The 144,179-nt window shown below is 39.6% G+C and overlaps 2 protein-coding genes and 1 non-coding gene across 4 annotated transcripts in view; 2 read left to right on the forward strand and 1 right to left on the reverse strand.

Moving 5' to 3' along the window:
• Positions 1–9,414: 9,414 nt before the first annotated feature.
• TRNAS-UGA lies at positions 9,415–9,496 on the forward strand. The gene has a single exon. It is a non-coding gene; the product is annotated as a tRNA-Ser (tRNA).
• Positions 9,497–43,300: 33,804 nt separating this feature from the next.
• Positions 43,301–79,525, reverse strand: LOC111145179 (DnaJ heat shock protein family (Hsp40) member C12). The gene is made up of 5 exons (XM_022499891.1): positions 79,271–79,525; positions 68,599–68,677; positions 56,574–56,713; positions 51,963–52,167; positions 43,301–43,836 (listed from the first exon to the last, which is right to left on the reverse strand). The coding sequence occupies exons 1-5, from the start codon at positions 79,346–79,348 to the stop codon at positions 43,742–43,744; spliced, it is 597 nt and encodes a 198-aa protein (XP_022355599.1). The 5' UTR covers positions 79,349–79,525; the 3' UTR covers positions 43,301–43,741.
• A 40,887-nt stretch (positions 79,526–120,412) lies between these two features.
• The window catches only part of LOC111145159 (sirtuin 1), a 28,864-nt gene continuing 5,097 nt past the window's right edge, over positions 120,413–144,179 (forward strand). Inside the window, exons 1-8 of one of the 2 annotated variants that reach the window (XM_022499854.1) lie at positions 120,413–120,903; positions 122,478–122,594; positions 125,892–126,133; positions 127,585–127,737; positions 136,661–136,808; positions 137,748–137,827; positions 138,871–139,057; positions 141,261–141,824. In XM_022499854.1, coding sequence (XP_022355562.1) covers positions 120,468–120,903; positions 122,478–122,594; positions 125,892–126,133; positions 127,585–127,737; positions 136,661–136,808; positions 137,748–137,827; positions 138,871–139,057; positions 141,261–141,824 — 1,927 coding nt within the window. In that variant the 5' untranslated portion in view covers positions 120,413–120,467. Of the gene's footprint in view, positions 120,904–122,477; positions 122,595–125,891; positions 126,134–127,584; positions 127,738–136,019; positions 136,142–136,660; positions 136,809–137,747; positions 137,828–138,870; positions 139,058–141,260; positions 141,825–144,179 lie in introns of those variants that run through there. The other variant, XM_022499855.1, reaches the window with a different exon arrangement.

Consider the following 144,179-nt stretch of genomic DNA (forward strand, 5'->3'; position numbering starts at 1 on the left):
ATCGGGCTCCTCGCTCAGCAGGGAGTTTGCTTCTCTGCCTCTATCTGCCACTCTGCCTGCTTGTATGCATGCACTCTCTCTCTCTCTCTGACAAATAAATCAATAAATAAAATATTTTTTAAAAAATAATTTAAAAAAAAATAAAGCGGCCTACATAAAATTTCATTGAAAAATTGCCACTATAATTCCAATTCAAAATACTCGATTTTTCCCAAAAGGGTATAAGGTCAAATCACAATAAATCTACTTAAATGTATCAAATCTACTTGAATGTGGCATTTCAAATATAATTCAAATACATCTATACATATGTAGATAAATATAATACATCTATAAAAATATATCTATCAAATAATTTCGAATATAATACATCTATATTAGAATTCTGGGTTCCTCAATACTCATTCCCCATTTCTAGATCTCCTATCCTTCCATATCCCACCTCACTGCCTTTATTCAACATCAAAGAAGATGTTCTCCACTCAAAGAGGGGCCACAAGAAGGACTTCTGGTGGTATGCATTCCCTTCGGTTGCTCAAAACAATTCGATTCTGGGGGCACCTGGGTGACTCAATGGGTTAAGGCCTCTGCTTTTGGCTCGGGTCGTGGTCCTGGGGTCCTGGGATTGAGCCCTGCATTGTGCTCTCTGCTCAGTGGGGAGCCTGCTTCCGCCTCTCTCTCTATCTGCCTGCCTCTCTGCCTACTTGTGATCTCTGTCAAATAAATAAATAAAGTCTTTTTTAAAAAAATTCAATTTTGGCCCTAAATGTGTACTTGTCACTCAGCAAAATAAGAAGTGGACTCACCTTCCTTGGGAAATACATAATTAGACACACCTTCTTTAGAAAAGAGTTTAACATCTTTCATTATTGGAGCAGGTTCCCCACAAATACCCCACAATTAGCCTCTCTACCACTCCAAGGATTTTATTTCTTCCTACCATATTTATTCTTTTCTTCCTGAGAGGCATTCTGGAAAACAGGACTTTCTCCATCCTACTACACTGCCACTGATGTTTTAGTAACACTTATAAGGAAACATTCTGGGTAGCTCCACGGTGGCCAGAACCTAAATTTGGTTCTGGTCTTAAGAGTTTAAAAATATAAAAGAAGCCACAGCCCAATCCTTCAGGACTTATAGTTTCTCTTTCCATGAAAAGGCTGCACCTGGACCATTCAGAGGGAGACAGATTTTCAGAAAACACTTAACCTCCACCAGAAAATTTATTTTAATGTCTCATAACAACCATATTGAGATTCTTTTTATTATTCCTAACTTAAACTCCTCCAGGTGCAGAAACTCTTTCAGTTCCTTCTATCCTCGATGTAATACCCACTTACAGACTTAAGACTTTATTAAATAAACCTTTCCCTTTCTCTTTTTCTGGCCAACCATTTAAATCAGTTAAAAATTCACTTAACCTTTGTTCAGATGTTAAATCTACATTTTAATTAATTCAAATTAACTTTTCTTGTTTTTTTTCACATGAAACTAAGAACCACATGAAGATGAAACACCTGACTGCGGTCAGAATCAGGGTATAAATGGGACTGAAAGATTAACAATCATATTAAACGTTCTGAATCTGGAAGTGAGAGTTGAATAATCTGTTGTTGTTGGGAATTCAAGTCAAATATATAAAAATTAACAGAGTACTTATCCAGGACAAGGTTCCAGTAAGGACAAATACAAAGAAAAAAAAAAAAGACTCAAAAACCTATCTCCTGAAAAAGTGAACAATCTAGCAGAAGAAAATAATATTAGGGATTTTACCTGTTACGTTAAAAGATAATCTGAGAGTTAAATAAATCATCAAAACACTAAAAAGATACTATTTCTTGCTTATTATCAAAAATTTAAAAGAATGATAAGAGTCTGGGCATAAGAAAGTCAAGAGTATAAAGATATAAATACTAAGACACTTTTGGTATAAATACAAATGGGGAAAACATCTCTCAAGGGCAACTTGGCAAAAACTACCAAATCTTGAACAGACCAATTACCAGCAAAGAAACTAAATCAGTAATCAAAACGCTCCCAACAAGCAAAAGTCCAGGACCAGATGGCTTCACAGGTGAATTCTATCAAACATTTAAAGAAGAGTTAATACCTATTCTTCTCAAAGTACTCTAAAACATAGAAAATGAAGGAAAACTTCCAAATGCATTCTATGAAGCCAGCATTATCCTCATACCAAAACCAGAAAAGACATCACAAAAAAAAGAGAACTACAGGTCAATATCTCTGATAAACATAGATGTAAAAATCCTCAACGAAATATTAGCAAACCAAATTCAACAACACACTGAAAACATTCACTAGGATGAAATGGAACTTATTCCCAAGTCAAAGGTGATTTGATACTTGCAAATCAATCAATGTGACATATCACATTAATAAGGGAAAAAATAAGAACCATATGATCATTTCAATAGATGCAGAAAAAGTATTTAACAAAGTACAACATGCATTCATGATAAAAACCCTCAGCAAGGTCTGTTTAGAGGGAACATACCTCAACATAATAAAGGCCATCTGTGAAAAACCCACAGCTAACATCATCCTCAATGGGGAAAAACTGAGAGCCTTTCCCCTGAAATCAGGAAGAAAACAAGGGTGTCCACTCTCAGCACTTTTATTCAACCTAACACTGGAAGTCCTAGCCACAGCAGTCAGACAAGAAAAATAAATAAAGGCATCCAAATCGGTAAAGAAGAAGCAAAACTTTCACTATTAGCAGATAAAGTGATGCTATATATAGAAAACCTGAAAGACTCCACCAAAAAACTGCTAGAACTGATAAACAAATTCAGTAAAGTTGCAATATACAAAAGAAACATACAGAAGTCTGTTGCATTTCTATACACCAATAATGAAGCAGCTGAAAGAGAAATCAAGAAAATAAAACCATTTACAATTGCACCAAAATAATAAGATAACTAGGAACAAACTAAACCAAAGACCTGTACTCTGAAAACTCCAAAACATTGATGAGAGAAACTGAGGACAACACAAAGAAATGGAAAGACATTCCCTGTTCATAGATTGGAAGAACAAGTATTGTTAAAATATCTATGCTACCCAAAGCAATCTACACATTCAATGCAATCCCTACCAAATACCAACAGCATTTTTCACAGAACCAGAACAAACAATCCTAAAATATGTATGGAATCAAAAAGACCTTGAATAGACAAAGAAATCTTGAAAAAGAAAAGCAAAGCTGGAGACATCACAATTCCAGACCTCAAGTTATATTACAAAGCTGTAATGATCAAAACAGTATGGTAATGGCACAGAAAAAGACACATAAATCAACAGAATGGAATAGAAAATCCAGAAATAAACCCACAATTATATGGTCAATTAATCTTCAACAATGCAGGAAAGAATATCCAATGGGGAAAAGACAGTCTCTTCAACAAATGGTATTGAGAGAACCAGACAGCTACATGCAAACGAATGAAATTGGACCACTTTCTTATAACAAACATAAAATAAATTCAAAATGGATTAAAGACCTAAATTTGAGACCTGAAACCATAATAATCATAGAAGAGAGCAACGGCAGTAATTCTCTGACATTGGCCATAGCAACCTTTTTCTAGATAGGTTCCCTGAGGCAAGGGAAACAAAAGCAAAAATAAACTAGTGCGACTACATGAAAATAAAAGCCTTCTCCAGAACAAAGGAAACAATCAACAAAACTGAAAGGCAACCTATGGAATGGGAGAAGATATTTACAAATGACATATCTGATAGAGTTAGTATCCAAAATATATAAAGAACTTATAAAACTCAATACCCAAAAAACAAATAATCCAATTAGAAATGGGCAGGAGACACAAACAGACATTTCTCGAAAGAAGAAATCCAGATGGCCAACAGACACGTGAAAAGTGGTGCTCATCACTGCTTATCATCATGGAAAGGCAAATCAAAACTATAATGAGATATGACCTCATACCTGTCAGAAGAGCTAAAAATCAAAGGCACAAGAAACAACAGGTGTTGGCAAGGATGTGGAGAAAAAGAAACCCTCTCATACTGTTGGTGGGAATGCAAACTGGTACAGCTACTCTGGAAAACAGTGGAGGTTCCTCAAAAAGTTTAAAATAGACCTACCCTATGATCCAACAATCACACTACTGGTATTTATGGAAAGAATATAAAAACACTCATTCAAAGGGATAACATGCTCTATCTTAACAGCAGCATTATTTACAATAGCCAAATTATGAAGCAGCCCAAATGTCCATCAATTGATGAATGAATAAAAAAGATGTGATATATATTTTTAAAAACATTTATTTGAGGGGCGCCTGGGTGGCTCAGTGGGTTAAAGCCTCTGCCTTCAGCTCAGGTCATATCCCAGGGTCCTGGGATGGAGCCCCACATCGGGCTCTCTGCTCATCGGGGAGCCTGCTTCCCTCTCTCTCTGCCTGCCTCTCTGCCTACTTGTGATCTCTTTCTGTCAAATAAATAAATAAAATCTTTTAAAAAAAAGATAAAAATAAAAAATAATAAAAACATGTATTTGAGAGAGAAAGAAAGAGAGCTTGCACAAATGTGTGACAGTGCACAGGGGGAGGGGCAGAGGAAGAGAGAGAACCCTAAGCAGACTCCACAGTGAGCATGGAGCCCAACACACAGCTTGATCTCACAACCTGAGCCAAAATCAACAGTCATTTACTCAACTGAGCCACCCAGGTGTCCCAAGAAGATGTGATATATAAATACAATGGAATGTTATTCAGCCATTAAAAAAAAAAAAAAAAAAAGCTTGCCATTTTTAATGACTTGGATGGAGCTAGAGAGTATTATGCTAAAGGAAATAAGTCAGTCATAGAAAAACAAACACCATATGAATTCACTCATGTAATTTAAGAAACAAAACAAATAAGCAAAGGAGGTAAAGAAAGAGAAAGAGAGAGAGAGAGAAATCAAGAAACAGACTCTTAACTAGAGAGAACAAACTGTTGGCTACCAGAGGGAAATTGGGTGGGGGACCAGAGGTGATGGGTATTAAGAAGTGCCCTTGTCATGATGAGCACTGGATGATTAAAATAAAAACTTTTAAAAACTGATTAATGTATCAAATTATTGCATACTTTAAAGTATAAAATAATTTTTTAAAATCTTGATGCTACCAATAAAGTTCTATTCTAATAAAAAAAAAGAAAAAGAAGATTCCATTTGTCTTGATTCTACTTCTTAATTCTTAATTGGCATGGCATTAGGGGACCAATTAGGTAGGAAAATCCTTTAAGTTGCTCTAGTGCTGAGCAGGGTATATCTCTAGTCTCCCTCAAACATATATGTGTTAGTAACATAATGACTATAAAGCAACCCACAATTAATTGCTTAGGCTTCAAACATACAATCATTCCCAATGCAGCAATTACATATTTATTTCCATCACTTTTCATGATGCCTGTAAACCTATTAGCTAAACCTTCATTAGGGTTTTCTTGCCAACAACTTTGTAAATTTTTTTGGCCAACTTGAACTAATGCTCTTATATGTTGTCTAAAATGGATAGCTAGAGTAATTCTGCAATCAGTACAGAATTAAATTCAAGAAACTTGAATGGTGGCTGAGCCTCTAAAATTCTGCAGTTGTTGTCAACTCTATTTCTTTCATATGAGGTACAAAGTACATAAGGCAGCTTAGATAAAATTTCCAGTCTCTGATCACCTCTCATTGATTACTATTATGTGTTTTGTGTGGGATGTCCATAAAAATACAATTGTGTAACAGAAAGAACGGGGGTTTAGAGAGGATCTGATTGGTCCAACTTCAGTTACATGGTAGACAGGATTCTAAGATGGCTCCCAAGATCCCTGCCCCAGCTGTATGTATACACCCTATATAATCCCCCTCACTTGAGCTGGATTTGTGAACATGATACAACAGTCACTTCTGCAGTTACATTATATTACATGAAATTCCACTGTAGTAAACTAGAGAGTAATTCTTCTGATGGCCTTAAAGAACCAACCAACCTACAACCAATCATCATGTTGTTGATAAGGTACAGCCTCTAGCAGCTAAAAGTGATCCTCCACTGACAGGCAACAAGTCCTACAACCAGAGAAGCTGATTTCTGCTGATAGCTAGTGATCTTGGAAGAGAACCCCAAGCCTTAGTAGACAAGATCAAAGTCCCAGTCACCACCTTGAGATTTGGTTAGACCCTGAGCAGAGGACCCAGTCAACACACGACCACATCCATAACCACATTCCTAACACAGAGAAACTATGAGATAATAAATTAATGTTTTAAGTCACCAAACATCTTGTAATTTGTTATGCAGCAATAAAAAATTAAAAAAATACAAGTCACATGCCTACCTCTTGGCCAGGAGAAGATGGGATACCTTGATTAACAGCTGAAGTAAGGCTGCATCCAATGGGGGAGGAGTGGTCTTCTTTAAGCACAACTGAAGTGTCATCATTAGTAGAGAGGATGGATACTGGAATTTAAAAACAAAACAAAAAAAAAACCTCACCAGCCATGATATATCCAGTATCTGACATCTCACAGGCCTTCAAATTTCAACTCATAACTCTCTCCTATTCAGTAGACTCTGTCTATATGTGCTGTTCGATAACCACACTTCTTGATATACACACTTCTTGATCTGCACGCCACTGGGCCAGAGACTAACAAAGAATACACGAAAAATCTAGCAAGAACACTGGCTTAATATAACAAATTACAGTCTTGAATCCACCACTAATTAGCTACATGACCTTGGGCAAGCCATTCATGGGCCACAATTTCCTCACTGTAAAAAAAAAAAAAAGGCGGGGGGGGATTAGACTAGCTTTAATGTCTATGATTTTTTATTCAAAAATAAAACCACCGAAAATAATTCAAAATAAATTTTGATTGCTAAAAAAGAGCCCATCTGCTCCTAAACATATGCCCCATCCCCCCTAGTATTCTGCCTTTGAAAGTAGCATCCAGAGAGGTTTTTAGAGAAAGTCACAGATATTTGCCTTCCACACCAAATTAGGTTGATAAAAACTACCACATAAAATAATCTGGGGTCTGTAGACTCTGAGAAACAAACTGCGGGTTTTAGAGGGGGGAGGGTGGTTGGAGGGATAGGTGAGCCTGATGGTGGGTATTAAGGAGGGCACATAATGCATGAAGCACTGGGTGTGGTACATAAACAATGAATCTTGGAACACTGAAAAAATTAAATTTAAAAAAAAAAAAAAGAATGTGGGGTAGAATGTAGTGTAGAAGAGGAGGTAATCAGAATCACCAGGGGAACTTTACAAAGTAAAACGTTCATGATTGAAAATTAATGTTTTATGATGCTACTGTCATGAATCATAAAACACTTATGTTATAATTGTGTCGCAAACATGTGTTTTGCTTCTTCTTCCCTTAGTTGCCACACGTTGCATTAAATGGCAATGCTAAAAACCTAAGGTGGAATCTGAAAGAATTCATTTATAAATTCATGCTATTTGAAAACCTGTAATTATTTTGATCTCTTGGCTCATTTTTGTAATATGATAAATCAGGAAAAAGGCAATTTCATTTTTGAAATGCCTACATTAATTCAAATAAGCTGAAAATTAAACGTTAATGTAGTTATTTCACTTCTGAAATTTTGCAAAGAAATTTTAATCACAGTTGTTCTCACCAATACACATTAATTTGTAATAGATTCTTTTCTTTGCAGTCTTCCCTTCCCCTCAAAATCAAACCAAAAAATGAGCATGAAACATTCTGGGTAGATTTTTTGCTTAAACTATTTTAACCATAATCAATTCCCATTACTGTCACGCTTTTAAGCAAGTGAGGAGTACTCCTAAGAGAAGGGAAAGTTAAGGAAGAGAAAGAGCTTTCAATAAATATTACCATTTCACTGCATGGGAAAATTTTAAAAAGACTTCCTAATCAAGGTAAATTAATGTAGTAGTAAGATTAAATGAAGGTTATCGCACAGCACATGTATGATCTAAGAACAAGAATGAAGGACAGAAATTTATTCCTTCTTAGATAGTCTCTATTGGAAAAGGCCAAATAAAGTTCACATACATGATAAAACTTATGCCTGGGATTGTCGGGAATAGCTTTGTTCCCATACAGGATTCACAGAGAAACTGGGACCATTCACGTAGTTTTTGCCAAACTAAAAACAATGATAAAAATTCTAAAAACCATTTCAAACCCAATAGAAAGCACTCTTATAATTCTTAAGTATTATACTCTCCTTCTGCAATTAAATAGGTTTAGACACCTAACACCATAATTTGGTTAAAAGAAATGGCACTGAAAAGTCTCAAGAAAATTCACACATAAAGTGAGGTCACCCAACATCCGGGTTTCCAAAAGGCAAGGATTTGCCTTCCTGTAACACTATTCGAGAGATGGTGACGTTTCTTTCCAGGAACACTTTTAGAATTTTAAAAATTTAAATTTAAGAAGAAATTTAGAAATTTAGTAAAAGGTTGCCTTTCTTGTTGCTGTTGTTACTGCTGTTGTTACCAAATCTTGCATCAACAGATAGAACCGGCTGGGGGCAGGAGGGCGGCGTCCTCCACGTGCGCGAATGAGGAGCCGCGCGTGTGCCCTGGAGTCGGCAGCCCAGACCCACGGGCGGGTCCCAGGCTTCTGTTCTCTGAAGTAGGCGACATAGTACCGACCTACCCGCTTCTGAGACCTTTAACCAAGTAACGCAAAAGAGGGGGGGGGGGGGAGGGCTAGTGCTGAAGGGAGAAAATAATGGTATTTAAAGGTAGAAAGCAGACCTAATTCGCAGAACTTGGTTGTCAAACTACGTCCAATGCTCAACACCTGAAAGACCTGAGACCACACTTGGGGCCGGATTTCCTCCAGCAGGGACCGTTGGAGGAAGAATGAGAGAGGTTGCTTGGGCAGAAGCTCGGGACAGGTGGGGCCACAGATAGCGACCCCGAGTCCTCCCGCCTCCCGCCTTTCCGCACAAAGAGGAGGGCTCAAAGCGACGCGGTCAACTTAGGAACGCGCCGAAGACGCACGCCCCCGCAGAAACGCAGAAATTTCCCAGAGCGCAGGCTCGCAGCACTGAATGGAATAGGTCTTTGTTTCACAGCTACCTCGATTACCTAATAAGGAAGTGGGAGGGCAAAAATATGGTCGGCGACCAGAAGCCAGGCAACTTTGCGATTTTCGGAGCTCAGCGAAGGGTAGGGTTTCCCAGACCTTCTACTTAAAGTTTACTTAAACTACTTAAGGGATTTTCTGTTATTTCTCTGTTTCCACGGTATAGTTCACACAATTTGAGCGGTCAACCTCTGACGCCTCTCTGAACTGGACTGGGGAGTTTGTAGGCTCCGCCTCTTAGTGGGCTTGACGCGCGTGCGCGCAGTTATTGCACTAAAGTGTCTCTGCGGTTGTTTTGCCTCTGTGGCAGCGATGGCCGAGTGGTTAAGGCGTTGGACTTGAAATCCAATGGGGTCTCCCCGCGCAGGTTCGAACCCTGCTCGCTGCGGAAGCCGGTAGCTTCTCTTTTCCTCTTTAATTGTATGCTATTAAATGATAATCGTTACTAACTGCTGCATTTCCTTTCCTGCTAGCTAAATGGCTCACCTACAGAGAAGTCTAATGTGTTAAAGGAAAGCCAATAAATGTCAGCTCTGCAAACGTACTGTTTATACTAAAGGGAAAAATCTTGCCTTGTCCTAACCAGCAAGATAACAGTTTTAGGATCTTTTTCCACAATGTGAAGAAAAGTTGACAAAATACAAATAAAATAAGGTAAATATTGGCGCAATTTTTTGGGCTGTCACAGCCCAAAGAAGCTATCAAGTTAAAACTGATGGGGGCGGGGGGGGGGGGCGCACCTGGGTGGCTCAGTGGGTTAAGCCGCTGCCTTCGGCTTGGGTCATGGTCTCAGGGTCCTGGGATCGAGTCCCGCACCGAGTCCCGCATCAGGCGCTCTGCTCAGCAGGGAGCCTGCTTCTCTCTCTCTCTCTGCCTGCCTCTCTGCCTACTTGTGATCTCTGTCTGTCAAATAAATAAAAATTTAAAAAAATTAAAAAAAACTGATTGGGGGGGTGCGGTTAAATAGATGATGAGCACAGGGTCATGTATGGAACTGTTGAATCACTATATTGTACACCTGAAACTGATAAAACATTGTATGTTGACTATACTAGAATTAAAATTAAAACTTAAAAAAAAAACTGATGGTTGGGACGCCTGGGTGGCTCAGTTGGTTAAGCGGCTGCCTTCGGCTCAGGTCCTGATCCCAGCGTCCTAGGATCGAGTCCCACATCGGGCTCCTTGCTCATCAGGGAGTCTGCCTCTGCCTGCCATTCTGTCTGCCTGTGCTTGCTCTCTCTCCCTCTCTCTCTCTCTCTGACAAATAAATAAATAAAATCTTAAAAAAAAAAAAACTGATGGCAAAGCTAATGCTACTACTTCAATCCCAGAATTACCTTTAACAATTCCCCCACTGCATGAAATGGGAAATAAGAATGTTTAAAAGTTTGACATCTATACCATGATAGATACATCCACAGAATGGAGCACTGCATGTAGCCTCTACAGTGATAGTGACATAAAAAGCCCTTCTCAGTTTTGTCAAATGCAAAATGTTGGACAGATTGAAAAACAATACATACTATGATCACATTTTCGTTAAACTATTTATAGAATCATTTTTGTGTTAAGAATGGGGTAAAAAGGACTACATGGGGGCTGCAAAGAAATAAAATGTTAGCAGTAGGGGCGCCTGGGTGGCTCAGTGGGTTAAGGCCTCTGCCTTCAGCTCAGGTCATGATCCCAGGGTTCTGGGATCGAGCCCCGCATCGGGCTCTCTGCTCAGCAGGAAGCCTGCTTCCTCCTCTCTCTGACTGCCTCTCTGCCTACTTGTAATCTGTCAAATAAATAAATAAAATCTTAAAAAAGAAGTGTTAGCAGTAATTATTACCTCTGGGTAGTGGAATTTGGGAGGGTTTTAATATTTTTAACAGACACTTTTTTGCCAAACTGAGTTTTCTAAAATTTGTATATTGACCCAATATATTTTGTTTGTTGTATTTTGTATGTTGTAATTTTTTAATAATAAAAAATTATTGTGAGGTTAGTCTTTGAGACCTTACACATCCCCATTCCGCTCCCTTTCACCCGCTTTCACAATCTCCCTCCCACTCCATACTTTCCAGGTGTTCCCATGGAGTTCCCTAACACTTCAATGCTGGGGATAGTTTTCTGTGGTACCTGAAGTAAATTCCACCCCCATAGCCCCCATCCCGTTTGAGACATGGCTGAACATATATATTCACCACATTCACATCTTCAGTCCATCCTCTCTGCCCAATCCTACCTCTTCTGTCCCCACTGAAGTCACTTATAAATGATTTTATTAGTGTCCTATCTAGTCTCCTTCCCTCTTAAAGTCAGGATCCCATTCAGCTGCAAATAACAGAAAATCCAACTCTAGTGACTTAAAAACACGTGGGGCTTGTCTCAAGAAATCTGGGAGTAGGCAAGTCTCAAATGAAACAGGGAACTGGGCTCTTTCTATCTTCTTGTTCTGCCATTTTAATACATAGGCCTCATTCCATGCTTTTTGTCTTACCATCCTAAGTTGATTGCTATACCTCCAGAGCTCACAGCTGTATTTAGTTAGGAAAGGGAGAAACAAGAATCCTCGGTTTATGTCTCATTGACTTGAACGGTGAATATGGCAATCACTGATAGCTACAAGGAAGTATCGCTGGGTGTATAGCTACCCAAATCAAAACTGGAATTTCATGGGTAAGGAAGAAACATCAATGGATAGTGAGTGGACAACTAACCGAACCTGCCACCACCCTCTAACAGGAAAGCCAAACTTGTAGGCATAAAGCCTTCAAACCAAGTCCCCTGTCTGCTTTCCCACCTATTTTTGAGTTACTAGCAGGCCCGGCAGCACAGCATGCTAGTTCATGCCTTTGAACCTTTCTACATACTCACATACAATTACCCGGAATACCTTTGTCTTGCCTTCATCCCTCTCACCTTATTAGGAAAACAGGGCTGCCCATGATTTGAACTCCCTTTCTATTTAGAGGACTTTCTCTTTTTTTTTTTTTTTAAGATTTTATTTATTTATTTGACAGACAGAGATCACAGAGATCACAAGTAGGCAGAGAGGCAGGCAGAGAGAGAGGAAGGGAAGCAGGCTCCCTGCTGAGCAGAGAGCCCGATGCGGGACTCAATCCCAGGACCCTGTGATCATGACCTGAGCTGAAGGCAGCAGCTTAACCCACTGAGCCACCCAGGCACCCGGACTTTCTCTTTTTTTAATCCAGGTATGAGACTGCCCCATCCCAGAAGCTGAGAAAGCCACGAATTTGCTTTTCAGGATTCCCTTGGAGCCAGGAAGGCAGACAATCAAATGTGCCCACCTGCATCTTCCAATCTGAGTCATTAAGGCAAAGAAACAGAGAGGGTAAGCGTTCATCCTGGTGGTGGTGAGCCGAGGCCACAATAACAACCACCGCAGGCATTGCTAACCAGACTGGTTTTGTGGTGTCATTCTGAAAGGATCTTGGATTATGCCTAACAAACTTACTCCTCTCCCATTCTCCAAAAGTGACTTTGCAGCCTTCCTGATAATTCTATGAACTATTCAAAATCCTTACAGTAGGTCGGTAAGTTTTCTGCTTTCAGCCTGTCTTTTTTTTTTCTCTCTCTCTTCCAAATACCAGGTATAGTTTCCCTCCTCACCCCACCAACATGATGGAAACTCATAATTTCTCTTCAGTGTATTACCTTGGGGGTAAAACATTCCTGCAATCCCCAAGGCTGACTCATAAAACCCTTATATATTCTCCTATTCCCTCTAATAGCAAGGGTCACATTGAAATATTTCTGTCGTTTGTCTGTCTTCCCACTAAGTGCTAATTTCCCTGCAAATATATAAAGGGATTGTGTTTCTCATCATTATACCCTTGCCTAGCACAGAAAAGGTACTCAATGAATTTGTGATGAAAGACTGAATAAATATAGGAGTAAGCACACAAATCCACAGTCCACCCCAAGAATACCCCAGAGAAGGGGATGGAGGAGGTCAACAGCCATTTTCCTTTTGAGAGTCACTGACCTTTGCTTTAGTATGAGATAACTTAATATATATTGTCCTTCTCTCAGTGTTCTTAATTGAAGAGGAGAGAGAACAGAACCCCAACAACGTATCCCTCCTTCCCTTCCCATTGTCTTCCTTTTTCTTATGTCTTTCTCGTCTTCTTACTTTTTCTTCCATTCCGTTGTCTTCTAGCACTGAAAGGGCAGACTGAGTCAGGAAGCAAGCACCTGCAGCACCTTTTCCTCTGTGGGTCAACTCCCATTCCCATCTCCCTGAGAGCGGTTCACTGTCACCCTGGCCTCCATGTAACCTGATGTCAGGTCTCTCCATGGCTGAGAATCATGGAAAGGAAAATCCATGGAAGACTTCAGAGGGGAGATGTGGAAGAGGTTCTGCAGTGCACCCCTCAGAGGAAAGACACTACTTGATTCCTCTTTCCATTTCCGTTCCTCCAGAGTCCTCCCGCCCTCCCACCCTCCTATGCATCCCCTGGAGCCTGCTTTTTCCAATCCAACTTCACAAGATTCATGATCTTGAAGATTGCCCCTACAGTCCCCAACTTTTTCACTGTTTTATGATACAGAGCAATTCTCTGTGCATTGACCTCAGTGTGCCTAGCAATTAAAGAGCCTCCCCTTAGAAGGCAGAGGAGGTTAGAAATATGACACCGAGGGACACCTGGGTGGCTCAGTGGGTTAAAGCCTCTGCCTTCGGCTCAGGTCATGATCTCGGGGTCTTGGGATCAAGCCCCACATCCAGCTCTCTCTCTGCTCAGCGGGGAGCCTGCTTCCTCCTCTCTCTCTGCCTGCCTCTCTGCCTACTTGTGATCTCTGTCTGTCAAATGAATAAATAAAATTTAAAAAAAAAAGAAAGAAAGAAAAGAAATATGACACCGAAGTCTCCTTTTTACCTAAATCTTTCTCAACTCACTACTATTAATAAAAGATAAATCCTGCAACTTCCCAGAAGCCAAAGGTTTTAAATGTAAATAGACTGCAGTGAATTGTTTGCAAATGCAGAGCTCGTAATCATCCCATCCCTTCCAGATCCAGGTCCTTCTCCAAGTTCTTCACCCAGTTTGTGGCATCTCCAGCCTTGGAGCAGGACACACCCACTTGGAATCAGCCTGATACTTCCCATCCTTCACCAAATCTACCTCTACCACCCAGTCTAAATCAACACCACCTCTCACCTCCACCACTTCTCAGCCTGCTATCTTCCACACTTCCTCCCTTCCAATCTGTTGTCCATAAAAGAAAATTTTCTTTAAAATGCACGTTTGATCTCATAACCCTCCGCCTGAAAACCCTTCTGGAGATGCCCGTGTACTCTGAACAATACAGCCTTAAAACCCTTAGCATGAATCCATGTCTTCCAATGATCCAAGCAGCATACCTCTCGGGCTTCTCCCATTCATTGTCTAGCCAGATGCACTGTCCTTTCTTTTAGTTCCTTGAAGAGACCTGACTCTTTCTCAGCTTAGGAATTTTACGCGTTCCAATGTCATCCTCCTCTTAAATTGGTTAGATCCCCTGCTTACATGATTTCAAACCATTTTATTATCTTTTTTTTTCCACAACACTTATGAAACTGTGTAATATGTTAGAATGAATATTTGCTTGATCTCTCCTTGTATATGAACATGTGTGCAGGGTGTCTGTGTGTGTGTGCCTTTAGCCACTAGATGTCCTTATCTTGTACTTAGGGGGCCCTCAATCAATAATTCTGTTGAACAAAATTTGTGGTTGGGAAAGTCAGAGAGCAAGAGGTCTCAGAATACCTGAAGTAGTGGGAGATAGAGTCTCTAATGAGGGTGGGTACACTCTGTTTTCCTTCAGCTCTGGCAGATGAATCAAAACTGTACCTGGAGAGATTTGTGCCCTGGCTGCATAGATCAGCAGGAATATCGCACCAGAGCCACCTGATATATTGCAGTACTGTTTGGTGTGATTTATGAAGCTGTTATTTTGTTTTAACACATCATGTTCATTGTAAAGGAGGTTCATCTCCAGAGGTTTCATTAATGGAGGCAGTGCTGTTTACTGAGGCAGCAAAAAAGGGATTGAAAGATAGGGCTGGCAGAGGACATGTGTAAACTTGTATTCCAAGTCCTTTCCAGTTTTGACAAGCCCCCCAGGCCCACTTTTGGAGATCTTGCTCTCCAGTGTGCCATGTCCCCCAGAACACTGGATCTTAGGCCCTCGCTGCAGACTAGAATGCAGACAACTAATAGAGACAGCTAAGTCTTAGCCCCTACAGAGTTAGAGAGAGAAGTTCTGATATTGGTATTTTCAGATGACATGTTCTGTTTGAAACACTGTTGGAAAAACTTAAAGCCTTCAGCTCTTCTTATAATGACCAGTTTCCTTCCCAGCCTCCATGAAGTTGATCCTTCAAGTTCACCCAAGCTAATAAACTAGATATCATGGGAAACGAGTTATTTCCACTTCCTTCCCACTCTCCCCGATATCTACTCGTTTGTCTTAGGTCTGGGGACATGCTTTCAGAGATTGGACTCTGAGACCTAAAGACAGGATGTGATAGACTTAGATGTCCCTTCACTGCTTTTGTCTGGCATTGAGCTGCTTGGGAGGCTTGAGAGAGCAAGGCCAGGTCTCCTTTGACATCTCTAGGCCATTCAGAAGACTCCAGGAACAGAGAACATGGCCCATGGTGTGGGCTTTATGCTCTTTCTACTGTCTGCTGCCTGAGGTCAGGGGTAGAGAAGAGTCAGAGGTTGGTAAGCTCACTCAGGCACTGAGATTGGCCACACCCCCAACCTGGTTAGCTCCTGTCCCATGGGCCCAGGGAGGGATCTTAGAGTCCTTTGTTCCTTTACACCACATTTGTCCCCAAAGACTTTTAGGGAATATGTTTCCCCCCAGACATATTCATATTCATATTCATCTAAGATTCTCAGAGTGTTTGTCCAGTGAGGGAACTTTAGACACAGTTTACCTGACAACACAAGTCATTCCCAGATTTGGTGTCTGGTGAAAGGGACTTAGCTTCCAGATGTGAAGACACATACATCAGTGGAAAAAGACTTAGTGTTTTGAAATAATGTGTGTTAGGATGGTGGAGGAGAGAAATGCCATGCTTACTTTTTCTTTCTTTCTTTCTTTCTTTTTTTTTCATGCTTACTTTTTGTACATGACTCTCAGGCAGAGATCAGCAAACTTTCTATAAAAGGTCAGCTAGTAAATATTTTTAACTTTGCAGGCCATGTAGTTTCTGTTGTGTAACTATTCAACTCTGCCTTTGCAGCATGGAAAAAAGCCATATACAAATGAGTGTGACCATGTTCCAAATAAACTTTATTTCCAAGGGCAGGTAGCAGGCTGAATTTGGCCCAGCGGCCAGAGGACTCGCCCCAGTATAATAAAAAGGTCTTTCCAAGTATAATATTAAGATATGATTAACTGCGACACTGTTAAGAGACTATTTAACATAGCTATAAAATCTTGAGATTTCCATTAACATGAAGATACCAAGAAAAGACATCAATAAAAATGCATAAGGCAAAACTGGGAGTGAATGTTTTCTAAGATCATTTTATCTCAATACATCAGAAGAGCCCAAAACCTTCCAGAATCTTCTCCTGTGCATTATGCTCTTATGTTCCTTCCACTCACTAAAGAGACTGATAGGGTGCAGATCCTCTTTCTGTAGTTTGCAACATAGGCTACTGCTCTGGAAAAAATAAATGCTCTATCTGTATCTGCTGTTACAAACAAAACCGTGAACCTTAGGATGTGATTCGAATAAGTATTGGCAGGTTTATTTGTGAAGTACCTTGAGGGAGTGGGAAGAACAAGGGCTTTGAAGTCAGAGCCACAAGGCTTCATGAATTTGTGTGTCATCCTTGTGCAGGGTCCATGCTAATCTCCTCTGTTTCATTCCAATTTCAGTAGATGTGCTGCTGAAATGAACCCCAGAGCCACCAGACTTCAAATCCAGGCTCCCTCCCTTTCTTGCTGTGTTACTTCAGACAGGTGACTTAACCTCTCTGAGGCTAATTTCCTTATCTACTAAGTGATAATAATTATTACTCCTACTTCATAGTGCAGGAATAACTGCCATTTTCTGAGCTCCAACCATAGGCCAGGCGCTATGGTAAGTGCTTTACATACATTATCTCATTTAACCCTCAAAACAGGTCACAGCTGGTTTACTGCTGGGGAGCGGAGGAAGAGATCTCATGCTGTCACTTCCCTTCCTCTTTACCCAGAGCAGGTCCTTCATAAAGGTGTCTGGGATCATCCTGAGGAAGCCCCTGGACAGGAACAAAAGAGGCTATTAATTCATATTACTGGAGTGGAATTTTTTATGCTTTATTGTCTCTCTGAACTAGATTATCTGAACTGAGCAAGTTCCCTGGGAGTTGATGCACAAAGCCGCCCAGAACTCCTCTGGCCGAGGACGTGTTTAGAACTTTATGAGGCCCTTCTCTCCGAGGCATGTCGTTACTTTGACATTCTCTCCTAGCTGGGCTGATTTTTTGTGGAGTTTTTTTTTATGTCTTTTGTAGTTCATTATTGGTTTTACAAATAATTTCCTAGCCTATGTTACATTCCTTCTTTCATTCAACTCCAATTCATCCCATTTTTTTTTAAGATTTTATTTACTTATTTGACAGAGAGAGATCACAAGTAAACAGAGAGGCAGGTAGAGAGAGGAGGAAGCAGGCTCCCTGCTGAGCAGAGAGTCCGATGTGGGACTCAATTCCAGGACCCTGAGACCATGACCTGAGCCGAAGGCAGCGGCTTAACCCACTGAGCCACCCAGGCACCCCCATCCCAATTTTTAATTAAATCACATTAATGTGCTTATTGAATAGGTAAAATAGTCTCATGGTTCAAAATCATAAGGGCTCCCCCCATCCTCCTGCCACCAACGTCTCCTTCCTAGACCACCAATGGCTAGTTTCTCATCTTTTTTTTCTTTATGCACATGCAAGAATATACATAGCTTTTATTCAAGTGTTAGCACACTACACAAAATGTCTTGAACCTTATTTTGTTATTTTAAAATATATCCTGCACATCTTTCTGTAGAAAAAGCTTTCTGATTAAAAATGGCCTCGGCTAACTGAGATGCCCTCAGCAGCTAGAGCTCACTGCCTCAGAATAAAAATACCATGATTTATTTCACCAAATCCCTATTTATGACAATCAAAATTATTTCAAATCGTTTGATTTTACAAAAAGAAATGCTTCAAAGAAAATCTCATATCCATGACATTTTCGAAAACAGGGATCTCAGTCCCAGTCATCTACTGTCATGCAGAATGGAAAGAGAAGAGTCAGCCCTTTGTGCAGATATCAGGAACTGGACACAAGAAATCAGTGGTTGAGCAGTTCTAAAAATATGGTCCAACCTCAATAAAACTGAAAAGGATAACAAATAAAATAGAAGTATAAACAAATGCCCTAGAAAGAAAAAAGAAAAAGAAATTCTCCCCTCTGCTAATCTATTCCATTTCTAGGGAAAAACAAGGGCTAAGAATGCCCTAAATGAGGGGCACCTGGGTGGCTCAGCTGTTAAGCATCTGCCTTCAGCTCAGGGTCCTAGGATCGACCCCTGCATCGGGCTCCCTGCTCTGTGGGAGGCATGCTTCTCCCTCTCCCACTACCTCTGCTTGTGTTCCTGGTCTGTCTATCTCTCTCTCTGTCAAATAAATAAATAAAATCTTAAAAAAAAAGATTTTATTTATTTATTTGACAGACAGAGATCACAAGTAGGCAGAGAGGCAGGCAGAGAGAGAGGGGGAAGCAGGCTCCCCGCTAAGCAGAGAGCCCGATGTGGGGCTCCATCCCAGGACCCTGAGATCATGACCTGAGCCCAAGGCAGAGGCTTTAACCCACTGAGCCACCCAGGCGCCCTAAATAAATAAAATCTTTAAAATATATATATATATATCATCCCAAATGAGTTAGTTCTTGGAAACAGTCTCTCTTCTTCCTCCTTCTGTTCCTCTTTCTGTCCTTCTCTCTATATTCTACCAGAAACTATTGGACTTCATGAATTTTTATTAACAATTCAAGACGCTTCAATAATAATTCCTGTGACTACAGCCCCTACTGACTCAAATGCTCTTTGGGTGTAGTACTCACTGCCTCTGGTCATAAAAAGCACAGGAAAGACTGGATTACAAAGAATGCAGGTCTGGAAACTTCCCTGCAGAATGACAAAGGTTATTTATAAGGCAAGAGAGTGATGGGAGGTCCATGGGACCCACTCTTGGTTACTACTTCTACTTAAAGAACATTTCAGGGGTGAGATGTAAGACTTGAATTTTTTCAGTACCTACATTAATATAGCACAGTCCCCACCGCTCTGCTGTGCATTCTCTGACGGTGCATTCTCATTAGAAACGAATTTATTTCTAAAATGCAAGCAAAGAGCCTCATACACCCTCTTATCTATTGCTTTTCTTATTCTTCTTTTTGCAATGGAAATTAGCCAATATATCGTTCAGATCTACCTGTGACAACTTGATTTTTGCTTACATTCATCCAGGCTTGGAAAATGACCACTGCTCAGGCAGATTGATGCTTCCTGAGCCACTCTTTTCTAACATGTATTAATATATCAATACCACCTTCAAGTAGTATTTCTAAATTATTCTGTTTCCCCCTCCCCGGTGCTTTTTTTTTTTTTTAAGATTTTATTTATTTATTTGACAGAGAGAGATCACAAGTAGACGGAGAGGCAGGCAGAGAGAGAGAGAGAGAGGGAAGCAGGCTCCCTGCTGAGCAGAGAGCCCGACGCGGGACTCGATCCCAGGACCCTGAGATCATGACCTGAGCTGAAGGCAGCGGCTTAACCCACTGAGCCACCCAGGCGCCCCTCCCTGGTGCTTTTTAAGCTTCATTTAAAAACAAAAACAAAAACCCTTTCACCATTTTTCTCAAGACTCTCTCTACAAAACATCCAGCCTGTTGCTGACTAGGCCATATCTTCATATTTCAATTTTTTAGTGGCTCTGTTTTATTATCTATTATTATTACTACAGCATTTGAGAATTTCTCATTGGGGCGAATATTTGGGCACCGGAAAATTAGAATAGAAGTTTTCATCTTTCCAGCTAAACTCCACCACAGAGCTGTAACATTTCCCAGTTACTACTCTTCTATAATGTCACAGATCTGGGGAGAGCTAGTCACTTTCTAAAAATGATAAAAGTATCAAAACACTTGTATCTGTTTTAAAATGTATGTTTTATGCTTCTATCTTCATGCAAGAAGATGTTAGTTGAAAATGCTTTCCGTACAATGTTCTTTCTTAAAGTTAAGTATATGACAGTTCCCTTATGCTTTCCACATATTTGAAAATGCTTTCAAAGGGGCACCTGCACCCCAGTGTTTATGGCAGCAATGTCCACAATAGCCAAACTGTAGAAAGAGCCCAGATGTCCATCAACAGATGAATGGATAAAGAAGATGTGGCCCATATAAAGAATGGAATATTAGCCATCAAAAAGGATGAAATCTTACCATTTATATCGACATGGGTGGAACTGGAAGGTATTATGCTGAGCAAAATAAGTCAATCAAAGAAAGACAATTATCATGTGGTTTCACTTATATGTGCAATATAAGAAAAGTGTAGAGGATCAAAGGAGAAGGGAGGGGGAAACTGAATAGGAAGAAATCAGAAAGGGAGACAAACCGTGAGAGACTGTTAGCTTTGGAAAACAAACAGTGTTGCTGGAGGGGAGGTGGGTGGGCAGATGGGGTAATTGAGTGATGGGCATTCAGGAGGGCATGTGATGTGGTGAGCGCTGGGTGTTATATGCAACTGATGAATTACTGACATCACATCTGAAACTAATGATATACTATATGTTGACTAGTTGAATTTAAATTTAAAAAAAATAAGTAGGTTTAGGGGTACCTGGCTGGCTCAGTCAGTGAAGCATGCGACCCTTGATTTCAGGGCTATGAGTTTGAGCCACACGTTGGGGGTAGAGACTACTTAAAAATAAATACATAAATAAATAAATAAATCTTTTAAAAATAAATAAATAAGTACAAGGTAGGTTTTATTATTATTCAGGTGTGGGGAGGTCAACAGATGAGAAGACTGCCACTGAAAGAAAGCATGTTACTCACAGTTCCCAAGAGGAGGGGGCATGCCACACCAAAGAGGCAATTTTTTTTTTTAAGATTTATTTATCTGTTTGTCAGAGAGAGAGAGAGAGAGAACAAGCACAAGCAGGAAGAACTGGAGGCAGAAGGAGAAGCAGGCTCCCCACTGAGCAGAGAGCCTGATGTGGGGCTTGATCCCAGGGCCTAAGATCATGACCAGAGCCGTAGGCAGACACTTAACTGACTGAGCCACCCGGGCATCCCTGGGGTAGAGTCTTTATTTTGGTTTCTGCATAAAGGAGCAGGTGAGTCAAAGCAAGTAGGTTTAAGGCTGGCTGATTTGAAGCCCAGGGGCTATCCCTTTTTGTCTGGTACCTGTCCCCAGCACAGATTACCGCAGGGGCATAGTGGCCTTGAGTGTAAGAGTTTGATGAAGGAAGGGGTGGGGTGTGGGCTCAGGGTTGGTTTGTTCACATACAAGAGAAACAAGAGCAGGTGAATTGTTTCCTGTCTCTAGGAATTGGCTAGCCATAGGAGGAGCAGTCTCTCAGGGTTTAGTAAGGTCTCATTGGTCAAAGCATCAGAAATGCAGAAAATAAAAAGACGTGGTTAATATAGTATCAGTCATTATCTCAGCAAGAAGCAGAAGGCACACTCAGTTTAGGACAATTCTATGTGGGTTTTTACTATATGGGTTTAATAAACAATTTACAAAGGTAAGGAGAAGGTACAGGAAAACCACAAGGGACAGAAAAGCTTTTACCATTCCTAAGAGGGGAGGGAGCAACCACCGGGACCCAGAAGAAACATTCTGAAAAAAAGAGCAGTGACCTCCCTTTAGGGGACACAAGTGGTGCAAGGTGATCCTGCAAGGGGATAACTGTACCTCGTCATTCTTCTGCCCCCTCTGCTCCCTGGCTGGGCCTCCCCCTTGACCAAATGCAACTGGTCAGCCTCTGCAGCAGAGGACAGCAGAGGGTGGGTCTGAGGGACAAACAGAGATAGCCAGAACTCTGCCTTATGTAAAACTTGGAAAGCACACTGTGGGATGGAGAGGCCAAGAAACAACCTGGTCTTGAGTATTTTTGCACCATCACAGCAACCAGCAAATGCTTTTTGGGTGGGTCTTTCTACTACTATTAGCCCAAAGCTGCCATCTTGTGGCCATCTGAGGAATGGTGACACTACCTTAAAGATTTGAAGGAAAACTTCTTAAGGGCCATGCAAATACATTGCTGGGAGGAAAAAAATCTTTACATTTCATTGTCATAACTTCCATCAACTTTTAGTCTGGATAGAACATACTCTGAATTATTTTGAAAGTGGAATAGAAAAGATTCTACTCTAAGAAGCATAGAAATTTAGAGTAAAATCAATCCTGAAAACCACCTTATAGAGAAACAGCCAGGCAGTTTGTAAATCCAGTCCAACAGCATGCCTGTCCTAATGTACCACTCTGCTAAAATCACTGTATAACAGATTATACATTCTTCAGATGGTAACTTTGCATCACGAAATTCTCCTTATTCCCGAAATGGAAACACTCCTAAGGAAAAAATCTCATTCCATACGCACTGCAGAAACCAACTTGCATGTGCTTGAAGTGCTTTTTCTGGCTCATTTTTCTTCAGGGCTTCAACTGTACATGCATATCTGCAGTTCTGATGTCTTCCCTTGAGCAAAGAAAAATCCTTCTGCCAAGGCCTTGTTAAACACCGATAGTACTCTGCCTCTTTCTTGTTTCCTCTCTGAAACCAATTGTAAGGCTTAACTCTCATCACTAAAAAGCACAAAACTTTTGACACAGTCCAAAAAAAAAAAAAAAAAGATCTACCCCAGGCGAGCACGTTAGTTATCCTCAGCACAGTTTTGAGCACTGTACCAAATGTATTTCTAATGTCAAGCACAGTGAGGTGGAGCCTCTGGAAGGGGAGAAAGGATGAGGGAGACTTTCAAACTCTGATCCCAAAGAGGATATGGAAGAGAGGGACCTGGCAGAGTCCAAAGAGTTAAAATAGTTACATGCAGACAAATGGCTTCTTCTGTATCTCTCCGAAAGGGAAATTCTGCCACACTTTTTTTTTTTTAAGATTTTATTTGTTTACTTAGAGAGAGAGAGAGCACTCACGGGAGCAGGGGTAGTGCGAGAGTGGATGGGAGAAGCAGACTGCCCTGCTGAGCAGGAAGCCCCACCCAGGGCTTGATCCCAAGACCCTGAGCGGAAAGGAAGACGCTTAACCGACTGAGCCACCCAGGCACCCCTCTACCACCCATTTGTACAGATTTACCATAAATACAGTGTTGTTGTGACAGGCTACTTCTGTCGTGCATCTACTAAGTGAGAAGCCAGGGACTTGGCACGGGGATCCAGTGGTGAACAAAACAGTCTCTGCCTCAAGGAGCTCACAATCCTGTGGCAGTGATAGATGGTAACAGGGACAAATGGGATGATGCCTGGTACAGTAGGAGCAGGTTGGTTCAGGTGGAAAAGGAGCACCTGAGCCAGTGTGAGGTAGACTAGGAAGGTTTCCTGGTGTAACCCAAGCCCCTCACTTTTCTGAGGAGAAAATAAGTCTTTTGAATTTAACAGTTTGCCCACATCTCCAAGTTAAAAAATGGTATAGCCAAGACCAAAAAACAGGTCTTATAGCCTGCAGAAGGGCATGGCTTATTTGGGGTATGCACAGGGCCTGATGAACAAGCCTAGATTTCTGAGGTAGTTTATGCCTTTGCTTAATTTTCTGAAAACACCTCCTTCCTTACTTCCACCTCAACCTCACGCTCAGACTTTTAGTTCTGAGTCATTCTCCTTATTCAAAGGAACAGAGCATTGTGCAAAGGTGGAAAAAGAGGGAAAGTGTTTAGATTAAGATGTGATAGAAGAGGAAGCGGGTGGGGGGAAGGGTTTAAAAGAGGGAAATCGGTGATATTTATTATTTTAATTTTTTTAATTAGTTTCCATGGACTGTCATAACAAAGAGTCACCAGTTGGGTGGCTTGTCCCAACAAAAATTTATTCCCCCCACAGTTCTGGAGGCTAGAAATCAGGGTGTAGGCTGGATCATGTTCCATCCAAAGGCTAGAAAGGGGAATTCTTCCTTGCTTCTTCCTAGCTTCTGGTGTTGGCCATCATTCTTTGACATTCCTTGGTTTGCCCCTGTATCAGTCCAGGCTCCGCTTCTGCCAGTCACAAGGCAGCCCCCTGTGTGTCTCTGTCCAAACCCCCAAAAGAAACCATCAAAAGAAGCCATCAAAAGAAACGAAATCTTGCCATTTGCAACAACGTGGATGGAACTAGAGGGTATTATGCTGAGCAAAATAAGTCAAACAGAGAAAGACAATTATCATATGATCTCTCTTATATGAGGAATTTGAGAGGCAGGGCAGGGGGGTTGGGGGTAGGGAAGGAAAAAAATGAAACAAGATGGGATCTGGAGGGAGACAAACCATAAGAAACTCTTTTTTTTTTTTTTTTAAGATTTTATTTATTTATATGACAGACAGAGATCACAAGTAGGCAGAGAGGCAGGCGGGGGTTGGGGGGGAAGCAGACTCCCCGCCTGAGCAGGGAGCCTGATGCGGGGCTCGCCTGAGCAGGGAGCCTGATGCGGGGCTCGATCCCATGACCCTGGGATCATGACCTGAGCCAAAGGCAGAGGCCTTAACCCACTGAGCCACCCAGGTGCCCCATAAGAGACTCTTAATCTCACAAAACAAACTGAGGGTTGCTAGGGGAAGAGGTAGGGAGAGGGTGGTTGGGTTATGGACATTGGGGAGGGTATTATGTTATGGTGAGTGCTGTGAAATGTGTAAGCCTGATGATTCACAGACCTCTACCCCTGGGGCAAGTAATACATTATATGTTAATAAAAATAATTAAATAAAAAATAAATAAACATAGGAGTGCAGATATCTCTTTGAGATGTTGTTTCCATTTCCTTTGGATATATATTCAGAAGGAGGGGGGTTGCTGGATCATATGGTAGTTTTATGTTATTTTATTGTATTTATTTATTTGTTTATTTATTTATTTATTTTCTGAGCAAGAAAGAGAGTGTGCATGTGAGCAGGGTGCGGTGTAGGGAGTGCACATGGAGAATCTCAAGCAGGCTCTGTGCCCAAGGCAGACCCTGACTTGGGGCTCAATCTCATGATCCTGAGATCATGACCTGAGCCAAAATCAAGAGCAGACACTTAACTGACTGAGCCACCCAAATGCCCTAATAGTTTTATTCTTAATTTCTTGAGGAAGCCCTGTACTGTTTTCCACAGTGGCTGTACCAGTTTAGCTTCCCACCAACAATACATGAGTTCCCTTTTATCCACACCCTCACCAACACTTGTTACTGTATTGTCTTTTTGATGATAACCCTTTCATCATGGGTATGAGGTGGTATTTCATTGTGGTTTTTGATTTGCATTTGCTAATGGTTAGTGATATTGCACAATTTTTCATGCTACCTGTTGGCCATTTATATGTCTTATTTGAAAAACTGTCTGTTCAGTTCCCCTGCCCATTTTTCATAGGATTACTTCTGTTAGGACACCTGGGTGGCTTAGTCAGTTAAGCGTATGCCCTTGGCTCAGGTCATGACCCTGGAGTCCTGGGATCGAGTCACTAATCGGGCTCCTTGCTCAGCAAGGAGCCTACTTCTTCCTCTATCTGAGCTCACCCTCTCTCTCTCGTGTTCTCTCTCTCTCTCTTTCGCTCTGACAAATAAATAAATAAATAAAATCTCTATTTTAAAAAAGGATTATTTGAGTTTTTGCTATTGAGTTGTATGGGTTCTTTATATATTTCGAATATTAACTCACTATTAGGAATTGACTTGCAAGTATTTTCTCCCATTCTGTAGGTCATGTTTTTGTTTTGTTGATTCTTATGCTGAGCAGAACCTTTTTAGTTTGATATAGTTCCAGTTATTATTTTTGGCTCCAATGCCTATGTTTGGTGTCCTATCCAAAAAAAAATCATTGCCAAGACCAATGTTAAGGAGTTTTCTTCCTATATTCTCTTTTAGGAGTTTCACAGTTGAAAATCTTATGTTTAAATCTTTAATTTATTTCGAGTTCATTTTTGTGAATGTGTAAGACAGAGATATCATTTCATTCTTCTGCATGCAGTCATCCAGTTTTCCCAACACCGATTATTAAGAATTACTCCTTTCCCCATTGAGTACTCATGGCTTCCTTTTCAAATATTGACCATGTAAGTTTTCCTCTTCTTATAAAAATACACCAATCATGTTGGATTAGGACCAACCCTATCATTTTAGCTTGATATCATGTGGAAAGTCCCTATTTTCCAAATAAGGTCACATTCAGATGTTCTAAGAGTTAAGACTTTAACACGTCTTTTTGTGGGTTTTGGGGGTTTTGTTTTTACAGATTTTATTTATTTATTTGACAGAGAGAGACACACAGCGAGAGAGGGAACACAGGCGCCTCTAACACATCTTTTTGAAGGACTCAATTCAACCAATAACATGCAGTATTTCAAACATAATACATATGCAAACATATGCAAAAATAGAGTCTAGTATAATGAACCCTATGTAGCTATTTCCTGGGTTCTACAATTATAAATACACAACCAGTCTTGTCTCATCTGAACCTCATCCACTCTCTCTCCTATATTATTTTCAAGCAAACCTCAGACTTCTTATCATTTCATCCATAAGTATCTGATGCATCTCTAAAAATAAGGACATATTTTAACACAACCATAATATCATTATCATACCTAAAAATACCAATTATTAATATCCAGTTAGTGTTCAAATTTCCAATCATCATTCAAATTTTCTCAGTGTTTTTCAACACCAAGTTTGAATCAGGATTCAAATAAGTTTCTCAGAGTCATTGACATTTAAACTACCTTCCTAAGAGTTGGGTTAACAATCTCAGCATCTTTATTCTCCCTCTGATTAGTTGAGCACTGGATGATTTTGAATATATAAAGGAAACTCTGAATTTCAAATGGATCGAGGGAGATCTAGGCAGAGGAGTAGAGGGAATGAAAAGACAGTAGGGGGTGGGAGGAGATTCAAAAGGAAGATTTAGGTCCAGGGGACACAAGACTGTGGTAAGAAGAGCCTGAAGGTAGGGGCAAGCAGCCCAAATGGTGGTGGGAAGTGGCTACCCGACAGACTATGAGAACAGAGAAGTCTGGTAAATAACTTTTTATACCTTATACATCAGCTATCCAGAAGTTTTCTCTTTCCAAACAAACCATGCATTGTCAAGTCTCCAAGGTGCTCCTCCCACTAAAAAATACTCTCTCCCACTCCTATCTCAGCTCCTCACCATGTAGAACTTCTGCACATCCTTCAAAACCCAACTCAAATGTCCACACACATGTGAAGACCTCTCTGACCTCTCCCATGTCAAAGTTGATTTACTCCTTTATTTACCACTCTGCAGGGCTCTGGACACACCCCTACTAGGGCATCCCACAAATTACACTATCTTTTCCTCAACTCATGTCTGAGTATCCCACTAAGCACTGGGCTGTCTGAGGCAGAGAGACAATGTTGTTCATCTTTGTATCCTCAGTTCCCAGCACAGAGCATTCAACAAATGCTTACTGAAGGAAAGGACAATTAGAGGATGAGAGAGAAAAGAACAAAAGGAAAGAGAAAGCAAAGATGGAATCGAAAGAAGAGAAGAAATAATAGAGACAATAAAGGAAGATATACATAAGGCAAACAATTGATCTTGGCAAGGCAGAACCACACAGCTTGATTTTCAGGCCACAACACCACCGTCAAATCAGGTGTTTGATAATACTGAATCAGGTGTTTGTTTAGTAATCAAAATTTAAGACCCACATAAAAATCCAGATTTCTACCTCCTTAAACAAAAATAAAACTGTCTAGGGTAGCCGGAGCCTAACCTCTTCCATGGTAACCATTGGCTGGAACCTGCTTTCCCAGTTGACAGAGTCCCCAGTACTCCCAACGGTATCCCAGCACAGAGGTTGAGTATCACTGGCCACTGACCACTGTGCTGATGATCATTGTTCTCTTATAATTGACACACTTCACTCATTTACTTCACCTGCCTGGCTTTTTTAAACATTAGTTTGTCATCCTTATCCCAGGCAATTAGCTCCATCTAGATGCTCTGTGCCTACAAAAAAAAAACAAAAGAACAAAAACAAAAACAAAAAAAAACCTGTAATAATTATTTTAGAGCTGCACCGTCCAATAGAACTTTCTAAGATGATAGAAGAGTTCTGTGATCTATACTGTCCAATAGTAACCACTAGACACCTGTGGCAGTTGAGCTTGTGAAACATGGCTAGTGTGACTAATGAACTGCATCTCTAATATTATTTCATTTTAACTAATTTAATTTTCATTGTAAGAGCCACCTAAGGCTAGTGGCTACTGTATTAGAGATACAGTTCTAGGGCAGTGCTTCTCAAGATTTAACATGCATAGAAATACCTGGGGATCTTGTTAAAATGCAGATTGCAATTTAGCGTATCAGACTGGGGCTCTGGATTCATGTCTAATAAGTTCCCAGGTGATGCTGATGATTCTGGGCTTTAGACCACACTCTAGGGAGCAAAATTCCAAAATAGTATTGCTCAAAGTTCAGCATCCATAAGGATCCCATGGAGATTCCTGAGAGATTCCAAACAGAGTCCTGGGCCTTATCCCTCATGGATTTAATTCAGTAGATCTAAGTAGGGCTCCCACAGTTTGCCTTTGTATGAAGTTCCTGAGTGATGCTGGAGCGCCATTCTAAAGTTTGGGAAGGTGCTGGAAAAAAAAGTTTTAGTCACTCTCTGATTTTCTTTCCCAATGGCTACTATTAATAGTTAATATTTTTAATAGTTAATATTGTGTCCTACATCAAGGTATTTACTATCCCATTTTACTGATGAGGAAACTGAGGCACAAGGACTTTAATGAACTTGCCCAAGGTGATACTGATGGTTAAGTCCTCTCTGCAGAGATACCTCTTAACCACATATTTTCACCAAGGATGAAATCACTGTGGATGTCTGCCAGTGTCGTGTCCTTGCCTTGATACATAGATCCCTGATTCCTTGACTTTAGACTAGAAGAGAAAATTAAAACCAGAACACTCTGGTTTGGGTTCACAATTTTCCTGGGTTCATTTCACTTCCTGGTACAATGAGTTTTATGTCTTCTCATTTTATAAGAGAGGAAATGGGCTCAAAGAAATAAAAGTAAAGAACTTGCCTCAGGCCATATAGCCAATCACTTCTCTTTAAGTATTATCTGATGAACAACCTTCACATCTGCATTTTTTTCTCCCATATCAGGTTTTATTTCTAAAATTTTCTCTCTTTTTTTGAGATTGTACTTATTAATTTGTCAGAGAGAGAGAAAGAGAGCACAAACGGGGGCGGGGGGGAGAAGCAGACTCCCCGCTGAGCGAGGAGCCCAATTTGGGACTCTGGGATCATGACCTGAGTGAAGGCAGATGCCCAACCGACTGAGCCACCTAGATGTTACTATTTCTAAATTTTTGAGTGTCACATTTTTATTGTTTAAGCAGCGATGGAATTTCTAAACCAGCATTTTTAGCTGGTTGCTGCTGGTAGAGACACATCATTCTTCCCCCTACACATTCCCCGCCCTGATGGACTTTCTTGTCCTCATCTGCCCAGGTGATCCCTGATCAGCAGGAGTCTATTTCTCTCTCTCTCAATCTCTCCCCCTCCCTATCCCTCCCCTCCCCACTGCTCATGCTCTCTCAAAAATAAAAAATAAAATCTTTTAAAAAAAAAAAAGGAAGAACAAGTTATCAGAAGGATGGAGAAGACACATCCTCTATCTCTGCTTTCCCTGTCCTCACTAGTCCTCGACTTCTAAACCGCACAATCCCTCTCGGGCCCACACCTATGGGGCCATTGGAGGCCCGAAGCAGGCCAGCTCTGGACCTGGTCGTGGGCAGAGACCTTGTGTTCTACAAAGGGGAGATTCCAGCCACAGGTAGAAGAAACTGGATCTGAGAGCTCAAGTGATTTTTCCCTATATCCCACACGTTAGAACAAGAGAAAGACCTAGTTCTCCATAAACCTAACCTAGCTTCCACTATGAAAACATTCATGCGGGGCAGCTAATTAATACAAGAAACTGTCCAAGCGAAAACAAAGAAATGAAAGACCCTGGATGGGAGGAAAAAGGATGAGAATGAGCTGCCTGCTACAGAATTTTCTCTCTCAATGAGGGTGAGATGGCATAGGCAAGTGAGAAGTAATAATGCTGCAGACACAGCCACACTGATGCATATCACAAAACCTGAAATTGAAGGGAACTGAAGCCTTTCATTGTGACACATTTCATCATTTTCTCAGTAATTGCATCAGTTTCATAATTTCTTCCATCACTGACTCCCCAGTGGTCCTGGCATCTCCTCGTCCTCACTGTGGAGGTGGCCGGTAATGGTGTTTGCCTCCAGGAAATTAAAGACCCCTCTCGGTAACTGCATTAGTCATTGGCACTTGCTGCTGTGATTGATCTCATAACCACCATCAGATCTGGGCCCAGAAAGGATATGAAAATTCATAAGCAGGAAAACAATGTTATCTTCTTCTTATCCAGCTTGCTTTTTACAAGAAATAGCTTCAAGTCTTTTTGCATTTCTAATTTGCTCATTCAGGGACGTATTTTTGACAGGCAGGGCTCTATTCACTCGGGACTAGAAACTGTTCGGGATCCCAGGAAATTGTGGATTCTGTCTGGGTTTTTCAGAGTTGCTCTGTTGAGTTGCCTGTTGCTTAAAGGAGCAACAATATTTCAGAATTACATTTCAGCATCTCAGGACACCCAGAAAGCAGGAAGCTTTAACACTGATAAAACACTCTATTCCCCTCCTGGCTCCATGAGAAGTTACTGGAAGAAAAGTGTACTCTGGTTTTATTATTGTTTTATATCTTGGTCACCTCCTGATATTGGGGGTCTGGGAAGGTTTTGGGTAAGTTGTTCCATAAACACAGTGCTTCAAGCTGAGTTACTCAACAAATACGGCCTAGACTTAAAAAGCAAAAAACAAACAAACAAACAAAAAACCCTGCAGGCAACAATCCCAATGAACAAACACTATTTTCTGGGTTTTCCAATCCAATGACCCTAAGATCTTTAGAACTTGCCAAATTGCATCAGCTGTTTGTTTAAGAATATGGTAATCAAATCCTAAATTGACATAAGTACTCTTTGATCCATTCCGGTGCTAGCTTTTTACCCTACCAGTGTACTTCACATGCAAGAAATATTATGTGCAAAGCTATTCATTGTAGTGTTATTAAAAAAAATGTAAATAACCTTGAAAGGTATCAAATAGAATAGAGAACAAGTTAAATAAACTGTGTGGTTCATCCACACCGTGGAATGTTATAAAGCACCTACAAAGAACAAGTTAGCACTAATGCACTAAAAAGGAAAAAACTCCAAGATATAGCAACTGAAAAAATGGAAGGCGCGGCACTGTAAATAGTATGCTACCATCTATGTAAAGAAGAGAAATACAGGCGCGCTGGGTGCCTCAGTCAGTTAAGCGTCTGCCTCGGCTCAAGTCATGACCCCGGGGTCCCGGGATCGAGCTCTGAGTCAGGCTACCCCCTTCAAAAGGGAGTCTGCCTCTCTCTCTCCCTCTGCCCCTCCCCACTGCTCATGCGCTCTCTCGCTCTCTTTCTCAACTAAATAAAAATTTAAAAAATTTTTTTCAGTGTTTCAAAATTCATTGTTTATGCACCATACCCAGTGCTCCGTGCAATATGTGCCCTCCTTAATACCCACCACCAGGTTCACCCCACCCCTCACACCCCCTCCGAAACCCTCAGTTTGTTTCTGAGTCAAATAAATAAAATCTAAAAAAAAAAAAAAAGAAAGAAAAGAAATACATGTATGTGTGTAAATGCACGAGATATCCAAGAAAAGACATGCAAGAAATGATGCTTCTGAGATAGAGGAGTGGTCCAGGAAACAGAGGCCACACTTCTGTTATTATTTGTTACAGTAACAGGGTGGCTAGCTGGCTCACTCCTTAGAGCATACCTACTTAATAATATAGTAGGAATAGTAACTAACACACAGGGATTACTATGTGCCAGGAATATTCTAAACACATTACATTCTTTAAACTAATTTGATATGCTTCTGTTAACTATAAGACATTCATGTGCCTGTCTTTCTTCACTAGATTATTAGCTACTTGAAAACATAAACATGACTTAAGCATTTTTATATCTTATACAAATGCTAGCACAATATCACATAATAATGTTTTAAAGAAATGTGTCTTATTCATTATCATTCATTCATTCATCCAATATCATTCGATATCAAATATGAGAGAATCAAATTATCTTCATCATTTAGATCTGACTTAAGAACTCAATAATAGGGCACCTGGGTGGCTCAGTTGGTTGAGCAACTGCCTTTGGCTCAGGTCATGATCCCGGAGTCCCGGAATTGAGTCCCGAATTGGGCTCCCACCTCCATGGGGAGTCTGCTTCTCCCTCTGACCTTCTCCCCACTCATGCTCTCTCTGTCAAATAAATACATAAAATCTTTTTTTAAAAAAAGAACTCAATAATAAAATTATCTTTTCATCATCAGTTTGCTATGTCATGAAGTTAAGCCATAACCCAAAAATAAATGGCTTTGAAAATGTGCTGTTGTATATACATGTGACCATAGTTGCTAGACACACTGGAGAATTCAAACAAATTATTGAAGAAAACTTGTCCAGGTTTCGCCTTACTTTTCATTCAAAGAGAAAAACTGTATTATCAAAGCACAGTTTCCTCCCTTTATAAACTTTGGTTTCAGGAAAGTATGTAAGTGTTTAAGAATAAAAGGTGTCCTGCTAAGTTACAAGGAAGCAAGTACAGGAAGTGCTATATCGAGCGTGACCCATCATAAACCCACAATGTAGTGGAGCTATTTCTCATTTCTTACTTGGAGGTTTCAGGCCATCATGGTCTCAGAAAAGAGTAAACAAGAGCTGGTCTCAAACTTGTCAACAACTGGGAAGTGCATCCGTAATAAAAACGAAGTGGTCTGCAGGAGTGGGAGCGGTTTGCCCCTCGACAAGCGCTCAAAGTCATCTGTGCTGTAAATCAGTCTGGTGGAAAACAGGGGGGAAAATTAAAACCCTGATTCTTAGATTCAAAAACTCCCTTATTCAGTCTAGTATTTGTTTGAGGGCTCACCTGGGTCACACAAGCCTTATGACGGGCAACTATAGCCCAAAAGTTCATTTTATTAACTTAACGTGCTCTATTTCTTCATCCCAAGGATGTATCTGGTAAGCTGCTGAGGCTGCAGAGGCTGACCTCTACCGCTGGCCCCAGTTCCGCACTGCGGCCTGGTGCTCTATGACTGCTTCCTGACCTTCTACCAGACCCAGCGGTACCCCAACCAGGCCTCCCCTGAAACCCCCCAATCTCAGGAGAAGAGCCCCATGTCCAACCCAGTTGAGCTTGAGATTTATTTCTCCTCACACCAACTCCCACACAGGTCCTTTGTCTTTTTTTTTTTTTTTTAACGAGTGGGGAAGGGCAGAGGAAGAGGGAAAATTGTAAGCAGTCTCCAACCCCCAGCAAAGAGTCCAGTGCAGGGCTCAATCCCACAACCCTGAGATCATGACCTGAGCCAAAATCAAGAGTCAGTTGCTTAAACAACTGAGCCAACCCAGGAGTCCCCGGTCCTTAGTCTTTTAATGTTCTTTGAATAAACGCTTTATTTTCCAATAAAATTAAAAACATGCCTTAAAAAATTACTCTGTTTCTATTTTGAAGCAAAAATTTGCAGACATGGTAACAATGCCAAATCACATTTTACTGAAGTGGTAAAATTTTAATAGAAATAATTCTCTAAACAGCTGGCTTTGATTTTTTATTTGACAAAAAGGTAAAAATTCAAATAAAATTAAGGGAACAAACACAAAATTGTATTTGTTTTTAAAAAAAAGATTCATCTGGGGTGCCTGGGTGGCTCAGCAGGTTAAAGCCTCTGCCTTCGGCTCAGGTCATGATCTCAGGGTCCTGGGATCGAGTCCCGCATAGGGCTCTCTGCTCCGGCGGGGAGTCTGCTTCCTCCTCTCTCTGCCTGCCTCTCTGCCTACTTGTGATTTCTATCTGTCAAATAAATAAATAAAAATTAAAAAAAAAAGTTTCATCTAAGAAAAAGGAAAAACAAAAGTTTTCATCCATGTTATGGACTAAATTGTATAACCCCAAAACTCATATGTTGAAGTCCTAATCCTCCTCACCTTAGAATGTAAACTTATTTGGAAATAAGATCTTTAAAGAGGTGAATGTGTTGAAAGGAAGCTGTAGAGTGGGGTGCTAATCCAATATGACTGCCATCCTCATAAGAGGAGGCAGAAATACCAGGGGTGTTTGTACACACAGAAAGGTCACATGAGGACACACTGAGAAGGCAGCAAGCCAAGAAGAGAGGGCTCAGAAAAAAGAACAAGGCTGCAGGGACCTTGGGTGGCTCAGTTGGTTAAACATCTGCCTTCAGCTCAGGTCATGATCCCAGGGTCCTGGGATGGAGTCCAGTATCAAGCTCTCTGTTGAGCAGGTAGTCTGCTTCTCCCTCTCCCTCTGCATGCCACTCCCCTAATTGTGCTCTCTCACAATAAAATCTCAAAAAACAAGCAAACAAACAAATTTTTTAAAAACCTGCAGATACCTTGATCTTGGATTTTTAGCCTCCAGAACTGTGAGAAACATTATTTAAACCACCCAGTCTGTAGTATTTTGTTATAGCAGCCCTTGCAAACTAACACAATCTACTATGATACTATTTCATAAAAGGAAGCACATTTTAAACCACAAAAGACATAATTTCTAAATAATGTAGCTTTTTAAAAAAAAGGTTGTCTGCCTTTGGTTCAGGTTGTGATCCCAGAGTCTTGGGATAAGCCCTGCCTTGTGGAGCTTGCTTCTTCCTCTTCCCCTGACCCTCCCCCTGCTTGTGTGTGCATTCTCTCTCTCTCTCTCTCTCTCTCTCTCTCTCGCTCTCTCAAATAAATAAATAAATAAAATCTTTAAAAATAAATAAAGTAGAATGTTTTTCTTCTTAATTTTTCATTCACTTGTTTGCAAACTAAAAAATAATCAGACTACACATGATCATCAATAATTCCAACCTACTAGGCCTATTCTTATTGTGAGAACATAGTTTATAAATATATCACTTACTATATATAACAAAATAAATCCTGTAAAAACTTGTCTTCTTTTTTTCTTTTCATTCTTTTTTTTTTTATTTTATTTTTTTTCAGTGTTCCAAAATTAATTGTTTATGCACCTCACCCAGTGCTCCATTGCAATACACGCCCTCCATAATACCCACCACCAGGCTCACCCCACCGTCCCCCTCCAAAACCCTCAGTTTGTTTCTCAGAGTCCACAGTCTCTCACGGTTTGTCTCCCCCTCTGATTTCCCCAAACTCACTTCTCCTCTCCATCTCCCAATGTCCTCCATGTTATTCCTTATGCTCCACAAGTAAGTGAAACTATATGATAATTGACTCTCTCTGCTTGACTTATTTCACTCAGCATAATCTCTTCCAGTCCTGTCCATGTTGATAAAAAAGTTGGGTATTCATCCTTTCTGATGAAGGTATGGACCATATTTTCTTTATCCATTCATCTGTTGAAGGGCATCTTGGTTCTTTCCACAGTTTGGCGACTGTGGCCATTGTTGCTATGAACATTGGGGTACAGATGGCACTTCTTTTCACTATATCTGTATCTTTGGGGTAAATACCCAGTAGTGCGATTGCCGGGTCATAGAGTAGCTCTATTTTTAATTTCTTAAGGAATCTCCACATTGTTTTCCAAAGTGGCTGCACCAACTTGGATTCCCACCAATAGTGTAAGAGGGTTCCCCTTTCTCCACATCCTCTCCAACACTTGTTGTTTACTGTCTTGTTAATTTTGGCCATTCTAACTGGTGTAAGGTGGTATCTCAATGTGGTTTGGGTTTGAATCTCCCTGATGGCTAATGATGATGAACATTTTTTCAGATGTCTGTTAGCCATTTGTATGTCTTCTTTGGAGAAGTGTCTGTTCATGTCTTCTGCCTATTTTTTGACATGATTATCTGTTTTGTGTGTGTTGAGTTTGAGGATATCTTTATAGATCTTGGGTATCAGCCCTTTGTCTGTAGTGTCATTTGCAAATATCTTCTCCCATTCTGTGGGTTGCCTCTTTGTTTTTTTGACTGTTTCCTTTGCTGTGCAGAAGCTTTTGATCTTGATGAAATCCCAAAAGTTCATTTTCGCTTTTGTTTCCTTTGCCTTTATAGACATATCTTGAAAGAAGTTGCTGTGGCCAATGTTGAAGTGGTTACTGCCTATGTTCTCCTTTAAGATTTTGATAGATTCCTGCCTCACATTGAGATCTTTAATTCATTTTGAGTTTATCTTTGTGTATGGTGTAGGAGAATAGTCGAGTTTCATTCTTCTACACATAGCTGTTCAATCTTCCCAACACCATTTATTGAAGGAAATTTCTTTTCCCACTGTATATTTTTTCCTGCTTTGACAAAGATTATTTGACCATAGAGTTGAGGGTCCATATCTGGGCTCTCTACTCTGTTACACTAGTCTATATGTCTGTTTTCGTGCCAGTACAATGCTGTCTTGGTGATCACTGTTTGTAGTAAAGTTTGAAATCAAGCAACGTGATGCTCCCAGTTTTGTTTTTCTTTTTCAGCATTTCCTTAGCAATTCAGGGTCTCTTTTGGTTCCATATAAATTTTAGGATTGTTTGTTCCAGCTCTTTGAAAAATGCCAGTGGAATTTTGATCGGGATGGCCTTGAAAGTATTGATGGCCCTAGGCAGTATAGACATTTTAACAATGTTTATTCTTCCCATCCATGAGCATAGAATGCTCTTCCATCTTTTTGTGTCTTCTTCAATTTCTTTCACAAGTGTTCTGTACTTCTTCGAGTACATATCCTTTACATCTTTGGTTAGGTTTATTCCCAGGTATCTTATGGTTCTTGGTGCTATAGTAAATGGAATCAATTCTCTCATTTCCCTTTCTATATTTTCATTGTTAGTGTATAAGAAAGCAACTGATTTCCGTATATTGATTTTGTATCCTGCCACATTACTGAATTGCTGTATGAGTTCTAGTAGTTTGGGGGTGGATTCTTTTGGGTTTTCCATATAAAGTATCGTGTCATCTGCAAAGAGAAAGAGTTTGACTTCTTCGTTGCAAATTTGAATACATTTTATTTCTTTTTGTTGTCTGATTGCTGTTGTTAGGACTTCTAGTACTATGTTGAATAACAGGGGCAAGAGTGGACATTCTTGTCATATTCCTGATCTCAAAGGAAAGGCTGTCAGCTTTTCCCCATTGAGGATGATATTCGCTGTGGGTTTTTCATAGATAGATTTTATGAAGTTGAGGAATATTCCCTCTATCCCTATACTTTGAAGGGTTTTAATCAGGAACAGATGCTGTATCTTGTCAAATGCTTTTTCTGCAACAATTGAGAGGATGATGTGGTTCTTCTCTCTTCTCTTATTGATTTGTTCTATCACACTGATTGATTCGTGAATGTTGAACCACCCTTGCATCCCATGGATAAATCCCACCTGGTCATGGTGGATAATCTTTTTAATGTACTGGTGGATCCTATTAGCTAGGATCTTGTTGAGAATCTTGGCATCCATATTCCTCAGGGATATTGGTCTGAAATTCTCCTTTTTGGTGGGGTCTTTGCCTGATTTGGGGATCAGGGTAATGCTGGCTTCGCAAAAAGAGTCTGGAAGTTTTCCTTCTGTTTCTATTTTTTGAAACAGCTTCAGGAGAATAGGTATTATTTCTTCTTTGAATGTTTGGTAGAATTCTCCAGGGAATCCATCAGGTTCTGGGCTCTTGTTTTTTGGGAGGTTTTTGATCACTGGTTCAATCTCATTACTAGATATTGGTGCATTCAGGTTGTCAATTTCTTCCTGATTCAGTTTTGGAAGTTTATAGGTTTCCAAGAATGCATCCATTTTATCTAGGTTGCTTAACTTATTGGCATATAACTGTTGATAATAATTTCTGATGATTGTTTCTATTTCCTTGGTGATAGTCGTTATCTCTCCCTTTTCATTCATAATTTTATTAATTTGGGTCCTCTCTCTTTTCTTTTGGATTAGTTTGGCCAATAGTTTATCAATCTTATTGATTCTTTCAAAAAACCAGCTTCTAGTTTTGTTGATGTGTTCTACTGTATCCCTAGTTTCTATCTCATTGATCTCTGCTCTAATCTTGATTATTTCCCTCCTTGTGTCTGGGGTTGGCTTAGTTTGTTGTTAATTCTCCAGTCCTTTAAGGCGTAAAGAGAGATAGTGTATTCTGGATTTTTCAGTTTTTTTGAGTGAGGCTTGGATAGCTATGTATGTCCCCTTTAGGACCACCTTTGCTGTATCCCATAGGTTTTGGACCAAAGTGTCTTCATTCTCATTGGTTTCCATGAATTGTTTTAAGTTCTTCTTTGATTTCCTGGTTAATCCAAACATTCTTAAGCAAGGTGGTCTTTAGCTTCCAAGTGTTTGAATTCCTTCCAAACTTTTTCTTGTGGTTGAGTTCCAGTTTCAAAGCATTTGTGGTCTGAGAATATGCAGGGAATAATCTCAATCTTTTCATATCAGTTGTGCCCTGATTTGTGACCCAACAGTTGTCTATTCTGGAGAAAGTTCCATGTGTGCTCAAGAAGAATGAGTATTCTGTTGTTTTAGGATGGAATGTTCTATATATATCTATGAGGTCCATCTGGTCCAATGTGTCACTCAATACTCTTGTTTCTTTATTGATTTTCTTCTTGTATCATCTGTCTGTTACTGTGAGTGCCATGTTAAGATTCCCTACTATTAATGTATTCATATCAGTATGACTCTTTATCTTGATTAACAGTTGTCTTATGTAGTTGGCTGCTCCCGTATTGAGGGCATAAATATTTACAATTGTTAGATCTTCTTGATGGATAGACCCTTTAAGAGTGATGTAGTGTCCTTCTTTATTTCTGACTACAGTCTTCAGTTTAAAATCTAATTTATCTGATATGCAAATTGCTACCCCAGCTTTCTTTTGAGGCCCATTGGCATGAAAGATGCTTCCCCATCCCTTCACTTTCAGTCTGGATGTATCCTTAGGTTCCAAATGGGTATTTTGTAGACAATAATGGTCAGGTCCTGTTGCTTTATCCAATCTGCGACCCTGTGCCATTTTATGGGAGTGCTTAGGCCATTCACGTTGAGAGTGATTATTGAAAGATACGTTTTTATTGACATCATGTTGCCTGTGAAGTCCTTGTCTCTATAGATTGTCTCTGTAAATTTCTGTTCTATGACACTCTTGGGTTCTTTCTTCTTTTATAGAACACTCTTAATATTTTTATTAGTGCCAACTTGGTGGTCACATTCTCTTTTAAACCTTGCCAATCTTGGAAGCTCTTTATCTCTCCATCCATTTTGAATGTCAACCTTGCTGGATAAAGTATTCTTGGCTGCATGTTCTTCTCATTTAGTGCCCCGAATATGTCTTGCCAGCCCTTTCTGGCCAGGTTTCTGTGGACAGGTCTGACATTATTCTGATGGACCTTCCACTGTACGTAAGGAATCTCTCCCCACAGCTGCTCTCAAAAGCTCTTGCCTAAAATTATGATTCGTCAGTCTTGCAATCAAGTGCCTTGATGTCTTTCTAGATTCGTTCATCTTAGAGGGTGTTCTTTCTACCTCTAGGACATGAACGCTGGTTCCATTCCCCAGATTGGGAAAATTTTCATAGAGAATTTGTTCAACTATATTTTCTAGTCTTCTTTCTTTCTCCTCCTCAGAGATCCCAATAATTCTGGTGTTGGAACATTTCATGGAGTCATTTATTTTCCTAATTCTGTTTTTAATGGCTTCTAACCTGTTTGTTCCAGGCCCCCTCCTGATCCATTTTCTCCATCAGTTTGTCCTCTAGATCACTAATTCTATCTTCTGCCTCCGTTACCCTAGATGTTAGAGTATTTAGATTAGAATCAATCTCATTGATAGCATTTTTAACTTCTTCCCAGGCAGCTTTCACTTCTACCCTAATCAATTCCATGTTGTCACTAATGGTTTTCTCCAACCTAGTCATTGCCTGGATAATTGTTACCCTGAATTCCCTTTCTTTCTTTCTTTTTTTTTTTTTTTAGTAAGATTTTATTTATTTATTTGACAGATCACAAGTAGGCAGAGAGAGAGGAGGAAGCAGGCTCCCTGATGAGCAGACAGCCCGATGTAGGGCTCAATCCCAGGACACTGAGACCATGACCCGAGCCAAAGACAGAGGCTTAACCCACTGAGCGACCCAGGCACCCCTGAATTCCCTTTCTGACATACTGTTTATGTCCATACCCAATAGCTCTGATGGAGACCGCACAGTCTCTGAATTTTTCCTCTGTTGGGTGTTCCTCCTTCTAGTCATTTTGGTGAGAAGTCATTGAGGGGATGTGTAGCTGAATATATCAACTGCGATCCAGGCAAGGTGCACCCTGAAACACTTCTGAGCAATTGGAAGTCACCACCATAAAGAAAGAAAAAAGAAAAAGAGAGAGAGAGAAAAAGAGAGACAGAAAAAATAAAGAGAAGACCCAGCCAGAATGACCCCCAAGGTAAGATTTATAAGGTATACAAACACAAACGGGCAAACAAAAAGACTGACAAAAGTAAATGACAAGGAAAAAAAGAACCCAGCCAAATGGACCTCAAGGATGAGATTTATATAATACCAGAATAAAAACAAATACACAGAAACACAGACAGAAGAAAAAGATGGGAGGGTGGTTATAAATCCTCGATGTGGGTGAGGACATTTGATTCTTCCTAGGTGTATCTTGATATCTTTGTTAAAGGACTCAAATTTCCAGAGATAAAGGGAGATTAAAACTGGTTTATATATAGGGGTAGTATTGTTTAGGGAAGGAAGATTGCCTTGAAACTTGTATCTATATGTATATTTTAAAAAAGAAAAGAAAAATACAGGTAGATGTATGAAAAAAACTAAAGTTAAAAAGTTATTATGGAATATGTTGTATTAAACCTCTAGTTGTAATGGTAAATAGGTTAAAAAAATTTTTAAAGAACAAGAAGAGCGAGAACAAATGAAAAATAAAAGTTGTATCTATGAAATATACAGGTTTTAGGGCAATACCGGGAGCTTAATATATTGTTTTCCTCTGATATTGGGATTTTACAGTTTTATGGGGACCCTGTGGTGGTGTCTTCTCATTCTTTTGGCTAGCTTCTGGGGGAGGGGGCCTGCCGCGTTGTTTTTCAGTCAGTCTTGCTTGGGTTGAGCCCTTCTGCTCCCTATCAAGGGGCTGGGCTCTGTGGAAACCAGTTTTTTAGGCTTTTGTTCTCTGGAAGTTTTTGTTCTTTGGTGACTTTTTTTTTTTTTTTAAGTTTTTTTTTTTTTTTTTACAGACAGAGATCACAAGTAGGCAGAGAGGCAGGCAGAGAGAGAGAGAAGGGGAAGCAGGCTCCCTGCTGCCCAGAGAGCCCGATGTGGGGCTCGATCCCAGGACCCTGGGATCATGACCTGAGTTGAAGGCAGAGGCTTTAACCCACTGAGCCACCCAGGCGCCCCTCTTTGGTGACTTTTTGAGGCTTATTGGAGATTTAGTGGAAAGCAAACTGCACCTAGACCTCTGCCTCAGAGAGTAGCTTCAGTCTGCTCCCCTCTGGGTGGTCCAGAACATACTAACTCCTCCTCTGCAAACTCTGCTGAGCCGTGCAATCTCCCACAGGCAGGGCCTGTTCCCAGCCACCGTCTCAGGGGTTGCCCAAAGCACCCACTTGTCTCCGCACCCTCATGCCACTAAAATCACTAGCGATATTGGTCCAGGGAGCCCCGCTTCGGGTGGCTGACTTTGCCAGGACTGCTGTCTGGGGTAGTTCCTTCAAGTCTGGGCTAGGAGTGTTCAGACTCTCCGCAGATCCTAGAGACCGCTGGCTAGCACCCAGAGCACTCTCGGGTGCAGGTGGGGAGCACAGTTCAGACCCCGGTCTCGCAGCGAGCACAGAGTGCAAAAAGGTTGTGGTTCTAGAGAGCACCCACCAGACTCCCTCACGGGGGCAGGAGTGCACCCCAGCTGAGTGGTGGTGCAAGCCGCACAACACTGAGGGGTCTGAGACGAGGAACTGGAGGCTCCACCGCTGCACTCTCTCTGGCATGGGTGGTCGCCTGTGGTGGCTGACCTAGGTCTGTGGGCTTAGGCCCGTGCCTGTGACTGCCTCATTCCCCCAGTTGCCCGTGAAGATCTTTTGCTCTTTTTGAGTGCTTTTAACCAGACTCCATTTTTTTTAAAAGATTTTATTTATTTATTTGTTAGAGAGAGAGAGAGACAGAGTGGTAGGCAGAGGCAGAGGGAGAAGTAGGCTCCCTGCTGAGTAGGGAGCCCGATGTGGGACTAGATCCCAGGAGACTGGGATCATGACCTGAGCTGAAGGCAGCCGCTTAACCAACTGAGCCACCCAAGCATCCCCAGACTCCATTTTAATGCTGGTTCCCAACCACAGGGCACTTTCGTGTTGGGGTATTACTTTCCAATGGGTTGCTTCTGGTGGCTCCCTCCCCCTTCCATTTATCCTCTTATATCAGTCCAATTGTTCCCAATCTGCTTTACCTCCCCACTGGCGTCTTCTGCCCCCATCGAGATCCAGAAGTGTATAATCCTACATCTCAGGCTGGTTTCATGGGTGTTCAGAGTGTTCTGGTAGCTAATTAGCTCACTTTAGAGGACCAGCTGAAACAGGGTCTCCTACTTCTCTGCCATCTTGCCTCTTCTCCCAAAACATATCTTCTCAAATAAATAACCTTTTAATTTTACAAACACTAAAATTAAAATAGAAATAGCTAATCAGGGGCGCCTGAGTGGCTCAGTGGGTTAAGCCTCTGCCTTTGGTGCAGGTCATGGTCTCAGGGTCCTGGGATTGAGCCCCACATCGGGCTCTCAGCTCGACAGGGAGCCTCTCTGTCTATTTATGATTTCTCTCTCTTTCAAATAAATAAACAAAATCCTCAAAAAAAAAAAAAAGAAATAGATAATCAAATTATTTTCAAAATACAGTTACATTACAAATTCATTGTGAATTTTGGAAAGTGATTTATTTCACTCTATGGGGTTTAGACAAGTAATTTCACATTTCATTTTAAGTCAAGAGTCAGAAAACATTTCTTGTACAACCAGCACTAAGAGAGATTATGGTATATCAATGAATTATTTAAATACAGAGATAGCTTTTTAAAACGGAGTTCTACAAGTAACATTAACAGGAAAATACACACCATATAAGCTAACTTTGGATCTAAGAGCTTTAATGTATTCAAATATTGAAAGAAACTAGTCTGAAACTTTTCTCATTTAAAAAACACATTGTGATTGAATGGGTTTAAGGATGGAGGAACCAATCAGTACTGAGCGATTCACAAACATGACAGAGAAACATAACATTTATAAGATTTAAACAAAGCCTTGTTGGCAGCACAGGAGATGGTCTTGCTTTCTCTCTCTCCAATTGAGCAGGAACTTTTCATATTTCGTAGTTTCTGAATTTCCTCAGGAGTTCTGACGGAGCATCCCCAGACCAGCGGAAACGAAGGTGCCAAGAGTTCCCATCTGAAAAACCTTTAAAGCACAGAAGAGTTTTTAAAATCAGAGAGGTAGCAAAAGAAAACTCACAGTGTCATGGCAAAATGGCTTGCTGATAAGATTTCACTGCAGTAAATGAAATGTACGTAAGTCTTTAATATGGATTACCAATATCTTATAGAAACTGATTATCTTAAGTAGACGTTCCAGTTCTTTTTTCCACACACACACACTTTGATTTGGCCTGGTGCACCCATTCATTTATTCATTTGTAAAGAAACATTTTTTGAGCAACTATTACATATTGCCAGCCTCTGTGCTGAGTACCGTAAGACAGCAGTGCCTGTCTCCTGATGGGGGTCACAGAAGAATCCAGAAAACTATTAATGTGGAAAAAATAAAATATATATATATATATATATATATATATATATATATATATATATATATGGAGGGAAACACATAGGAGAATGGGAGACCAGAGAAAGTCATTCAGTGTGGACTTGGCAGAATAAAGGTAAAGTGAGAAAAGACTTCTGGAAGGAAGTCACATTCAAAGTGACCATGAGTAGGAATTAGCTAGACCAGGGTGTCTCCAACTTCCATATGCATAGTCATTATCTAGAGATCTTGTTATACTGGAGATTCTGATTCTGGATGTCTGGAGTGGAGCCCGAGATTCTGGATTTTTTTTTTTTTTTTTTTTTTAGATTTTATTTATTTATTTGACAGAGAGAGACACAGTGAGAAAGGGAACACAAGCAGGGGTAGTGGGAGAGGGAAAAGCAGGCTTCCCACTGAGCAGGGAGCCTGATGCAGGACTGGATCCCAGGACCCTGGGATCATGACCTGAGCTGAAGGCAGACAGTTAATGACTGAGCAACCTAGGCACCCCGATTCTGGACTTCTAAGCAGCTTCCTTACCTGACCACTGGATGCAAATAGTACCCAGCCCCAACCTCCGTGCCTCCCTGTCCCCTTACCCTGCTAATTTTTCTATAAAGCCCTTGTGAATATTTGATATTAAATATTCATTTATTTATATATTATATATGGGGAGACCTCACTCCAAAAGAAAAGGGGGGACTTCTGTGTGGTCACAAAACATAACAGTAAAATGAGACATAGATCTCAAATTTCTTCTTCTCTTTGATTTATCTATTTTGATTTTTGTCTATTTAAAATTTTTATTTATTTTTCAAGTAGGCAGTATATTCACATGGCTAAAATTCAAAAGGCACAAAGATTTACTCCAAAAGTCTTCTCCTTCCTCTCCTCTGATGTTCCCAGTAGACAAATTTGTTACCAGCTGCCTGCCTATCCTTCCAGAGATAGTCCGGGTATATACAAGCAAATACATGCATACATTCTCCAACACCACCTTCCCACCCCTTCTTTATCCTAAATGATAACAGATGGTCCACTAGTCTCCTTTTGACTTTCTGTTTCTAATATACCTTGATGGTTGCTCTTCTTTTTTTTTTTTTTTTTTTTTTTAATTTATCAGAGAGAAAGAGAGCACAAGCAAGGGGAGTGGCAGGCAGAGGCAGAGAAAGAAGCAGGCTCCCCGGTGAGCAAGGAACCCTTCCTTCCTCAATTCCAGGACCCTGGGATCATGACCTGAGCCGAAGGCAGCGGCTTAACCCACTGAGCCATCCAGGTGTCCCTGATGGTTGCTCTTTATATATGAAGAGCTTTCCCATTCTCTCTTACAGTGGATGAGTATTCTATTGTATGGTAAACAAAAACACAATGCATTTATTTGCTATTCTGCAGTCAATAACATGGCACACATGTCATTTTGCACATGGGTGATCTGTAGGATAAAAGTTGTGGAAGTGGGATGTCTGGGTCAAAGTCATTGTGCATTTGCAGTTTGTTATTAACAGACACTGCCAGACCTCCATAAAGCTTGACCCAGCAGCAGCTGATTTTCCTACACCATCACTAACACCACGTTAACAAACTTAGTAACCTTTGCCAGGCAGATGAGTACCAAACGGGCAGTTTTAATTTGCCTTTCTCTTGGTATGAGTGAGTGAAAGCATCTCTTCATATGTTCCAAGGCTATTTGTGTATTTTCGGTTCTATGAATTATCTGCTCATTTTTTTTTAACCGGATGGTTGATCCTATGTCTCACTGATTCACAGAAGCATACATTAAGAGAAGTTATCATTTCACTAATTACAATGAGATGAAATATTTTTATATGTTTAAAAGCTGCTGTATTTTCTGTCTCAAACTGCCTATTTATCAAGTTTCCCACCCTTTTACTTTTGGAATATTGATCTTTCTCTTCTTAATTTGTAGAGCCAACTTTTGACCTCTTATCAACAAGAATTAGTTTACATGGATGAAAGAACATTCTGTGCTTAAATGATTAACAATAAAAGGATATTTATAGATATCTCCAGTGGTGGGAATTTGGGAGTTCATTTGCAAAGAAATTGGAAACAACTTGCAAACAGCTGCCAAAGTAAAAGGTCAATGGTAAAGGATCTCTGGAAAAACAAATAATTTATTCCACAATAGTAAGATTTCTTTAATTCTAAACAACTTTGTTAAAAATTAAAGAAAAGGTCATTTTCCTTCTCTACTAGAAGGAAGGTAAATTGGCAAAAAATCTGCTACAGGCAATTTGGCAAAACTTATCAAACTCGTTAAAATGTGTAAATTTTAACCCAATAATTCTACTTCTAGAAATTTATCCTAAGGAAATAATCACAGGTGTTCTCAAGGATTTAACCATAAGGATATTTATCATGATTTATAAATGTTTTTAAAAATCAAGAAACAATCTAAATCTTTAGCAATGTAAAGTTGGTTAAAAGTGTTTGATATATTGGGGCGCCTGGGTGACTCAGTGGGTTAAAGCCTCTGCCTTTGGTTCGGGTCATGATCCCAGGGTCCTGGGATCGAGCCCTGCATCGGGCTCTCTGCTCAGTGGGGAGCCTGCTTCCCTCTCTCTCTCTGCCTGCCTCTCCGCCTACTTGTGATCTCTGTCTGTCAAATAAATAAATAAAATCTTTTAAAAAGTGTTTGATATAGTCATTAACAATTTTTTAATATTTATGGTCATAGAAAAATTCTCATAACATATCACTGACAGATAGTTAGAAAACAGTTTATAGGGGTGCCTGGGTGGCTCAGTAGGTTAAGCCTCTGCCTTCGGCTCAGGTCATGGTCTCAGGGTCCTGGGATCCAGCCCCGCATCGGGCTCTTTGCTCACAGGGAGCCTGCTTCCCTCTCTGCCTGCCTCTTTGCCTACTTGTGATCTCTCTCTGTCAAATAAATTAAAAACAATTAAAAAAAAAAAACAGTTTATAGGGATGCCTGGGTGGCTCAATCAATAAGTGTCTGCCTTTAGCTCAGTCCCTGGGATGGAGTCCCACATAGGGGTCCTTGTTCAGTGGAGAGTCTGCTTCTCCCTCTGCCTGCTGCTCCCTCTCTCTGACAAATAAAATCTTAAAAAAAAAAAAAAAATAGCTTACAGAATAATATACAAAATATGCTTCCATTGATATCTTAAAATATTATCTAAATATCTAATCAGAAAAATACACACAAAACAGTTGACAGTGGTCGTTTAAGAAAACCATCTGTTTGTACCCTCTTTAGAATATCAGAGAAAACAAATTTAAGAATTTTCTTTTCAGGAAAAAGCAAAAGGAAATTTCTGACAACCTGTGATTGAAATACACACACACACACACACAAACACAAACACACAACATGTACAGTATGGTCCTCTTAATTTTAGGTATACTAACATATATAAAAATACACCAAAAGATCAATAATAGATATGTTTCTAGGTGCTAAGATTACAAGTTGTGTTTTCTACCTTTTGCCTGACCACATTTCTCACACTTCTACTATAAATATACTTGTTATTTTACAGTTTGAAAAAGGTGTTTTCTAGCTTGGGTTCCAATAGAAATAGACCCCCAAACAAGAATTCCAATGTAAGTAGTTAATTTGTTGTTTGTTTTTGAGTAGGCTCCACACCCTACGTGGGGTCTGAACTCATGACCCCAAGATTAAGAGTTGCATGCTGGGGCACCTGGGTGGCTCAGTTGGTTAAGCGTCTGCCTTTGGCTCAGGTCATGATCCCAGGGTCCTGAGATCGAGTTAGGCTCCCTGCTCAGTGGGGAGTCTGCTTCTCTCTCTCTATCTGCCCTTCCCCCCCTGCTCACATTCACATGCTCTAGCTCTCGCTCTCGCTTTCTCAAATAAATAAATAAAATCTTAAAAAAAAAAAAAAAAGCTGCATGCTCTCCTGATTGAGCCAGGGTCAATAAGTGGTTAATCTGAAAGCTGATTCAGGGAGGTCCTGGTAAGAAAATAGGGAAAGGAACCAAGTTTATAAAAGGTACGTTATCAGGCAGATTGCTACCCTGGGCAACCAGGGCTTGATTGCACTAGAGAACCCTGGAAGACAGTATAAAAACTCCCACAGAGTTCTCTCAGTTTGAGAAGTAAAGGAGCCTCCCACTCACATTCATCAGTATCCATGGCTAATCCAAAGATGTTTATTCCCTGGCACTTATTGCCATGCTGGCTCAACTACCAGAGAACACCCTCTGGTAGAAACCATAGAGTGAGCAATGGGAAGGCAGATGTCCAGAGATGTCCAGAGCAGCACACATCGGCTACATATGATCTTTTTTCTTTAATTCCAGAACAATACATAAACTATTTTATTCTAGAATGGCATAGATCAGAAGCCATATTTATTGCCTATTTAAGTGGAAGAAAGGAAAAGTGAGATTGTCTCACACACCAGTTTTCGGGGGCTGTGCTCCATATTTTCCTGGTTGCAGTGAAGAGTCAGAACAGGATGGGGACTATTTGACAGATGGCCATCACAGAAGAGGCATCAAAAGGCAAACTCCAAAGTAAATATGAACCACTGCTTGAAGAAATTAATGAATATGCTGAAAAAGTAGGTGAGAAGCGACTCTGGACTCGGTAAAGCAGACATGAATAATATTTCTTAAGTGTGGATGTTACAGAAATTTATGCTGTAATAAAATAAAGGTACAAATAATCATACAACTGCACTTTGGTATATCAAACTCCAACTTTACGGTGCTACTCTTTACACTCAATAATCTCTCTCTTTTTTTTTTTTTAATTTTATTTATTTCTCTGACAGGGAGATCACAAGTAGGCAGAGAGGCAGGCAGAAAGAGAGGCAGAAGCAGGCTCCCTGCTGAGCAGAGAGCCCGATGCAGGGCTCAATCCCAGGACCCTGAGATCATGACCTGAGCCTCATGACCTGAGCCTCATGACCTGAGCCGAAGGCAGAGGCTTAACCCACTGAGCCACCCAGGCACCCCTACAGCCAATAATCTCTTAAACAGCATTAAGAAATGGTAAATGTGGCCTTTAGTAAAATTTCCTAATTCTTATTCTCTAACGACAGCTTCTCAGAACAGTGACCCTCCTCTCACTGCTCCCCCCACCTTTTATCCCTCCATCACAGTAAGAGAATATACTTCACCACGGGAGGGCATCAAAACTGACATCAGACTGTATTACACACCCGGGACTAACATAACACTGTATGTTAATTGCACTGGAATTTGAAAATTAATAATAATAAAATAGGATTACAAAAAAACCCTGACATCACAATTTATTCTGAGTAAATTACAATATATCTATCATGTGGAATCCTTATCTGCTGTTTAAAAGGACATAATTAAAAAAAAATAAAAGTAAAAGGATGAGTTAATTCTAAATATAAGAGTCTAAGAAGAAGCCCCATAATAATAAAAACTAACACCAAAAAAAGCACCTACCAGGTACCTCTAAATATTTTACATAATTTATTTATTATTCAAGAAAACCGTATGACATAGACACTAATGTTCTGGCCATATAATAAGAAAACACAGATACAGAGGGGTTAACTTGCTTGAACAAGGTCATACAACTCATCTGTGGAAAAGCAGGGATCTGATTCCAGACTTTGTGCTCTAGGCACTGTTTAGCAGTATAACACCATTATTTTTAAAGCCCTCGCAAGTGAACATGTATTTCTACAGGCTTGTATTAGCATAGAGGACAATGTGGAAGGAGACGCACTTGGGCATCTGCATTGACTTCAGGAAACAGAAGCAGAGAATGATGGGAACCTGGGGTAAGACACTAAGTCACTATCTATATGTGCTTCTTTGAATTTTCTAATAAAAAAAACTCCTATTAATTTGGGGTATTTAAAAAATATGTAAATAAGTGATTTTTTTCAAAGATTTTATTTATTTATTTGACAGAGAGAGAGAGAGATCACAAGAAGGCAGAGCAGCAGGCAGAGAGAGAGGGGGAACCAGGCTCCCTAGATCATGACCTGAGCCGGAGGCAGAGGCTTAACCCCTGAGCCACCCAGGTGCCCCACAAAGAAGTAGTTTTTTAAAGGAAGAGAAAATTTCCTAGAATCTGATGCAAGGGATTCCAGCCTCATGCCTGAGGCTCTGAAGTGATCAGATGTCCCTCCCCACCCCCATTCCCCGCCCACCTCGCCGACCCCAGTGAATTCAGACTAGGTCTGAATCTGAGACAGAGAGACACAGGGAGGCCCCAGGGGGTCAGGAAGCACAGATCTGAACATTCTGGGCTGAGTAAAGAAACATTTGTATGTTTGCCTGTGTGTGCCTGTGCGTGGGTCTCCATTGTTACGTGTGTATTTGCCTAAAACACTGTTTTTTTCTGAAATTCGGTCTTCTGCTTTGATCAGCTTGTTACATTATAACCATGCCCAGATATGAGGCTGATGCAATCGATGTGTGGACTCCACAAAAGGATATCTTGAGTAACCAGCACAGACACCTGAATTGCACCCTAAAAATCTTTATTCTTTCAGGTAATGAGCATGTAGAAGTTCTCCCCAAAGGGAGATTTCAAGTGACTATTTCTAGAAAGACTATAATTCACCACAAACTAATTATCTTCTTTTCTTCAGTAAATATTCAAGGATTCAAGGACTTTCAGGAGCCTTTGGTTTAAAAGCTAAATTCTAAAGAGATGCTGAATCACAACCCTGAGAGCCTAGCAAGACTCTGAAGGACAATGACAGTGTGTGTACAAAACACACCTACACGAGATCAACACAGTGGGATGGCTGGAAACACAAAGAAATGATCACAATAGCTGACATTAACCCAAGACCGGCTGCGTAGGCGAATCACTGTGATAAGCATTTTTCATGGATCTCATTTAATCCTCATGATATTCTATGAGAAGGTACCATAACGATCTTGATTTTATAGAGGAGGAAACTGAAATACAGAGAAGTTAAGTAACTTTTACCAAGTAATACAGATCACAAGTGGTAGAGCTAGGTAGGTAGTGTAGCTTGGGAACTTAATCTCTATAATGCCTTGCTTCAGTGGAGCTGTCTATCATCCAGAATGTCTCCAGAGCTACTTCCAGATGTACCTTCTCAAGTAGTGCAATGCCTTGCCTTACACGCAGACTGAAACCAAGTTGCCTTAGTTCAGCCCCTTCCCCTGCTGCACGCAAGATGGAGAGCTTTGGGAAAATCACTCAACCTCCCTGGACTTCAGGTTTCTCATCTGTAAAATGAGCAATATGGTGCCAACCTCACAAGCTTGTAGTGAGGGGTAAATAAATTGTCTATGAACTAAACATAAGACAAGATAATACATGTAAAGTAATGCACATAAAGAACATTTCTATACACAGTAAACACCCAATAAATGGCAGTGTATTTCAGTCCAGCAGAAGACACTCCCAGAAATGCCCCAAATTTCCCTTGCAAAGAATGTATTGGGGAATGTGTCTTCCAGTGTCTGTGTCAGTCCTAAGTAAGTATCTTTTAAGGTGGTAAAGTAAACCTTAAATTTGGCACTACTGTTTAGTTGGAAGAGGTTGAGAATAAACGCAGTATAAACCAAGCCCTTTAAAGATTTTATTTACTTATTTGACAGACAGAGATCACAAGTAGGCAGACAGGCATGCAGAGAGAAAGGGAGAAGCAGGGAGCCCTGATGAGCAGGGAGCCCAAAGCGGAGCCCGAGATCAGGACCTGAGCCAAAGGCAGAGGCTTTAACCCACTAAGCCAGCCAGGTGTCCCAAACCAAGCTCTTTAATTTCAGATCTTCTTTGTTCTGCAAAGCTACATGACTTGACTTACTTGGAGAATCGGGATTTTGTGGCGGGAATGACTTCTCCAAGGACTTGGATTCTTTTTGCTCCATTTTCTCTGTGGTTGAACCCAGTTCCTCTTTCTTTATTTCTCTTTGCTTGTTCCATTCCTCATTTTCAATCTTGTCGGTATGAGGCTGGTCAGATTCTTCCAGCATCAGATCTTTTTTACCTCTGACAGCCCAGTGCATTGACTACATTAATTAAAAGTAGACACAAAACATAAAATCAGTATTATATAGTATTCTGTATTTAAAGTTCAATGTGTGGTAAAACCTGACCTACATTTAAGAATTTTTCTGTAGGTTTTATTTCAAAATAAAAATGTAAATTTTGGGGTGCCTGACTGGTTCAGTCAGTGGAACAGGTGACTATCCCAGGGTGGTGGATTTGAGCCCCAGGTTGGCCTAGAGCTTACTTAAAGAGAAAGAGAGAGAGAGAGGGAGAAAGAGAGGAAGGTGGAAGGAAGGAGGGAAAGAAGGAAGGAAATAAGGGAGGAACGGAAAAAGATGGGACACTTGGTTGGCTCAGACAGTAGAGCATGCAACTCTTGACCTAGGGGTTGTAAGTTTGAGCCCCTCTCTGGTGAAGAGATTACCTAAAAATAAAATCTTTAAGGGGCACCTGGGTGGCTCAGTAGGTGGGGTGTCTGACTCCTGGTTTCACCTCAAGTCCTGATCTCAGATCTCAGGGTCGTGAGATTGCATCCTGCATAGGGCTCTGCACTTGGTGGAAACCTGCTTAGGATTCTCTCTCTCTCTGACCCTACCCCATCTCTCTCTCTAAAATAAATAGGGACGCCTGGGTGGCTCAGTGGGTTAAGCCTCTGCCTTCCACTCAGGTCATGATCTCAGGGTCCTAGGATAGAGCCCTGCATGGGGCTCTCTACTCAGCAGGGAGCCTGCTTCCTGCTCTCCCTCTGCCTACCTCTCTGCCTACTTGTGATCTCTCTTTCTCTGTCAAATAAATAAACAAAATCGTTTAAAAATAAATAAATAAATAAAGTAAAATAAATAAATAAATTTCAAAAAAAAAAGAAATATTTTCTTAAAATGTTAATTTTAGGGGCACCTGGGTGGCTCAGTCCATTAAGCATCTGGCTTCAGCTCAGATCATGATCTCGGGGTCCTGGGATCGAGCCTTGAGTCGCTTGAGTCGGCTCTGCTCAGTGGGGAGCCTGCTTATCCCTCTTCTTCTGTCCCTCTCCCCCCAGCTCATGCTCTTTCTCTCAAATAAACAAATAAAATATTTTTTTTCAATGTTAATTTTTAAAAGGGACAGCGGCCTTAGCTGGTGCAAAAAATCTGCTTTTGGTTTGGTTGGTTTGGATCTGTTGTTGTTTAGTTAGGTTTCTTCCTTTTTCTGCAGGTGCACAGAGTGGAAGAGGCTGTCCAGTGGTTTTATCTGTCAGGGAAGGGATATCGGGAAGGTCAGTGAAAAATAGAAAATAAGAAATTCAAGAATTCAGGGCCCAGAGAGCTGAAAATGTGGTCCTTCAACATCATAAGTCTGTTAAGTGTCCTGTACAGTGAATTTACTCCAGGCCTCAGTACTTCTTTCTCAGAATAAAAGTGACTCCTATTTCCCTTAGATGGTGTTGAGGATTAATGACTTACCTACAGTAAATGCTTTGATAAATGCCAAAGATATCCTGAGATAATAGTTTTATTCATCCATCCACTTTATAAGAATAAAATATTTTAACATCAGGCCCCTGTATCTGCTGATCCCAATTAAAGAAATACACAGGGGAAAAATCCAAACGGTATCTAACCTCAAATTCAGGCGCCTCTCATACTTTGCACTTCAATCAAAGGACTAATGTAAGAGCGATGCTAGGCAGCCTGGTTTGCTGGGACACAATTAGGCCTCATTTTTGTGCTCACAGAGCGTATTTCTCAGCTCCCCTAAGATATTAACTGGGCAGAACAACATTTAACATCGAGGAAACTAGTGTGGAATGACTCAGTTCAATAGAAGGATCATCAGCATAAATATCAAATGATAGCAGTTGAGAGAGACTAAGAGGGACATTAGGAAAAGGACAGTCTGTGCAGCAAAATAATGAACTGCACCAGACCAAAAAACTCACTGTGTGCAGTGGGTGAACCAATGCTATACAGACACCAAGCCTGTGTGCAAAGGCCACTGTCCTACAGTCTATGAAATTGGTATGTTGTTTATTCTACCTTCTCCATTAACTTGTTTATCAGCTTTCTTTAATGTGTTTTTTTCCCCTAGGAAGTCATTTTTAAAATTCTGGACCTTTGGGCGCCAGGGTGGCTTAGTCAGTTAAACATCTGCCTTCAGCTCCGGTTTTGATTCCAGGGTCCTGTTATCCAGTCCCAAATCCGGCTCTCTGCTCCAAGGGAAGCCTGCTTCTTCCTCTTCCTCTGCCCCTCCCCCTGGCTCGTGCACTCTCTCTCTCTCTCTCTCAAATAAATAAAATCTTTAAAATAAATAAAGTCAGTAATTTCATTTAATTCTAGACCTTGTTTAATAATAAAAAATTGTGCCTACATGCCAGTAAATATTAAATAGACAAACAGAGGGACGCCTGGGTGGCTCAGATGGCTAAGCGGCTGCCTTCGGCTCAGGTCATGATCCCAGCGTCCTAGGATCAAGTCCCACATCCTGCTCCTTGCTCGGCAGGGAGCCTGCTTCTCCCTCTGCCTCTGCCTGCCACTCTGTCTGCCTGTGTGCGCTCGCTCTCTCTTGCTCTCTCTCTCTGACAAAGAAAAATAAATAAAATCTTAAAAAAAAAAAAGAAATAGACAAATAGAAAAAAATCAATTGATTTACGTGAGCCATGGATAAGCGAAATAACTATTCAAAATTGACTAGCTGTTTTTATTCTGGATCAACATAAGTGAATTTTTTACTTGCTTGGGTGATCTTTGACAAGCTCTTGGATAACATTCATTTAGGACAGACTGTTTTCTGAACAGGCCCAGAAGGTACTGAATTACACACTGTTCCTGGGGAAAGGGTAACCAAACAGGCATAGTAGGAAGCTTCCCTGTTGTTGTAGCCAACTGGACTCACCCCAAGGACACCACACCGAGCCCAGGAACCCAGGAACAATCAGTGGACAAACAGATCCACGTGAGGGTAACTCAAAGAGCCCAAAGAGCCCTCCCAGAAGGGATCAATTTGTCAAACAATCAATTCACCAAAAATGTGTGCCTATTAACTCTTTTTTCTAAAGGTTTTATTTGTTTATTTGAGAGAGAGAGAGCATGAGCAGGAGGATAAGCAGAAAGAAAGGGAGAAGCAGACTCCCCACTGAGTGCTGAGTCTGATGTGGGGGCTCCACCCAGGGTTCCACTCGGGGCTCAGGGTTCATGGCCAGGCTCAACATCAGGACTCTGAGATCATGCAGTAAGCCCAAGTCATAGTTTCTCTGTTGGGGCGCCTGGGTGGCTCAGTCAGTGTGTGACTTGATTTCAGCTCAGGTCATGATCTCATGGTTGTGAGATCAAGCCCCACTTCGGCTCCACACTGGGCATGTAGCCTGCTTAAGATTCTCTCTCTCTCCCTCAGCCCCTCCCCTCCTAAATATATATATAAATATAATTTTTATATATTGAAATATATATATATAAAGGCAAATGTAAGAACAAAGTAAGTGTCTAACACAGTAATTATGGTGATTACTTTTATATTTAGTTTTTTTAATAGCATGAAAAAAGAGAACGCAATGACTTAAAGTCTCTCTGCATCAATACAATGACTCTTTCACCAGAATTTGTAACAAGAATAAATTTAAAATAATTTACAGCTTTCTTTAATTAATCAGGCTCTGTTTTTTATAGAATTTATAAGCCTTATGAAAAGAACTAAAAGGATGGAAGAGAAGAATTTGCACTGGTTCAAAATTCAGCAGTATTATATGAGCCACTTGAGAAGCACAGTTGTCAGAATGTATAAAACAGGGCACCTGGGTAGCTCAGTGGGTTAAGCCTCTGCCTTCGGCCCAGGTCATGATTTCCGGGTCCTGGGATCGAGCCCTACATCGGGCTCTCTGCTTGTTGGGGAGTCTGCTTCCCCCTCTCTCTCTGCCTGCCTCTCTGCCTACTTGTGGTCTCTCTCTCTCTCTCTCTCTGTCAAATAAATAAAATCTTAAAAAAAAAAAAAGAATATATAAAACAATAAATGCCAGTGAGGAGTATAGATATGGAATCAAACAGCCAAGCAGAGTGACAATCACAGTCATCAGCTCTTCTGGCACTGATCCATTGAATTCCCCTCCATAGGGTTTGTGGACACTGAGTCATATCCGTATTCTATCAGCTTCTTGGTATTCTCCCTCCTACTGCCTATCGACCTTTTTTTTTTTTTTTAAAGATTTATTTATTTGACAGACAGAGATCACAAGCAGGCAGAGAGTCAGGCAGAGAGAGAGGGGGAAGCAGGCTCCCCGCCGAGCAGAGAGCCCGATGCGGGGCTCGATTCCAGGACCCTGGGATCATGACCCGAGCCGAAAGCAGAGGCTTTAACCCACTGAGCCACCCAGGCGCCCCTGCCTATCGACTTTTTAAGCTACTACGTGAGTCTAATCCATGGGCAGCCTGAGCTTCAGGCTCAAAGAGAAACCTACCGTTTTCACCGAGTCACTCAAAGCTTCCCACTGCTGGAATGGCATCGACATCTGGCTCCTGCGCCAGTGGTCATAACGGGCACGACTCTCCGTATTCGTCAGAACATCCTTTGCCTTCTGCAGTTTCTGAAAAGTCTCCACTGGAAAACAGATCAAAAGATGAGCACTTCTCTCTTGAAGGAGTTATTTTAAACTCCCAAGCAAAGGGATCTCACTGGAAGAGGTCTGTTATTTACCAGCTATGTGACCTTGGGCCAGTTCACCTCTTCAAGCTTTAATTTCCTCATGTGTAGAGTGAATCACAAGGACAAGTGAGGTCATGTATGTACAGCGCCTGGCTCACAGTTTATCCACTCTCTTTACTGAGCTCCAGTGCTGTTCCGGGTGTTGATGACACGGGTGTGAACCATAGACACGAACTATTTAGTGGGATTGACATTTAGAAACATCAAAAAAAATTACAGTTTTGTCTACTCGGAAGACGACTACCTTTGCTACTGGTAGTTGTGAGGAAGGGTAGTGATTGGGCTAGGGGAACAGTGGAAAGGAAGACCCTAAGGCAGGAAGGAGCACAGTGATTTAGAGAAAATAGAAAAGGCCCATGTGGGGGCGCCTGGGTGGCTCAGTGGGTTAAAGCCTCTGCCTTTGGCTCAGGTCATGATCCCAGGATCCTGGGATTGAGTCCCGCATCGGGCTCTCTGCTCAGCAGGGAGCCTGCTTCCCTTCCTCTCTCTCTGCCTGCTTCCCTGCCTACTTGTGATCTCTGTCTGTCAAGTAAATAAATCTTAAAAAAAAAAAAAAAAAAAAAGAATATTTCTTTAAAAAAAAAAAGGCCCATGTGGCTGGAGGACACAGGGCTGGGAAAGGATGACGAGGAAATGAGGAATGGGGACCCAGTCATCCAGGAACTTAGAGGCCTAAGGATTCTGGTCTGTTTTTTGTTGTAAGAACAGTAAGAAGCTATTGGGAGGGTTTAAGCACAGGAAGTAACATGATGGGCGGTTAATAAATGGTAACTTTGTCACTGATCTATTTGACCAGATGGCATACAATAGAAACCATCCGTGTCCCTTTTGTAAACACTTCCAATGTCCTTCTGCTCCTCAATGAAGTTCAAACTTTCTATAGAACAATACACAAAAATCAATTGTGTTTTCATACGGTAGCAATGAGCAATCTGAAAATGAAATCCGGGAAGGAATCCCATTTACAATAGCATCAAAAAGAATAAAATACTTAGAAAAAAATGTTGAACAAAAGAAATGCAAGATTTATATACTGAAAACTATAAAACACTGTTGGAAGAAATTAAATATCTAAATAAATAAATATCCATGTTCATGGATCAGAAGACCCAACATTGTTAAGATGGCTGTGGAGGCCGAGAAAATTAAGGCCATCCCACCTCAAGTTTAGCTGATGTGGGAAACAGAGGGAGAAGAAAATCATTAAAATTCCTCACCTATTGACAAGCCCTTGAAAGACAGAGTGGCTCTCCCCTGGGGACTTAACTGCCCTCACCTTGAGATTTTGCTAAGGAAAATCCTAGCGTGACCAACTCCCTACCCCGACAGGTCCGACCAGAATCCTGTAAGTCTACTTTAACAATTCCTTTAGGAAACTTTATCTCTAAACCTCCAAGATAGTGTTGAGAATCATTCCCAAGTATATGACCCACTGACATACATCTAAAAGGTCTCACAAGAAGATTTTTATTATTGGTAATGAATAACCTTTTCCTCAGACAACAGCTAGCCCCTCAAGGTCCTGGAGACCTCGCTTCCAAAATTCCTTAGAGACTTACATCATCCATAACCCCCTTTGTCCTCACCCACTGCCGAGTCCACTCCTACTCTGCCTTTAAAAACTCTGACTGTAACCTGGCTCATGGTCCAAGTCCCTACTCCGCTGTGTCGGGTATACTTGGGCCCAAGCTTAAGCTCGTCAAATAAACCCTCGTGTGATTGCATCGGTGCTTGGCTCCTTGGTGGTCTCTGGGACGCGAAAACTCGGGCATAACAATGGCAAATATTCTCCAAACCGCTCTTTAGATTTAATGCGATCTCTATCAAAATCCCAGGTGCCTTTTTTCAGCAGAAATTGACAAGTTGATCCTAAAAATCCGTATGTACATATAAGGGACTCAGAATAGCCAAAACAATCTTGAAAAACAAAAACAAAGTTGGAAGAACCCACACTTTCCAATTTAAAACTTTCTACAAAGCTACAGTAATGAAACAGTGTGGTAATAGCATTAGAGTAAACATAAATAAATGGGATATTATGAGTCCAAAAATAAACCCTCAAAATTTGCAGTCAATTGGTTTTCTTTCTTTTAGGGGCGCCTCGGTGCCTCAGACATTAAGTGTCTGCCTTCGGCTCAGGTCATGATTCCAGGGTCCTGGGATCGAGCCCCACACTGGGCTCCCTGCTCAGCGGAAAGCTGGCTTCTCCTTCTCCCACTCCCCTGGCTTGTGTTCCCTCTCTCACTGTGTCTCTCTCTGTCAAATAAATAAATAAAATCTTTTTAAAAAGTGGATGAGGGGTGCCTGGGTGGCTCAGTCGATTAGCCATCTGCCTTCGGCTCAGGTCATGATCTCAGGGTCCTGGGATCGAGCCCACATCAGGCTTCCTCATAAGTGGGAGTCTGTTTCTCCCTCTCCCTCTACCCCTCAACGCCCAGCTCATGCTCTCTTTCTCTCTCTCAAATAAATAAATAAAATCTGGGCACCTGGGTGGCTCAGTTGGTTAAGCGACTGCCTTCAGCTCAGGTCATGATCCCGGGGTCCTGGCATCAAGTCCCTCATCAGGCTCCCTCTTCAGTGGGTAGTCCTCTTCTCCCTCTCCTCCCTGCTCCTGTCCGCTCTCACTATCTCCACCTCTCTCTCTCTCCAATGATTAAATTTTTTTTTAAATCTTTTTAAAATAAATAAATAAATAAAATCCTTTTTAAAAAATAGAGAAATCTGTAGCGAGAATAAGTAGATTCATGGTTACCAGGGGCTGGGCAGGGGGAAATGGGAAATGATTGCCAATGAGTACAGGGTTTCTTTCTTCTTCACAACAACCTTATGATGTGGATATTACTATCATTATCATTATTATTATTCCCATTTTACAGAACCTAAGCCTAAAGGAGTCAATGTAACTTATCCAAAGTCCCAAAACTTCAAGCGATGGAGCCACAAATCAAACCCAAGCCTGCCAGGCCTCCCAGCTGCCGCTCTCCACTGACTGCCTTTCTGCTTCTTCCATTTTCTTGCAATGGATGTTACCCTCCAATCCACAGCTTCTCCTCCACCTCCAGAGATAATAAAATGTCATCATTCACCAATAAGATCCTAATTGTGCCCTTGAGAAGCTCAGAGTCTAGTAAGGAAGCAGACATATAAGCAAATCATTTCAAATTTAATGTGATAGAAATATAGAAGCAAGACTTCTCCACTTGGGGAGTCAGAAAATATTTCATTAGTTTTCTCTATACTTGGATCATCCTTGACTTTTTCTCGTACGTCTCACTTCTAACCCCTTAGCAAACCCTACTGGCTCTACTTTTAAAATATATCTAAGATCTGATTCCTTGTTGCCACTTCCACTACCCCCACTCTGGTTCAAGCCACTGTCTTCTCTTGGTTGGAGTATTATACTAGCTTCTCAGCTGGTCTCCCTGCCTTTATCTCAGTCTGTTTTCTACAAAACAGTTAGAGAGATCTTTTAAAAAATAAGTGACATAGTATCACTCCTCTGCTCAAAATGACTTTTAATGACTTCCCAGTTGTCTTACAGTAAAATTGCAATTTCTTACCACCAGTGGCATGGCTAGTAGGTCTGATATGTTCTGCCTGCCTTTTACCATCTCTTCCTTCTCTGATCTCATTTTCTTCTTTTCTCCCCATCTCCCCTTGCTACAGCCATAGGAGATTCCCTGATGCATCTTGAGTACACCAAGCACACACCAGCCCCAGGACCTTGGCACTTACTATCCTTTCTACAAAGAATACTTTTACACCAGGCACTCATATGTCATCTCAGATCCTGTCTTGTAGAGGGGGTCTTCCCTGACTATGCTGTATAAAATGACTGCCCACCAGCACCACGCCTTTATCTCCCTTGCCCTACTTTATGTTTCTTTATAGTACTTGCCCCCAGCCATTATATAGTTTTTTGTTTATGATCTGTCTCCTCTACCACAATACAAACTCCATGGAAACAGAGACTTTATCTCTTTTTTCGGTCTCTGCTATATCCTTTGCACTGAAACAGCATAGCAGGTGCTCAAGAGGTGTCTGTTCAATGAACCAATGAGTGAATGCTTCCTATTTTGAGTGTGAGAAAGATAATATATAGTGCTATTCCCTGAGCTCCAACCACCAAAGAAATGACACATATCATTAAAACATTTTGTGAATTAGGAATATTTTAAAGTGTCAGTGGGGAAACTAATTTAAATTGCCCTCATAGTGTTTAAAAATACCTCATGGTCAGGGGTTGCCTAGGTGACTCAGTCGGTTAAACTTTTGACTCTTGATTTCCACTCAGGTCATGATCACATGGTCGTGGGGTCTAGCCCTGCACCGGGCTGCATGCTCAGTGCAAATCTGCTTGAGATTCTCTCTCTCCCTCTCCCTTCGTCCCTCCCCCCGCTCACATGTGCACTCTCTCTCTCTAAAAATAAATACATAAATAAAATATTTAAAAAAAAATAAAACATGGGAAGTAATCAAGAGTCTCTCAAACAGGCTTTGAGGCAAATGTATAATCAATACTGACAGTATTGGGGTGCCTGGGTGGCTCAGTGGGTTAAGCCTCTGCCTTTGGCTCAGGTCATGGTCTCATGGTCCTGGGATCGAGTCCCGCATCAGGCTCTCTGCTTGGCGGGTAGCCTGCTTCCTCCTCTCTCTCTGCCTGCCTCTCTGCCTACTCGTGATCTCTGTCTGTCAAATAAATAAATACAATCTTAAAAAAATAATACTGACAGTATTGAAAATACTGAAATGATTCTGTACCCCGGTGGTAAAGAATTGCTATTCCTGAGCCCCCCTCCTCCAAACACCACCACTTTAAGTGTTCCCCCAACAATCAGAGATGCTCCCTGCCACAGCAGGGTCCCTCCAAGACCTGTCCCAAAGCTGGACAGCACAATACCTAATAAGCCATTAACTAATATCGCCACTGGAGGTATAGCAATTAGTGGGTTAAAGGGAAGACCCTAAAGTTGGGGCTATTGGAAATTACAGGAGAATAAACAAGCTAATAAAAAGCATCTTGCCATAGCAGCTCTCTGTAGTGAGTAATCCTTCCTACTGCTGACGACAACGTAAATATCCCACTGTACAAATAAGATGTCATTTTTTCCAAAGGGAATAAAAAGCTCATTAAATTATCACCACAGATGCACATTCCAGTTACTACTACAGCAGTGTTTATAAAGATTTACATATTTATCTATGAGTCACCTGTTCTTTGCACATTACTGTTAGCCTGTTTCCAGAGTCTGCAAAATGAAAGAAGCCTGCCTGGGACTATTCTGCTCTCAATCCCTCGACAAATGATAAGCAGAAAGCTAAAAATACTTTATCTTTCCTGATAGCTGGCCTTTCCTTGTTCCATCCTCTCCACCACATTTATTAAAAATGAGTTTGTGTTTATATTTGTCCTTTAATATACCAGCTAATCAAATGAGTCACAACAAGATAAACATTTACCCGTTCTGGGAAGAGAGATCTCATTTTTACAAGCTTATAAGAGCAAATGATGCGAGGACCTTTGAGAGACATTCCATTTTAACTCCTAGATCTACTCTGAAAATACAGAGGTTCTTTTAAATTCATATTTCACAATTGAATTTGTATTATTATAGTCACCTTTTTAATGTAGGCCATTTACACTTACTTGAAAAATAATAATAAAAATATGATGTCCGACCATACTTCAAAAAAAATCTGGAGGAAAATATACCACTTGTTAATAGTGGTTCCCTGGCAGGAAGCGATAAGAGCAGACTTTCACTTTCAACATTATTTATTACTGTATGTTATTTTTATTCAAAGGGGAAAAAGCAATAAAGGGTTTTTAAAGTGAGAAAGCATGGAGACTTGGAAAGATATGTTAGCAAGGACAAGGAGCTCTCCTTCAAATATACAAATGTTTTTGCAGCCTCCAAATCAATAACAAAAATGCCATTTCACAGATCTTTAATTTAGTCTGAAATCTCTTTCTTCAGGGTCAGAGAGAAATATACAAAGCATTGGTCTGAAATAGTTACTGTCATGCAGATACACAGGACTGGCATGAGAACCAGCCAGGAGCTCTTGTGCCCTGTGACACAATTTCTGCAGCACACTAGGTGTGGAACCTGCTTAAGATTCTCTCTCTGCCTCACCTCCTAACCCACTCTCATGCACAAATGCACGCACACTTTCTTTCTAAAATTAAAAAAAATTATCTTGGAATGCTGCATAAAAACAAGAAAAGAAAGTCCACTGAATCATAATTGCCAACATTCATTGAGCTATTCCTGCATACAAGCTACCTCATTTAGTCTTCACATGAGATGCATGAAGCAGTATACTACTAGTCTACCCACGTTTCCTATGAGAATGCTGACGCTCAAGAGATTGCCCAAGGTCAACTACCTCATCAGTGGGATCGAGGAGCAATCCAGACAGACAAGATTGTTCTCCATATCTACTATTCCATCATGCTAACAGATTAGTAATTTCAGTGGAAATGGTTGAGACTACACTTAATGAACCAAAAAGGTATATATACAAGTTTAATTTCTCCTACGGCAGTTGCTCTATAAGCGTTCACCCTGATGAAATAGATTTCAAAATCTACCTAATGTATTCTGGATTTCTGCCATACTAAAATTCGGCATCTGGGTGAATTCTTTAAAAAATATATAAATATTTTTAGTATTTTATTTATTTATTTATTTATTTATTTATTTATTAAAAGAGTTTATTTATTTATTTGACAGAGAGACACAGCGAGAGAGGGAACACAAGCAGGGGGAGTGGGGGAGGGAGAAGCAGGCTTCCTACTGAACAGGGAGCCCGATCTGGGGCTCGATCCCAGGACCCTGGGATCATGACCTGAGCCGAAGGCAGATGCTCAAAGACTGAGCCACCCAGGTGCCCCAATATTTTATTTATTTTTTTTAAGATTTATTTATTTATTAAAGAGACAGTATATGCATGCATGGGAGTAGGGGTGGGGCAGAGGGAAAGGGAGAGGGAGGCAATTTCAAGTAGTCTCCCCACTGAGCAGATCCCAATGTAGGGCTTAATCTCTTAATCCTAAAATCACGACCTGAGCTAAAACCAAGAGTTGGACACTTAACCAACCAAGTGCCCCATTTAATACTTTTTTTAAAGATTTTATTTATTTATTTGACAGAGAGAGATCACAAGTAGACGGAGAGGCAGGCAGAGAGAGAGAGAGAGAGGGAAGCAGGCTCCCTGCTGAGGAGAGAGCCCGATGCGGGACTCGACCCCAAGACCCTGAGATCATGACCTGAGCTGAAGGTAGCGGCTTAACCCACTGAGCCACCCAGGCGCCCCCCATTTAATATTTTAAAATACTTTTATCAGTACCCTTAATCCTTCTCCAAGTGTATAAAGACCCACTTAAATTTTCAGAAAGTCGTATCAACCCAAATTGAGTAAATGGATGCTTAAACAGATTTGAAAACAATTTCTACCACAGGTTGACTCATCTATCAAGTGCAAGCCTGACAGGGGAAGATATTGATGTCTGTGTGCCTTTCATTTTAAACAATATTTACAGTTCAGTGTTTCTCTGAACAAGAAGCCTTGAGGTAGCCCATACGTGAAAACACCCATCACTATGGCAACCAAAAATGGCAATGATTGCACAGTGATTCATCATGTATCCCAAATAGAAATTGCTTGCCAGGGACAAAGAAAGAACTCAAAGCCACGCTTTATTGGAAAAGAACCCAGTTAAAGAATAACGTGGGGTGGTGGTTGTTTTTAAGTGTTTATTAAATTTTTATACTTTTATGTTAGGAGATCTAACTTTTTTTAAAGATTTATTTATTTAACTGGGAGATCGAGTGCGAGCTGGGGGTGGGGGAGACTGAGGGCGAGGGAGAGAGAGAATCCTTAAGCAGATTCCCCACCTGAGCTCAGAACCCCATGCAGACTCAATCCCAGGACTCTGAGATCATGACCTGAGCCAAAATCAAGAGTTGAGCCACCCAGGAGTCCCAGGACATCTATTTTAATAGTAACTCCAGTTCAAAGAGGTAATTAATATGTCTCCTAAAGAAATGCTCATGAATTTATTCATTCAGTTATTCAATAAATGATTTGCACAAAGTAAGTGTCTTCCATGGTAGGTACAATGTGAGGTATGGGACACAGTACTGTGAACAAGATGGCAGGAAACCTGCCTCACTGAGCTTTCAGTATGACTGACAAGCAAATAGGCAACAAGGAGACAGTGTGAAACACAGTTTTCTGCATGATATATAGGGTGCTCTGAGTAGGTAGGGCACACATGACTTAACAGAGGGAGTGATGGCTAAACTGAACCCTGACACAGGAGTGACCTAACCAATCAAAGCAAAGCAGAGAAGTGTACAGACATCAGAGGGAGCCAGACAGAGGAAGCAGCAGGCATAAAGGTCTGAAGTGGAGGGGCAACTGGGTGGTTCAGTTGGTTGGTTAAGCATCCAACTCTTGATTTCAGCTTAGGTCATGGTCTAGGTCATGGGATGAAGCCCTGCTCTTCCTCTCTGTCCCTCCCCCACCCCTGCCTGCTCCTCTCTCTCTTAAAAAAAAAAAAAAATGTCTGAGGTCTGAAGAGCTGAAAACAGGGCACATTAAAGAGCCAAGGTAGTCGGGTGTGGCAGAAACATGGAATAGTGGGCATGGTGGTGGAGAGAAGATGAAAATGGAGAGACAGGGAGCACATGAAGGGGCTTGTACATAAAGGCCCAGCAATCACAAAAAATGAACTATTGCTACCTGTACAAAATGGGCAAATATCAAACTTAATGCAAATCAAAGAAACCACACACAAAAGAGGACTGTCTGATTCCATTTATGTGAAATTCAAGCCACAAAGAACTAATCAATGATAATAGAGAGCTAAAAATGGGAGAGGATGCTGACTTTAAACAGCAGGGAGCATGCTTTCCCCTCCCACTCTGCCTGCCTCTCTGCCTACCTGTGATCTCTCTCTCTGTATCAAATAAATAATAAAATCTTTTAAATAAATAAATAAATAAACAGGACGTGAAAAGGAACTTCTGGGGTACCAGAAATGTTCTACATCTTCCTCTGAGCAGTGGTTAAACTGGTTATGCATAGACGAATTTATCAAGTTTATACTTAGGATTCATTCACACTACCTTAAGCAAATTATGCCTTAATAAAAAGGGTAAAAATCAAATGACTGAAAGTAAATCTAACAAAGAAGTGACTTCATATATTGGAAAATGACCAGGTTATACAGGTCAACAACTTCTAGAGAAAATTAATAAAGAGCTATAATATAAGGGGAAATGTTTTTAATGGAGAGGGGTTTGAGTTTTATCATTGTATAATGTGGATTAAGACATGTATGTGGATTAATCATAATATTTTCCTTATAGAAAAGTCATATACATATGCATACTATACACAAACCTGTAGTATGCACATATAGTAAATATAATCACCTAATTTAAGATAGTATTACCTACCCTGAGGATAAAATCAGGGTAGAAAAACACAAAAGACTTCAACTGCATTAGTAAAGTTTTTGTTTCTTTGTTTTTTTAGAGAGAGAATGAAAGTGAGGGCACACAAGTGGGAGGTGCAGAGGGAGAAGTAGAATCCCAAGCAGGCTCCACACTCAGCACAGAGCCCAATACAAGGTTCAGCCCCATGACACTGAGATCATGACCCTGGGATCATGACCTGAAGCCAAGAGTCAGACATTTAAGGAACTGAGCCACCCAGGCACCCCTGCTTTTTGGTAAAGTTTTAAGCTAGGTATACATATATGGGGATTTGCTATAGTATTCTTTGACCCTTTTGTACATATTTTATATATTTTTCATAATTAAAAAGAAATCCACTGCCTGTGGTGTGAAGCAATTAAAGGAGTGCTATGGGGATCCAGGCACGAAATGATGGTGACTTATTACTCTAAGGTCTGTGAAGGTGGAGGGAAGAGGACCTCCAGGACAGAAATGTGGAAGGTAAATCACTAGCATTGAGTAATTAACCACTGGTAGACATAGGGAAGAGGAGGGTGATAGGTTTCTGCTTGACCAACTAAATGGATGGTGGTGCCATTTATTAAGATGGGGAAACACAGAAAAATGAGCAAGATTTTAGAGAGGGTGAGAGGAAAACGAGTTCAGTTTCTGACAGGGTGACTGAAATGTCTCCAAATGGATTCTAAGAAGCAGTCAAAACTGGAGTCCAAATATAGAAATGAGAATCGAGTTAAGGATTGACTTGGGAGCCATCAACAAAGAGCTAATGATTGAAATCACAGATTTGGACTGTAAGGGCCTATTTAGCCAAAGCAATTCCATCCGGTTAAACAGTGATTTTGTTATTTTTGCAGTAAAACTTAAACTAACCCTGCCCCCCCACACCCCAAGAGGACTTATTTAAAAGCAAGTCCGGGAAACCAGTCCCAGGTAACAAAGCCCAAATACAAGGGCGGGTGGGGCCAGGTGGAGACATCCAATCAGTGGGGCATGCATACTGTCTCCCTAGCTATCAAGGAGTGTGGGCCCAACCTTTTGGGGGCCAATTTTGACCAAGGTGATAGGCTAGTTCAAATATCTACTGTACAGTAAATTGTGATCCAATTGGTCACTTGTGTGTGACCTAGCATGACTGTGCAGCTTTCTCTGTGTGTTGCAATCTCATTGGCCACCTATGTGTGGCCAGGCTCAACCACATGGCCCTTGCCCTTTAAAAGTTAGTCGGCAGGGCAGGGAGGGGTCGCCCTCTCTGTCAGAGGCAGCCCCAACTGGTCGGTTTGATTCTCGATGCTTGGAGTGAAATAAAGCTTTGCTTGACTTTCACTTTGTATCAGTCTCGCTCCTTTGATTACAGACCCAACAGGACAAGACTCCAGAGAGAAAGTGGGGAGTAAGCCCAAAATAGAGTTTAGAGGGAACCTTGGGGCAGAAGGAAGGAGTCACAACAGAGACAGAAAGATCAGCCCAAGAGGTTGGAGGAAAAGCAGGAGTATGTATTTTGGCATCTAAGAGAAAAGAATGTTTGGAGGAGGCATGGTCAACAGTGTCAATTTCTGATGCAAACACAGGGAAGATAAGAGCTAAAAAGTAACTGTTTAATTGGCAGCTGGGAAGCCTTGGCGGCTATTCCAAGAGTCATTCCCAAGAAAGGTGGGGGGAAAGTCAGACGGGGATAAATTGAAAATTGGTGAAGGAAAGTACAAGTATCAACTGTGAACTTTTTCAGGAAGTTTGGCTCTAAAAGGAAGGAGAGAAACAGAAGAGGAACAGGAGAGAGATGGGTCAAGGAAAGATAATTGGTTTGTATTTTTTCAAGCTGAAATACACATAAGCATTTATGTCAAAATTTATGATGATAGAATTTAAATTATGATAAAGAAAAAACAAAAGTATGAATGTATTATCATATGTTGTATAGAGACATATTCAGTTCCCCCAAATAAAGGAAATACAGCCAGGTTCTCATCAAGGCAATCACCTGGTTACAAACATATTTAAGACATGTTAACACTCAAGAGCTAGTAAATAAAGCATAAAATAGGCAAATTTTAAACCAGGAAGCAGCACATTACAGCTAAAGAAAGATGGAAGTTCCATATTCTTGGGGGAAAAAAAAGCCTACACGGTTGCTCCCCTCCTACCATCCAATGGTGCAAAAACATTCTTGGGCATTGAGTGAAAGAGTAAGTGTGAGCATAACATACAAGAAGAAATTAAATTATTATTCATAGCTTTTTAGTTCTAGATGCTATTCATTTTCATGGGAAATAGGCATTAGTAAATACTTACCAGCTTTGGAGTTTTCAGGATGTTTGTCAGGGTGACATTCCAAGGCTCTGACTTTAAATTCTGCCATGATTTGTTCAACCTAAAATAAAAATCGATGTTTAAAATAAGGAATCCAACTTAAATGGCATAAAGGAAGAAGCTGGGCATCATTCCTTCTCAAAACAGCCATATTCAACCCAAATTTTTCTTTTGATCTTTATATTTGTATTCTGACTTTTTACTCTAAGAAGTAATTTCCTCTATAATGAAACTCAGAAAGCATCCAATGAATACTTCTATCCAAATAGTAGTCCGTGATAACAATTGAACTTTCTACTGCATTTAGATGATGGCCCAAGACACCTGTGACCCTAATATATACTTAAATGTCAAAAATGGTCAAATAGGTCTATCCTAAGAATACATAAATTTAGATGTGTTCACTCATCTGAGTTCTTTTTTTTTATCATCTGAGCTCTTTAGAATATGCTTAGCCATCATTCATTACTCAAGGATGACTGTCTAGTTTATAAATTATCCATTACAAAGTTCCCTCTTTCTGCCTTTGCCCCTCTTTTTTCTTTATTAAGAATTTTGCAAAAAAAAAAAAAAAAAGAGAGTGAGAGAGAGGATTTTGCAATTTTTAAAAAAGGACAGAATTCAAACCTGTTAATTTTGTTGCCAATTAACAGTGTGGCTAGAAGCCTTGGGAAAAGAGAAACTTCATCCCAAACTAACATGAGGCTGGAGAGGCATTTTTATTTGATTTGCTTTCACTCAGCCCTCTAATCCTTGTTACCATGAATCAGCAAGACTTGTCTTTGTTCATTGTAATTCCACTGACAGCGGCAGGAGACAACAGTGGTTATATGGCTCAGCAATCTGATTGCTTCATTTTATTCTTTTTTTAAGATTTTATTTATTTATTTGAGAGAGAAAGAGTGAGAGAAAGAACACAAGTGGTGGAGAGGGGCAGAGGGAGAGGGAGAAGCAGACCCCCCACTGAGCAGGGAGCCCAATACAGGACCAGGTGAGGGGCTCGCTGAAGGGCTCCATGAGGGGCTTTCATGTGGGGCTTGATGCAGGCTCCATCCCAGGACCCTGTGATCATGGCCCCAGTGGAAGACAGAAGCTTAACTGACTGAGCCACCCAGGCGCCCCTGATCGCTTTCTTTTAAATCTCATTTCTGCCCAGACTTGAGGCAAGTTTGTAACTTCCGTGTGCCTCAGTTTCCTCATCTTTACATTGCATGGTGGATAGAATTAGGGCCTTTAACACAAAGCCTGATCATAGTAAGAGCTCAATGATACCTAAAACCAAAGGTCGGTGGCTAGGTAACTAGCCTGAAATCATTTAGCTAGTTACTAAAAAAGCTGAATTTTTTGTTAACTAAGCAGCTGGAATTAGTTGGACTTACTGGATTCAAATCCAATAATCTTAACTACTGTTTTATATAGTCGAATTCTTCAGACTTAAGGACCTATTATAAGTTCCATATTTACTATCCACTAATCAATGAAAGCAAATTATCTCTTAATTAATTGTGTTTCCTCTCCTTGGGTACTCCCTTTAACCATAAAGCAGTTACCATAAACTGCTCGTATAACAAAGAAAAGTGAGAATAAAGCTTGTTTTTAATTTTTAAAATATTAAAAATTCTAAAGATTCTAATATAGTAAGCATTTTTAATTAGGTTACTTATGAATATTCACAATCTCTCTTTGAAAAAGTTTATATCAATACAGAACAAAAAGTGAAAGTCCTTTTACTCTTTATCCCCCCAGGATAACATCCCCCCTTCAAGACATTTTTTTACACACTTATATATTGGAGGATTTTAATAAGCTAAATAGATAAAATTATACCTATGTATCAAAGGTAGAAAATTGGGGGGGGGTGTTGTTGTTATCGTTTTATTTTTTCCTTCCTATCCCATTAGAAAACATTCTAGTAACAGCCCATGGAAGCAAATGAATAAAAATGGTTAATTCTCAAAAGTGCTAATGTACGTGATTATTAGTTTCTTCTTTATATTTTCTTTACTTTGTCAATTTTATATTTTAAAAAATTAAGAATACTCTATATCTGTCTTTCATTACTCTTTATAGTTTTAGTGTCACAAAATTTATCAAAGCCACCTATGTAGGGCTGGTTCTGAGTAAACTAACGAGTACAGCGGGTCAGTTTGTCTTGACAATGTTCTGTTTATCTCCTAGCATCCCCACCCCATGTGCCAACCACAGCCCCTGGACCAGTGAGGCTCTCATTTCAGGGTCCACTGAGTCCTGCCTTCCTGACCCAATGCTCAATGGTCTGGAAAACTGCCGATTATGCTGGCCAATAAACATACAAACAATGTTCAACTTTACTCAAAATCAAATGAATCAAAACATCCAGGGCATGATAATGACCTGTGTCACTCAGGCTGCAAAGAAATGAACACTATCCTGCTCTCCCAGTAAGGATGCAAATTTCCTAGAAATAAATAAATATATATATATTTAATACATGTATAATAAAAATATATACATATATATGTATATCTATATATGAAAAGCCTATAATTTTTTCACTCTTTGATACAACAATTCCAATTCTAGGAGTTTGTCTAAGGAGATAGAGGTGGGAAAATTATTTAGTTATAAGAAGGTTCAATGAATAAAATATTATAAATTTCAAACAAAAACTTATGTGTCCAGTAGTAAAAGATTAAAATTAATTAAAATATTGCTATAGGCTGAAATATGTTGCAGTCATTAAAAAATCATCTTGTAGTAGAAGACTTTCAATAATCTGAGAAAAATTATGTAACATATTTCTATGAGGAAATGCAAACTACAAAGCATTATATGCAGCATAAAACCATAGTGTTTTACCTTAGAAGGGATTATGTTATGTGTGTGTGTGTGTGTGTGTAGATACATTTATATGACAGAGAGAGATAGGGAGAGAGAGCACAAGCAGGGGGAGCAGCAGACAGAGGGAGAAGCAGCTCCCTGCTGAGCAAAGGGCTCAACACAGGGCTTGATTCCAGGAAGCTGGGATTGTGACCTAAGCTGAAGGCACAAGCTTAACTGACTGAGCCACCCGAATACCCCAAGCTAGGATTTATTGAGACTTACTATATGCCAGACACTACTCTAAGCACTATGCATATAATATCTCATTTAATTCCCACAATCACTCTATGAAGGGAGTACTATTTTATTTTATTTATTTATTTATTTATTTATTATATTTTTTTATTATATTTTATTTTATTTTTCCCATTTTACAGATTAGAAAACCAAGAAATAGAAAAGTTAAGTAACTGTCCCAATGCCACACACCTAGTGGCACAGCCAGTATTTGAATGAAGGTAGTCTGACACTAAATATGTATGGAAATGCACTTACAAATATGTACACATGGGAAGCCTAGGCGGTTGGGTCAGTCAAGCATCCAACTCTTGATTTCAGCTCAGGTCCGGATCTCAGGGTCATTGTTTTGACCCCATGCTCAGCAAGAAGTCTACTTCTCTCCCGCTCTCCCTGTGCTCCTCCCCCAACTCATGTGCATGTTCTCTCCCTCTCTCTCCCTCTTCCTCTCTCTCTCTCAAGTAAAGAAATCTTTCAAAATATATTTACACATATGTGCATGAACTTACATAACACATAAATAGGGGCACCTGGGTGGTTCAGTCAGTTAAGTGTATGACTCTTGGTTTCTGCTCGGGTCATGATCTCGGAGTGATGAGATCAAGCGCCACCTCAGGGTTCATGCGCAGCATGTAGTCTGCTTGAGTTTTTCTCTCTCCTTCTCCCTCTGCCCCTCCTCCCTTCCTCTCTCTCTAAAATAAATAAATAGATCTTTTAAAAAAACATAAATACAGCACATGTGCACACATGCATATGGCATACTTCCAGATTTTAACCATTAGGTTAACATTTTTCTCCATTGTGTCTTCCTACTCCACATTTCTTTATTGAAAATAGATTAGTTTTAGAAATGAAGTTTCAAAACTTAAAAAATGTACCTTTTCCATAGCGTATTAGCACAATCTTTGGATCTGTGTCAGGAAATACTCTATTGCGCAATAGGCACTAATCTGATTCCCACCTGGATGGATCTTCTCCACATTTCCCTGGCCACACAAATGCCCTCTCTCTCTCCCTCCATGTGTCTAAATTTTGACCTAGGAAGATCACTTCAACCCTCATCTCTTCTCTGAAACTTTTTCAGGTAGTGTTCCTTTAATTCCTGTTGCACTTATAAATAGTACCACACAGCACAGTATTTATTTTTTCTCAAATTGTTTCCTTTGTATTAGCTTTGACTCCTCAGCTGACTGCCAGGTGTCTTACACACGTGCACTATTTCTCACCTTTTCGTTTTGTTTTGTTTTACCCCCATCACTTCCAGTACTGGCAAGATGCCAAGTGTTGAATAAATACTTGATTATTGACTGACAGAAGTTCTTTAAATAACATGATTATAGCATAAGAGGAGCTTCTGGAAATTGTGATTTAGTCATTAAAAGAATGAACTGATTCTAGTGATGGGAATTGATATGCTATAGAAAAGAGAAGGCTCATTTTAATAAGTGAGTTAATTAGTATTCATCATTTCAGTTCACTTATGTGACACTGGATTTTTCCCATAAAACTCCAAATATTAACAATATCCCTGAAATAAATCCTATGAGATGATCCTACATTATTCTAATCAAGTGATAATTAAAACATGAGCCAGAGAAACAATTTGAGCCACAAAATATATAATGGTAGTATTGTGTTATGATCCAGAAAAATTCAATAACTATTAATTCATAGGGACAAAAATAGTTGAATAAATAAATACGGGAGAAAGGATAACTTTTCTTTATGGAAGAATTCTTAGTAATAAATGTAAAATGAATGAGGAAAATAGAAAGTCACCATTAGGCAAACACCATAGTACTAAGTAATTGTTACAGGGAAGATCCACAAGAGGCACCTGAGTGGCTCACATATTTGGGCGTCTGCCTTCAGTCGGGTCATGATCCTGGGGTTCTGGGATCGAATCCCACATCGGGCTCCCTGCTCCCTCTCTGTCTGCTGTTCCCCCTGCTTGTGCTCTCTTGTTCTCTCTTTCTCAAATAAATAAGTAAAATCTTTTTTAAAAAATCTAGCAAACAATGCTAAAAGCCTGAGGAGACACACTATAGTCTCAAAGAATCATCACCAAAAATATTTGTTAATTACAAAAGGGGAACCAGTACCTCTACAATGTAAGATCCTGGTAGAAAAAAACTGACAGATACCACCTTAACCATGTGTTCAGGTCAATAAGACATAACAGCATCATGTAGCCCTGATGTGATACACTGAAAAAAGTATAATATGGCTTCAGCAGTGTTCTTTCCAAAAACACATAACCTCAAGTCTAATCAGAGAAAATCTGAAACAAATCAAAATTGAGAGACATTCTACAAAATAACATTACTTTTCAAAGTGTCGAGGTCATGAAAGATAAGGAAGGTATGAGAAACTGTCACAATGGAGGAAACTAAGGGAATAAGACAACTGACTGTAATAAAGAATTTTGGCTTGGATCTTGGAAGGAAAAAAAGACATTAGTAGAAAAACTGATGAAATTAGAATGGGAACTATCCTTTAGATTAGAGGTTGACTAACTCTGGCCCAAAGGCCAAATCTGGCCTGTCACCTATTATTTAAATAAAGTTTTATTGGAAGATAGCCATATTACCCATGGCTACTTTCTTGCACTGGCAGAGCTGAGTAGCTGTGACAGAGACCATAAGTCCTGCAAAATCTAAAATGTTTGCTAGCTCAAAAAGGGGGGGGACAGTGGGTGTCTGTGTGGCTCAGTCAGTTGAGTATCATTCTCTTGATCTCTGCTCAAGTCTTGATCTCGGGGTCATGAGTTAAAGCCCTACATTGGGCTCTACACTGGGCATGGAGCCTACTTTTCAAAAATAATAATAAAATAAAATAAAATAAAATAAAATAAAATAAAATAAAATAAAGTAAAATGTTTGCTATCTCAGGGACAGCACCAGGGTGAGACAAGCAGGATTTTAAGGTTTAAGGAGGTACTCTCTCTTTCTCTCTCTCTTAGGTTTCTGCACTTGCACGACCGTGAGAGTGCGTCCTTAAATTTTGTACCTTGGGTGGCTCAGCTGGTTAAGAGTTGCCTTCAGCTTGGGTCCTGATCCCAGGTTCCTGCTCAGCAGGTAACCTGCTTCTCCCTCTGCCTGCTCTGCCTGCCATTCCCCCTGCTTTTGCTCCCTCTCTCTCTTTCTTTCTCTTTCTCCAGCAAATAAATAAGTAAAATCTTTGGAAAAAAAAAAAAAAAAAAACTTAAAAAAAGAACTTGAAAAAAAAGTTTGTGTCCTAAGTGCCCTTCTTGCCTCACTCCAGTCCTGTCTATCCGTTCTTTTACCAAAAAAAAAAAAAAAAAAAAAAAAAAGCCTGTTGGTCCCTGGTTAAGTTAATACTTTTGTACCAATGTTAATTTTCTGATTTGCACAATTTTACTGTGCACAATAATTGTAAATATAATGTTTACACTAAGGGAAGCCAGATGCAGTGTATATAGGAACTCTGTGTTATTTTTGCAACTTTTCTGTAAGTCAAAAATTATTCAAATACGTGGAGCACAGAGGACTGTTAGAGCAGTGAAACTACTCTGTATGATAAATGGTATTATAAATTGTCCAAACCTATAGAATGTACAAACCCAAGGGCAAACCATAATACAAACTACGGACTTTGGATGATAGTAACGTGTCAATGTAAGTTCATCATCGTAACAAGTGAACTATTCTAGTGGAGATATTGATAACAAGTGGGGGGGACGCCTAAGCATGAAGGGAGGAAAGGAAGTATAGGGGAAAGCTCTATACCTTCTGTTCAATTTTGCTATGAATCTAAAACTGTTCTTAAAAAGTATTAAAAATCATTTGGGGGTTGGGGGGTGCCTGGGTGGCTCAGTTGGTTAAGTGCCCTCAGCTCAGGTGGTGATCTTGGGGTCCTGGGAGGGAGCTCCATGTCCAGCTCCCTGCTCAGTGGGGAGTCTGCTTCTCCCTCTCCTACTGCCTTTCCCCTACTCCCCCTTGTATTCTCTCCTTCTCTCTCTCTCTCTCTCTCTCTCTCTCTCTCTCTCTCTCAAATAAAGAAATAATATCTTTAGGGCATGACTGGGTGGCTCAGTCAGTTAAGCATCTACTTTTGGCTCTGGTCATGATCCCACAGTCCTGGGATTAAACCCCACACCCTGGGATCAAAGCCCACATCTGCTTCCCTGCTCAGCAGGGAGCCTGCTTCTCTCTCTGTCTGCTGCTCCCCCTGCTTGTGCTCTCTCTCTCTCCCTGACAAATAAATAAATAAAATCTTTTTTTAAAATTTTTTTAAAAAGAAAAAATCATTTTGGAGGGTGCCTGGCTGGTTCAGTCAGTGGAATGTGGGACTCTCCCACATTGTGTGTAAATATTACTTAAAAATAAAATTTTTTTTAAAAAGAGATCATTTGGGGGCACCTGACTAGCTCAGTTGGTAGAGCATATGACTCTTGATCTTGGGGTCCTAAGTTCAAGCCCCAGATTGAGCATAGAACTTACTAAAAAAATTTTTTTTTAAAAAGGAAAAACTTTTTCAAAATAAAACATTTTTTAAAATGTCAATTATGGGGGCACCTGGGTGGCTCAGTGGGTTAAGCCTCTGCCTTTAGCTCTGGTCATGATCTCAGGGTCCTGGGATCGAGCCCCACATCGGGCTCTCTGCTCGGCGGAGAGCCTGCTTCCCCCTCTCTCTCTGCCTGCCTCTCTGCCTACTTGTAATCTTTGTCTGTCAAATAAATAAATAAAATCTTTTAAAAAAAATGTCAATTATGGAGTAGTCTAAACTTACAAAGTTCCATGTGTACAGTATTACTGTGAGGCCAAAGCAATGCTCATATCCACGCCCACACCCACAATGTGCCAGGCACTATTCTAAGGACTTTATTTATCATGTCTCATTTAATCCCCACAACAACTCTAGGAGGTGGGTACTATTATTATCCCCATTTGCAGATTAGGAAACAAAGGCAGAGAAAAGCTAAACCGTTTCCCAAGATCACATAGCTAGTAAATGGTAAGAAAAAAATAGGTGTCTCCATTTATCTATCAAGTTTATGCTCAATTTTCAAGTCTGTGAAATCTTGAAATCAGGATGTCTTCTTATCAATACTACTGAAATGGTAACCAAATACCAAAAAATCAAGTAAGGTATAAACCACAGAGGATGCCTTACACATTAGTGGTGTGTATATTAATAAGGACTTTAGAAGATTTCATAACATGTGTCTTTTGTGTAAAATCTGATTCAAGGCAAAAAAGCTGACTAACTTGGAATCAACCTTCAGTAAATGTTTTTGAAATGAGGGTATGTTGTTTTCCACTCACCACTGTGGAAATCGTCCCAGGGTTTATATATGTCATTTCATTAATTTTCAACGGAAGCTTTAAATTGTAAGAACTATATACTAAAGCAAAAGTATTATACGTGTGTGTGTCAACACAGTTGTTATAAATAGAATCAAAATATAAGTTGAATAAGTTGCTTTGAAATTATAATTGCTAAATTGCTTTTGAGTATGAATAATTCTGGTCAACTTTTTAAAGTATCACATCAAGGAATATTTAAAGTAAAAGAAATCCATCCACTACAAATCAACTAAAGGAAACGTCACACTTAATACTCAAAAAATGGAATTAAAATATTTTCAGAGGTGCCTGGCTAGCTCAGTCAGTAGAGCATGTGAGTCTTGATCTTGGGGTTGTGAGTTCAAGCCCCACACTGGGTGTGGAGATTACTTACAAATAAGAAAAATTAAATATTTTTAAATGGGAAAGATACATATAAAAAGAATTGACAAAATTGTGACAGATCATTTTAAATAAATGATCGTAATCTAAACATGGTATGTCATTAGCAGAATCAGTAAAGAAGGAATGGCAAGACAATGCTTTTATTCTCCTTTTAATATATGCTACAGTACATACAGGGAAGTTTGACTATTACTGGTAACAAACTTGCTAGCTCTAATGAAAGAGACTGTTATAAACATTATAAATAAACAATAGCATCATTTTTTTCAGTCTATTCAAAACTTATCCTCCTTCTCCTTCTTTGTAGACTGAGGAAACAATAACATAACTACAAAAGACTGACTAAAAGGGTGTAGATATTTATTATGGGGATATAATGACCTTTACTTCATAACTTAGAATAACAATATTTCTTTAAAACCAAGTTGTGAAGCTTATCAAGTTAAATTATGTTCCTTTGATTTTAAAAAGCTCCTTCAAAAACTATTTGGCAATAGCATAATTCATAACACAGGTGGTAAAAATGTCAATAAGCTTTCTCAATTGCTATAAGTAAACCACCACTAAAGTAAACAAGAGTGACATATTATCCTAAAGGAGAAATATACAGCTAAAGGAGTATTATAACCTAGTGTGTGCATGTGTGTGTGTGAAGTGTGTGTGTGTGTGTGTGTGTGTGTGTGTAACTACAAGATACATAAAGTAACTCCCTCAGTGTGATGAAGATAGAGATTTTAATCCTTTAGTCCGTCACATTTTATTTTCCAAACAAAATTAAGCATATTTTATTACTAAACTCCAGCCTTATGAAACAAAGATAAATAGAAAAGAATTTTGCTTTAAAATATTTTGATATTAATAGCTATATTTTAGCAAAAAAATTTTTAATAATTGTTATATAAAATATAATCTATTTAATAATATATTGAAAGGTACTTCCTATTCATCTCAATGGTATTTAAAACATTGAAAAACTAGGAATAAATGAAATATTTAACAATAAGGGAACAATCAATTGTGATACAACAATAAAATGAAATATGCAACATTAAAATATGTATGAAGAGTGTTTAATAACATGGAGAAATCCCTGAGTGGGTAAAAAGCAGGAATCAACAAGTAAATATATAATATTTTCCCAAACATGTCTTCAAAAAATATATATAGGAAAAAGACTAAAGATTAATAAATCACATATTAATAGCATTATTCCTGGGAAGTAGAATTATAAATGAGTTTTCCATAATTTAAAAAACTTTTACTGCCTTCATCATTGTCTATGTGGTCCTTTAAAAACATTATTTTATTGTAGATCCAGTGAACAACTACAGAGCTTTTCACATATTTTGTTTCAGAAGCCACCCTTTTAAGTAATTTCTCGCACATGATTTAAAATGTTAACATAAAAGGATGTTTCTTGGTTTATATAATTTAACTGCTCGTGCAAAAGTACATATTTTAATAAAACATTTTAAAAACACTACTAGAAAATTACATTTCATCTAAATTTTAGTATAAATTACCATAATGAAGATACAACTTAGGTATTCTGTGAAACACTGCCAAGAGCATTACAATAAAATTTCAAATACATATTTTTAGTGTATTTGAAATAGAGTCTATGGCCATGTGCCAGAATACACAAATTCGGTCAGAAACATCTAACAATCACAAAAGGACACTACCCCAGTAAAGACCCAAGATTTAAATCCTCAACTTTCTCTAAGCCAAATGTGCTTTAAAAGAATAGAAGATTAGGTTTTTAGGCAATGTGACTAAAAGTTCAAAGTTACCACCTTAAATAAAAACTTGAAAAAGAAGAGCAGTATCCACAGCCTTACCGAAGACAGTTCATCACATCCCAGCAGCATGTAGAAATCTTCAGTGTCTTCTGAACTGTAATTTAGTATTGCATCCATTTCAATTACTCAATCAGCTTCTTTTCCCTCTGAAACAAGAGACAGAATAAGCTGTGAATTAATCGGAAAAGCCTTTTTAGATCTTGTTTTCAGCAGCACGTTCCAAATGGCAATATTGAGATTTGAGGCTGGTCACACTCAGTACACCAGATGTCACCCTAGACCTTTGTAAACTCTACCTTTCATTGGCTGTTGGTGGAAGAGAAAAGAATAGGCCACGCACCAAGCTGTTGCAAAGCTGCCTGGGATCTGTAGTTTGAGTTTACAGTAAGTAAAGCTCTTGAACCATTCATTTTATGGGTTGACAAAGACTGACTACTGTTACGTACTCCCCAAATTACCCATTTCTCCATTTCCTATGTATTTTTATCTTTTTTCCTTTTTTTTTTTTTTTAAGAGATAGAAGAAAATTTGAGGCAATATAATCAAGCTCCTAGAATTGTTAAATCTGAGTAGGGGGCATTTTTTGAGTGTTTAAAATATTTCATAATCTTTTAAATAGTTTCGGAGTAAAGGAAATAGACTAGGAGAGCAAATTTTCAATCATTTGGTAATTTATTCATTCAACAAGTATTTATGGAGAACCTGATTTGTGCCCAGTGTGACTATGGGAAAAGGTGTGGTAAGTCAGTCAGTCAGTTCTTTTACTTTTTTAAAAGATTTTATTTATTTGACAGAGAGAGAGCACAGACCGGGGCAGCATCAGGCAGAGGGTGAGGGAGAAGCAGGCTCCTCACTGAGAGTCGCGATCCCAGGACCCTGGCATCATGACCTGAGCTGAAGGCAGACGCTTAACCAACTGAGCCACTCAGACGCACCAGTCACTTCTTTAGGAGCTTACATTCTGATGGAGGGAGACAGACAAGAAACAAGCAGACAAACAAGATCAATTAAAATAGTAATTTATACTCTGCAGGAAATAAAACAGGACAGGGAGAGGAGAACTGTATAATGACCAGGTTTGTTTCACTGTAGCCTTCCTCCTGAGCTAACTCTCTCCAGGCTCTGCGTCCGGCCCAAGGTGGGTTTAGGGAACATGTTTCAGCTCAATCTGGCCCTAGGATGATTTGCAGGTCAGGTCTAGGATTTAGAGAAGAAGGTGAGTGGTCACAGATGCAACATTTTAACCCCCTTAACCCTTTAAACATTATCACCTTGAAAAAAGAAATGGTTTCTTTGAGCTCACCTATATACATCTTCTTTAAGGTTTATTTCGGAAAATAAATAAAACACCAAAGCACCATTTTTACAAAGTCTTCATTATATATCCTCTCTTACTACGTTTCTGTGTGGAATTTGTTTTTAAAAAGTATAGTTATTTTTGTTCTGGGGAATTTACATCCCTTGGGGTATTCGGAGGCCTACTTGGGTATCACAAAATACTGACCAGAAGAACTGACAAATGGCCTTAAAATGATGGGAAGTTGCTGCTATGGAAAATAGGGTGGCAAGTCCTCAAAAAATTAAATATAGAATTACCATATGATCCAACAATTCCACTTCTAGGGATAGGCCCAAAAGAACAGAAAGCAAGGACTTGAACAGGTATTTGTACACCCATGTTCATAGCATCATCACTCACAACAGCAAACAGGTAGAAGCAGCCTGAGTGTTTGACACAGGAAAAAATAAAGTGCAGTATAGCGGCACCTGGGTGGCTCAGTCAGTTATGTGTCTGCCTTCCGCTCAGGACATGATCCTGGCATCCAGCCTCGCATTAGGATCCCTGCTCAGCAGTGAGTTTGCTTCTCCCTCCTCCTCCCCTGCTTGTGCAAGCATGTGGCACGCTCTCTCTCTCTCCCTCCCTCTCTCTGTCAAATAAATAAACAAAATTCTTTTAAAAATAAAGTGGGGGCACCTGGGTGGCTCAGTGGGTTAAAGCCTCTGCCTTTGGCTCAGATCGTGATCTCAGGGTCCTGGGATCAAGCCCCACATTGGGCTCTCTGCTCAGCAAGGAGTCTGCTTCCCCTCCTCTCTCTCTTCCTTCCTCTTTGCCTACTTGTGATCTCTCTCTATCAAATAAATAAATAAAACCTTAAAAAAAATAAAAGAAAAGAAAAAACAAAATGATGTAGAAACATACATAATTCCTGAGTGATGTTCACCATCTAATTTTTCGTGAAAAAACGGTTAGAAGCCAGTATGTACTATGTCAAAATTCACTGAGCATGAAGACTGTACATGTCACTGGGTCAAAGTTATATCTCAATTTAAAAACTAAAAACATGTAAAGTTTTTAAAATATATATGGTACAATGCCAGTTTTATAAATATATGTTATGTGTATTTACAAAATATGAAAAAGCATATATACCGAAACAGACCAGTTATCACTAGAGATAATAGGGTCACAAGTGGTTTACATTTTATTCTTTTTATTCATCTACATTTGCTAAGATAAACGTGTATTATTCCTGTAATTAAAAAAGGAGCAATAAAAAACAAGTCAGTAAAAACTGCAAAATGACAAAGAGCACAGAGCTATTTACTGCCTTAATAGAGATGATAACTCGGAAGGTTTATTCTTTGTTTAGTTTAGTTTGGTTTGTTGTACATCCTACTGTGGCTGTGTAATTAACCAGTTTACTCATCCTGGGAAGCTAACATTGTGCCGTACAGTTGACAAAGGAGAATAAAATGAATGCACCCATCACAGGGCTTCCCCTCTCACAGGTGTCTCAGCTACTATCTTTTCTGATTGGTAAGTTACAAGAATCATAATGCAAGGTAAACAATGTCAAACCCTGTTCCTTGTTCCTAAATGATGTTTATACTTCAGAACTTTTTTTTTTAATACTTCAGAACTTCTTTTAAGGGTAAAGTATTGCATTGCTTTATCTACACTAAAGTTGTGATCAAAAATAGAAAAATGACAAGAATATGCCACATACTGTAGAGAATATATCATATACCATAGGCCTGAACAAAAACCAACTCTAAATTTCACCAAATGACAATCCAAAATGATAAAATAAGTTTGGGTCCATATATGTATATATAACATGCAATTAGAATGTATATATTATATATAAATTAATCAAATGCCTAAATGTAACACTTTCATTATTTACTAATATACAAAATGATCAAGTGACTTCACAATATTTAACTTTTAAGATTTACTTTAACCTGCATGTTTCAAATCATATATTATGAAAAATGTATTGTGAGTTTATAAGAATAAGGCATCTACCTTTTATTCTAAAGCATGATTTTGGGAAAAACTTTGCCTTATATCTAAACGTACATAATTCTTTTTCAGTTTGGGAATTCTACTTTAATAATTCTCACTTTTAAAATCATTTTCATAAATCTTTTCTCTTTTTTGTTTATTATTTAGAAAAGTTTTCATTACATATTTTTTTAAGATTTTATTTATTTATTTGACAGAGATCACAAGTAGGCAGAGAGGCAGGCAGAGAGAGGGGGGAAGCAGGCTCCCCGCCGAGCAGAGAGCCTGATGTGGGGCTCGATCCCAGGACCCTGAGATCATGACCTGAGCTGAAGGCAGAGGCTTTAACCCACTGAGCCACCCAGGCACCCCTCATTACATATTTTAATAAATAGATGCAGCCTTTATGGGGTATTGGTCAGAAAAGGCAATAATACAAGACAAACAGATGCTTTGAGAAAAGTTGGTATGCCACTTATTTATTTCTATTCTTTCCCCAAAATAAACTTCCAAACCTGCCGTGGCATCTCATTGAAGGGTATATTTTTAATGTTCATTGGGGCTTTCTTCCCCAATAAATGTAACAAAAATCACATTGGGACCTCTGGCTACTATTTATAGAAATGATAAATGATAAAGCTAGAACCATTCCTCCTTGTGCCAAAATAAGTTACATATAACCAAATAACTCAGAAGCCATATAAAAAATTAATAATCATGAGTATATAATTTTCTTTTTAAATAGGCTCCACAACCAGCATGGAGCCCAGTGTGGGGCTTGTCCTTAGACCATGAGATCAAGACCCAAGCTGAGATCAAGAGTCGGAGGACTTTCACCGACTGAGCCACCCAGGCCCCCCGTGAGTAATATCAATATTAAGTGCAATTGTGTGGCAAAAAAAAAAATAAATAAAAATCAGAAGGTTAATAATGTACAAAGAGAACATTTTTCACAATTCCCATAATAGACAAAAGACTAACTTCTGTAATTTACAAAAAGTACAGACAAATCAGTAAGAAAAAAATTAACCCTGTAGAAAATTGGGCAGACAACATGGCTACTTTCAGAAATATAGATGGTCAAAACACATAGGCATGCAACCTCATTTATGACTATGAAACTGCTAATCAAAAGAAAACAAATTGTTCATCTTTCAGAGAAGTGGAATCTCTTAAGTTTGATAATACCAACACTAGAGCAGAAGTGGGGAAATAAACACCTTTATACATTTTTGGATAAGAGTGTAAATTGGCACAATTTGGTAGTATTCATTAATTTTTATAAAGCTATTACCTATTTAACTGGGCAGTTTTGTCTCTGTGAGTTTACCCTGTGGATTTACACCAAAATATGTTCAAGGCGATCATTTCAACATTCTCTGCAACAGAAAAAAAAAAAAAAATCAGAAACAACCAAAATATCCCTCACTGGAACAGAGAAGATAACAGATGACTAAATTATGGTATTTGTGGAAGAAACTACCATACAGCCATTAAAAAGAGAGTAAGATAGCTCTTTCTCTGCAAGTATGAAAAGATCTCTAAGATGGATTATCAAATGAAAAAGGTAGTTTGATAAGAGTATTATAGCACTGGGACAATGGGGTGGCTCAGTGGGTTAAGCCTCTGCCTTTGATTTAGGCCTTGACCTCAGGGTTCTGGAAGGGAGCCCCACACCTGGCTCTCTGCTCAGCAGCGAGCCTGCTTCCTCCTCTCTCTCTGCCTGCCTTTCTGCCTACATGTGATCTCTGTCTAATAAATAAATAAAATCTTTAAAAAAAAAAAAAAAGAAGAGTATTATAGCACTATCAAGAGTATTATAGCACTATCACTTTTTTTAAGATTTTATTTATTTATTTGACAGACAGACATCACAAGGAGGCGGGGCGCGGGACAGGGGCATGGATGAAGCAGGCTCCTCGCTGAGCAGAGAGCCTGATGTGGGGCTCAATCCCAGGACCCTGAGGTCATGACCTAAGCCAAAGGCAGAGACTTAACCCACTGAGCCACCCAGGCGCCCTAGCACTATCACTTTTGTGTACTTTTTAAATAATATGTACATTTGCGCCTAAAATTATTTCTTTAAAAAGCTGGTGTTTTTCTTCTTAGGGAGTAAGCTGAGCAGGCACAGAAGAGAGGCTTTTAGTTTCAGTCTATGCCTTTCTGAACTGTTCCTATCAAGCCAAGGAGCAACTACCATTCGTTTTATTTACATATGGTCGTTAAAAAAAAACAAAACTTTGCCATCAAAAGAAATGAAATCTTGCCATTTGCGACGACGTGGATGGAACTAGAGGGTATCATGCTTAGCGAAATAAGTCAATCCGAGAAAGACAACTATCATATGATCTCCCTGATATGAGGGAGAGGAGATGCAACATGGGGGGTTAAGGGGGTAGGAGAAGAGTAAATGAAACAAGATGGGATTGGGAGGGAGACAAACTATAAGTGACTCTTAATCTCACAAAACAAACTGAGGGTTGATGGGGAGGGGGGTTGGGGGGTGTGGGTTATGGACATTGGGGAGGGTATGTGCTATGGTGAGTGCTGTGAAGTGTGTAAACCTGGCGATTCACAGACCTATACCCCTGGGGATAAAAATATATTATATGTTTATAAAAAATAAAATAAAAAAAAAACTTTGAAAAAATACATACTGCAAAATATCTAATAGGAATCATGTAGAACTTTTTAAGAGTTAAAATTCTTTATATCTCAAGAATGGCGGAGTCAGATGCCCAAGACCAGGCTAATCCAGATAAAAAAAAAAAAAAAGCCCAATCACCCCTGGCCCGGAGCCGGTTCCCACCCCGGGACTACAACTCCCACCAGGCATCGCGAGAACAGCATGAAAGGGGCATGGCGGGAAGTCCCAATTACGTCGCGCCTCCAGGAACCACCCTCCGGAAGTGTTTTTAGTTTAGGTTTTATTGGGTTTGGCTTTAAAAAAAAAAAAAAAATTCCCCCTTCTCATCAAGTGCGGTGGTCTTTAAGTGGGAAGGAAAAAACAGCTCAAGATCGGTGGAAACAAAAAGGAGAAAAGCTAGAGGTTGAAGACTAACAAGCCTCAGAAGCACCGAGTGAGAAAAGAAATTAGGCAGCCTACAGGTGGGCTCTGCGCAGCCCCCAGGGTCGTTCTCAGAGTGGCTGCTGTCCCTCCCCTCTCTTTTCCTTCCAGTCTCGCGCTAAATTTCTGTTGTAATAGACAAAATCGGCACTTTTCCCTTGCAGCTTTTCGCATCCCGAGCTTTCAAGGCGCTAAACCCAATAGTTGCAGAAACTGCCTTCAACTGTTCGTCCTGATTTCCCGCAACGCGGGCCCCCGCCCCCTGCTCAGACTGGGATCCTGGACACCACTTGAGCGCAGTAATGAAAAGGCTTCCATCTCTGACCTAGCTCCTAGCTCCCAACGCCTGCTCCTCAGACGCTACTGCTCTGGTCCAGCATGAGATCCATGCAAAGAAAACAGAGCCTGCCAGGACCTTAGTCTCGACGTGTGTCAGTGTCACCAGTTTGTAAAACAAACTAATAAAAATCCCTCCCTGGCTGCAAGAGCAGAACAGCATTTTGAGACCCACACGGGGTGTTAAAAAGGAGTCTTGCTGCTAAGTCAGACATAAAGTAGAATTTGTGAAAGATTCTTTAAAAGGCTGTTGATACCTTAGCACCTTTACTCTCAAGCAATTTAATTAAAGGATTTGTTAAAAAGAACAGTGACTAAAAATTCTTATCTCAAGGCAAAAAATAAAAAATAGCTCTTTGAAGTATGGTAATAATGTCTCTGGCAAGATACACAAGAAACCCATGAATACTTGCCTTCAGAGAAGGGGACTAGAAGGCCCAAGTATAGGAATGGTAGGTAAACTTTATACTTTTATACCTTTCAAGCTTTTACTAAGTGTGTGAAGTGTGTGTGTATTTTTAATTTTTAAAAAATTACTCATTTTAATGATCATAAAAAAGCGGTTAATATGCCATTTCTTGGTAAACAAAGAAGCCACCAACTTACTGGTTTGTGTCTACTACTATAACATTTATTTTAAACAATGAAATTCCTTAAATAGTCACTTGATTATGTTTGGGAAGCAAATATTAAATATGTTCCTGACAGGGGGTGCCTGGCCGGCTCAGTCAGTGGAGCATGAAACTTTCGATCTCGGGGTTGTGAATTTTAGCTCTGCATTGGGTATAGAGATTACTTAAAAATAAAAAATATTTTGGGGCACCTGGGTGACACAGTTGGTTAAGTGTTGGGATTGAACCCAACATTGGGCTCCCTGCTTAGTGGGAAGTCTGCTTCTCCCTCTCCCTCTGCCTGCTGCTCCCCCTGCTTGTGCTCTATCAAATAAAAATCTTTAAAAGTTAAAAAAAAAAAATTTTTAAATAAATAAGTCCCTGACATTTCAGCTTCCCACTCCCTTCTCACATAGAATTGCAGTGGAGTATATCAGTAATACGGTAATCAAATCAGATATGATGGTAATTTTAAGAAAATAGTGACTTATGGGTATGAAGCTGGACCAAATCATTCATGAGATAACTCCTGGCAATAAGATCTGTGATTCTCTGGTCCTATGAGTCCTGATTCCCAGAACCTAGACAAGTGATCTCTAGTGCAGCTACATATTAAAATCACTTGGTGAATACACACACACACACACACACACACATACATACCAATGCAAGGACCATCCTGTAGACTAATTAAAAAGGAGTCTCAGGGCGCCTGGGTGGCTCAGTCAGTTAAGAGTCCACCTTCGGTTCAGGTCGTGATCCTGGGGTCCTAGGATCAAGTCCTGTGTAGGGCTCTCTGCTTAGCAGGAAGCCTGCTTCTCCCTCTCCCAATCCCCCTGCTTGTGTTCCCTCTCTAGCTGTCTCTCTGTCAAATAAATAAAATCTTTAAAAAACAAACAAAAAAAAAGGAGTCTCTATGGATGTGGCATTTGTATTTTATAAAAAAGTTTTTCCCAGCAATTCTAATGTGCATTGAGGTATAACTGAGACTGAGGACATTGATTTGATTATTATCACTCAGGCAAATTAGTGGAATAAAAACAAGAAACTTACTGGTTTTTTTAAATTTTTATTTATTTTTTTAAGTAATCTCTAACCCAAAGTGGGGTCGAAGTCACAACTTCCAAGTTTAAGAGTTGCATGTTCTACTGACTGAGCCAGACCAGTATCTCAAAAACAAGAAATTTTATTTATTTATTTATTTTTAAGATTTTATTTACTTGAGGGTGAGAAAGTGAGAGAGGATATGACGCGGGGCGGGGGGAGAAGCTGACTCCACTCTGAGCGGGGAACCCAATGCGGGATGATACAGACACTTCACCAACTGAGCCCCCCAGGCATTCCCCCAAAACAAGAAATTTTCATTAATATTTTCTATGTCTTGGTCCCCATCCTCTTTGGTAAATTCAGAGAATCCATTTGATTTTGTGGTAAATTGACAGATACCATATGATTCTGTGAAAGCCCAAGCTGCCAAATGAACATTTGCCAAAATGAACTGAAATCTAAATATAGAGAAATGCTCATGAGCAGCTTCGTGGCTCAGCACAAATTCTCTGAGTAAGTGGTATGCACCCAGCACTGTGAGAGATCTAAAGGAATCTGTTTAGTGGTTCCTCACAAGGAACTTGCATGGCAATAAGAGATAAGATTGAACTAGTGATGCACAGATCAAATCAGGCCTACCAAACCATGTTCCTAGATATGAATTAGTTGCCAACATTTTAAACTTGGGAAAACTTACATAAAATTCCAGGCTTCTATTTCCTTTTGAAACATTGGAATATCTGTTGGGGTTCACTTGCCATTCCTAGTGGCAACATTTGCCTGGAACCAAAGTGGAACTATCCCCTTTAGATGGGGTCTGTGCTGTCATGTCACAGTCATGTCACGGTCTCCTGATTCCCAGTTGTTCTCTGACACTGAGTCCAAGTATCAGTTGTCAGGCATTATCACTTACATTTTTATCATAGAGTTAAAAGTGAAATATTTCTTGATCCCTAGTTTTATCCAAAGACAGAGCAAGAAGGCCCTGTGTTTCAAGAAAAACAAGAGGACATATTCCTTTAAGAAAATACAGAATGTAATATTAAGTTCTCTGCACTCACATCCTAGTCCCTATACACACCTGAGTTTATGATCCATGATCTACACTGATTAAAATATATATGCAATATCTATCTAGATAAGAAGCCATATATTAAAAAAATAAACAAATAATAAAAAGATTTTTTTAAAAAAAGAAGCCATATATTCAAGTATAGGTAACTGGTTAAATGTGTGTGGTCTAGTTAGGGATTCAATTCCAAGGTACCATTTACCAGCCTTGATCCTACTGTAGGGGCCTATGCCTTGGGTTGCCCTTCTCCATCTGTATAAGGGTAGCAATAATAGCAAGTACCTCACTGGGTTGATTTGAGGACTGAACAAGGTAACATGATTTAACATGGTGTCTGATACCCAGTGACAGCTCCCTAAATGTCAGCTATTTTTATCCTGGTCAGGAAGAACTTAGGGCTGGGAAAAGAAATGGACAAAGAGAGTTCTTGGGGAAGTTGTGCAGAAGGGGTGAGCTGTCCAAGATCGGAGAGACGTAACTTATCCAGATGGAGAGAAGACAAGACAGTATAGGCCTGAGCAAAGGTTCAGAAGATAGTGACCAGGGCCTGGGTAGTTAAGTCATACAATTGCAAGGCAGCTTCCTGAACTGCAACATTTTCCTAATGTTTTAATTTTAAAATCTGAAGATTTTGCTCCCCCCTGCTTCATGATGTAAATAGGTGATTGTAACAATCACTGTAGCAATTTGAGGGTTTTCTTCACCCACCATTTGGCAAGGATTAAACAATTTCAAGAATTTAAACTTCTGAGTGTGTCAGAGTTCCATTAAAGATTTTTTACCTCTCTTGGGGCACCTGGGTGGCTCAGTCATTAAGGGTCCGCCTTCAATTCAGGTCATGATCCCAGAGTCCTGGGATGGAGCCCCACATCAGGCTCCTCGCTCAACGGGAAGCCTGCTTCTCCCTCTCTTACTCCCTCTGCTTGTCTTCCCTCTCTAGCTGTGTCTCTGTCAAATAAATAAATAAAATCTTTTTTTTTTTAAGTTCCTTTAAAAAAATGAATAAATAAATAAATAAAGATTTTTTTTTTTAGCTCTCACCATCGGTTGCTTGTTCTTGGACACAGCCACCAGCACTACCCCATAATGGCCACTAGAGGGACCAGAACCAAAGGAATCATCGAGCTTCTAGGGACCATATTCACTTTCCTAGATTCCTACTCAATATTCTACATTAAAAACAACAACTCTTTTTTGTGTGTGAAGCATATTTTCTTATTTTATGCATGTTTAAATACTTTAAGAAATCCAGACTTCTCTTAAAGGTAGAAAGTTTAAAGAGTCCCCAATACCCATCTACAAAACTGCCACTTAATAATGTTAAGGTTCTTGTGAGTTCTTCAGATATTTGCAGTTTATGTGTTAACACATGTATCATTCTTTTATTTAAACCCATTATTTGTCCCCTGACTACTACTCTGATTTCATCTCCTACCACTTTCCCTGTAATGCAGCCTGTATTCCAGATCTTCAAACTCACCAAATTGTTCCAGCCTCAGGACCTTTGCACTCACTACATTATTTTCCTACACCACTCTTTTCCCACATCCTCCTCATTCAGGTGTCAGCTCATTTGTCACTTCCTCAGGCTTTTTGTGTCATCCAACAAGCAACTATATCCCAACCCATGTCAGTATCTTTTACCTTTGTTTATTTATGTGCTTGCATACCTACTTCCTACTAAAATGTAAACTTTATGATAGCCAGAGCCTTGGCTGCCTGTTTACTTCTATATCCTTAGATTCTAGGACATATATTAGGGACTTAAAAGTATTTGTTAGCTGAATAAATAAGAAAGTGTTATACATACTATTCTGCAACTTGTTTTTTCACTTAGTGTATCTTGTATAAATTGTATTTTACTTTTTGTTTGTTTACTTTTATTTTTTACTTTATTCTTTCAGTTATATTATTAATTTTAATTATTTTTTAGGTTAGATATTCATATGGCTCAAAAATAGAGCAATATAAAAAGGTATTCTTAGTCTCACTAAGTAGATGGTAATCTAGCTACCATCTACTTAGTTGCCATTTAACCAGATAATTTATATTCATGTACTGTGTATCCTTCTTTATGCAAATACATATATATTCTTATTCTTATTTTCTTCCCTTTTCACACAAAATAGTATATTCTATACCTTCATTCATTTAACCATGCATAAACCCCTAATTTATATGAATTTATAATATAATTTACTTAGTATTCTATTTCAATTTTTAATAATTTTTTTAGTTGTAATCAGTATTGTGATAATTATGTTAATGCTCAATAAATGTATTGCAGAATAAATCCCTGGAAGTGGGATGACTGAATCAAAAAGTGTGTGTATACTGAATCATGAATGATCTTATCAAACCTCCTTCTAGGAAGATTGCCTCAATTTATACTCCCACCAACAATGTGCAGGAGCACTAACTTCCCACTCTCGCCCACGATACATATTGACTTAAAAATGTTTGCCAGTCTGATGAGTGAAAAATGGTTATCACCATTGTTTTGATTCTCATTTCTTTAATTATGAATGAAGTTGAATACCTTTTCATGTTTTAAAAAGAGCTTTATTGTTGTACATTTCACATATCATATACTTCACCTATTTAAAGTATATTTAGCATATTCACATTAGGTTCCCTGCTCCGTGGGGAGCCTGTTTCTCTCTCTCCCCCTGCCCTTACCTCCCCACTCCCATTTGTGTGCATGTACTCTCTGTCTCTCACTATTTATATCTCAAATAAATAAAATATTTTTTAAAACTATGTATTTAGCATATTCACAACCATCACCATAGTCAATTTTAGAACATTTGCATCACCTCAACTAGAAACCTATATATGTATATCTCTATATATACAGTTTTTGGGTTTTTTTTTAAGTAAGCTCTACACCCATGTGGGGCTCAAATTCATGACCCTGAGATCAAGAGTCGCATGCTCCACTGACTAAGCCAGCCCCCAAACCTGTACCCTTTAGCTATCCCTTCCTTTTCATCCTGTTGCCCCCAGTCCTAAGAAACCACTAATCTCTTTTCTGTCTCTATACATTTGCCTTTTCTGGATATTGCATATAAATGAAAGCATATTTGCTTTTTTGTGACTGGCTTCTTCCACCTAGCATAATGTTTTTAAGACTCCTCCATGTTGTGGCCTGTATAGTGTTTCATTCCTTTTTGTGGTCAAATAATATTCCCGGGTATGGATATACATTTTTTTTAATCCAGTTGTCATTGATGGACATTTGTGTTGTTTCCACTGGATTTTTTTTTTTTTTTTAGCAACATAGAATTTTAGAGCAGTCAAGGACCTTAGAATTGTGAAGATGGGACTACATTTAGCAAATAGTCTGTTTAATTACTATAACTGAAGAGTCATCTCTGGTGGGTAAAATGCTACTCTAGGAAACACAACACTAAAAATAGCAACTTTGCCACAGGAGAGTTCTCTGTGTAATTTTAATGTTTCTCTTCTTCGAGCCTTAGTTTGTGTCTTAGCTCGGGCTACCCTAACAAACTACCATACACTGAGTGGCTTAGACAACAGGAATTTATTTCTCGGTTCTGGAGGCTAAAATTAGTCTCAGATCAAAGGGATGGCCAATCTGGTTCCTTGGTGAAGAGCTTCTCGTTGCCTTGCAGATGGCCACCTACTCATGGTCCTCACATGGTGGAGAGAGGGAGCTCTGGTCTCTCTGTCTCTTAGAAGTCTTCCTGGGGCGTCTGGGTGGCTCAGTGGGTTAAGCCGCTGCCTTCGGCTCAGGTCATGATCTCAGGGTCCTGGGATCGAGTCCTGCAGCATGCTCTTTGTTCAGCAGGGAGCCTGCTTCCCTCTCTCTCTCTGCCTGCCTCTCTGTCTACTTGTGATCTCTCTCTCTCAAATAAATAATAAAATCTTTAAATAAAATAAAAAGAAGGCTTTCTCTGAGGATGCTGCTTCGCCCTTAAGACCTCATCTAAATCTAATTACTTCCCAAAGGCCCCACCTCCAAATACCATCACACTGGGCAGGGGGGTTTCACTGCATGAAGGGGATTGGGGCACAACCATTTAGTCCAGAACAGGTTCCCAAGTGTGAACTCATGGCTACCTACACATCGACTAAAGAGTGAAACAGCATCAAGCTCTTTACATTTCTTGGAGAAACGCTTACCAAAAAAAGAAGTGGGGGGCACCTGGGTGGCTCAGTGGGTTAAAGCCTCTGCCTTTGGCTCAGGTCATGATCCCAAGGTCCTGGGATCGAGCCCCACATCGGGCTCTCTGCTCAGCAAGAAGCCTGCTTCCCCCCCTCTCTCTGCCTGTCTCTCTGCCTACTTGTGATCTCTGTCTGTCAAATAAATAAATAAAAATTAAAAAAAAAAAAAAAGAAGTGGAAGAAGCTAACTAATACAGAAATATGATACCTTCTCTATATTCCTGTGGAGTTTATACCACCTCAAGTATCAGTCATGCCCTCATATGTCTACCCTTGAGTTCTTATGACAGACTAAATTAAGCAGTTTGACTTACAAATAGATACTTTACTAAATAAGATGATTTGAATGCAATCAGCATTCTCCTGGAAGCTAACCTATGAAGTATCACAAAATGGGGAACCACGGCCCTGCCTACCATTACAGTATTTCTCAGCACTGGTAGTTTGGATGACACAAGGAAGAGTGTCGCATACACTGTAGGACACTAAACCTCGTGGTGCTCCAAATTAATAAATGCCAAAGGGGTCTCCAGTTATTGCGACTATGGAAAATTCCCTTCTATATTTCCAAATGCTGCATGCGGTAAGGCAGTACTGGTGAAATCTTCTATTATTTATAAATGAGGAAACAGGTACAGAAAAGTCACTGAGCCAGGTGATCTGATTTCTTCCCAAGTGTTCTCTCCATTGTTGCTCCTCACTCTCACTAGTCAAGGTTAAAAGAGGAGCTGGTCTCCCTTGGAATCCTACCCTTACTTGCCCACATCTTTCTTGCCTTTCTTTTCTACCCCTTTTTTTCTCATTTTGCAAAACAAGAGGCTCAAGAGTCCAATTAAACAATTTCATCCATTTATTTTAACACGTATTCATTGGACACCTAGGGTCTGGGCTAGGGTCTAGAAGCAGAGTGGTGAACAAAATGGGCATAGCCGCCACCCTCATGGGTAAAGTGAGGGAGATGAACAGTTTTAAAATAGAATACACACATACAGGTAATTATTAACTGCAACAGTGGCAGAAATGAAAAGAACAAAGAACGTAATTTAGAATTGGGGCACCAGGGAATACCTCTGAGAGGGAGTAACATTTAAGATGGTGCCTAAAGGCCACTAGGAGTGAAGAGGAATACAGCTGAACAAAGACCCGAAGTAGGAAGGCATCGGGAAAGACCTGTGTGGAGAGAATACCATCACATAGGGGCACCTGGGTGGCTCAGTGGGTTAAAGCCTCTGCCTTCGGCTCAGGTCATGATCCCAGGGTCCTGGGATCGAGCCCCGTATCGGGCTCTCTGCTCAGTGGGGAGCCTGCTTCCTCCTCTTTCTCTCTCTCTCTCTGCCTGCCTCTCCGCCTACTTGTGATCTCTCTCTCTGTCAAATAAATAAAATCTTTAAAAAAAATTTTTTTAAATGCCATCACATAATAACGAGCACAGAGTAGTTTAGAGACAATGCTTGATGACTGAGAGGGATACGAGGTCTTGCTGGCCACAGGAAAGAGTCTGGATTTTATTCCAAAAGTAATAGGGAGCCACGAAAGATTTTGAGCAGAGAATTAACATGATCTAATTTGTGTTTAAAATTTTTTTTTAAGATTTTATTTATTTATTTGACAGACAGAGATCACAAGCAGGCAGACAGACAGGCAGAGAGAGAGGAGGAAGCAGGCTCCCTGCGGAGCAGAGAACCCGACGAGGGGCTTGATTCCAGGACCCTGGGATCATGACCTGAGCCGAAGGCAGAGGCCTCAACCCACTGAGCCACCCAGGTGCCCCTGTGTTTTAAATTTTTAAAGATCAGGGGCACCTGGGTGGCTCTGTCAGTTAAGCAACCGACTCCTGGTTTCAATTCAGGTCATGATCTCAGGGTCCTGAGATGGGCCCCGCTCTAGCTCAGAGATCAAGGGGGAGTCTGCTTGAGAATTCTCTCTCCCTCTCCTGCTGTCCCTCCCCCTGCTTGCGTGTATGTGTGTGTGTGACATGCACACGCGCACGCTCTCTCTCATCAATCAATCAATCAATTTTTAAATTTTTCAAGATCAGGGGTGCCTAGATGGCTCAGTTAGAAGAGCATGCGGCTCTTGATCTCAGGGTCATCTGTTCTAGCCCCACATTGCCTGTAGTGAATACTTAAATAAATAAATAAATAAATAAACTTTAAAAATAAATAAAATTTAAAAGATCACTATGAGGGACGCCTGGGTGGCTCAGTTGGTTAAGCAGCTGTCTTCGGCTCAGGTCATGATCCCAGCGTCCTGGGATCGAGTCCCACATCAGGCTCCTTGCTCGGCAGGGAGCCTGCTTCTCCCTCTGCCTCTGCTGCCACTCAGCCTGCCTGTGCTCGCTCGCTCTCTCTCTCTCTCTGGCAAATAAATAAATAAAATCTTAAAAAAAAAAAGATGAAAGGGTACATGATGTGAGATTCCATTTCTGTGAAGTTCAAGAACAGGTGAAACTGATCTAGGATAATAAAAGTCAGAAGGGCCATTCCTTATGGGGAGAGTAGTAATTCTGTGAGGGGCATAAAGAAACTTCTGGGGTCGTGGCTGCACAGGTGTATTCATTTATCAAAACTCATCAGAATGTTAGTATTTGTGTATTTCACTGCATGTACATTTTACCTTGATTAAAAAAATAAAGATCAGTCTGGTTGCAGTTGCTTAAGTGAAGCAGTTGCATCAAGGGCAAGTCCCTTCCCTGGCCTTAGTTCTTGAATTCAGCCAAGAAAGAATTCAGAGCCAAACTCTTAAGCAAGCGTTTAATAGCAGTTTAAAGGAAGGTGCACTCTGGAGATGGAAGAGCGGCAGGCCCAGAGGAGTGGCAGGCGGGTTGGGGGGGTTCACTAAGTGGGGGATCCGGAACGTCTTTCCTTTTTTTTAAAGCAATCTCTATGCCCAACCTGGCCTCGACCTCACAATCTCTGATATCAAGAGTCTCATTCTCCACAGACTCAGCCAGCCAGGCACACTTCTTTTTATGTTTAAATAGGTTATGTGTCATAGCTAGGGCAATTCCTGACCAAGGTTGCAACCAGTCATCTAAGGGACTCCTCCTACCAATCAGAAGTGGTAGTTTTGGGCCCTTATATGATCCTCGTCAGAAGCCTTCCCCTCCACCTCACTGTGAAGGGGTCAAAACAACAATGTAAACATATTATAATGAAGCTATAGGTTACTGTCAGAGCAGTGGTCCTAGGGAAGACTGCATGCATATCCCCTGGGGTCTGTCCCAGCTGTTTGGAACTTGGTTTCTGTCCTTTTATCAGTGGGATAGCACTTGTTCCCTGCCTATATCTAATTGCCTACTGTGTCACTGTCAGGGTCCAAACTACATAAAATTGAGGTTACAGACATTTTTTTTTTTTTTAAACCCGAGGCCCTGGGGCGCCTCGGTGGCTCAGTCCTTAAGCATCTGCCTTCAGCTCAGGTTATGATCCCAGGGTCCTGGGACTGAGCCCCACGTGGAGCTCCCTGCTCATGGGGGAGCCTGCTTCTCCCTCTCGCTCTGCCCCTCCCCCCTGCTTATGTGCTGTCTCTCTTACCGTCTCCTCTGTCAAATAAATAAATCTTTAAAAAAATAAAAACTGAGGCCCAGAAAGATTAATAAATTAGAGCCTCCCAGGCCTCAAAGTACCATTTAGTTCTTTTAACACTACTGTGCTTGAAAAGCAAAAAGGAATTATTTATATTTATTTATAATAAATATAAAGAAATGCCTTCTACATGGTTCCTGTGGAATATTTGCTCTAATTATCAGTTATGGCCTAGTATCATAGGTACTCTTGAGATTTTATTGCAGACTAAATCAAATGTTTTGGCTTCTAAACAGAATGTGTTAAGGTAAATTCAATGAGCACCCGCCTGGAAGGTAAGGGCTGGGCTTCCCATCTCTCTACAAAAGTGCCCATCAGTGGGGCTTCACAGCATATTGGAATCAGCTGGGCAGCTTTACAAATACTAATGCCTGGATCCCACCCCACCCCCACCCCCAGAGATTCCAATGTAATTAGTCTGGGGTTCAGCCTCAGCATTCAGATTTGTAACCACTGCAAGGCTGGAAGGTAGCCAAGGTTGGAAACCAGTGCCTTCCCAGTTCCAACCTTCTATCTTTAAAATGACTCCCATCAAAAACTGAGCATTTTTGCATAATAAGGGCTCTAGAAACTGCCATTGCCATGTATTGGATTATGTATAGAAAACTTTAAGACCTAACGTTAAGATTTAGATTTTGGGGGGGCGCCTGGGTGGCTCAGTGGGTTAAGCCTCTGCCTTTGGCTCAGGTCATGATCTCAGGGTCCTGGAGTCGTGCATCGGGCTCTCTGCTCAGCGGGGAGCCTGCTTCCTCCTCTCTGCCTCCTTGTGATTTCTGTCTATCAAATAAGTAAATAAATCTTTAAAAAAAAAAAAAAAGATTTAGATTTTGGTACCTTCCCAATCCCCAAGTCTCAAACTGTTTCAGTGCTGACCTAGATGGGGCCAGCTCTCCAGCCATCCACCCCAACTCTTGGAGCCCTGAGGCAGAGATTACATCCAGCATCTCTGGATACAATCCTCTATGGTTCAGGACCCTATTCCCCTTGGCAATGCATTGAGTTTGCTTTTGAGTGTGTTTTCTGATTGACCCTCTTCCAGCTTGCTAGGTTAAAGTTTTTTGTCTCCCTTTTCTAGCTCTTTTAGGTCTAAGAGGGAAGGAATTAATGAGGGAAGAACAAACCCTTCTTCCTCCCCCCTCAAGACCTGGAAGCTGGATGGCAGGGTAGGGGAACTGCAAATCCCAATGGAGCCAGTATAGACCAATCACATTCTAGCCTCAGGCAAAGCAAAATCACCTCCTTCCTTCCTTCCTTCCTTCCTTCCGTGTGTGTGTGTGTGTGTGTGTGTGTGTGTGTATGTGTGTGTGTGTGTGTGTGTGTGTTTGGTGTTTTAAGGTACATTAATGTTTGCCCCTACATTCCACCCCCTCCAAAATCTCCCTCAACTTGTTCAGGATTTCTGAAATTGCCTCATTTCCACCGTGTATGTACAGTGTCATTGCAAAACTCATTTTTTGATCACCTACTAAGTGCCAGGTGAAACATCTCCAAGTCCCAATGTTTAATTTAGAGCAAAGTAAGTGCTCTCTGTAAAACACATTCAACTGTGCAATAGTACTTTTCTTCACTGGACAGTTTGAGAATTTGTATTATAAAATGGTGAGATCCTGGGGCCCCCGGGTGGCTCAGTCCATTAAGCATCTGCCTTCACTTGGGGTCCTGGGATGGAGCCGGAAGTCGGGTTCCCTGCTCAGCGGAGGTCTGCTTCTTCCTCTCCCTTATCCCTTCCCCGCTTGTTCTCTCTCTCAAAATCTTTTTTAAAAAATAAAACGATGAGATCCTGCGACATAGGAATATTAAATGTTCTTTTGAATATGTAAATATGGAGATAATGCAAACTTCCTAAATTAAAAAATTCAAGAATTACACGATTTCAGAGCTGGGGAGCTGAGTCAATTGCAAATATAGTTGATACTTCAGCTGCTAAACAAAAAATCATTTCACCGCAGACCTTCGTTCTAATTAGTCTTGAAAAACGTGATGTTTGAATTGATGTGAGATCTTTAGGAGCACAGATACTGTTTAAACAAAATGATCCTACGTTTGAATTTTCTGTACATGCATCCACTTCCCCAACTGAACAGTGAGTACCTGAAACTCTGGAACCTGCCTCTCGTTTCAGCACCCCCACCCCCACCACGCCGGCCGCAGCACAGACCTTCCGCGAGGTCCGTGTTCAACAAATCTGTGTTGGATTTATAGTGCTTAAAGGAGATTGGTTCACTTCACATGGAAATTTATGAAGTCATGAGGTGGTAAAAAGATGGCCTCTGGGAAATAAATGTAAGGGAGAATTATGAAGGGAGAATCAGACTGGTTATGCTGCCTTCTCTAGGCGGAGGGACACTATTTCTGGCAGACCGGGGTACCTGTGCCCAATGAGAGGCCATTGTTCCCTTTTCTTTCTTTCTTTCTTTCTTTTTTTTTTTTTTTTAAGATTTTATTTATTTATTTCACAGAGAGAGAGATCACATGTAGGCAGGGAGGCAGGCAGAGAGAGGAGGAAGCAGGCTCTCCGCTGAGCAGAGAGCCCGCCCGATGCGGGGCTCGACTCTAGGACCCTGAGATCATGACCTGAGCCAAAGGCGGAGGCTTTAACCCACTGAGCCACCCAGGCGCCCCAATTGTCCCCTTTTCTATTACTTGCCTTGCCCAGTGCTAAGGGAGGGGAGGCCTGGAGGGAATAAAGATCATAATATACAGTCACTGACCAGGATTAATGTTCCATAATGTTATATTATAGAATAATTATTATATTATATTTATATATTTATATTTATATATAATATTATATAATTATATTTACTATAACTATATAATTATATATTATATCTGATATAATATATATTTATATATTATACTTATAATTAAAAGAATTATAATATTCTATAATATTAATATTCTACAACATAATATAATATTCTATAATATTAATATTCTACGGCTGAGGTCTTCAAACTGGAGGACTGGAAGATTTGCCAGGGGATACGTAGGTCCATATGATCTAAGAAAATTATATTCCCATACCCTCAACTATAGCCTTCGGTAGCCTGATTCAGGCTATCCTTACCTGTTTCCCTTTCATGATGGCATTTCTCCTACCTTACAAAGAAAAGTCACTGCCCACCTCTGTCCTGAGTACTACTGCCCTGTAACAATGTTCCCAGTGTACAGCTTCTAAAATGACACAGAAATGGGCAATGAGAAATGGCCCAATTTAATGTTTAACCAGGATGCCATAAGCAGTTCTTAGCCTCCTGCCTTTCCCAGACTTAAACATATTTCCGTTAAGAGTGGAACACTGATTTATAAGTGGGGTGTCCTGGCCTTGGGATGTTCTGAAATCAGCGTGGACAATGGGAGCAGTGGCAATCCTTGTTTAACCTAATATCCTTCATCCTTCAACTATTGTCCAAGAATGTACTGTTCATGAAGGAAAGTCTGGGAAAAGCAAAGAGAACTTCAGTTCTAGAATATCTTGGAACTATTGACAGGCTTAAAATAGCTTTTATTATGAATTTGTTTTGTTTTGTTTTATTTTGGGGGGGTTTTCTTTAAAAGAGGGAGAGAGAGGTGGGGGAAGGGGCAGAGAGTGAGAATCTTAAGTAGAGCCTGAGAGGTGGGGCTTGATCTCACAAGCCTGAGATCAGGACCTAAGGGGAAATCTAGAATCAGATGCTTAACCATCTAGAATCAGATGCTTAATCAAATGAGCCACCCAAGTGCATCTGAATTTAAGTTTTAAAAATTCTCTTCTCCTATTACAGCATTAATCCCCAGGATGAGTCATTACCTGGAAAGAAAATACCACTGAGTAGTACAGATTAGTAAGGCCAATTCTTTTATTTTTTTAAAGATTTTATTTACTCATTTGAGAGAACATGAGAGCAAGAGAGAGAGAGAGAGCACGAGCAGGGGAAGAGGCAGAGGGAGAAGCAGACTCCCCAGTGAGCTAGGAGCCCACCTGTAAGGCTCGATCTCATGACCTGGGGATCTTGACCTGAACCAAGGCAGACGTTTAACCAGCTGAGCCACCCAGGTGCCCCAGGCTGATTCTTTTAAATAAAACTAGGAAGTTTCTTTGAAGTACTGATTTTCTTTTCTTTTCTTTTCTTTTTTATTTATTTATTTGACAGACAGAAATCACAAGTAGGCACAGAGGCAGGCAGAGAGAGAGAGGAGGAAGCAGACTCCCCGCTGAGTAGAGAGCCCAACGTGGGGCTCAATCCCAGGACCCTGGGATCATGACCCGAGCCGAAAGGCAGAGGCTTTAACCCACTGAGCCACCCAGGCGCCCCCTGATTTTCTTTTTTATGTAAATACTCCACCGAAGAACCCAGAGATCAAGAGTCACATGTTTTACTGACTGAACCAGACAGGTACCCCTGGAATGCCAGATTTTTCAGGTTTTTGACGCTGGGTAAAATCCATAGACGAACATTTTATGTAATTTATTTGCGATTCCATATGGATTACTAAATGCCATAGTTACCACATGTTTTATTGAATCAAATTAAAAATATTTCTTCCCTTACTACAGATCATCTGTGTAAGTTTCCTGTGTTGCATTAAAAAGTCACTGTGAATGGGGCACCTGGGTGGCTCAGTAGGTTAAGCCTCTGCCTTCAGCTCAGGTCATGATCTCAGGGTCATGGGATGGAGCCCCCCACCCCCACCCCCACATCGAGCTTTCTGCTCAGCAGGGAGCCTGCTTCCCCTTCTCTCTCTGCCTGCCTCTCTGCCTACTTGTGATCTCTCTCTCTGTCAAATAAATAAATAAAGTCTTAAAAAAAAAAGTCACTGTGAACCATGAACTTCGTAGCTCTAAACAGCACACATTCATTATTGCAGTTTCTATGGGTCAGGAGTCCTGGAAGGGGTTAACTGAGTCTGCTACTCAGGGTCTCACAGCTGCAGTCAAGGTGTAATTAGGGGGCGCTGATCTCATTTGAGGCTTGGGGTCCTATTCCAAGCTCGATGATTGTTGGCAGAATTGAGTTTGGCCTTTGTAGGACAGAGGTCCTAGCTTTCTTGCCGATGTCAGCTGCTCCTAAAGACCCCTGCAGTTCCCCGTCAGGGGACAAGCTCACGAACTCCCTCACCACAAGAGAATCTCTCCAGTGGGCTAAACCAGGTTATAGAAGGTGACTTAATCAAATAAACAATTATTGCATTGTGTTCACAGGCGGGTGGGGGTAGGGATGACAGATACAGCAGGGCAGGAATATTAGGGGATATCTTAGAATGTTCTGCCCACCCCACCATCTTCATCTCATCACCATTTTTGAAATGTTTAAATTTTCTGCCTTCTATTACCAAAAACCAAAATTATGTTTTACTGGCTAGAGCAGATGATTAATTTCTAGTACTATATCACTTCCTCTTTTTGCTAAAATACACAGGGAAAACGTGATGTGTCCAGAGATGATGTATCCACCCATCTGTAATTAATGGAATTGTTTCGCAATCCTTACTTAACTATTCCTTAAAAACAATATCAGAAATCAAGATGTACACATAGATTTGCTGAGGAATGCCACATCTTGATAAATAATATAATTTTAGGGGATGCCTAGGTGGCTCAATTAGTTAAGCGTCTGCCTTTGGCTTAGGTCCATGATCGCTGGGTCCTAAGATGAAGTCCCACACCGAGCTCCTTGCTTAGCTGGTTAGCCTGCTTCTCCCTCTGCCTGCTGCGCCCCTGCTCCTGCTCTCTCTCTCTGACAAATAAATAAAAATAAAATCTCATAAAATAATTTAGCTATACATATTGCATTATTGTAAATTAAGTAATAAAATCCTTAAATTAAGATCATGTTTTATCATTATAATAAAAATAGGTTAATTTGTATCACATCAAAGTTGATTTAGTCTTATTTGCTTGCTTTTAATAACCTATTTAAATGATACATCCTTAGAAAATTTTTTTCTTGATCAAATTTATCATTTCTGACTCAACATCTGACTTAAACCCACAAAGTTCAAGGGAGACTATCCTCTTTCAGAGAGTGATGCACGTCCTAGAACAGGATTTTGGCCATCTAGGCATTTTGCCGGTTACCTGCAGATGATATTTAATCTTCATGGTAATTTTCGTTAGAATATGGTAGATCAACTGTAATTTTAATTATCCACCTTATTTCTTTCCTTTACCGTTATCATTGAAATTTAAGTGATTTATTAATTTAATTATTTAGTGAACTTGCAGTCCAACTAGCTTATATATCTATTTTAAGATTTATTTATTTATTTTAGGGGAGGGAGGGAAAGGAAGAAATTCCTCAACAAGACTTCTGGCTGAGTAGGGAGCCCAGTGCGGGGTTTGATCCCAGAACCTTGAGAACTCAACTTGGGCCAAAACCAAGAGCCAGAAGCTTAACTCACTGAGCCTCCCAGGTGCCCCTATATATATACACACACATGTATTTTTTTTTATACACACATATTTTTAAGTAATTGCTACACCCAATGTGAAGCTTGAACTCAGACCAAGAGATCAAGAGTCTCATGCTCTTGTGACTGAGCTAGCCAGGTGCCCCCAAACTAGCTTATATTTTAATTATAATTCCAACAGATGCTGTTAAGAGTTAGATGATTAGGTAGTCAGAGCCAGGTTTCCCCGACGAGAAAATATGGAGTCAGGACAGCGAAAATAAAACAGCACTAATACCCTGTTTTGCAGCTTAGACAGGACGGCTCTAGCATTCTGCTTTGTAGGCTTTGCAGAAATGACTTCTGCAAAATGTCCTAAAATAAGGCAATTAATTAGAAAGCATTTTCAATATCATGAGAAAGGGGCACTTGCCCCCTTGCTCCCTAAGACCCTAAATGTCAGCCAAAAAAAAGACCGACAGCCTGTTGACATTAACCTAATAGGTAGGCAGATATATGACCAAAGCCCTGGTTGACAGGTCTCTGCACACCCCAATTGCTTAAGATAGTTCTGCAAAAGAGCTCAGAAAAACCCCTAAACTTAGAAACTCCAGGGGCAACTGTCTCAGGCCCCTCTCCCTCTCTGGGAGCTTTATACTATTGCTCAATAAACTTTGCTTTGCTGCCTACCATCCTTCACCTGGTCTATCTCTTCAAACTCCGAAGCTGCCTGACCAAAAACCATGGGCATTAAAGTCAGAGAAATCCTTCAACAATGCTAGATTTCAAAATCCCACCTACCACAAAAGTTTTCTCATGCTTTCCACAAATACTTATTGAATGCCTTCTATTTGAAGGATAAGTGATAATATTCCCCATGTTCTCTGTGATCAGGAATTAAGTACTTCTTATCCATGTTCACATCCTATTATGTATCATTATATACTTGGTTGCTTTTATTTTTATTTTTATTTTTTTTAAGGAAGTCTCCACGCCCAGAATGGAGCCCAACCCAGGGTTTGAACTCATGACCCTGAAATCAAGACCTGAGCTGAGATCAAGAGTTAAACACTTAACCAACTGAGTCATCCAGGCGCCCACCCCCATTTTTTTTAAAGTAAGTTCTATGCCCAATGTGAGGCCTGAACTCAGAACCCAAGATCAAAAGACACATGCTCTACCAACTGAGACAGCCAGGCACTCTGTGTCACATTATGTATATAGTGGATACTTTGTAATCTTAATGAAATGATTAACTGAAGACCTAATACAAAAATAACCTTAACATCCTTAAAAAGCTTATCACCAAATAGGTGAGAAAATACAAATGCACGAATAACTATTGTAATGCTGGATGTGTAAAATATAAAATATTGCATCAGTTTCTATAGAAAGAGAGAGAAATATTCAAAAATGAAAATAAATGAAGATTTTAAAAAAGATTTTATTTATTTATTTGTCAGAGAGAGAGAGAGAGAGAGAGAGAACACAAGCAGGGTGAGCGGCAGGCTCCCTACTGAGCAAGGAGTCCGATGCAGGACTCGATACCAGGACATTGGGATCATGACCTGAGCTGAAGGCAGACACTTAATTGAAAATCCCTAAGTGAATAGTTCAACGTAGAATTAATATTAGTGGTTTCAGAGGGGATGGAGTAGGGAGAGCAGGTTTTTGTGCTGAGCCCTAGGTGTTATATGCAACTAATCAATCATTGAACACTACATCAAAAAATGATAGGGGAACGCTCCTACACTGTTGGTGGGAATGCAAGCTGGTGCAGCCACTCCAAAAAACAGTATGGAGCTTCCTCAAAGAGTTGAATATAGACCTACCCTACAACTTAGCAATTGTACTACTGGGTATTTACCCCAAAGATACAAATGTAGTAATCCAAAGGGACACCTGCACCCCAGTGTTTATAGCAGCAATGACCACAATACTCAAACTATTGGAAAGAGCCCAGATGTCCACTGACAGATGAATGGATAAAGAAGGTGTATATATGTGTGTGTGTGTGTGTGTATGTATATACATATATATATATATGTATATACATAATATGTATATACATATATATACACCTTCTTTATTCATTCATCTGTCATAATATTCCACTATATATATGCGTATATATATATATATATATATATATATGTATATATATATATATATGTTGCCATCAAAAATTGAAATCTTGCCATTTGCAATGATGTGGAAAGAACTAGAGGGTATTATGCTAAACAAAATAAGTCAATCAGAAAAAGACAATTATCATATGATCTCACTAATATGTGGAATTTGAGAAACAAGGCAGAGGATCATAGAGGAAGAGAGGAAAAAATGAAATAAGATGAAACCAGAGAGGGAGACAAACCATAAGAGACTCTTTTTTTTTTTTTTAAAGATTTTATTTATTTATTTGACAGACAGAGATCACAAGCAGGCAGAGAGGCAGGCAGAGAGAGAGAGAGGAGGAAGCAGGCTCCCTGCGGAGCAGAGAGCCCGATGTGGGGCTCGATCCCAGGACCCTGGGATCATGACCTGAGCCGAAGGCAGAGGCTTTAACCCACTGAGCCACCCAGGCGCCCCCATAAGAGACTCTTAATCCCAGGAAACAAACAAGGTTGCTGGAGTGGAGGAGTGTGGAGGATTGGTGTGACTGGGTGATGGACAATGGGGAGGGTATGTGTTGTGGTGAGCACTGTGAATTATATAAGGCTGATGAATCACAGACCTGTACCCCTGAAACAAATAATATATTATATGTTAATAATAAATTAATAGTAAAAATAAATTTAAAAATTTAACAAACTAATGATGTACTATATGGTGGCTAACTGAATATAATAATAATAAAATGAATTAATATTAGTGGCACAGTAGATTTTAAAAATAGGGTCCAACAAAGTTTCACATCAGACATATTTGATATCACATGAACTGATAAAATTAGGTAGAAATATCAGAGGGCTCCATACAAGAGGTGTAAGTGGTAAAGATGTTTCCAAGAAAAGATCACCTGGGTTTCTGTCCATTTCTCAATTCTTCAGGAGCTGGCCTAATAATTATGGCATCCCTTGATTTTACCTGGAGGACTTTTCTATGTCTTTGAGGTGAGCCTGTGCCCTCTTTGGAAACCTATAAGGCAAGTACAAAACTCCCTCACCAGTTTTTCCTCAAAGGGTTTATGATGTTAGCATAGAACCTCACTTACTAGTCTGAAGTTAGCTTGTTTTATTTACCACCTAACCCCTAAGAACTTTCTGCCACATGAAGCTCAGGACATATCATTAGACAAAAGCAGATCATTCTGATCTACCATTATCTCTCAAGTATGGGCTAATAGTTGAGTGAATAAATACCAGTCAAGAGGCTTCCCATCATTAGGAATTGGGAATAACAGAAGAGAATATTACTCATCTTAGTCTCCCCTGTTGGGTTTCTGCCTCTTCCTTTGAGGCACTAGTACCATGACTTACTTGGCTATATGAAGTTATACAGTATTAATGATTATGAACTGTATGGTTCATTTAAAAAAAAATAGCCCAAGGGCACCTGGATGGCTCAGTCGTTAAGGATCTGCCTCCAAATCAGGTCATGATCCCAGGGTCCTGGGATCAAGTCCCACATCTGTCTCCATGCTCTGTAGCCTGCTTCTCCCTCTCTCATTCCCCCTGCTTGTGTTCCTTCTCTCTCTGTAACTCTCTCTGTCAAATAAATAAATTAAAAAATCTTGAAAGAAAATAGCCCAGGGGCCCCTGGGTAGCTCAGTGGGTTAAGCCTCTGCCTTAGGCTCAGGTCATGATCTCAGAGTCCTGGGATCGAGCCCCGCATCAGGCTCTCTGCTCAGCAGGGAGCCTGCTTCCTCCCCTCTCTCTGTCTGCCTCTCTGCCTACTTGTGATCTCTCTCTCTGTCAAATAAATAAATAAATAAAACTAAAAAAAAAAAAAAAAGAAAGAAAAGAAAATAGCTCAAGCAGTTTTCAATAAGAACAAAGCTGGAGAACTGCTACCACCAGATTTTAAGATTTACTATAAAGTTACACAGTAATATACCATAGTATTGGTGAAAGACATATACATCCATAGAACAGAATAGAGTCCTGAAAGTGACCCACACAAAACCCACAATTGATTTTTGACAAAAGTGAAGAGTTAATTAACAGAGAAAGATAATATTTTTTAAAAAGATTTTATTTATTAAAAAAAAAGATTTTATTTATTTATTTGACAGCGAGAGAGGGAACACAAGCAGGGGCAGTGAGAGAAGGAGAATCAGGCTTCCCACCTGCAGGGAGCCCAATGTGGGGCTCCATCCCAGGACCCTGGGATCATGACCTGAGCTGAAGGCAGATGCTTAAAGACTAAGTCACCCAGGCGCCCCAAGATAGTATTTTCAAGAAGTGGTGATGGGTGCACCTGGGTGGCGCAGTTGGTAAAGTGTCTGCCTTTGACTCAGGTCATGACCTCAGGGTCCTGGGATTGAGCTGGCGATGAAGCCAGTGATGAAGCCCAAGATTAAGCTCCACATTAGGCTTCCTACTCAGCAGGGAGTCTGCTTCTCCCTCTGCCTGTGCCCCCACCCCATGCACATGTTCTCTTTCTCAAATAAATAAATAAAATCTTTTTTTTTAAAAAGTGGTGATGTAGGGGCGCCTGGGTGGCTGAGTGAGGCTGACTGGGAGCCTTTGGCTCAGGTCATAATCCTAGAGTCTTGGGATCGAGCCCCGCTTCGGGTTCTCTGCTCAGCAAGGAACCTGCTTCCTCCTCTCTCTCTGCCTGTCTCTCTGCCTACTTGTGATCTCTGTCTGTCAAATAAATAAATAAAATCTTAAAAAAAAAAAAGTAGTGATGGAACAAATAGATATCCATAGTCCAAAAAATAGCAAAAGAAAAACAAAAAGCACTTTGGCCCATACTTCATATACTTTATACAAAAGGTAGTGCAAATGAAGTGGATTTAAGTGTACACTTAAATTTAAAGTGTAAAACGAAAAAACTTCTGGAAAAAAATGTAAGAAAATATTTGTGGCCTTGGGTTAAGCAAAGAGTTCTTAGATATAATACCAACAACAAAATCCATTAAAGAAAAAAATGATAAATTGATCTTTAGTAACATTAAAAAGTTTTGCTCCATAAAGGGATCCAGTTAAGAGAATGAAAGACAAGCTGCAGACTGGTAGAAATATTTGCAAATCACATATCCAACAAACGCCTTTAATCCAAAATATATAGGGAACTTACAAGACATAGCAAAACACAGTGACAAAAAAACCCCAAGAATATATAGTAGGGAAAGGATAGTCTCTTCGATAAATGGTGTTGGGAAAACTGGACAGCCACATGCAAAACAATAAAAGTGGACCACTATCTTTTACCATACACAATTATCAATTCAAAATGGATTAAAGACTTGAACATAAAACATAAAACCATAAACTTCCTAGAAGAAAACGTAGGGAGTAAGCTCCTAGACATCAGTCTTAGAGACGATTTTTTTAGATTTGACACCAAAAGCAAAGGCAACAAAAGAAAAATAAGCAAGTCGGACTATATCAAGCTAAAAACCTTCTGTATAGCAAAGAAAACCATCAATGAGATGAAAAGGTAATCTATGGAATAGGAAAAAATATTTACAAATCACATATCTGAAAAGAGTTTATTTTTTTTTAAAGATTTTATTTAATTATTTATTTGACAGAGAGAGATCACAAGTAGAGAGGCAGGCAGAGAGAGAGAGAGAGAGAGAGAGAGGGAAGCAGGCTCCCCGCTGAGCAGAGAGCCCAATGTGGGACTCGATCCCAGGACCCTGAGATCATGACCTGAGCCGAAGGCAGCGGCTCAACCCACTGAGCTACCCAGGCGCCCCTGAAAAGAGTTTAATACCTGAAATATGTATTTAAAAAAATAAAAAACTCATACAATTCAAAAGAAAACAACCTAATTAAAAACTGGGCAGAGGATCTGAATAGACATTTTTCCAAAAAAGACATACAGATGGCCAAGAGGTACATGAAAAGGTGTTCAACATCACTAATCATCAGGGAAATGCAAATCAAAACCACAAGGAAATATTACCTCATACCTGTTAGAATGACTGTCATCAAAAAGATAAGCCATAATAATTGTTGACAAGAATGTGGAGAAAAGGAATGCCTGGCTAAAGTGTCTGCCTTTGACTCAGGTCATGACCTGGGATTGAGCTGGCGATGAAGCCAGCGATGAAGCCAGGCTCAGTCAGTTAAGGGTCTGCCTTCTGCTCTGGTCATGACCTCAAGGTCCTGAGATCAGTTCTGCATTGTGCTCCTTGCTCAGACTGCTCCTCCTTTTGCCTGGTGCTCCCCCTGCTTGTACTCTCTCTCTCTCTGACAAATAAATAAATAAATAAAATCTCAAAAAAAAATGTGGAGAAAAGGAAACTTTGTGTACATTGTGGAAATGCAGCTATAATGGAACACATAATAGCTGTTCCTCAAAAAAGTAAAATAGAACTAACAAATAATCTAGCAATTCTACTTCTGGATATTTATCCCAGAAAATGAAATCACTTTTTTGAAAGATATCTGCACACCTGTATTCATTGCATCATTATTTACAGCAGCCAAGACATGGAAACAACCTAAGTGTCCATCAAGGGGTGAATGGATGAATAAAATGTGAATATATCATATATGTGGACTATTACTCAGCCATAAAAAGGAAAGAAATTCTGCCATTTGCAACAACATGGCTGGACTTTGAGGCCATTGTGCTAAATGAAATAAGTCACATAAAAAAGATTAATATTGTATGATTTCACTTATAGGTGGAATCTAAAATCCAACGAAACCCATAAAAACAGGGAACAGATTTCATGGTTACCAGAAGCAGGGGGTAGGTTATCAAAAGGCATAAACTTTCAGCTATAAGTTATGAGTTCTGGGGATGTAATATACAGCATGGTGACTATAGTTAAAAAAAACTGTATTATAAAAAAAACAAAACTGTATTATATATTTGAAAATTGCTAGGAAAGTAAATCTAAAAGCTTATCACACATCATGCAAAATTTTATAACTATATGTGGTGAAATGTTAACTTATTCTGGTAATCATTTTGCAATATATGCATATATCAAATCTTTATGTTGTACACCTAAAACTGATACAATGTTATATGTCAATTATAGCTCAGTAGAAAAAAAGGGGAAGAAAACAACCCAATACAAAGAACAAGACTGATAAATTAGTTTACATTAAAATTAATGCTTCATTAATGGTTTATCAAAAGACACTGTAAAAGAGGTAGACACATTCTGTGAAAGACTAGTTGGAAACTCTTTTTTTTTTTTTTTTAAAGATTTTATTTGTTTATTTCACAGAGAGCGATCACAAGCAGGCAGAGAGGCAGAGAGAGAGAGAGAGGAGGAAGCAGGCTCCCTGTTGAGCAGAGAGCCCGATGCGGGACTCGATCCCAGGCCCCTGAGATCATGACCTGAGCCGAAGGCAGAGGCTTAACCCACTGAGCCACCCAGGTGCCCTCTTTTTTTTTTTTTTTTTAAAGATTTATTTATTCATTTTGAAAGAGAGAGTTGGTGGCGGGTGGGGGGTGCTTGGGCAGAAGGAGAGAGAGAAGCAGAACCTTGAACAGACTTCCTGCTGAGCGTAGAAGGCCAGTGCAGGCCTTCATCTCCCAACCAAGATCATGACCTGAGCTGAAATCGAGTCAGACACTTAGGGGCATCTGGGTGGCTCAGTCAGTTGAGCGGCTGCCTTTAGCTCAGGTAATGATCCTGGGGTCCTGGGATTGAGCCCCATATGGTGCTCCCTCCTTGGCGAGGAGCATGCTTCTCTCTCTCCCTCTGCTACTCCCCCTGCTTGTGCTCTCCCTCTCTCTGTCAAATAAATAAATAAAATCTTAAAAAAAAAAAAAGAGAGAGAGAAGTTGTGCTCTGATAAGTTGATCTATATGTAGTAGTATATACTCTGATACAAATACTGACCTGTGCTTTAAAACATAATGCTTTGTTACAGACCCAAGCTGTCTATTTCTCTGATGGGTTTGAATAAAGTATTTCCTTTTTTAAATGAGGGGGGAAAAGAGGTTATTATGACTGGATGCTGGTCATTGTCTTCTGTTTGCCCTCCACTCCATTCTGTCATCTTTAATGATAAAATTTCCCAGGCTTCCAGGTATGTAGCCACTTGTCTGTGTCTAGACAGTTGTATGGGAGAAATAGTAGTGTCAATTCCAGGATTGGCCTCTAAAAACTTTCAATAAATGTTACCTAATTTCCTTTGGTGTCCAAAGGCAGAGCTACAAAACAGAAGGAATGAGGGACAGAAGGAAAGCTGATCCCAAAATCCATCTGGTGAAGAGCAGCCACATAGGATGAAAAGTAAGTTTTATTGCATTTAGCTATTGAGATCTACAGATTACTATTACAGTAATTAGTCTACCCTAATACAACTCTGACAGTGACTTTTTTACTGTGTTCTTTTAGGACCTTAAATCTTCTTAGTGTTGTCTTGAGGGATGCTGTTGTGGAAACTTGGGGAGTCTACTTCAATGAGAACAGCCTTCCTTTTATATATTTAAGATATGTAATGTATGACATACTAACACACACATTATATGATATGTAACACACATGGTGAAGATTTCAAAAGGCACAAGAGATTTTATAGTTAAAAAAAAAATCATTTATACCTTTGTCTTTCAGTCTCCCATTTGCCCTCCCTAGGAGCAATTTCTGTTATCTATTTCCTGAGTGTAAGTGATAATTTATATACATATAAACATATGTACCGGTAAAATGTTTAACCAATTCCTCATTAATGGAAAATTGGTGTATTTACAAACTTTTGTCAATTTATAATAAGCAAGTGTATCTACAAAGTGGGTTTCTAGAACTGGAATTGCCAGAATAGAAGGCATATGCATTTTACATTTTGATAAATAGGGCCCAACCACCTTCCATGGAGTTGTACCAACTTACATTCTTACTATTACTATACAAATGGGCCTGGCTTTTCGGATCCTTTCCAATGTAACATATGGTCAAATTTTAGTTCCTTACTACCTTGATATGTGAAAAATAGCATTTTATTGTAAATTCATGAGTGAGGTTTTACATATTTCATGGGGTTTTTTTCTTTCTTCCTTTCTCTTTCACATGTTTAAAAGCTATTTGCTTTCCTTTTTCAGTGAACTGAACTCTTCATTTTCAACTGGACTATCAATCTTTTTTTTGTTGATTAGTGGGAATCCTTTAAATATTAAAGGAAATGTATCTATATTATATAATAGAGTTAAGATCATTCAATAGATAAATTCTGCTGCTAGAAACCAAAGTTTGAAAATCACTATGCTACTTTTTTTTTAAGATTTTATTTTTAAATCTCTACACCCAACATGGAGCTTCGAACTCACAACCCCAAGATCAAGAGTTATATGTTGTATCAACTGTGCCAGCCAGGCACCCACTTTTTAACCTGGCTTTGCTAATAAAAGCTTGCCCCCTCATCCCCTTGGGAATCTTTGTCACTTAGAGTCCCAACCAGTACTTGTGGTTGAAACTCTAGGACAGAGTTTCTCAACTGTGGCACTGCTGACAGCTTGGCTGGGAAATTATTTGTTGTATGGGGCTGCCCTCTATATTATAGAATGTTTAGCAGCATCACTGGCCTCTATCTGCTGAATGTCAGTAGTCCATCCCTCCTGCCTCCACTAGGTTATGACAACCAAAAAAGGTATTCAGATTGTCAAAAATCCTCTGGAGGATAGGCAGCAAAATTGCCCCAGTTGAGATCCTCTGGTCTAGGTCTTTATATTGCTGGTGGAAGGCAGTCTTACTGCCATTACTATTTGCTTTAGTCTGGACATCCCACACATCCACCCCCATGGTGTTTGATAATGTATAGAATACTATGTTCTGTATGGAAATACAACACTTGTGTGATAAACTAATCAAAAAGACAAAGAAATATGCATGAAACCATGAAAGAATAACATCTACTAAACTTATGGTTATACCTAGGAAATTTTTTAAAAAAGAAGCAATGTATGGCAGGAAAGATAGCCACCACTTAGGCCTCACAGGGTGAGAGGAGCTTGATGAGATCTCCAGAACCCAGAGTGTAGCACTCAGGTTGCAGTTTCAAAAAATGGTTCCTCTTACCTTTTAAAATTATTATTATTATTATTAATGTTAAATCATTATTATTACATTTATTTGTATATATTCTATAATTATTATTATATGTTATATGTTTATTACTATATATTACTGTTATATATTATACTTATTAAATTAAATTATTATTTCCTTTTAATTAATTAATGCATATAAAAGCTCATCTTTTTCTTTTTTATTTTTTTAAAGATTTTATTTATTTATGGGTGCCTGGGTGGCTCAGTGGGTTAAGCCGCTGCCTTCGGCTCGGGTCATGATCTCAGGGTCCTGGGATCAAGTCCTGCATTGGGCTCTCTGCTCAGCTGGGAGCCTGCTTCCCTCTCTCTCTCTCTCTCTGACTGCCTCTCCGTCTACTTGTGATCTCTCTCTGTCAAATAAATAAATAAAATCTTTTTTTTTAAAGATCTTTTTTTTAAAGATTTTATTTATTTATTTGACAGACAGAGATTACAAGTAGGCAGAGAGTCAGGCAGAGAGAGAGGAAGGGAAGCAGGCTCCCTGCTGAGCAGAGATCCCGATGAGATGCAGGGCTGGATCCAGGACCCTGGGATCATGACCTGAGCTGAAGGCAGAGGCTTTAACCCACTGAGCCACCCAGGTGCCCCAGTGCTCATCTTTTTTAAAAAAGATTTTATTTATTTATTTGAGAGCAAGAGCACAAGAAGGGGGAGGGTCAGAGACAGAAGCAGATTCCCTGCTGAGCAGGGACCCCCCCTGAGATGATGACCTGAGCCGAAGGCAGATGCTTAACTGACTGAGCCACCCAGGAGCCCAAAATGCTCATTTTAATACATGAAATTTTAGCAAGAGATATTTATTGATGTGTCCTCAACCCTTCCATCTATGCCTACCCCCTCTCTCAGGGATGTTAAATTGTTAACATTTTGACATGTAACTTTCTATACCTTTTCCAAGCCTCTATAGCCCTATTTATCTATAATTTGTATATAGAAATATACAGGTTTTAAAACTAATAAATAAGGGATCTTTATCAAACAATAAAAAGATCATAATGTACAAATTTTTGTGCAACTGGTTTTGTCACAGCGTATCATAAACATTTCTCAAGATCAGTTATAGATCTCTTCAATGATTGCATAATATGCCATACTAGGTATACACCATAATTTGATCAACAGTTTTCCTAATGAAGACATCTGGATTGTTTTTTACTTTTTTTCCTGCAACATCAGTACCATAATAAACATTCTAGCATTCATAGTCTTATACGTTTATTTCATTAAGATAAATGGGATTTTGGATTGAAGTGTATAGGTGGGGGTACCTGGATGGCTCAGCCAGTTGAGCATTTTACTCTTGGTTTCTGCTCAGGTCATGATCTCAGGGTCATGAGATCAAGCCCTGCATCTGGCTCTGTGCTCATCTACTTCAGATTCTTTCTCCCTCTCCCTCCAGCTCTCTCTCTCTCTGTCTCAAATAAATAAATAAAATCTTTTTAAAAATGTATGTGTATATTTATAATTTTAATAAATATTCCAGATTACTTTCCAAAACTATGATAGCAATGCATGTGTATGAGAGTTTATCAGTTTCCCCATAGCGTGGTAAGCAATAGATAGTAACAATAAAATTTATTCTGTGTTTACCTACTAAGAGGTGGAAAATGGTACCTTGTTGTTTTACATGCATATCTCTGACAACTAATAAATTTGAATATATTTAAAGGTTTTAGTTAGTCAAATGTATATATATATTTTTAAAGATTTTGTTTATTTGACAGACAGAGATCACAAGTAGGCAGAGAGGCAGGCAGAGAGAGAGGAGGGGAAGCAGGCTCCCTGCTGAGCAGAGAGCCCAATGTGGGGCTTGATCCCAGGACCCTGGGATCATGACCCAAGTCAAAGCCAGAGGCTTTAGCCCACTGAGCTACCGAGGCACCCCTATTTTTTCTTTTTTAATTCAATTTTATTAAAAAAAATTTTTTTAAAGATTTTATTTATTTATTTGACAGAGAGAGTCAGTGAGAGAGGGAACACAAGCAGGGGGAAGCTGGAGAGGGAGAAGCAGGCTCACTGCTGAGCAGGGACCCTGAAATGGGACTTAATCCTAGGATGCCAGATAATGACCTAAACCGAAGGCAGACGCTTAACCGACTGAGCCACCCAGGCGCCCCAATTTTGTTTTTTTACTTAATTTTTTTGGTGACCCATTCAGGGAAATATATACTTTATTTTATTATTATTTTTTAGATCTATTTATTTATTTTAGAGAGAGGAAGTGTGAGTGGGAGGAGGGGCAGAGGGAGAGGGATAGAGAAACTCTAAGCAGAGTCCTCACTGAGTAAGGAGCCCGACTCAGGGCTCAATCTCAGGGCCCTAAGATCATGATCTAAGCCAAAATCAAGAGTTAGATGCTTAACCAACTGAACCACCCAGATGCCCCTCTTATTGTATTTTTAATCTGGATCCTCAGTCCACCTAGAATTTATTTTTTAATTCACTGTGAGGCAGGATTCTGTATTTTTCCACATTAATAAATAGTTTTGTCAATACTATTTTTGGGGGATGCCAGTTGCACATGTGGGTTGAGCCTCTGCCTTCGGCTCGGGTTGTGATCTCAGGGTCCTGGGATCGAGCCCCACTTTGGGCTCCCTGCTCAGCAGGGAGTCTGCTTCCCCCACCACCCACTTTCTCTGCCTGCTTGTGATCTCTGTCTGTCAAATAAATAAATAAAATCTTTTTTCAAAAAGATTTTTAAAAGGTTCCCTTTAAAAAAAAAGATTTTATTTATTTATATGACAGAGAGAGAGAGGGGGAACACAAGCAGGAGGAGTGGGAGAAGGAGAAACAGGTTTCCTGCTTTGGAGGGAGCCCGATGGGGGGCTCGATCCCAGGACCCTGGGGTCATGACACGAGCCAAAGGTAGGCACTTAATAACTGAGCCACTCATGTGCCCCTGTCAATACCATCTTTTTAGAAGACAGAGTTGGTACGAACTCCCCTAACAAATTGTAGTCATATGAGATTGATATTAAGGCTATAAAGCCAATTTATTTGTTTATATAAATAGAACTGAACTCTTCAAACATTTTTTTCCCTAGTGGGAAATCCTATATGGGAAATGAAGTTAACTGTTGAAGGCTGCTTAGGGGGCTTAGCACTAGAAAGCAAGTAAAGAATCTTAGTGACTAGTGCTAGAAGTCTATGACAGCCTTTGGTAAAAAAAAAAAAATGTTTTGTCTTTGTCCCCTATTCCTGACACAGAACACCCTTGTAATTGCCCGAGTGATGGGAGCTTCTTTTGTTATTCATAATAAGCCCCTTTCTGTCACTTCTGAGTTCATGCTAATGAGGTAGCTCTTGGCGGGGCTTGGCAGCTCTTGGGGGGCGGGGCAGATAGCCTCAAGACGGGGCTTGTCACCACAGAGATAAGTGATTAGCCTGTGGGAACTTTGAGCACCACTTTAGACCTCCAAAGACTGGGTCTGGGTGTGCTGGGGATTGAGCTCTATAAAAACTCTTGAACAGGGCACCTGGATGGCTCAGTGGGTTAAGCTGCTGCCTTTGGCTCAGGTAATGATCTTGGGGTCCTGGGATCGAGTCCCGCATCGGGTTCTCTGCTCAATGAGGAGCCTGCTTCCCTCTCTCTCTTTCTGCCTGCCTCTCTGTCTACTTGTGATCTCTCTCTGTCAAATAAATAAATCTTTAAAACAAAACAAAACAAAACCCTCTTTAACAATTGGGAGACTGCTGAATTGGTGACCAGATTCACATCCTGAGAGGGTGGTGCCCTTCAGCTCCATAGGAACAGGACCTCTGGTGCTCAGGACCTTTCCGTACCCTACCTTAAGTATCTCTTCATCTGGCAGTTCACTGATATTCTTTGTAAGGATACAGAGGAAATGTTTACTTTGTAAATGTAAGTAATGTGTCTTCCCGAGTCCTGTGAGCCATTCTAGCAAATTCTTGAACTTTAGGAGGGTACCATATGAACTCGCCACTTACAGTCAGTCAGTCAGAAGTACAGGAGTTCTAAGACTTGTGTTTGGCATCTGAATGGGGAGCCGTCCTGTGAGACTGACTCCTGAAGCTGTGAGGTCTTTACTAACTCTGGATAGTTAGTGTCAGGATTGAGCTGAATTACTGAACATCCATGTGGTGTCTGAGGAATCAGAGAACTGTTGTTGGTGCTGGAAAACACCCCAAAGGCCAGTGCATCTGTGTCCACCTGTCAAACCAGGAGCCATCAACCTCATGTCATGTTCCACAAACTTTCTCACCTGAACTATGCTGGGGACAAACTGAATTTCCTTGCCTTGTTTCTTTGCCTTTATTTTTTTTTTCTTTTCTTTGCCTATATGGAAATAATATTTATTTACATTCTTAGTTTATTCTTTCATTCAATAAATATGTGTGCTAGTTACTCTCATAGTATGTATGATACAGAGGTGAACTGGATGAATAAAATTCCTGCTCTAGCTGGGGGAGACCATCAATAAAACATAGAGAAACATAGAGAAAAATAAGTTAACAAAGAAATAGAGGAATGTGTTTTATAATGTATTAAATAAGGAGTAGAGAGGACTTGTTCTAGGGAAGGAGGCACAGGCAAAAATGTATGACAGATATGTGGCAGACATTTGTGCACTTAAGTGCTTTCAGAGTTCTTTTCTTTTAAGAATTTATTTATTTATTTGACAGACCGAGATCACAAGTAGGCAGAGAGGCGGGGGTGGGGGGAAGGGGGGGGAAGCAGGCTCCCTGCTGAGCAGAGAGCCCGATGCAGTGCTAGATCCCAGGACCCTGAGATCATGACCTGAGCCGAGGAGATGGCTTAACCCACTGAGCCACCCAGGTGCCCCGCCTCTCTGATTTTTCAACACACCAGTGATCATATTGATCACATAGCATTTCATAAATACCAGCAAGTGTCCTTGATGAACAATATATGTAAATGAATCAATAAGTAACAGCCCATAAGCTTACAAATGTCTTTCTCAAAAAAAGCTAGGAATTTTTTCTCTATTTTGTTTAAAGGTAAACTGTTCTCTTTATTTTGTAGGTTTTTGTTGTTGTTGTCATTGTTAAGTAATCTCTACACCCAAGGTGGGGCTCAGTGGCTCCCTCCGTTAGGCTGCTGCCTTCAGCTCAGGTCATGATCCCAGAATCCTGGGATCCGGTCCCATATTGGACTCCTTGCTCAGTGGGGAGTCTGCTTCTCCCTCTGCCTGCTGCTTTCTCATGCTTGTGCTCTCTGTCTCTCTCTCTAACAAATAAATAATAAAAATCTTAAAAAAAAAAAAAAAAGTCACATGCTTTGTTGACTGAACCACCCAGGTACCGAAAATTTTTTCTCAATTTTGATGGGATAGTGACTCTCAACATTTCATATATTACATCCCACCAGTGTGGTTGAGAATCAATATATGAAATATTTTGTTGGTTAAGGAGGAGAAAGTGGGGGAGAGAATAGGGGCAAGACTGTCAGCCAGGAAAGGTGAGGTGCCTATGTAATTAGGAATTGGGGAGAGTGTAGGAGGGAAGGAATGACGAGGATTCAGGTACCAATGGGTTAGAAGGTCTCAGTCTGAAAGAACATCTCAAATATGATTCCAAGGCTTCAAGAACAAAAGAGATTGCTTTCAGATATGAAAAGTGACTAGGAGGGAAAGTTTCTCAGTTTAATCTGAAATGCAACAACTTTTGGATCAAAAGATTTATTTTTATTTTTATTTATTTATTTTTTAAGGATTTATTTAATTTGGGGGAGGGAGGGAGAGGGGGGAGAGAGAGGGAGACAGGGAGGGAGGGGAATGGGAAGAGAGAGTGCACCACGGGTCCTGTGAGAACCAGTGCCAGTGAGCTATGGAGGGCCAGAGGAAGAGAATCTCAGGCAGACCCCAGTTTAGTGGGGAACCCCAGGCAGGGCTCTATCTCATGACCCTGAGATCATGACTGAGCAGAAACCAAGAGCCAGAGGCTTAACCAACTGAGCCACCCAGGCACCCCCAACTTTTTGGTCTGGATGCGACCTCAGAGATACATTTTCAACTTTTTTTTTTTTTTTTTTTTTTTTAAAGACTGAAGAAACAGGGGTCCTGGGGGACTCAGTCCTTAAGCATCTGCCCTCAGCTCACATCATGATCCCAGGGTCCTGGGATTGAGCCCCATGCTTCCCCTTCTCTCTTCACAAATCCCCCTGCTCATGTTCTCTCTCTCTCTCTCAAATAAATAAAATTAAAAAAAAAAAAAAGAATAAACAAGTTGCTTGCCTAAACTTTGACAGTTGGCTCAGTATAGGCAGGCCCCCATGGTTAAGGTATGGTTTACTATAAACTTGGAGTGGAGAAGTCCTTGAAGCCATTTTCATGCTGCACTGCAGAGGCAGCTCTACCAAACATTGGCTCTAAATCAGTCATGTGTTACAGGAGTCCTAAGTTACGGCTAGATACGGAGTGACAGTGTTCTGGAATTTCAAGTAAAGTGTAAAGCAGAGGGCTTTCTAGTATGCAAGGAACTACTCTATTTTTTTATTCATTTATTTATGGGACTGCTATTTTGAGCTACTAGGTACTCCTCACTTTACATGTATCTCATTCAATTCTTACAACCCTAAAAACATGACCATTTTAGAGATGAGAATATTGCATTTAGAAAGGCTAAACTGCTCAAGCTTGCAGGCAAGAATCTCAAATCCCAGGCCAAAGTCAGAAGAAGTGTATATACGGGCGAAGTCAGGTTCATTCTGCTTCTTTGCATATCGCCCTCTTGACCCAATACACTCAGAGACGGTAATTCACACACCTTTGGAGCCAAGGTGGGGCCAGAAAGCCGAAAGGCTGATCTCCAACCCCGGTCAGAGTTTTTCAAGGCCGATACAGGCCTTTAAAGCTTCGACAATTTACACCACCCTGCAAGTAATGAGGGTGGGGAGCAGTCAGCTAAAAACTGGAGCACGAGGAAAAAGGAGCAAAGAGGAGCTGTCAGAACCGTCTGAAGAGGGTGAGGAGTGAACTGTGTCTTTAACCTCTACTTATGCTGTTAACAAGACTATCCAGCGTTATTTCACTAACCTAATCCTTGGCCAGCTTCAGTCCTCATCGCCTCTCAGGAACTGTTTTAACCTCTTAGTTTAGATCTGGAAAAGACTAAGACAAGCAAGGTGTGCACTTCCGACTTAAGTGGAGACTCACAGTGTGAACCAAAACTTGAGCCATCCGGGGGACAGCGATTTGAAGCCAGTTTTGAAAAGAAGTTGGGGAAATGGGCGGGTTTGGCTGCTAGACGCGCCTGCCGCAGAGGGGTGGGGTCGCGTTTCCTCCCAGCCCACGCCGCCTCCGCCCGCCACGTGACCCGCCGTGTTGTGGTCCGGCCCCCGTGGGTGGCGGGAGCGGCGGGAGGGCGGGGGCGACGAGGGCCGGGTCACGTGACGGGGTTTAAATCTCCCGCAGCCGGAGCCGCGGGGGCGCCACTGCCGCGAGTCGAGCGGGAGCAGAGGAGGCGAGGGAGGAGGGCCAGAGAGGCAGTTGGAAGATGGCGGACGAGGCGGCGCTCGCCCTTCAGCCCGGCGGCTCCCCCTCGGCGGTGGCGGCCGAGAGGGAGGCCGCGTCGCCGCCCGTCGGGGAGCCACTTCGCAAGAGGCCACGCAAAGACTGTCCGGGCCTGGGGCGGAGCCCGGGCGAGCCCGGTGGGGCGGCCCCTGAACGTGAGGTGCCGGCGGCCACCGGGGGCTGCCCCGCGGCGGCCGCGGCTCTGTGGCGGGAGGCGGCAGCGTCGGCGGCGGCGGGCGGGGAGCGGGAGGCCCAGGCGGCGACGGCCGGAGAAGGAGACAATGGGCCGGGCCTACAGGGCCTATCCCGGGAGCCGCCGCCGGCCGACGACTTCTACGACGACGACGACGACGACGACGACGACGACGAAGAGGGCGAAGAGGAGGAAGAGGCGGCGGCGGCGGCGATTGGGTACCGAGGTGCGCAGGGCGCGAGCGGCAGGGACTGCGCATCCCCTCCTCCCTCTCTTGGGGCCCCTTCTGGTATGGGGTTGGGGGGGTTCTCTGAGGCGGGCTGGGGGCTCAGGTCTGGTTCTGTGGCGTCCCTCTCCCCACCACTGGCCTCGACCGTGCACCTCTCCGGCTGATGGCCGGGCTGCTGGATCGACTCGAGTACTCCCTCCCTCTGCTCCTTCTTTCCCTCCTTCCGCGGCCCGCCTGGGCGGCCTCGCGCTTTGCGCAGCCGCCGGGCGGCTAAGCTCCCGCAGTTGGTTTTAAAGTAAGTTTCCCTCTCCTCCTACTCTCTTTAGCATATTGCCTTTGTTCAACATCTTTCGCTTTTCCACACCCCTTACCTGCACTGTTAAATCTGCAACTTTTGCTGGTCCTTTGCATCAACCTTAGTTATCTTTGCAAACTGACACACCTGTGCAGTTCTTTTTTTTTTTTTTTTTTTTTTTTGAGGATCTTTATTTTTAAACTTGTTTTAAATTTTAGGGAGCAGAGCTGTTTCTAAAGTCATAGTCTGCAAAATTTGAAAAGCATAGCTTTTTCTAAAACATTACCGTTCTTTGGTGCAGTTAATGCTGGGTTTGGAGCATGATAGTACTTTAAGACTATTTAATATAAGTAGTACTTTTTCCCCTGATTATATACTTAGAATTTTTTAGATTAGGTGTAATTTTGTATGTTCACGTATATCTGTAACCCCGAAATATGAGTTGACATTTTTCTGGTATGCTAAAACATGTGTTAGTTGTGTATGTCATGTCCTGTCATCTTTGAGGGTTTTCATATTTTCAATCTGAGGAGTTTCTGTCCTGGTTGGATGTTCGTCTTTATCAGTAAATCCAGTCAGCAGACCATTTGATTATACGTGTGCATTAAGGTCTAGATTAGTAAATCGACCCTTGATTTCAGTAAACAGTTTAATATGGGAAACCACGCAAATGTATCTTTGTATATCTAGTATTATATGAGAAGGGCATAGTCATACTTAGGTTTGAATGACTTGTGAAGTTTTTGACAAGTTTCATGAATTCCTGTTTTGATCAATAAATTCAGTGTAACTAGAACTTTTGTGGGTTTTTAAAAATTAATTAATTTTTTAAAGGATTTTATTTATTTATTTGACAGAGATCACAAGTAGGCAGAGAGCCAGGCAGAGAGAGAGAGGAGGAAGCAGGCTCCCTGGTGAGCAGAGAGCCCGATGTGGGGCTGGATCCCAAGACCCTGGGATCATGACCTGAGCCGAAGCAGACGCTTTAACCCTCTGAGTCACCCAGGCACCCCAAGAACTTTTGTGTTTTGATTAAGTATAATTCTAGATTTTGATGAACTTAAAGTTTTAAGATTGTGCACAGAATCCGTAAAGATGTGTATATACTGCTCCTTTGAATGGTGCAGGCTGACCCAGGAGGCATTTTTTAACCTAGGCACTATGAATGAATGTTCAGTGGTTTATTCAATCACTGCATCATAACTGTTACAGATCTTCATACATTTTAGATGCTACTTGTTTCAGCAACCTTGAGTTACTTTGGGTTCTTTTGCAGGTGACCTTCTGTTTGATGATGAAATAATCACCAATGGTTTTCATTCCTGTGAAAGTGATGAGGATGATAGAGCCTCACATGCAAGCTCTAGTGACTGGACTCCAAGGCCGCGGATAGGTATGGTTTCAGAGCTTTAGAGAATGTGCTCTTTGTGTATCTTTTAAAGTCAACGAAAAATAAAGTTTTCTGTACCCTTAAAACCTGGTGATGAGGTTTTTAGGTATTTCCTGAGATTTAGTGTCTGCTTATGTTTCCGGGGGAAAGTCTAGTGCTTTGTTCTGTTTTTGTTTTTAAACAGCTAAATAAGCCCATGAAAGCTGGCATCTGGTATTTCTCAGGTCTTTCACACTCCTCCAGTTCTTCACTTGTACCCCCTCTGTGTGGAGTGCTTTTTCTCCAGTTAAAGTATCTTGCTCTTTCTCAATTCAAATCTGTCCTTTTTTCTTTTTTTTCATTAATATTTACCACTTCTTAATAAGCTCTGTATCTAACTTTTTTGTTTTAGTTCCTGTATATAGAATATAAACTCCATGGGAGCAGGGATTTTTGACTGTATGATATAGCATTTTGTTGCTGTCTAGAAAAGTACCTGGCACACAGTTTGTGCTCAGTAAATGTTAAGTATGGATAAAATAGGAAGGTATTTTGACGTAGAGAACACTATCAAGATTTTTTTGAAAAAAAAAATTTTTTTTTTTAGGATTTTATTTATTTATTTATTTGACAGAGATCACAAGTAGGCAGAGAGGCAGTTAGAGAGGGGGAAGCAGGCTCCCTGCTGAGCAGAGAGCCCGATACAGGGCTCAATCCCAGGACCCTAGCCCAAGCCGAAGGCAGAGGCCTAATCCACTGAGCCACCCAGGCGCCCCTACACTATCAGATTTTTATACCAAAATATAACATAACCATCTTAATGTGCTCTCAGTCTTTGAAAAAGTGCCTTGACTCTTTAAACAATGGTATTTAGTTCCTCTTTAGTATCTGTAATATTCACTCTATTTTTGTTTTTTTTCAAACTAGAAAACTGATCTAAGAAATTTCAGGGTAAAAGTTATTACTATCCAAAGCATCAATATTGTGTCATTTTGGGAGATTGGTTAAGATCGAATTGAAGATTATTACTGGAAAATTTTAAAGAGATTGTAATTACCTATGGATTTCCTGTGGGCTTACGGGACTGGTGCCTTTCCTTTATTGATTTGTAGAACTCTTTTGTACATCTGTTATTAATTACTGTGTATTCTTCTAGATCTTAGCCATAGACATTTAATCCTGGTAGGTTTTTTTTTCTTAATTTTATTCAATATTGTCCTAGAGGTTCTAGCCACTATAATAGATAAGAAAAATAAAGGAGTCTGTATTAGAAAGACAGATAAAAGCTGTTACCATTTGCAGTAGACAAGATCATCTAAAAATTGGATGGAAATGTCAAAAAAAGCTACCAGAATTAAATGATTAGACCGAAGTTATAGGATATGTGATCATATAAAACTCAACTGTATTTCTTTATATTAACAACAATCAGAATTTGAAATTTAAAAGTTGATATCATTGATCCTTTTATCATCTAATGACATTCTTTTTCTCTTAAAATCACTTTTTCTGTTAAAAGATCATTTAAAAAAAAATCTATACTGTGTATAGGTTGACTTCAAAGGGGCAAAGGTGCATTGGAGATGATTATAGTATTTACGGTATAAGACATGATTTTAGGTTAAACCAGGATGATAGTAATAAAGAAATAGAGAAAAAGTTGTTTTAAAATTAAATTTTGAGGAAGAATTGGCAAATTTATTGTAAATGCCAGTCATCTCTTTTTATATCTTATAAATCTGTGATTTCTAATGTCTTCTTAATTTAGAAAGTTATTTTGGGTTGAAGAAGAGTGTATCCTTGACAAAGAGAAGATGTAACTGAATTTGTAGAGTAACACCAAAAGCTGTTAGAGAATCTAAGATTTTTTTTTTTTTTTTTAAGATTTTATTTATTTATTTGACAGAGATCACAAGCAGGCAGAGAGGCAGGCAGAGAGAGAGGAGGAAGCAGGCTCCCTGCTGAGCAGAGAGCCCGATGCGGGGCTCAATCCCAGGACCCTGAGATCATGACCCGAGCCGAAGGCAGCGGCTTAACCCACTGAGCCACCCAGGCGCCCCAAGAGAATCTAAGATTTTTATCAAATGAAGATAGTGCTTTGATCAAGATTTATCATAGACGTATAACCTTTATATTTGTGTTAAGATAATTTTATAGTACGTCTTTCAAGAGATTTTTAAAAAGTGTAAGTGGCAATATTTCGTTTTGTTGCCTCTAGGAATGAGACACACCCCCACCTATCAAGGCAGGGTCCTGAGGGTGGACTTAACAGCACCAATAAAAACATAGGTTTGGTTTGGTGGTTTAAAAAAAAAAGTAGTCAACTCTGACATTTTTTAAGTTTTAATTTGATTCTTAAAATACATACTTAGTATTTTATAGATCAAGATACTTCAACTTTTTTAAATTTGTAATTTAACATCTTTCTTTGCCTTCGAATGATGGTACTCATGATAAAAACAAACAAAAACAACATGAAAGAAATAGTGGAAGAAGCAGTTGCTTTGGAAACAGAATATTAGAGTGTGGAATTTGGCGTGCAACTCTGGGTGTGCATTCTGGCTTTGCCACTTACTAACTGGGTAGTCTTGGGCAAACTATTTTACCTCTCTCAGTGTCAGTTTTCTTTCTTTCTTTCTTTCTTTTTTTTTTTTGTAAGATTTTACTTATTTATTTGACAGACAAAGATCACAAGTAGGCAGAGAGGCAGGCAGAGAGAGAGGAGGAAGCAGGCTCCCTGCTGAGCAGAGAGCCCATGCTGGACTCCATCCCAGGACCCTGGGATCATGACCTGAGCCGAAGGCAGAGGCTTTAACCCACTGAGCCAACCAGGCGCCCCCATGTCAGTTTTCTTACCTATTAAACATATTTTAAGGAAGACTGACGTGATTTAGTAACTGACAGTTCCTTACATTAAATAACTACTCAGTAAATGAAGGTAATTCTTATCAGCATTTGAATAATTCTGAAAGTTTTTTGACCCAAATCAGCTTAAAATACTAAATTTTTAAGTCTTACATGACAAATATTTATTTGAAAGAAAATAATGAATGATCTGAAGAGTGAATTTTGGTTTTATTCTTAGAAACAGGAAAAAAGAGTTTGGATTTAAGAGCTGTAAGAGCTGGCACATCTTTTAGTTTGATCTCCTTAAATCTCATTGGGAGAGAGCACTAGCTCTAAAGATAAATACCTTTATGTTGCCTTTTTTTTTTATTTTGAAAAAAATCTTTGAAGGTTGCTAATTCATTATTTTAGAAAATGAGATTTTTGAATTACTTGGAGGTGGATTAGATCTAATTCTTTTCCTTCTTGATGTAGGTCCATATACTTTCGTTCAGCAACATCTCATGATTGGCACAGATCCTCGAACAATTCTTAAAGATTTGCTACCAGAAACAATTCCTCCACCTGAATTGGATGATATGACACTGTGGCAGATTGTTATTAATATCCTTTCAGAACCACCAAAAAGAAAAAAAAGAAAAGATATTAATACAATTGAAGATGCTGTGAAATTACTGCAAGAGTGCAAAAAAATAATAGTTCTGACTGGAGCTGGGGTATGTAAGATGTATAAAAAACACTAGTAAAAGAGGGATGTGTGATTTTTCTTAGGCTTTTTTCAATTATAAGAAACATTTTTTTGTGTAAAAGAATTATCTTAACATGATAATGGGAATTTGTATTTGGAAACTACTATATAAAAAAATGCTATAGCAGTTGGTAAACTGGTTCATTTCTTTAAAAACCTCCAACAGCCATAGAAAAGACTTCTGTTTGTTAATACTTAAGTGGAGTTAAGGCAAGGTTTTTACTTATTATTACTACACACAGCTCCTAAAGGAGAGGCAGGGAATACTTTTGTGTTGAAGTGTGTTAGCGTCTGTCTGATGGAAAAATTGGGTCTTTGTTCCATCTTTATGGGGAGATTAGGAACCTAATTGGTATTCATAAGTAAATAACTTAGTGTTGGGAAGGCAACAGGTTTCTACCTCCCCTTCATTTAAATTTTTTTTTTAAATATTTTATTTATTTATTAGACACAGAGAGATCACAGGTAGACAGAGAGATGGGCAGAGAGAGAGAGAGAGGGGGAAGCAGGCCCCTTGCTGAGCAGAGAGCCCGATGTGGGACTTGATCCCAGGACCCTGAGATCATGACCTGAGCCGAAGGCAGAGCCTTAACCCACTGAGCCACCCAGGCGCCCCCCCCCTTCATTTTAATTTAAGGAGATATGATTGTGGTGGCGTTAGCCCCACTTTGGGTTCACACTTAACTAGCTACCCAAGGCTGTTGTGTGTTGAGAACAGAATATGTTACATGACCTAGGGCAAGCAACTGTTGGAGTAAAATTCAGTCTTGCTTTTTGCCATTTTGAGTTAAGGCAGAGTGCTATTTAATCATAAATAATTATCAAGAATAGTTCTACTTTGTTCCCAGATGTGATTTAGACAAGCTTATTTTACTCTGAGGTTAGAGTGGAGTTAATTGATAAAATTGTGAAACAAAAAGTTAACTTTTGAAATTCCAATTTGGAATGTCAGTTAAGATTTAAAATATCATATGATAAAATTTTTAAAGAAAATACAGGAATTTAATATTCTTGAAATAGAAGAACCCTGACCAGATGACAGTTTTTATTTTTTCAAATACCTGACTGTGATAGAAGATCATGCCTGCTTTGTAGTTAAAATAATTTGAAATGGTTTACTCTGTCCTCAAATTGCAGTTGCTTTCTGTCTTTAAACATAAACCTTTAAGTTTAAAATTTAGCCTGAAAAAAAGAATTATCCTGACTTAAAATTCCTTACCCCATTATGAATGAAAAATGTTATGGATTTCATTATACTGGTTTTCTTGTGTTTTATTTGAATTTGAAATTGTTCTCCAAAATATTTTTTAAATATTTTAAAAATATTTTTCAGCTCTTCACTAATTATATGATGAACTAGCAATTATAAACGTAGAGATAGAAGATTTAATTATACAAATTATGCCATGCATATTTCAGGTTTCTGTTTCTTGTGGAATACCTGACTTCAGGTCAAGAGATGGTATTTATGCTCGCCTTGCAATAGACTTCCCAGACCTTCCAGATCCTCAAGCAATGTTTGATATTGAATATTTCAGAAAAGATCCAAGACCATTCTTCAAGTTTGCAAAGGTACTATGAAGTTTTCTCGTTCTTTGACCTTCTCTCATGAAAATGTATTTTATTCACATTTAGGCTTCTTAAGTTTACCATTCATTGTCTAGTAAATTGGGTCCTAGGACTGGTGTAGAGTAAGGTCACTGAAATAAAATCATTTCAGTCAGAATTTTCTTCTTCCCAGAAGGGGGGACTATCGTTTACTTTTCATTTTAAGATTGAGCTTATTTTTAAAGAGACTATTTCATATTTTTCAAGTTTGTGTTTTAGTAATGGACTTTACATTGTTCAGGCTAATTTTAGAGGTCAGTAGACCTTATGAAAGTAAAATCACTGTTTTGATTTTTAATATTTTTTATGGGTCATAAAGATTGTAATCGTTTGTATTTTTTATAGTAGCCAGAGTTTAACACGTGAGGATGTGCCTCAAATGTCTGTTTTTAGGGATGAAGATTATTAGGTTGCATTTTAGTCAAGTTTGCTTTATTTTGCTCTAGAGTCTCTAGAGCAGCACTAATTCAGAATCCTTCATCTGCATGGGGCTGTTGAGTACTTAAGTGTACTGAGATGTGAAGTAAGTGTGGAAGATGTACCAGATTTTGGAAATATATGGAAAAAAAAGAAAATAATATATATTTACATACACTGATTATATGTAGAAATAATAATGCTTTTGATATTGGGTCAAACATGATAATTTCATGTTTTTAATGTGGTTACTAGGAAATTTTAAACTTTATACGTGGCTCACATATTTCTAATGGGCAGCTCTCCTATAAAGTTTAAGTTTAAATTATACCATGTCCAGGAGATTTTAGTCATTAGAAAACTTTTATTTTTTTATTCTTTTTTTTTTTAAATTATTTTTAGGATTTTATTTATTTATTTGACAGACAGCACAAGTAGGCAGAGAGGCAGGCAGAGATAGAGGAGGAAGTAGGCTTCCCGCCGAGCAGAGAGCCCGATGTGGGGCTCGATCCCAGGACCCTGGGATCATGACCTGAGCCGAAGGCAGACGCTTTAACCCACTGAGCCACCCAGGCACCCCTTATTTTTTTATTCTATAATGGTTTTATGGAAAGAAATTGTAAAATTGTTATTGCTAAACTTCAGTATATTCGATAAGGGTCTTTTGTATTATTGACTCGTTTTTCATAAATCTAGAAATTAAATGAACCTGATTTTTAATTAAAGAGCACTACTTTCAGACTTTCAAGTACTATTTATATAACTCAGAAAAGCTCTAATATTCCACTGCTAGTGGTAGGTACTACATGATTTTTGAAGAAGTGAAGTATCAATTATAGGTTTCTTGAGTTGGACTTAGACACTCACATTATAATAGCTCTAGTTATTAACAGAGATTAACACTTAGAGGGCCAGCAAGTAAATAGAAATTATCTTATATTTGATGGTAGAAGTTGATTGACTGGTACATTTATATAATGCTCACTAGATTTTTGCTGTAAATTCTGTGTTCTGAGAAGAAACACGTTGCCCAAACTAAAGTATATGTTAAATTGCCTAGTAAAGTAGTAACCTGACACTTGGAAAAATGTGGTAACTGAGAATTGAAATAGCAAGGGTAAGAAACTTTAGTTGTCTGATGCACAGACTGGATACTCAGTTTGAGCTTAAACTAGCTTTGATAGGTAAGAATCTGTAGAAGCAATTCAGAATTACTCTGCTGAGGACAAATTATAGGAATTTTTAAAAATGAGCTTAACAGAAATCTAGACCATGCATAAGAGAAAATAAGTGAGTTATGGTAAAAATGGCAGCTGTTAATGTGTTATAATGTTTTTAATCACTTGTGTACATCTTTCATACCCCTGGGAGAAGAAAAGTTGAGGGGCAGCATTTTTTTCTTCTATAAAAGTTTTAAGATTTTATGTGTATTTTTTTAGTTAATAAAGTGAAAAAAACTAAGTTTAGTCATTTATAAAGTGCATCCTTTCTCAGTTTTGTTTATATAAATTTAATTCTGCATGATTGCTTTGAGTTTTCATTTAAGTTATGGTAAGAGCCAAATACATTAATCTTTATAACTGCTACTCATATAGGATTGTTATACTTTAATTCTCACACTGCCTAAACAAATGTTTTTAGTTGCTGAAGTAGCACTTAAAATTGATAGTAATGGTAATAGACTGAGTTAATTTTGGTCTAAAAAATGAATAGGAAAAAGCTTAAGCAGGAAATAAGGACAAAGAATGAAAGATCATATACAGAAATGGAGGGTGGGGAGGGTATGTAAAACTTACACAGTATTTTACTAGATTCTCAAAATATTACATAAATAAAATACTCATAACCTAAAATTTTTTATCAGTTTCTCTAACTGGCCAGAAAGTTCATAAAGATGGCTGATGATTTTAGTTTGTTATGAGAAAGTAAATTTAATATGCTACCATGAAAAAATATTACTGGTGAAATTTAGACATTTTGGAAGGAAGGAATTTCTACACATGTATTGAGGCAGTGATTATACGTAATTATTGAGAAGGAAACAGATTTCATTTAGATGGGAAATTCCAACTGGCTCAGTAGAGAAGTGTCTCAATCTGTTGACATTTTGGGGTGGATAATTATTTGCTGTCAGGAACTGTCCTATGCATTGTAGGCTGTCTAGCAGCATCCATGGCTTTCTCCCACTAAATGCTATTAATAACACTCTCCCTCCCAGTCATGACAGTCAGAAAGCCTGCAGACATTACCAAATGTCCCCTGTAAAATTGCTCCCTGTTTGAGCACCATTGTATTACAGTGTGCCTACCTGTGGGTATCTCTTTGAATTCTTGTATATAAGAACAATTAAGCCCAACATTAAAGCTGTGTAGCAGTGTTCTGAACCATTATCCTTGTGCATAGTACAGGTTTGGATTGATAATGAGTTGTGCTCATGGTTTTTAGGGGTCTAAAATAATTTACTGATAATTGTTTAAAAACGAGGGGTTGTATTAAGAGTCAGGGTGAAACAGGATCTATAAATAACTTTCTGTTGCCAGAAAAGACTGTTCAGAGGGTGTAGATGCTATCCCATAGTGAATTCAGTGAATATCCTTTACCCTAAAGTGATTAAAGTCATATAGTAGAGGGGGAAATATGAACTGAATTTTTAGGAACTTAATTCCAAACATCTTTGTATATATTCAAAAAATGAACACTTTGTTAATGTGCAAACATACCGGATTCTGTAGTTGGAAACTTAAACTCTTTAAAACCAGCTCATCACCTAGCATCAAAAAATGCAAGCCAAAAAAAAAAAAGCCGGAGTGCCATTCATCTGAAGATAATGTTAGTACTTATGTATATGTAGGTCACTTATGTATAAACGCACCTATAGTTTTATACCCGAATGTATTTTTAAAAATTTATTTATTGAATGCGTATTTTTGTTATAAAAATGAGCTGTTTTGTCTACTGCTTTGGATTTGTAGTCTTTTGCATTTAATAATTTTTTTCTTTCAGATATTTGAATACTTTCTAATGGTCATAATGTTCATCCACTGGTGTACTATAATTCCACAGGTGTACATTTCGGGTGTTTCCTATTTTTCTTTTATTGTAAATAGTGTTGCTGTGATTGTCCTTGGTATGTTCCCAGTGTTTCTAGGATAAATTCCTGAAACTGCAATTGCTGAAAGTCATGCTATGTTTTTTCTCACTGCTACCTGGAAAGGTGGAATAAAATATACTCCTATTAGAAGTGTATTAGAAGGCTGATTTAGCATGCCCCTGCCCCCTACATACCTAAGAAACCCTCCACAGTGCACTATTGGTATTAAAATACTTTAAAAAAATCACATGCACATGTGTGTTTGTGTGTGTGTATTGTATATGTGGTTTAAAAAATTCTAACTGTATAAGACATGTTATTAGTTGGCTTCCCCAATCAGTCTTCTCTACCTCCAGTCTCTTCAAAGTTACCATGGTAAGATGTTTTCTTGGGTATCCTTCCAGGAAAAAAAGTAAACTTGGATGTGTATATAGAAGAGGGACATTGTTATAAGTTTTCAATATTTTAAAAATAATTACTAACAGAATCACACATCCTCTTCTCTACCTTGCTTTTTTTCCTACTTAATATTGGATAATATTGGATTAAAATTGGATATAGTTTCATGATGGCACTTAACAGATATACATCATTTTTAAGAAAAGGCTGCATAGTATTATAATTGTACCACAATATATTTAACCAATCTCCTATTAATGGATATCTAGAGTTGTTTTTAAGGCAATTAAAAATCTCAGTAGATAAAAATTAGCATCTTCTCATACTAGTGTTTTTGTTTATTAGTGTGGATGACTGCTTTTTACTCTTGGCCATGTGTATAACTTTGAATTGCCTATTTGTTCTTAGCTGTTTTTTTTCCATTGGGATGCTTTTCTTTCTCATACTGACTTGTGGAGACATCATGCATTCTTGAGGAGTGTTTTTAAGTTAGATAGTGATTGGAATTCAAGCTTGCAGCAGTCCCTTGAAGAGATGCAAAATACAGTACCTAGTAGTGGTGCTTATTAGCCTAAGAGAGAAATAGGAAGCTTGATGTTGAGGGATCAAAAATTGAAAAGGCAGCATGCATAGTGATTAAGAATCACACTTTGTTTTCAGAACTGGATTTGAATGACAGCTCTGCTACTTGTTCTTGTGACTTTTGGCAAGTTACTTCTGTGCTTTAGTTTGTTCATCTGCAAAATGGGGATATATATGTCTATAATAGAGTCAGCAAACCTTTTCAGTATAGGGCCAGATAGTAAATGTGATTTTCTTTGTGGACCATATAGGAACTCTGCCATATTTTGTTTGCCTTTCCAACTGTTAAATTTTTTTTTTTTTTTGAGGATTTTATTTATTTATTTATTTGTTGGAGAGAGAGAGAAAGGGGGGGGGCACGCTCACAAGTAGGGGGAGTGGCAGGCGGAGGGAGAAGCGGGCTCAGTTCCGTGTCCTGGGATCATGACCTGAGCCAAAGGCAGATGCTTAACTGGCTGAGCCACCTAGGCATCCCACCTTCTCAGTGGGTTTTTACCTCTTCTACAGCATTATAATAAATAAAGGACTCCTATTACGCCTGGTACATGCTAAAAGTTCATTAAGTGGTAACTAATAGCTTAACTGATTGAAATTCTCATTGTGCTTGTTTCTGGGTACATCTGCATGGAAGCAATGCATCTTTTTAATAGCATTTCAGCATTTGGTCCCAGTTCTTCCATTCTAATTTATAAGTACCCCTGTGACAGTAACAGAATGGCCTAGCTCACATGATTGTTTTCCTAATAATGCTTCAGGATGTTGAGATTTGGGATGGTCTGTCTGAGAACAGACAGTTCCAACAAAGTTCACAGTTCCAACAAAGAAGATCAGTCCATACTTTTGTGACTTTTTTTTTTTTTTTTTTTTAAAGATTTATATTTTTGAGAGAGAGGGAGAGCACAGGGATGGGCAGAGGGAGAGGGAAAAGCAGACTCTCCACTGACCAGGGAGCCCAGGACGCTAAGATAATGACCTGAGCTGAAGTCAGATGCGTAACCGATTTAGCCACCAAGGCCTCCCAGTCCGTACTTTTACCTGAAAGTTTTAGCCTCAGCCATTTGGCTTTTAGCAGACTTCATGTTAAGAGCCTGTCCTAGGAGTAGTGTCCATTAAAAGCCCTCCCATGGTAATTTTTTTTTTCATTATTTCCGATTATATCCATTAGTTTGAACACAGTATTTAAATTTTTTTTTTAAGATTTTATTTATTTATTTGACAGAGATCACAAGTAGGCAGAGGCAGGCAGAGAGAGAGAGAAAGGAAAGCAGGCTCCCTGCTGAGCAGAGCACCTGATGCAGAACTCAATCCCAGGACCCTGAGATCATGACCTGAGCCAAATGCAGAGGCTTAACCCACTGAGCCACCCAGGCGCCCCTGAACACAGTATTTAAATCTAATGGTTCAGACATGGTCCATTGTATATTTGGAAGAAAATAGAGTTAAGATTCAAGTCATTTAGGTTCTCACATAATAAAATGTAGGCTTATAATATTCATAAGTTATCCCCAAATACAGAAATTGATTTGTAACTTTAAGGGCTAAACTACCCTGAACTCTCATGGATTCGACATGAAGGGAAACTGTGTGGAGTGTAGAACTGTATCTGATGTCCCACACATTTTTGTGCTTCTTACCTTCCTCTTTATTTTTTTTTTTAAAGCCATTCTTTTTTTTTTTTTTTTTTTTTAATATTTTTATTTATTTGACAGAGAGAGAGAAATCACAAGTAGGCAGAGAGGCAGGCAGAGAGAGAGAGGGGAGGAGGCAGGCTCCCTGTGGTGCAGAGAGCCTGATGTGGGGCTCGATCCCAGGACCCTGGGATCATGACCTGAGCTGAAGGCAGAGGCTTTAACCCACTGAGCCACCCAGGCACCCTTACCTTCCTCTTTAAAAAGGGAATGGGGAGGGCACCTGGCTGGCTTAGTCAGTAGAGCATGATGAGTTCAAGTCACATGTTGGGCATGGAGCCTACTTAAAAAAAAAAAAAAAGAAAACACACACACACACACACACACACACACACACATATATATACATACATATATATAATAGAGGAATAGGGGATGATAAGACACAGAAAAGTTCATCCAGGAGGGTAGATTCTTGGTACTCTTGCTCCCCAAACGTGCTCTCTAGGTAGTCATTTGTTCATGTTATGAGTTTGGCATGTTGTTCTCATGTTCCTTATTAGAATCCATTTGTCTGTAGCCTCACATATCGTAATATTTGTTGTTAAAAATATATATTACATGTATTAATATATATATTTATGTAAATATATATATAAATAAATTTTTAAGATTTTACTTATTTATCTGACACCGAGAGACAGCGAGACCAGGAACACGAGCAGGGGGAGTGGGAGAGGGAAAGCAGATTTCCCGCCAAGCAAGGAGCCTGATGTGGGGCTCGAGCCCAGGACCCTGGGATCATGACCCGAGCCCAAAGCAGGTGCTTAATGACTGAGCCACCCAGGTACCCCTAAAAAAAAATATATATATATATATATATATTTTTGTATATATATAAAGATATATAAAATCTTTATATATATATAAATATATATATACACACACACACATATATATTAAGATTTTATTTGACAGACTGAGATCACAAGCAGGCAGAGAGGCAGGCAGAGGGGGGAAGCAGGCCCCTTGCTGAGCAGAGAGCCAGATTTGGGGCTCCATCCCAGGACTCTGGGATCATGACCTGAGCTGAAGGCAGAAGCTTTAACCCACTGAGCCACCCAGGTGCCCCCTCTAAAAATATTTTTAAAAAAAATACTTTTAATAGCCATTTCCAGAGAGCTTAGTAAATAATTATGATAATCCTTTAAATGTACTAGAACAAAGCATTCTGGGGAGAAAACAGTAGTTAGTATAGCATGTTGTAGTGGTTCAAAACATAATGTTAGCTTTCAGTTTTCTATAAACATAGCTTTAATAAGCCCTTCACTTGTTACTTCTTTCTATATGCATTGTCTCTTTCTTAAATTGCAAAGTTGTCAGTGAAATTCATGATAAAAATTTGAATGTGGGGCAGAATTTTGGGGTTTTGGTTATATTTTCAGTAACATAGGAATATGTATATGGCGGTGGTTAGGAGATTTGCTTATTATTTTTGCCTAAAAGGTATCCCTGTAGAGAGTTTCTTAAAATTTGAAATACTAAGTAGGTGAAAAGTAAAGTCATCTATAATCTTATTAAAGTTTTTTGTATAACGTCAGAAGTTGAACGTTTCCCCATCTCTGTTAATAGCTTCTTTGTATCCTTCACTTGGTGTTTGTGTGAATGTATCTGTAGACATGTGCATATTAATTTCTATTTTTGCTTAATAACAAAACAACAAAAACAAAACTCTACACACTGGTGACTAACTTGCTTTTTTTCACATGTCATTGGACCATTTTCCAGGTCAGTACATCTAGACCTCTCACATTCATTTTAATGGCTGCATACTCCACTATTATGGATGTAATAAATATATTTCTACAACCGGTCCCCTATTGACAGACCTACGGTTGTGTCTGATTTTTTGCTAGCATTGTAATAGGTTAGAGGCTGTAATGAATGGTAAGGAAGTAGGTAGCATTACTACTTTAAAGAAGAAAGTAGAGAAGAAACTTCCTTTGCCATAGTCACTTACTAAATGAAATTTAATAAAAACACTGTCAAAAGTTGAGAGGACCAAAATTGATACTTTTTCTCTGATCTTTTTGCCATGTGTATATCTGAATTCTTTGTTTTTAAAGAAGAAACAGCATTGAAGCATTATTTGGGGGGAAAAACACACACACAAAATCCAGCAACTCAGCATTCATGAGCAACTCTATACTATACCAGTATGTGCCTGTGCAGTGGAAGGAAAACAATTTTGGTAAGGAATTAAAACTTTAGCTTTAAACTTCCAACAGGTTGATATTTATAATGAATGATGAATAAACAACTTTTAATATTGTGTTGACAGTGCCTTTTAGTTTTTAAAAGAAGTCACCATATCTTTGATATCTTTAATTTCAACTTAAACTTTTCTTTTTCCTTTAAAAAAAAAAAAAAAAACCCTGAATTTGCAGCCAACAAAAAATTAGATAAATTCTCAGGTGTGTATTTCTTCTGACTTTTATTAAGATATCTGTTAACATTTATTAGAAATGCTTATGGGTTGACTTTTTTTCTTCAAGGGGCAAGTTCACTAATAGCTGAGTTTTATACATATTACAGCAGCAGTCCTTTTGTAGGTGTGTGTTGCAACCATCTAGATGCTTTGAGATGCTCATGTATTTTTTAATTTATTTATATATGGGGACTATCGTTGGTAGTTTTTTGGTTAAACCTAAACATGACAGGTGTTTTATTTCTTTACTGTAATCATTTTTTTGCTTTTTGCATTATATAGGAAATATATCCTGGACAGTTCCAACCATCTCTCTGTCACAAATTCATAGCCTTGTCAGATAAAGAAGGAAAACTACTTCGGAACTATACTCAGAACATAGATACACTGGAACAGGTTGCAGGAATCCAAAGGATAATTCAGTGTCATGGTTAGTAAACTTCAGAATGCTTTCTGTTATTTAATTAGTTTCATAGGAAAAAATAGGATTAGGAAGTAGGTTGCCATCCAGAAATAGATTAAGCTTTTTTATTTAGTCATGTTATCAGTTTGGATAAATTTTAAAAAGTAGAATACAAAAAAATTTAATCAGAACTATTGGCCTTGATACTTAATTGTACAAATTAATTGTACAGATTAATGTCCTATTGTGTTTCAAAAGGTATAGCAGTTGTTTTCCATTAAATTCTTCTAAATAACCTTCTTTGATTATAAAAGTAATATTGACATACAAGAAAAATATGACCTCTTTAGCTAAACAAATGGATAGTTCAGATGTATAGAATTTAGAAATTTAGAAGACTTTCACTTAATTCCAGGATAATTAAAGTAGGCACAGGCCATTTTCTTATGTATCTAAACTGTTTTTGGGGTGCGTGGGTAATTCAGTCAGTTAAGTGTCTGCTTTCAGCTCAGGTTGTGATCGCAGGGTGCTAGGATGGAGCCCTGCATGGGGCTCCCTCCTCAGCGGGGAGTCTGTTTCTCTCCCTGCTTGTGCTCTCTCCCTCTTTCTGTCAAATGGATGAATAAAATCTTTAAAAAACAAAAACAAAAAAACTTGTTTTTAATGTATAACTGTTAATTAAGCTAAGGTAACACAATTATAGCCTTCCAACTCTAGAGTTTTAGCTCTGGAGAAATTGGGTTTTTTAATTGAGAAGAATAGCTTTAGAAAGTGTTACTATGTCAGCATCTCAATTGAGGATTGGATTGTCTATATTTATTATGTATAAGTATTTTAATTATTCATCCCTGAGATTCCCCTGTGGAATCTTAATTCTCTTTTCTGGGGTCAGACTTTATAATCTTTATGGTATGTTTAAATAAATAGAAATGTAATTTACTAATGCATATGTGTATTGGTTTTTAGGATCCTTTGCAACAGCATCTTGCCTGATTTGTAAATACAAAGTAGACTGTGAAGCTGTACGAGGAGATATTTTTAATCAGGTAATTTATCACCCATATTTTAGGAATTGTGCATATCTTTGGTCTCCTTTTTTGCCTCCACATTATTTTTTTTTCTTTTTTTCTGAAAGTGTGTAGTACAGAAAGATGCCAGGAAGATAATACCACCATTGGAAATGCTGATGAAATAAATATATATAAGAACCTTTTAATCCCTTAAGTTGAAAACACTGCTCTATAATGTCTCTAAAATGAAATTGGTTAATTATCCAAGTTAAAATAAAAACCCAAATCATACATGAGGTGTTGCTATATTAGAGTTTCTCTTACTTTCCCTTTTTAGTGCCTGTCGTATTTTGAATTTGAAATTAGTTCATTAGTTCTTGGTAATCCTTTAAAACATTTAAAAAGTTACTGTAAAAGGTATTTCATGTATGATCGCTGTCCTCCAAAAAAGAAATACAGGAAAATAATGGCAGAGAATAAGAACCATCCAGACAGAAATTTTATGTGCTTAGCCACATATATAGTTAATCATACATAATTATGAGTGGAGAAGAGCACATTAAAATGGAATCTTTGTCTTAAATTTTTTGAGAGGATTAAGTCGTGTGTGTTGGTTGTTCTTAATCTGTGGTGGACTCTTAAATATCAAATGTAGGTCTTCAAGGATATTACAGTAGGTACATACTTAGACAATAACACCATTGTCTTTCATTGTATGTTGGTAAAGTCATTGATGGTTGACATTTCCATTGAGGGTTGTATTCAGTTTTCCCTACTATTTATCCATAGCTTTTCCTCTTTGATAATCCCCCTCCCCCCGGACTTAAACACATGGCTTATTTATTTCATATGCTTCTACACTTCAGTTTGAAAATACTTTTTTTATGTGGGAATTTTATTCTTTAAGTTTTTAATTTTAATTCTGGTATAATTAAAATAGTATTTATATTAGTTTCACTACAATATAGTGATTCAGCTTTGATAATTTGGAAATGCATTCTTCGGAAGTGTGTAAATGTTGATTATTTCTAACGAGTGCTTTCCCTTTTCCTGTCTCAACCAAAATCTGGAACCTGTAGGTGGTTCCTCGTTGTCCTAGATGCCCAGCAGATGAGCCACTTGCTATCATGAAACCAGAGATTGTCTTTTTTGGTGAAAATTTACCAGAGCAGTTTCATAGAGCCATGAAGTACGACAAAGATGAAGTTGATCTCCTCATTGTTATTGGGTCTTCCCTGAAAGTAAGACCAGTAGCACTAATTCCAAGTAAGTTGGTGATGATTTTTACAGCATGTTTCTATACAGATTGCCATAGGTTGTGGGTCTGTATAGTGGACCCTAATGATCTTATTCTCTCTGTGGGTTAAAGAGTGGTGAAGAGCCAAACTTTATTTCTTGGTGATGTTCATATTTGTGGAGATGGGTTAATCTTTTTGGTGCAGGGTTTGGGAAAGGGAAAAAACTAAAACAAGGGGAAATAGCTTTTTTAGTGGAGTGTGTTTCTATTATGACAGGAGTTAACTTCAGCTAATTTACATACACTTAGGAAACAGTCCTTAATCTATGTGTTTCTAGTCTTAATTTGATTATAGTTGTTGATCGTTCAAATGTAGTTGATTTTAGTTCCAGTAAGTTCATATGTTTAGTTAGATATAGATGTAATCTAGAAGTGTAATATATTCATGTAAGAATTTGGGGGCTCAATATTATTGGTCTTGTTTTTATGAGAGTAACAGTCATGCCTTGGGGCATGGGAATGGCTCAGTGAGTTGCGTGTCCGAACTGGGGTCCTAATGTCAGGGTCATGTGGTCCTATGCTGGGTATGGTGCTTGCTGGGGATTCCCTTTCTCTCAAAAAAAAAAAAAAAAAAAAAGTAACAGTCATGCCTTGTCATAATCATTGTATGTGGATTAACTTTACCCATAAGGGATTTTGTGTGTTTGAGAAAGCTCAAATATAATTTAAGTACCTTTTACTCTCAGGAATACTTAACATGTGCTCTCATATTATCTCTCTTCTCCCTCTAATGAGGAAGCAAGGGGAGAGGAAGATAGAGTGACTAAATTCAGTAGCATGAGGTGTGCCCTAAAAGGTGAGGGAAAAAGAATATCAAACTTTTTTTAAGATTTTAAAAAATTACTTATTTATTTGAGAGAGAGAGAGCAAATGCACCGACGTCTCCTCAGTGGTGCCTGACACAGGCCTCCAGGACCCTGGAATGACCTTAGCCGAAGGCAGATGTTTAACCAACTGAGCCCCCTAGAAGCCCCCAAACTTTTTTTTTTAGAGGATTTTATTTATTTATTTTAGAGTACATGCATGCAGGAGGAGGAGCAGGGGGGAAGGGAGATGGAGGAGGAAAAGAATCCCTACTGGACTCTCACACTGAATGGGGAGCCCGAACATGGGCTGATCTCAGGACCCTGAGATGATGACCTGAGCTGAAACCAAGAGGATGTTTAACAGACTGAGCAACCCGGCCATCCCGAGAATATCAGACTCTTTTTTTTTTTTTTTTAAAGATTTTATTTATTTATTTGACAGACAGAGATCACAAGTAGGCAGAGAGGCAGGCAGAGAGAGAGGAAGGGAAGCAGGCTCCCTGCTGAGCAGAGAGCCCGATGCGGGACTCGATCCCAGGACCCTGAGATCATGACCTGAGCCGAAGGCAGCGGCTTAACCCACTGAGCCACCCAGGCGCCCGAGAATATCAGACTCTTAATCAGAGAATTAAATTAGAACTCTACAAGAGCAATCATATAGGCAAGCCAGAAAAAACAGTTGGAAGAAACAGGAGTTCAGCTCTACAATTCTGCATTTTTTTCCAGCTGCATGTGATGGCTTTATCAGTGTCAGTCTTCCCAAAATAGCTGTGAAATTCTTTGACAGAATATAGGATAAAATTTAATGAATACCTTACTTTATTTTTTAGTTATTTTTTTCTCTTTAAAGGTAAGCAGAGACATTCTTAAAAGCTTTCTGTGGGGCAGTATTAATAGTGTGTTGCTGATGCCCAGAAGTTATTTTTAAACGATGTAAAACACAGGTATATAATGGTGGAAAATGGACTTGAATGAATTTCCACACATTGTATCAGGAGCTGTTTTGATAGAGTAACCATCACTATTTGCCGAGAGCTCTTCTATGCACTTGACGAATTCTGACTACAACCTTGTGAGCAAGTACTGCTACCCCATTATACAGTCAAGGAAATTGAGGTACACAGTAGAAAAGCCTGATTGCTCAGAGGTAATCAGGTGATGGGAAACAGGACCTGTAATTTTACGAAGATGCTTAACTGCTCATCTCTTTATTTGATGGCTTGGTAGGAAATGTGACGGCTTGGCTAAATAGTAGTGGCTAGTTTCTTTTTTGGTATTGGAGCACGTTCGATTTTGTATAGTGCTTTTATTGTGGCTTTATTAGCTCCCTTCCCTTTTTCTAATGCATTTTTCATCTAATTTTTAGGTTCCATACCCCATGAAGTGCCTCAGATATTAATAAATAGAGAACCTTTGCCTCATCTGCATTTTGATGTAGAGCTTCTTGGAGACTGTGATGTCATAATAAATGAATTATGTCATAGGTTAGGTGGTGAATATGCCAAACTTTGCTGCAACCCTGTAAAGCTTTCAGAAATTACTGAGAAACCTCCACGAACACAGAAAGAATTGGCTCATTTGTCAGAGATGCCACCCACACCTCTTAATATTTCAGAAGACTCAAGTTCACCAGAAAGAACTTCACCACCACATTCTTCAGTGATTGTTAAACTTTTAGACCAAGCATCTAAGAGTAATGTTGATGATCCTGGTGTGTCCGAGTCAAATGATTGTATGGAAGAAAAATCACAGGAAGGACAGAATTCTACCAAGAACATTGAAAGCGTTACTGAACAGGTGGAAAGTCCAGATTTGAGGAATGTTGGCTCTAATACTGGGGAGAAAAATGAAAGAACTTTAGTTGCTGACTCAGTGAGGAAGTGCTGGCCAGCTAGACTTGCAAAGGAGCAGATTAGCAAACGGCTTGATGGTAAGGAAATGCTGTTGGAGGTATAATTATTTTACCATTTTGAAGGTGTAATTATTTTAACAAAATATTTGCAAGAAATAAGCAATTTTGGCAGGTTAGTTGATAGAGGGTAGCTTTATGCAGCTGGATATAACAGTTGTGTTTAGAGAAACTGTAAAGTTGAGAATTTAACCTAGAAAAAGGTTTAAACAGTGGTATCTTACAGTAGGGGAAGATAGTGTATTAAAGTGTTCTCTGTATCTTGTGTTCCTCCAGGGAATGAGAAGGTAAGCATTGAATTGAGAAGAAAATTGGAATATAAATTGTACTCTGCCATTGTCTGGTGAGCTTTAGCTGGTAGAACAGATGACTCAGATTTGGGGGTGGTTACCATAGGGCAGCTGCTTTATTTATATACATTATTTGATTTTAATATCATGAGGCAGGAACTATTACTATTTCTCTGCTGTTGGTGGGGAAACTGAGGACTACAGAGGTGTAAGGACCCTGTGCAAGGTAACAGTTAGGACATGGAGGAGCCAGTTTGGATTCCAGGTCTATCCTCAAAGCCTGTCCTCTGAATCACTATGCTGTAATGTCTCAGATCTAGAAAACATCTGATCCTTCTCCACAGAATATTAGGAATAGCATCTACCCAGTTTTTTGTTTTAATGAAAATTCAGGTGACACAAAATAATTCATTTCAGGTGTTTCACATAGTGATTATATACCTTGGGAAATGCTTACCATGATTAAGTGTAGTACTGCCACCACACAAAGTTAGTATGACACTCCACCCTCCCTTCTCTGGCAACCACCAGTTCTGTTTTTATGAGTCTTGCTTTTTAGGTTCCACATGTAAGTGAAACTCTATGGCATTTGTCTTTTCTCTGACATACTTTACTTTGCACGATACCCTCTAGGCCCTCTAGGTCCATCTGTGTCACAAATGGCAGGATTTTATTCTTCCTTATGGCTGAGTAATATTTCATTGTATATATTCAACACATTTTCTTAATCCACTTATCTGTTGATGGATATTTAGGTTGCTTCTATATCTTGACTATAGTAAGTATTGCAGTGAATATAGGGGTACATACATCTTTTCAAATTAGTGTTTTTGCTTTTTTAAAGGAAAATACCCAGAATTAGAAATCCTTGCTTTTTTAAAGGAAAATACTCAGAAGTAGAAATTTTTATATCTAGTTTATTTCTTTTGAAGGATCCTCTGTACTATGTTCCATAGTGGCTGCACCAGTTTACATTCCCGGTTTGTGAGGGTTCCTTTTTCTTCATATTTGTGCCAGCAGTTTTCTTGTCTTTTTGATAATAGCCATTTTGACAGGTATTAGGTGATCTCATTGAGGTTTCAGTTTGTATTTCCCTGATGGTTAGTGATGTGTTTAGCATCTTCACGTGTCTGTTGGCCATCTATATATTGTCTTTGGGAAAATGTCTGTTTGGGGCCTCTACCCATTTTTTTTTTTTTTTTTTAATTTTTATTTTTAAGTAATCCCTTCACCCAGTGTGGGGCTCATATTAATAACTCCGAGCTTAAGCGTCATATTCTCCATGGACTGAGCTAGCCAGGCGCCCCTATTTAGCACCTCTGCTGGTTTTTTTCATCCAGTGTTTCTGCTGCTGTTATAGTTCTTTGTATAATTTGGATGTTAACCCTTTATGGGATACATCATATCCCATATGATGTATCCCATATATTAAAGGTTATCCTTTTATTCTGTTGGTTTCCTTCACATGTAAAATTTTAGTTTGATATAGTCCCAATTACTTTTAGGTCTTTAATCCATTTTGTGTTTATTTTTGTATGTGGGGTGGGAAAGTGGTTGAGTTTATTTCTGTGTGTAGCTGTCTAGTTTTCCTAATACCATTGATGGAATAGACTGTCTTTTCCCTATGGCATATTTTTGCTTTGTCACAGATTAATTGACCATAGAAGTCTGGGTTTATTTCTGGACACTCTGTTCTGTTCCATAGGTTCGTGTCTTATTTTTGTGCTAAATTTGTGCTGTTTTGATTACTGTATACCTTCATAGTGCAGTTTGAAATCAAGGAGCATGATCCCCTCCAGTTTTGTTCTTTGTCAAGGTTGCTTTGGCTTTTCGGGGTCTTTGTGGTTCCATAAACACTTTAGGATTATTTGTTCCAGTTCTGAAAAATGCTGTTGGTGTTTTGATAGGAATTGGATTGAAACCATAGATTGTTTTGGATAATGTGGATACTTTAATAATACTAATTCCAATCCATGAACATAGTAGGTCTTTCACCTCCTTGGTTAAACTTATTTCTAGATCTTTTAAGTCTTTGATGCAGTTTTAAGTAGGATTGCTTAATTTCCCTTTCTGCTACTTTATTAGT

This window comes from Enhydra lutris, unplaced genomic scaffold, assembly GCF_002288905.1.
Source record: "Enhydra lutris kenyoni isolate GAN:26980312 unplaced genomic scaffold, ASM228890v2 scaffoldscaffold12, whole genome shotgun sequence".
NCBI lineage: Eukaryota > Metazoa > Chordata > Mammalia > Carnivora > Mustelidae > Enhydra > Enhydra lutris.

Coding starts and splice junctions, on each gene's coding strand:
- LOC111145179 (XM_022499891.1), bottom strand. CDS start 79,348: ATGGATGCAATACTAAATTACAGTTCAGAAGACACTGAAGATTTCTAC. Junction 52,168..56,573: donor TGAGTGACTCGGTGAAAACG/GTAGGTTTCTCT, acceptor TAATTAATGTAG/TCAATGCACTGGGCTGTCAG. Junction 43,837..51,962: donor ACAAAATCCCGATTCTCCAA/GTAAGTCAAGTC, acceptor TGTGCTTTAAAG/GTTTTTCAGATGGGAACTCT.